The sequence below is a fragment of the Mercenaria mercenaria genome, chromosome 8, assembly GCF_021730395.1.
Source record: "Mercenaria mercenaria strain notata chromosome 8, MADL_Memer_1, whole genome shotgun sequence".
Lineage (NCBI taxonomy): Eukaryota > Metazoa > Mollusca > Bivalvia > Venerida > Veneridae > Mercenaria > Mercenaria mercenaria.
In genome coordinates, this window is record NC_069368.1 from 26,828,767 (window position 1) to 26,972,945 (window position 144,179).

Genomic DNA, 144,179 nt, shown 5'->3' on the forward strand with positions numbered 1-144,179 from the left:
AGCTATATAGGTATGATTTATTGTGATTACGAAACAGATAAGCAAATGTTGATGGAAGCTTACAAATACGTTACGTAAATCTTTACGTTGACATTCTTTTTATTAACTTTCACAAACACAAACAATTCTAAAACTCTGGAAACATTTAAATAAATTAGTAATTTGAAATTTTGACTCGTGTCACGAATGTTACCATTTGTCGTCATAGTCATTAAACTTGCATTATTATAATTTCGAAAATATATTTAAGGTTGACTAATACATCATTCAGAGACGGGAATTTGCACAAACACATGCTTACGACATACTGTAAATTTAAGCATTTCTATAAATAATGCATTTTCATATTCTTCATATCCATAACGGTAACAAAAAAGCAAGCAAGCAAGCAGACGGACGGCGTCAAACTCAGCTTTTCCCCTTATACGTTCAGTTTGGGTTGAGCTGTTGGCTTCATGTAGCTTATATACCAAGCCTAGTACTAGTGGAAGAATGCTCGCTTTTAGTGCGGAAGGTCGTGGGTTCGATCCCCGGTCGGGTCATACTAAAGACGTAAAATTGGTACCAGAAGCTTCAACGCTTGGCATTAAGAGGATAGTGCTATGACCGGTCAGTCCGGTGTCTGCTTACTGTGACTGGGTTGGGTATCATGTCACGTGTCTTCGTAATGACATTCCGGTGAGACAGCACTATGAAGTTTGGCATTGAGCTCACTGCTACAAGAAGACACCGTCATTTATATGACTGAAAAATTGTTGAAAAAGACGTTAAACCCAAACACTAACACTCTTAGCTTATAGCAAGGCATACATGGGGTCAATGTCACTGTTTCTGAAATTAGAAATAAACATGGTTTGGTCAAAAGCTGTACTTTGTGTTGATATATTGAAACTTGGCCTATTTGTAGCTTTTAGAAAAATCAAGGTTACTGTTAGGTCAAGGTTTACTCTAACTTGCTGAATACTTAAAATTACGCCCTATAGCAAGGCAGATATGGTCAATGCTCCTTTTGAATTTACGAATAATGGCACATAGCGATTACTGAAAGCAACAATTATGAGCTTTAAGAAAACAAGATAGTAGTCATGTAACATAATTAATATATGGCGAATTAACCTTGAAATAATTTATATCGTTTTACATCCTCAGAATTTTTCGAGTGATTTTAATCAAATTTTTGTTTAAGCATTTACTATTAGCCGTTGCTGCAAATTAAACACCCACCTCTGAGGACAGTTTGTTAATCTTTAGTTGTCAAAAATATTTTCATTTCAAACGTCTCCTACCGAATAACTTGATGGAAAGCAGTCAAATTTTGCTACAAATATACCCTAGATGTAGGGATTCCTATTTACACAGCTTCGCCAAGGGCATCCAACTTTTGCAGGAAAAAAAAGTACTGTCCTCAAACGTACTAAGCTTCAGAACTTTTCTAGAATTCAAACTAATTTGAATAGAAGCGCTCTCAATGGAGGTTCTTTGAAATAATCACATCTGTATGTTATAAATTATGTACTAATTTACAGATTTCAACAACAAATCAATCACTTAAGACAGATATTTATCATATTGATATCGAATCAGATATTTTATTTGTATGATAGTATTTTTTTAGACAATTACGAACATTCTATACAATCATACTAGCTATATGTCAATTGAGTGAAAATGTGTGAGACAGAACTACGCGTGATAATTATTTGCGACAATGATATCAAATCTTTTTGACTATTGTAGGATGATCTCAAAAATGGCTGGTTCAACATAACAGTGTACTTTTCTATTTATTTCATAACCAATTTAGAAGATAACGCGAACCATTTTAGAATAGTGTTCGGAGTAATTAAAGGAATATGTTCCTCGTAACTATGACATTTTTTGTTTTAATTAGTAAATTCTTGTTACTTTATGATATATATCTTACATTGTTAAGTGTTTCCCAATTTTTATAAAAACAAAGGGAGAGAAAAAAAAACGTTTTCATTGCACTCATTTTTCAAAAACATTTTCCTGAAACTTTAATATAATACAAGTCACTCAGTACCATTTAATTCAGTGTATGTATCTTTTAAAAGAGAATGATACATCTTTCGACAATTTTTGATATTGTTCTTCTTTTATATGAAATATTATACCTTTGTAAACATGAAATGCTAAATATCTATTTTAAGAATGTGAAAGTACATATAGATTCATCTTTATACAAAATACCAACGAAAAGCTTCGTGAATGTTCATTTTTTTAATGCATTTTTAATGTAATTAAGTTTGTATCGTTTAAAATTTGTGCATTATAGATTAGCCGATTTCAGAACAATTACATACTCACTCAGTACAGATCCCCAAAGAGACATCGAATAATTAAAGTAAATAAAATCTCTTTTAATCTTAATAAAATGCTTCAATGAGTCATGCCCTTGAAACCTATAGAAACGCATTATACAAACGCAAATATGAAAACAATAAATATGTAGTTAATGATGTCAACACCACAAAGTCAATTATTCCAATTCAAAAGACAAAGATAGATGCCCCCTCTTCCACTTGTTTTGCCTCACTATTTTTATTAACCATTCCCCTCCCCCTTTTAACTCGTACACATTGTAATATTATCATCTGGATATTGTTTGCTACACTGTTTCAGAGACCATGTTCCTATTACATACAATATACTAGTTCATAGACTGGAGAGTTAGTGTTCTATTTATGTATATAGTCATTATACCTGTCAGGATTATTAGCCTGACCTGATGGTGAAGGAAAAAATGCACGGAGCCCGGACAATCTCGGTGTCATTACAATATTCTTGATTGTGCCATCCTATGTAAATCATGGCATATACAAGCCATACAAAAGCTAGACTGGCCAGATGTAGGTTTCTGGCAGGTGATATTGTAGTAATGCCGTATATTATGGTTGGTGCTGAAAGCAAGGGCAGTGGTAATTGGAAATTGGTATGGAGAATTTGAACATCTCTAGCGGAAAAGTGTTTAATGTTCAATCTAAATACCACACAGGTTAGAATTTCTATCAAGCCAAGCTATGAAGACAACATTCCAAGCCCATGTGTGTACAATTCTCTATTCCGTCTCATTGCAAATGCACTGTTTCATTTGCATGTGAGAGAACCAAACGTACTCGTTTGTCTATCACTATGCCTATTTGTCCAGTTTCAGAAACAATTAGATGACGTGACATATTACTCACTGCAGTATATTATAAACGGTGAAGGAAACCATTATGATGATTATAGAGTGTGAGAGATTAATTTGGTACAAAATTTCTGCTGAAGTTGAATAGTTTATGCTTATATAAAAAGAATAAGTGATGCTGTTTAAGCACAATCGTGTCATTGATGCTACAGAGCTGCATGAGTCTGTAAAATGCATCTGTTTTGATTTGAAACTGTTATACAAACTTTGCTAAAGTACATTTCGAACTAGTAGTAACACTCCGATCAATCTTGGCCTTCGTTCTTAATCACCAGTACAATACAATACCATACCGACTCGGTAGCCTAGTGGTAGAGGGCCTGCTATGAGAGCGAGCGCCTGCTTTGAGTGCAGGAGTCGTGGGTTCGATCCTTGGCCGCGTCATACTAAAGATGTAAAAAATGGTACCAGTGTCTTCTTCGCTTGGCGCTCAGCATGAAGAGGATAGTACTAGGACTGTCAGCCCGGTGTCAGTATAATGTGACTGGGTAGGGTATCATGTTGCGTGTCTTATAAGGCGTGATATTTTAGTCAGGCAGCACTATAAAGTTGGACATTGTGCTCACTGCTCCAAGTAGACACCGTTGTTTATATGACTGAATTTCTTTTTTAAAAGACGTTAAACCCGAACACACATACAATACAATATAAGAATGAGCTCTCAGCTGTGGAAATAAGCATCGTTGTTTTACCGTATATGTTTATACAAATTTATTTAACCCTTACCCTGCTAAATTTCTATAATGAACATTTTCACTTTTGACAGTACCATTTACTGTAAAAAGGGGTGTTTACCAAAACGATACTGACAGAATGGCGAACAGTGCAGATCATGATCAGACTGAACGGATGTGCAGACTGATCATGATCTATACTGGTCGCAAAGGCTGAATCAATCGTATATAGCATGATAAGGGTTAGGGCCGATTGTGAAACAAGTTCTACATCTTATATTAATCACTCTCGACACCTCATTCCTGATGGAATCCATCGCCACGAGGGTTTGAGAGAAGAGAAGCCAGTTTCCCTTTCAATGCTGAGCGATAAGCAAGGGAGCTACTGGTACCATTTTTCACGTTTTTGGTATGACGCGGCCGGGGATCGAACCCACACGACCTCCCGCACTCCAAGCGGACACTTTACCACTAGGCTATCGAAGCGGTTAAATACTGAATTTCTTGTTCTTGCCATTACTGCAGCCTGCGAGCTCCAACAAAAAAAAAAACATTCTTTATAATATATGACAGTCATAATGAAGAAGTTACACGGAATGCCACAACATTCTGTATCAGATTTCTCCAAATTGAATGTGAAATTGGCATTATTTTAACTAACCTACAGTATGAAATATTCAGATTTACACAAAAAGACCTTGCGATCAGTAATCCAAATGATGAAAGAATGGGGTTTGCTGTGATCGGTTCTCTCTCTGTACTTCCTACAAAAACAAGTCCTAATGCTTTCCTTGAAGACGAGATGATAAGGCAAGAGGACTTACCAACCTCACAAGGACCATTGGCCAAGAACCAAACCTTGGAGACATAAGCAACCCCAAATCGTGCGGGATAGTGTATAGAACAACACACACACACACGCACGCACACACGCACGCACGCACGCACACACACACACACACACACACACACACATATATATATATATATATATATATATATATATATATATCATGATATATATATATATATATATATATATATGATCTACTATGGTAAATAGCGAGGCTTGGAATCAAGCACTCAAGTAAACTTTCTTTAGAATATGGCATGTGGTTGCGGAGATGGAGTTAGAACAAACATCTCAATGAAGAGTTTTAATATGAAAAATCAAAAGACCATAACTCAGTAAGAAATTTAAATATAAAGACGTGCTTAACTTCTTATTTTGGAATGGCTGTTGTCTTTAAGATCTGCTTTAAATTCAATACAATAAATTGGCTTTAATGTAAAAATTGTAAAAAAAACCCAAAGGGAAATGATTTTATAACATTCATGACTGAAGTTTAGTTCTTGTTCAATGTACTCACACCAGTTGTTATATATCATATTGACATTAAAGAATTGGTCGAAATATAACAAAGTGGGATTATTAAATACAAAAAGGTAAATTATATAGTCATGTCAAATTCTATTCAGTGGAGTAAAATCTTTTGCCTTAACGGATATTAAGTACAAAAATGGAATTTATTAAAAAATTGTTCACAATAGCTTTGAGACTTTTGGTGCAATACAGTTCGTCTCGTGGTCTTCTATTTATGTTTAAAGTAAAACTAAAATCCGTTCGCTGACAGTCATGTTTCTGCAGAAAGGCAAAATTTCAATTTTAAAGTTGAATTCTACGCTATAATTTAATACAGATCCACCTTGTTCATGTTATATACAGCTTTTATGTTCATTAAACATTTCAACATGCACAACTTTAATGAGTGGTCTTTGCAAAGATACAAGTAACTCAACCATCTTTTGTTAAAATCAAATTTTGCTAAAATTTTATTTTGTCAATTGTTTTTTTTTTCGATAGAGAACAGCAGACATAAAATTGCAGTGTTTAGGCCAAATACAAATGAAATTAATTAGAAATTAATTTGAGTGATTGGATTTAATCTCGTGGATTGACCTAACAATTAAATTAACAAATAAGTCCCCCTGGAATATTAATAATTTTACAGCATTTAAAAAAAGATTTTTGTTATCAAGCTGGATGTTCCGTAGTTTTTCATCAGACACAAACATGAACAATTAGCATGAACCGCTGTGAGTAAACAACATTCTTTATATTGTATAAACAAAATGTTACATTTAGTTATGGAGCCTTCCCAGCCATGAATCATAACAATTAATCAAAAATTAACATTCGACAATTAATCAACAAATTACTCAAATGCAATTCATGAAATATTGTTTAAGTGTTATTTCTGCATTTAAGCAATGTTTTACTTTATGATAATGCATTATGCAATTAATTCCCTGACTTAAAGTGGGAATCAAAGGTAATTTAAATTATGGCTTGCCAAAACATGTTAGTTTTTATCGCATTTTAAAAGTATAAATAGAGGAGAGAGGACAACTTCTTTCTTAAATTAGTTAGTACATAATGTAGCAATGACAGCCGCCGAACGAAAGTCAATGTGACCGCTAGGCGTCCAGTCTGGATTCAGATCAGACTGCACAGATGTTTGCTTATCAGTTGCAATTGACAAACGAACAGTATAGATGTGCACCCATATGGATCCTTCTGGTCGCAAAGCTCTTACGTTGATGTTCGCACGCCTTGTCATGCACTGCCGTAGCTTCAAAAACGCATTCTGTGAGCAGAACCTTGCTCTCTAAGAAACGACTAAAAAGAGAGAAGTTTGAAATGACACACTGTTTAATATAAAATAGGAAGTAAGCTAATGTTTTACAAATCGAAAAAAGTGCACAATTAAAATTCAGCTTAGACAATGGATCTGATTGTTGCCTTGGGAATACTGTGGCCGTGCAGGTCTCTTCCCTGGCTGTGCTCTCTAGACTAGACACGGTTTGCTCGTAAACAGAGTTTTATTGGACCTAATTTAATGAAATAAATCATTTTATTAGAACATTACATGTATTGAAGCAATCCCCTCTTATTTATATAAATTGTATATTTTCTTAGACTTATTATGGCCTAGATCTTTGACACGGCATATTTGAATCACTTTCAAGTTTGAACAAGAGGGTCATGGTGACCCTGGTGATATTGCCTACATGCCATCAATAACAAGAAAGTAGATATATGCATTCTGTGTGATGTTCCATTCTATAGAAAGCTATGTTGTCTTTGAATATGGAGATCACCAAATTAGCCAATGTAAATTGTTTCACCCTTTCAGGGGCAATTAACTTTGGAACCCATGGTGGAATATGGCTGGTTCAAGAAACCGAGATCTTATGGTGATACAAGTTGTGTGCAAGTTTGGTTAAAATCCAATCATAAATAAAACCGCTTTTGTGCAGACAAAACCAATTTCTGGCCCTTTCAGGGGCCCTTACTGTAGAACCCATTGTAGAATATTTATAGCTAAGCAGTGTAAGTGCACCCTTATTCTCTATCCGACTACGTTACGTGAACTGGAACAATTTTGTGACAATAACGTGTTCGGAGTATTCCGGATTAACGGCGTATCGACTTTGTTAGCTTACGGCAATTTTCGTGTACTAGTAATTATTCAGTGAACACAATATAGAACGCATAGATACCAGACCAATTAAAAACACAAACAGAACGTATCAGTACGCTGAGACAGGCTCTTTTATGTCGGTTGTAGGCAACGTGGCAGTGTTAGCGACGTTTATTCTTTCCTACTCGATCATACATTTTGTAATTGCATGTTATCTTGATTCTGGACAAGGGCGAGTAAAATATTAACTCCCTGTAGTTTTCGAACTAAAATCGTTCACATACATATACAAAATGTATAAATATTTTTACAAGTCTTAATAAAAAATCTCTACCTCTCGTTTTCTTGCGCAATCTTAGTTTTAGAGGTGAACTTTAAGATAGATTTAGAGGGAAGTAATTGTAAAACACTCACACACAAGCAATGAGGAAGTCAAGACATTGTTTTTATTTAAAATAAAGTCTTAACAGAAGGATATACAAATAACCCTAAAAAGAGGATACGGCATTTGTGAACATCCATTTGGGGGAAATGGTAAGACAACTGGCCTAAGTTTAACCAATTAAACTGATATTGTAACTATTAAAAAATGATTTGATGTTTATGTAGAAACATGGCCCTTACGTAACTCCATATTTTATACGCACAATTTGAACCGGTGATATTTGGAGTATTTGTGACAAAATCATAAGAAGTTCAAAATACATTTAAGCCGCACCATGAGAAAACCAACGTAGTGCATTTGCGACCAGCATGGATCCAGACAGGCCTGCGCATCCGCGCAGTCTGGTCAGGATCCATGCTGTTCGCTTTCAAAGCCTATTGCAATTAGAGAAACCGTTAGCGAACAGCATGGATCCTGACCAGACTGCGCGGATGCACTATGTTGGTTTTCTTATGGTGCGACTCATTTATGTAATTCAGAAATAAAGAAAAGTTCTGTTTTTACTTCAAATAACAAAAGGAGGAAGAGAAAACAAATTTTAAAAAACTACTACTGTATTTATATAAATGTGTCAGCTATAAAACATTGATATTGTTAAGGTACAGTTATTTCAGATTTTTCAAACATTCGGTTAAAAGTCATCAGTTATTAAACTACTTAGAAATTCTCGTTCATATTAATATTGCTACACAATGATAACAATTTCTAGTAATTAATCTTCATATATTTCAGCTACAAAGAATTTATAATGATATTGTATATAATAATGACTACATGTATATAACGGAATGCATGATTACTAAACCGGTAACCGCTCCAATACTAAATTAGAGTTATTAAAGGCAGATGCGTCAAGATATACCGTATATAACAATTATATAAATTTTTAAACATATCTTTGTTCACCAGTCAAAATGACCATCCTATATTTTGGCAATTTTGAGGCGTTTTTTTTAAAGACGGGCGTTCATACAGCTTATCTTTGGAAAATGACTAATCGCAAATACGGCCAGAAATGTTTTAACTATAAATGTCAAACCGCAATTTGAAAGAAAATGTAAAATGTTTATTTTTGCATCATGCATATACCAGTAAGCTAGAACAAAGCAAAATGGGGGACTGAATTGCATTTTTTTAAATTTTGTAACTTCTGCATTCTGCACTATTTCGACAAAAACCAACGACATTACATATAGCAATGTACATAAGATTTGAAAACTAGAAAATGAGTCATTTTTGATTTAAGGTAGTCGACCGTTATGGCATTTCTGTTTTCGATTTCGTATTCACGTTAGGCAATGCGGTGTTCTTCGGACGTAAATATATCTCAACCCCCGCATGACTTGCCACAATAACGGAAAAGAACGGAAAATGCCGAACTCGCAAAACGGAGAATACGAAATTTGCCAATTGTCATAATGGATCCACAGCCTTAATATAATGATAATGATTCAGTCCAGATTTCGAGAAAAAAAAATCTTGAGGCATACTGAGTCAAACTTATATACATGTAACTGTGTGAGGTCTTTCAAAATAAAACAGTAAGGACTGAGTTATGACAGGCGACATTTCCTTTTCCCAGGTTCAGATCTTAAATAAAAGAATGGTAACAATGCAGATCATTCTTGTTGCATTTTATTGTAAAATATTAATGCAAACTAGATGAGGTTTAAGTTATATGACAATCTTTCTGTCACTATATTTGCACGAAATACAATTTTTGTAGCCTAGAAAATGATAAGAAAAGCATTCTGTCAAGGTATGAACACACTAAATGCATTATTTTTTTCAGCTGAAAATTAATGACGGAAAATTTTCCGTCAATGTATAAGAATTTTGCATATACTAAATTCGATTTACATTGCTTGAAAATAAAATAAGATTTAAGTCACATGGTAAACTTTCTGTCAAGGCATTAACAGGCTTAAACATTTTTTTGCAACTGGAAAAAAACGTCCTAAATACATTTTACAGCTGGAAATTAATTGATATCATAATAATACGTTACACGCAAAAATTCCTAAATACATTTGTACAGCTGGAAAATAATATGATATAATTTACATGGAAACACTTTCTACCAAGACATCAACACACTAAATGGCTGGCCATCTTTATTTTGTATGAAATAAGCAAACAACAAACTTTCATACTGCAAACAGGTCCCCTTTTAAAATGACTTTAACCTTCCCTTTTGTAATAAAAGGTTATCAGTGCTTAATACAGTAATAATTCGTTTGAATTAAGAGACATATTTTCAGCCAAGTAATCATACGCACTATAACATCAGTGGTAATGTTCTGTAATGATGAATTCTCGAGTGCAAGTATATTTTATGATGAAAATGGTACCAAAATGTCGGTTATATACCTTATTTGTTGTGCGACTTCAGTAAGATTTAAGGTGCAGTGCTCTGAAGGTTATACAAGCGACACATAATATAGAGTCAAAGAGTCCTGAGTCGTATACTGACAGAACCTTACAAAATTGACAACGACAATATAGTGGTATCATAACTTTGAAAGTTCGACACTCGTTCTGGTTGGAATTTGTAACCACTTAAAGCTATTCTCTCACTTAAAAGCTACTCTCTCACTCAAAGCTATTCTCTCACTTAAAGCTACTGTCTCACTTAAAGCTGCTCTCTCATTTATAAAGCTACTCTCTCACTCAAAACTACTCTCTCACTTAAAGCTACTCTCCTCTCTCACTTAAAGCTATTCCCTCACTTATAAAGCTACTCTCTCACTCAAAGCTACTCTCTCACTTAATGCTACTCTCCTCTCTCACTTAAAGCTATTCCCTCACTTATAAAGCTACTCTCTGACTTAAAGCCACTCTCTGACTTAAGGATATTTGCTCACTTATAAAGCTACTCTCTGACTTAAAGATATTCGTTCACTTATAAAGCTACTCTCTCACTCAAAGCTACTTTTTCACTTAAAGCTACTCTCCTCTCTCACTTAAAGCTATTCCCTCACTTATAAAGCTACTCTCTGACTTAAAGCCACTCTCTGACTTAAGGATATTCGCTCACTTATAAAGCTACTCTCTCACTTAAAGCCACTCTCTGACTTAAGGATATTCGCTCACTTATAAAGCTATTCCCTCACTTATAAAGCTACTCTCTGACTTAAAGCCACTCTCAGACTTAAGGATATTCGCTCACTTATAAAACCACTCTCTGACTTAAAGATATTCGCTCACTTACAAAGCCACTCTCTGACTTAAAGATATTCGCTCACTTATAAAGCTACTCTCTGACTTAAAGCTACTCTCTCACTTATAAAGCTACTCTCTCATTAAAAGCTACTCTCTCACTTATAAAGCTACACTCTCATTAAAAGCTACTCTCTCATTAAAAGCTACTCTCCCACTTAAAGCTACTCTTTGTCTACAGCTACTCACTCACTTAAAGCTACTTTCTCACTTAAAGCTACTCTTTGTCTACAGCTACTCACTCACTTAAAGCTACTCTCTCACTCAAAGCTACTCTCTCACTTAAAGCTACTCTTTATTTACAACTATTCTCTCAATAAAATCTCTCTCTCACTTAAAGCGGCATGCCTCAAGATCGTTCGAAATAAAAAAAAAAAGTATTTTTTAGATATATTGAAATAAATGCTATAAAGTCTGGATTATAAATATCTATATTTGGAAGTCATTATTAACTACTTCAGCTATAGCTCTATTGGTTACGACGACGGGAAAATTGCCGCGGCGGTCCGGGGTTCGATTCCCGACGCGGTCATCTTTTTTTCATGATTTGGAATTTTAAAATATTTTAGAAACAAAAATTCATATTCTAATGTTCATAATATGACCAAACTTCAATTTGAAAGTAAGATTATCTAATACAGAAAAAAGACCAGGAGAAAACGTCAGAGTACAGTACGTTGAACCTAAATGATTCAATGAAAAATATATTATGCTTGACAGGTGGTATTAATTCGAAGATATATAACTGACATCCAAAAAAGGAAATTTACATGTACAAAATAACAAAGAAAAACCTCCGGCGGGATTCGAACCCGCAATCCCCGGCTTAGGAGGCCGATGCCTTATCCATTAGGCCACGGAGGCGACTTATAAAATGCGTTTGCCATTTGTCACGAATGTTTATTAATTAACTATGTTACGTCCATATGTTAAAAAATAATCTATAGATAGTATGAAGTTAAAAATACTTTTGAAATGCATGCAAATGCCTGTATATTTTTCGAAAATAGATATTCATGTATTTGTAATAGTTTAACCGAAACAAGCGTAGTTATGAGAGTTTAATATTTTCAAATAACAGAAAATTATGTTATCAAGGAAATGTAACTCTTCTGGAATATGTAGAGCAGGAACATCAAAGGGGCATAATATATTGGATACTTTCTTTTTGTGTGCATTTCAGTTTACATTTAACTGTCGCGCATCGCCATCGTACTGACGCGCTTCACCATCGTAGTGTCACCATCCTACTGTCGCGCTTCGCCAACGTACCTTCACGCATCACCATCGTACTTTCGCCTTCCTGTCAAGCATGCGCAAAACAATTCACATAGTTGGCATACGGAGGTTCGTGCTTCACCATCGTACTGTCGTGCTTCGCCATCGTACTGTCACGTTATCAACATCGTACTGTCGCGCTTCGCCTTCGTACCGTCGTACCTTCGCGCTTCGCGTTCCTAGCGCAGAACGATAGCGAAGCGTTACAGTACGATGGCAAAGCACGACATTGCGATGGATTGTCACCATTGTACCGTTGCGCTTCGCCATCTTACTGTCGTGTTATCGCCATCTTAGTGTCGCGCTTCGCCATCGCACCGTCTTACCTTCGCGTTTCGCGTTCCAACGTAGCAGGCGATAGCCCTAACGGAACACCGTAGTATTATGACTAAGATTATGACTAAGATCGATTGTTATTCATTCGTTTATTTTTAAACACATATTGTCAATATAAATCCCACTATATTTACAAAAATCAAAGTACACGAAGAACTCTTGTACGGTCCCTACATAATCGGTTACGTAGTGTGTTATTATCACATCCGGTTCGCTCGAATATTTACAATCGAACGCTTATTAAGTAGAATGGAGAAAGGTGGTCTCGTTAAATGTGCCACCATCCATGTTTTCATCGGCGTATTAGATTTTTCAAAATTTTTGCGTGCGTGCGGTTGGGTGGAGGAGGGGAGTAATGGTGGCCAGCAAAACATGTCAAAATTTTCCTGGAACATTTTTGGACGATCAAAGTAATAACGCACTTCCCATTGACTTGACAACAGAAAGTTACTCATTTAAAGTGCATCCTTCCAGATAGTTTTTTTTTTTACTTTCACTTTTATTTAGGCCCACCTTTTCATTGAAGTTTTTGGTGGCCAAGGTTGGAAGAGGCAAAGCCTTTCTCCTAAGTTTAGGTAGAGGCCCGGACCCTCCTGCCCTTTGTCCACAAATATATTTGGTCTTAGCTTAGTTTTTGAGATTTTAAGTTTAATAGCAACTGTTCTAAGAACTTCAAAATTAAGTTCCAGCTTAGACTGACCATAAGTATTGAATAGCCTCTTGAAAATAAATATTAAACGTAATATTGAATTTTAAATATGCCATTTGCAATAATTGACAAAAAAGGTCAGCTGAGACTCAAACTGTTTGTGAACATGAAGCCTGGTTTTATTATCTACACCGAAAACATATGAGCCGTGCCATGAGAAAACCAACATAGTGGCTTTGCGACAAGCATGGATCCTGACCAGCCTGCACCAGGGTCCATGCTGCTCGCTTGCAAAGCCTATTGCAATTAGAGAATGTGTTAGCGACCAGCATGGATCCTGACCAGACTGCGCGGATGCGCAGGCTGGTCTGGATCCATGCTGGTCGCAAACCCACTATGTTGGTTTTCCCATGGCGCGGCTCAATTATTATATTTAAACACGACACCTTGCATCAGTTCAACATAAAATTATGGTATCTGCACAGACGTCATAACTTGCAAAAGAGTTGACGGATCTTGCCAGAACTTATCTTTCTAAAGACAAAATTAACAAAATAAAATATGCAGGCGAAATAATTCTAAACAATGTTATATATTAATCTTACATGTTTATACAATGATAAACGCATATATCCCAAAAATAAGCACACGGTCCTATACCTCTTTTTACACCATATGACAGAAAATATGCAAAGAAGTTTCATTGCAAATTGTACGATGTTTCTATACGCGAAAATGTTATCAAAATTGTTTTCTTCTCACTGAATTTTTACTGAAAGCTTGCTTCGGGTCCATTGTTTTCAAATCAGTCCAACAAAAAATACCAGTCTCATGACTTCATCTTTTTATAGGCTGGATTTTCACAGTTCATTTTTGCACGACTGGTTTGAAAAACAATGGTCCTCAAGCAAGATTTCGCCAAGTTTCTGTGTGAAAATTACAATTTTGATGACATTATTTTAACCGCGTAAAAAAGAAAAACTTACAATTTGACAGTTACTGTAATGAAACTTCTTTGCATATTTTATCATATCTTCGAATAGGTTGTATAGACGTAATACATGTCCATTTAATAAAGATAGTTTTATTACATTGTTTAGAATTATTTTACGTGCATTTTTAAAAGATGATATCAGCCTAATGTCAAGTAAATACAGGCAAAATCGGAAACACCTCTTGCCAGTAGTAACTTCTTTGCAGGTAACATCATTTAACTACTGAACTGGTGCAAGAATCGCTACGATAATATCTTGTTTAAGTAAACTGTGGTAACCAGACCCGCGTAGGAGCCGGGTCCAACCTTAAGAATGTTGGAGGTATAGGGAGCAGCATAGGCTTTGTCCACTTCTTTACCCCACTCCCCCCCCCCCCCCCCCCCCTACTTCCCCTTCCCCAACCAAAGTGAAATAACTTTGAATAAAGAGAAAAGGCATATTTGTGATAGAATTTAGTTGCAGAAACATAGATTGTAGGAGTATTTTTCTGTTGCCAGTTGTGAAACACTTTTGGTGAAATATGCGTAGATTCTGTCGATCTCCCCTGACCCCTTGCCAACTCAAATGCCGCCCTTGTAATCGATCATACGTCAGCAGTGAAAACATGGATAATACATGGTAAGCGAGACTATATTTCAAATAACTTATCTAATGATATCATTAATCAATTTTAAGATATCAAAATGTAGTCTTTATTTCGGGATAGTATTAATTCATAAATCGATTAAATTATATCATAAAATCGATTTATTTTACAACATTCTTCATTCTATTTAATGGTATCTTAACTTAGTTTTGTGAAATCTAAAAATTATTTAAGGATATCATTATAAAGAAATAATTTAAGCAGTGATAATATTTTGAATGAAGAATATCTTTAAATAAAACTGATTTTGTTAAATATATTGCAGGACACTTTTCCATTTTCTTATTCTGACATTTCATTTGAAATAATTTAAAAAAGGAAAGATAAATCACTACCCAGTATCCCTTTACAAGCTTTCGTGTTACACAGTATAAACAGTATAGCGTTTTAGGTTAAAATGTATATTGAACACAATCTTAATTCGTGCTATGCGAAAACACTGTGCATATATTTAGCCAAGGATTTTCTACATTTTAAGCTAATATCAGGGAAGATGAGCAATGTATATCTTTAACAAAATGTTCAATTTTTAATTTTGATTCGAAGATGAAAGTAAAAAAAAAATGACATTAGCAGTTTCAGATAGATGATTTTAAACCTATCAAAGTTTTTTTTTAAAGGCCTATGGTTATTGACTGGTTTAAAGCTCAATATGTGATTCCAAAATAAATTTCACAATCTCACAAACATAAATGGATAATACAGCTCAAAATACTGAAATCGACAGAAAAATACTTTATTTTTGTAGTGTTAATCGGATAATGCATCATAATTAACATGTAAACAAGTGCATTTTATTTTCAATTATAGCATCGTAAGTCAATAAAAGGGCGAACATTTTTGTCACTTTAAGATTTGATGAAGACAAATCTTATACCATACTGTCAGTCATTAAACAGTAATTGTAAGTTTTATAATGAGCTTCTTTTACAATTATTCCAAAAATAATTTTTTGCAGTATACAATTGTAATTATACCGCTACGTTTTGTCAACAAAATACAGTTAAACTTGTCTAAAACGGCCACCTGTTTCAAGCAGGCACTTGCCTAAAACAGCCAGTCATCTGACATCCCAAATGAATATTTTATTCCTAATTTTAACTTGTCTTGAACAACTACCTGGCTTAAATAGCTAGATTATGTCACTCCCTTGGCCGGTTGTTTAACACGGTTTGACTGTACCCAAAAGGCTAGTTTCTATGAACGTCACGGAACCTGAGGTAAGACATTAAAAATAAGCTTTTGTACAATAGCATAACAGTAACTTATATTATTATAATTATACATTTAGTAAATTAAGGGTTTGAATCGCATATTTTTGAAGAAAAAAAAAAACAAAACAATAATTAAAAATGGTTGAAATTAACGTTTTATTACAGTTGACGCCCTTAGAGGGACGTAGACACACTGTAATACATAAAAAATATCCACTCATGTTGCACCACACCAGTGACCTAAACAATCTACAGAACACAAGTTTTCAATTTTATAGAAAATGTTTGTACTACAATGGTAAATCTTCAACCCGTTTCAACATAGAAACGTTCCTAACTGTACGAGTATATCATCACAAAAATAAAGATTTATCGCCATGTGAAGGGAAAACATTGTTCTCTGATTAGCATCCAGGTCTGCGTGAAGATATATCTAGTAGACATATTTTAGATAGCTCTTGTCCTCGATTTCCGTATTGGGAGAAGTTAAGTTTTTAAACACAAGTCAGCGGAATAGTGATTACTTTTAATATCTTAGCGAAAAATCTTATTTGATTAATACTAGGGCAGTGACACGTCTAACGCACAACGCCTTTTTTTTCTTATGACGCTGGTGTGAAAGTTTGGTACCAATATTTATAGGTTATTAGCTTTGCATCGGGAAATATGCACGAGTTCTGTTGCGTGCGCGACTTTAGGAGCGCAATATTCAACTGCATATTTCCTGAGGCAAAGATAATAACCTTTTTATTACATGCGTATCTGCACGTATAAATGTAATGTAAATATTATGAATTTCAAATACCTTTGCCATTTAAAAAAAAACAAAAAAAAAAAACACACACACAAATACATTACATAAATATCACCTTCATAAATGCAATCTCAGTGGACTACAAAATATAACAGCACTGCGTCAAAGTACTAGTCCCGTATATGACAGTTAAAGACTGCTGCCGTGAAAGTAATAAAATCAGCGAAAAGATCTTTATGAAGCATATAACGCACCCTAACAAAATTAAAGCAGTCAGGGTTTGACTGAGTCTGTTCAGGAAGAGATAATCTCGTAAACAACCCCCATAGTATCGTGTTCCGTGATCGAAGGAAACGTAACGATATATATAGTGAATTTCTAACACATGTTATAACAGCAAAAAGCACAATATGTAAACTTAACACACAACTTTAACCTTTAGCCGATGGCAGCAAGTGATTCTTCCTTTGCGACCAGCGCAGACCAAGTTCATCCTGCACATCCGTGCAGTCTGATCATGGTCTGCACTTCTTGCAATTCTGTCAATAAATTTTCAAGTAAACATCCCTTTTGAATAGTGAGTGGTACTGCCCAAACTGAATGATGTAGCGGCCCATTTTAGAAATTTATCAGGGTAAAGGTTAATGAAATCTAAAGACCCCTAATCAGCAGAACCATGAACATACATGAATTGCAAATTGTAGGTTTGATAAAATGGTGATGGTTAAAATATAACACTTATTCATACAAGTTAGGTGAAGTCTAAGGAGTTATTAAATTATTGAATTGATACATGAAGTGAATTTTATTTATTTAACAATAAGTCTTTTGACTTTACTGACGATGCTAACGTGACAGGGCTTTTAAATTCAATAAAAAAACTTATAAGAATAAAGTTTTATTTCTGAAAAAAAGTTTACATACATGTACATGTAAATGCAAATGTGTAACTCAAGAGATGGGAACAATTCACAATCATTAGTGGATACACAGTCTCCTTCGATATTTAGAAGTGTAGTCTGGACGATTTCATTGGATGGTTCAATGCGCCGTTGAAATTAATAAAAATACACATTCCAAAACATTTTAAACAACTGTAATGAAGTTCAAACATCGAAAACAAAAGAAACGAACAACTTGATTTTTTTAGTGTTATCACGTTATACATCACAATTAGTATGTGAACAAGTGCATTAATTTTCAATTAAAGCACTATAAATTCATAAAGGGAAAATGAAGACAAATCTTTAAGTGAGCTTTCGATCATATAACAGTGTACGATTGATTACTAACTGACGAACTCTTCAGTCATTCGGGTGTTTTAGTGTAATCTTTATAATTATGTTTTATTATATATACATGTACATACACATGTATATATATATATATATATATATATATATATATATATATATATATATATATATATATATATATATATATATATATATATATATAATATGTTTAAGGAACTTTGTATATTTTTTTTTGTTATATGTTTTTCAGTGAATTATTGAAATGTCAGAGTGAAATTTACCTAGTATTTTCACAATGAAAAATATCAAATATAGTCTTAACTGGTAAGAAACTATAAAAATGGGTAAATTTACTCAAAACATGAAATAAAAAGAATGTTTGTTTGTGAAAATATTGCATCTGGTGTTCACAAGTGAAAGATATTTCAATCTTACACTGAAACAAACAGATATCCTCTATATATTTTGCTAGGTATACATAGAAACATTTTGGAGTACGAATTTTAATTATAGGGATACGAAATAATTTTATTTGGAATTCACTGTGTAAACGTTTGGTCCTTAACAAGAAGTCGAAAATCAAAGCACAGCCATGAAAACATAAAAAAAGAGAAGTAGGCAATTAAGCGACAAAATACATATGAGCCGCACCATGAGAAAACCAACATAGTGCGTTTGCGACCAGCATGGATCCAGACCAGCCTGCGCATTCGCGTTCGGTTTCAAAGCCTATTGCAATCAGAGAAACCGTTAGCGATTTTAGTGTAATCTTGCTGGTCGCAAACGCACTATGTTGGTTTTCTCATGGTGCGGCTCATATAATAATGACGGTTTACTCAAGCTATATTCAGTAGGAGGAAATGCTTGTCCTCATCTAAATGTGCCGAGGCGAAAATAAACACTAATACACATAGTTAGTCAATAAAATTGTATGGAAAGAGTGAGCATGTGTACCCCACCCACATACGATAACTAGAGACGATGACATTGAAAAGAAAAATGCACACCATGAGTTAAATTTACAGGCACGATCAGCTATAGTACATACAAGAAAACAAACAAGTTTACCATAGTTTCAGACGCCGTATGAAATCAATACATATTTTATGAATAACTCAATCTTTGAGGGTTAGTGATTACACAAAGAGCAGGTTCTGCTAGAAGAGATTCTGTGACCATCAGTGTACAAATACCAACATGTTCTCCACAAGTGACTACCAAATTCTGCACAGGAATCAAAGGTACAGAAAGAAATTACTTCAGATACAATGTCTTCTATGAAATGTTTGATTAAGTTTAGTTTGAATGCATCCTAAAACTAGCAGTTACAGAAAGGCAGCTGTGGATCGATATAAATCAGCTGTTTGTAATTTATATGGGAATTTTATAAACTGAAAATTGATTGGCTTAAGCTAGTTCCATTAATTTCCTTTATTGTTTGTCATACTTTATAAATATTCTGCGGTTATAATGTTTTGAATAATGATTTAAATGATGTCACATATAAAACAACAACCAATCCGTCCAAGAAGTACGAGTGTGCAAAACTGAACGTAGAAAGCAAAGAGATTCAAAAACACGGATTGTGCATAAAGAACGTAAAATACCGTAAACTCTTGCAAGTCCAGAACGCCCAGGCTTATTCAGTATCGCCTACTATCATAGAATAAATATCAGACTCATATTTCATATAAAATGCATTTGTAAAAAGGTAAATGCAGGGGAAACAACGGTAAATTACAGTAAAGAAATGATAAATTTAAAGGTCATTAACTGCTTGCTTAATAGAAGGTAGTGTACACGTAATGGCGTTTTCTCCTTATGCTATTTTGGCATTGTCCCACTTTTACGGAACGCCTTTCGTCTGTGAGCTAAATATACATTAACGTCAGAAGAAATCCGAATTGCATAATCATATGGAAATCGCCGAGTGTCAGTTAAAAACGGACAAACTACGAAAACTTAAAAATGAAATTTTAAACAAGATTTTTTTCTATCTCCGAAGTTGTGCGTGACGTCATTGGTGATGTCAGTTTCATAATAATTTTGTATCGTCGCATTTAAAAGTTCTTTGACGACGATAATTTTAATTTTAGTCAACCTAAAGGACAAATTTATATCATTTTTATATAACTTCAAGTACAGATGCGTATGTATTATTATATTTTTGTTGGGAAATATGCACTACTTCTTTTGCGGACTTATACTGTCCTGCTGAAGTGGCGCAATACTTCCCCCAGCAAAACTCTTCACATATTTCGATAGATCACATACCTCCTATAGTGGCTGATGTCTGCCATTTAAGTCCGGCGTGTCGGTGCCTTTAAAGAGCGCCAACGAGCCGGAACGACAAATTAGCCCGCTAATATACGACAAATACATTGTCGTGTCGTATCGACGCACTTATTTGTCGTTCTTGCGTGTCTGAGCTCTTCAAAGGTGCCAACACACCAGAGCAATATGGCAGAAATCAGCCTCCATACCTTTTTGATACTATTTAATACGTTCATTCACTCATTACCATTAACTTACGCTAAACTTTGAATAAAATATATGTTAAAAAGCATTAAATAAGTATTTAAGCATTCATATTGATTAATATAAAAAAATTTGAAATATGTTTTTACCTTGATTTGAATATTTTATGATCAGTAAAAGGAACATTTATGTTTTATCCTATTTATCAAATACTAAATATAAATCGATTTGCATTTTTGACAATATGGTTATCTAATTAATTACCATGTCATTTGTTTGCGCTGTCATATCCGAAAGTTAGATCATATTTTCAATATCTGAACATTTATGGAGCCGTAATGGTTATCGGCTATTTCCGCTTGATGACGTAATTTTCATATTCGCAGAATGAGATTTCGGCATTTCCCGGCTCGTACAGAACGCCATGTGTTTGTTTGAGCTACTGTAACGACCAAAAATACCAATTCGGAGAATTCGGGGATTGCGTAATCGCGCGGAAATGTTGGATTATTATTTCGGGGTTTGCTACATAAACAGGACTACACTAAGGCAGATTGCAATGCTTTGAAATGAGGCCAAATAAATTTGAGAAAACATGAACGGCCTGTCTCGTAAGCATATTGAATACAGAGTCCATCCATATAAATATATGAGCTTAATTGACATGAGAGGCCGATCCCCGTTGACGATTAGCTAAGGTCGTTGCCCGTCACATCTGTTGGCTGTATCTTTTCGAGAATGTTACCCCGCCAGCTTGCGGGAGATCGGTGGCTCTACCCATGTTCCCGATCGTGCCTGAAGTAATGTACGGAGGACAACCTAGAGCCATCCTTAAAAGTTCATTACTTACATTCTTGGAACCATTCAATGCAATAAATGAAAATAACAGCTATTCCACAAAGAACTTGCACATGCTAAGCAAAAGCATGATTTTAGAAGGCTGTTTAGACTTTTTCGTTTTTTTATATAATCGATTTTCTTTGGCGTTTACAAATGAAATGCACGAGTCACTCCGCAATGCTTTTAAAACACATGAAGATTTATCTTTAAAGTTATTTCAAACATGAACGGGAAGTGTGCGATTCAGCAGTTTGGCTTTTATTACCCCACTCCCCCCACCCCACCCCCAAAAAATACAATATGTTTTGCGGGTTGTGGGGGCAGGGGACTTAATGTTGCCCTTGTCCGTTCGACTTTGTGTCGTGCACATCTCAAAAAGTACTTGACCAAGAGTCATCAAACCTTACAGGATTATTATTTAGCAGGCGAAGTTGGGCACCTGATGTTTTAACTGGGATCTCACAAGTCAGACCAGAGTTATGGCCCTTGACTTGGTAAAAAATATGCATAAATATAACCTTAACATTTGTGTAGCGTGTATCTCAAAAACTATTTGACCCTGGACTATAAAACATCACAGAAATATTATTCAGCAGTGAAGTTGTGCACCTAAGGTTTTGCGAGAGATTTCGTTTAGCCAGACTAGCGTTTTGGTACTTGACTTAGTCAAAGATTTGCACAAAGTAGCATTCGTGTTTCTGTCGCGCGTATCTTAAAACGTATTTAATCTAGGGTCGTGAAACATAAAAGGGATATTATTCAGCATGTGAAGTTGTGCACCTGGAATTTTGTTCGGGATTTCTAGTGGTTATACCAGGGTTATGACCCTTGATTAAGTCAAAGGTATGCATAGAGGGTATGAAAGTCTGTGTCGCATGTATCTGAAAAGTATTTGACTTTGAGTCATAAAACATTAGGGGATTGTTGTAAAGCATCAGTGGTGCACCTGATGTTATGCTTGGGATTCAACTAAGCCAGACCAGAGTTACGGTCCTTGTCTTAGTGACAAATACATAAAAGTGCTTAAAAGTTTGTGTTTTAGTGGGTTTTTTATTTCACTCTGCAAGAACAGAGTTATGGCCCTTGACTTAGTCAAAAATATGCATTATGGGCATTAAAATGTGTGCTATGTATCTCAAGATGCACTTGACCTAGAGTCATACATCATCACAGGATTGTTTTAGCATGTCAAACTGTGCACATTGTGTTCTAGATCTGTTTGGGATTTCGCTCATTTAGACCAGAGTTGTTGTCCTTGACTTTGTAAAAAAATACACATAAAGTGATTTTAAGTTTGTGTTGCATATAACTCGTATCTTACAAATATTTCACCTATAAAACCATGTTAAGTGGCAGGAAGTATGGGGGAAGGAGGGCACCAGTGTCCTATGGACACACATCTAGTTCAGATTATTATTTGTTTCAAGCAAATATATTAATATTGGCGTGTTTTGTGGTTTTCGGTCAAGATTGAAATAATAGGCAGTGCTGACAGACAAAGTCATTGACAAAAAGACGTGTTCCTGGGTTCAAATCAGTCGAGCACTATCAATAAGATCTAGTATTTTTTGTTATTTACGAAATCATTTTTTTTTCTACGGATTTTGAACAAACTGACAAAAATACTGTTTAGAAGCCGTAAAAACCCACAACGCGTTCATTAATCAAATAAAACTTTTGAATATGTTGGTCTCGAAAATCGTTTGTCTTTACGAAACATGGCTTTTGACAATGATGAATCGCGCCTTTTATAAAACAGGTATACTTTAATATATACAATCGTGCAAATTTCTTTCCCCGTCAGTTGGCCGTTCAGGTTTACTTAGCCGAGTGTGTACAGAGTTGTCCATATTCCGTGAGTGATAAGCGAACTTTGGATTATGTTTGGACTATCTGTAGTGTGTAAGTTTAATATTTCAACTTTTACTTGTTCATAATGATTACACTTAATCGATTTTTGGGCTATTTCATATGTTCTTTATCTAGAAAGCTGCACATGCAAATAATACACCACAATTAATTGTCAGTCGAGATTGTATTAGAGGCAAAGAACTATTTAATTTCTTTGTTTTACATTTTCATCGTATTTCTATCTGACTCTTAAAAATGATAGAAATCTTCCCTTACTTCGAATCGGCGTTATTACTATTTTGGTATATGTGCCATTTTATGTGACTGTATTCAGAACGTCGCTTAGGTGATACCACGTTTAAGATTTCTGGCGAATGACAAAAACAACAAAAAATTAGTTGTTTCCAAAAAACAATAATGTTATGATTCAAAATAATGTTTTTCTTAACCAATCAGAAAGTAGCCATTCTTATTCCTTAAAATTTAGTTTTGATGCCGTTATTATCAACGATGAACAATGGAAACTCTGACGCGAATTCAATGAGCTCAACAAATTTCAAGCACAATCATTCTTTTAGAATTTACTGTAATATTTCACACTACAATGTCCTACCAATGTACTTACAAAAACAATGGATATAAATAATCGAAAGATAAAAATAATTTTGACAGGTCGTGAAAACTAATGACAAAATTTTATAAGAAGGGGATGCCTCATGACCTAATTAAAAGTTATCTTTTATTTCTACCTTCTACTTTGATTTTCTTATAAAAAGCATCTTCCATTATTAACATACAACTCATAAAAACTGACAGTTGACTTACTGTCGTTTTCTCTATCCAGGCCTGTATAAATTCCTAGTGTTTTAATTAGGGCCATTCACAACTACAGTTTTTCCATTTATATATGAGGAGTTATCTAAGGGTATATACTTGTAATAAACAAGAGGATAGTTCTTTGTTTTTATGTAAGATATCAGGTTTTATTTCAACGAGTGAGCTTCCAAAACTTGTATTCTAACGAGTGGTCTTTTTCCACTCAGTAGTGTTGTCAACCAATGTGAAGTTTACAGAAAGAAACCACCTCCTCAATTTAAATATGATCAGCTATTCTACATGACGGCGATGACTTTTGGAAAATCAGGGATGGAGCTGCCAGAAAACTGAAAATACTATAATATATTATGTGTTCTGGTCCCAACAACAAATTTGATAATCACTAGTAGTCTGGTCTCAGTTAAAAGGATGAACTTAATTTTAGGGACGGTATCCTAGTATCTACAAACACCATTTTACTCGCTTCGCTCTCAAAAACTGTTCTCTCAATAACTGTTCCAGTGTCTAACTACTAAGTAAGGTCAGTTTCGATAGTAGTAAAATGTGGCCCGAGTGAAAGGATTTTACAGAATTTTCTACAGAACTGTGTTCAAATTGCTTGTAATAATTATTCCGTTCTTCAGTTCCAGTAAAACTAGCCTAGAGTCTTCTTAAGGTAATATGCGCCACCTCACAATTACAATACCAAATTAAAGTTGACGATATTTTCGATTGACTGGTATTTTTTCCAGTTTTTTGTTATTCTCCATTTTGCAGCTGTAAATCTTCAAACATGACCACTAACGTCATTTTTCAGCAGAGCGCAAAATGACGTACTTGACAGGTTTTTTAAGTAGCGTTTTTATATACAACAAAAATACGGCAAAAGTTCTTTATTTTCAAGTTTGTATTAAAATCATCTCTCCAATGATATATAATTTGTCAAGTTTATTTCGACGTCACATCGGAGGCAAACGATTTATGACACAAAACTGACGTCGAGCTTCACCCAAAATTTTGCGTAAAGACGCCATATTTAAAAACTGCCAGATAGTTTTTTGAATAAATTTGAACAAGCGTGCAAAATTTCAATCGCTATCGATTCCGTAAAAGAAAAATGGGGGTCACCGACTTAGATTTCGTTCTATTTACCGTTGCGCTTCCCCTACCCCCAGTTAAAATAACGACGTTTTATACTTATTTCGTAAACTTCCATTAATTTAAATTCAGTTTCTGTTTATATTTGTGGATATCTGATATCAAATTCCAGTAATGACAAATCAAAGATATTATTTCATGCAATTCTTGAAATAAATGAATGATTTCGAGAAAATGCTCTCCTATACGACATATAAATACAAACAATCCTTTTATTGAAACATGAAATGCGTATCGGTAAAGTGCGTTCTAGCCAAAAGTCGTATTCACCGGGCTTATGCTGATTTCTTATTTGTTGTTACAGCTTCAATTCTTAGACAAACTTTTTTTTAAATTTGAGAACATTAATAATATTTGTCGAAATGCTAAAACATTAGCAGAAAAGTGAATATAATCCTTTGATACACAAATCAAATGTTATAGTTCTAAACAAAATGTTTGTAGTCAATCTTTAAGAGATTCTATTACTTAATATTTTGGTGTACATCTAAGACTTCGTTTTAAATTTATGTTCACGGAACTGATAGTTACCAGGTATGATTCATGCCGGGTCCGGATATTCCCATGTCAGTGTATTTTTTATCTTCCTTTGGTATTCTGTCGGACGCATGATAGGGACAAAAGGAACCGTTATAGAAAATAATACTGCATGTGACATGTGTGCACATGCCGGTAGCTAGGAAACAGGCAAAAGTTAGAACTTCCTCGGCGGAAGTGCATTTTGCCCGTTCGTGTAGTCGAAAAGTTGATGGCAGAAACAGGATTCCGTACTATAACTGCATCTAAACTCTAACCTAATCCCAAATATACATGTGAACAAATCGCATATTCTAACCGTGTGAAAAGCTGTTATTATCATTATTTATTATTTAATATCCCCTACAATGTAAAGATTGCATACTTCTTAGGCAATGAATGGAACGTTAATGCACACATTAAGGATGTATTAGTTTTTTGGTTTTTTTTTGTTATCGTTTTTGAAATCTTTGTCAATGTTTAATTTAATGCATGACTTCTGCATCCGAATTTTGGCATGTATCTACCCACACATTGCAAATATTTTAAGTTTTCTAGTGCCAAACGTAACCTTTTTCTAGTTACTGTATTTGCAAACGCAAATTCAAACTGCGTAAATTGCTATATGGTATTTCCGTATCTAGACTTGGATATAGATTGATAGATTTAATTGCAAACATGACAAATCAATATAACCAGGGGGAAGGACGTATGATGGTATGCTGTAAGGATTAAGTGAGTAACAAAAATGGCGGACATTTAAACAGAAAATACACTTTGCAGACATATTTTTGACCAAAGGATGCCCAATATACACATATCCATTCGTTTTGTCCTCGCTGTCAGTTTGTGTACTGGTGTTTGCGTGTGTGCATGAGTGTTTCTATTTGGCGGTCTGTGTCTCTGACTGTGTTTGCTGTGCTATATGATTCCATGAAATTTAAACTTACCTTTTACGTTTTTTTTCTACTGTATTCATGATTATTAAAAAATACAAATCAATCTCAAACAGTAAATCCCGTATTATTCGCGATGTTTTAATTCCCGCTATTTTTCGCGAATCGGGTGCATCGCGAATTCATAAATCCGCATAAGTTTCCTTCCATAACATACAGACATATTCGAAAAAAATGTCCGAAATACGGTCAAGTTCAGCAATGAATACTAGCCGCCTGTACACGATGTTTATTAAATGTACTTCAATTTATTTCAATATATTATCAATAAGTATAATAAAAAACATCGAAACTACATTTCATGTAGAATATACTGCTTAAAGACAGAATTAACGCTAATGTGTAGAGGTTGGATTTACATGCAGCTGGCAGGATGATAACTTTGTTTTTTTAACAGGTTACGGAGAGCATCTCCTTGATGCACTTTGTCAAACAAGCAGAGCACGTGTTACCTGAGGGGATGATCCATATCATCCTTTATCTTCTCGACAAACCTGATTTTTTACACATTTTGTTTAGATAACAATAGGGATTAGTGGACAATTTATCACACCATTGTATTATATACTTGTACGTTACAATTATTTGTGAAAGGACTGTAACAAGAATAATCGCCCGTAAACTGAATAAAGGATTAAAAAGCTCTTTTCAATCAATTCAAGTCGAACAAAAGCAATTTGTGTGAACACAGTAACCGATTACTAATACGAAATAACCGTTACGGACCATGTATTTAACGAGTCTTTGGCGTGCATAAATCCGATACGATACGGAAGAATGGACATTAATGTAATCACGACTTCCAGAATTGGAATTTCGCTAATATAAGATAAGAAACTTCGCGAATTTAAATTTCTGACCCTCCCGTCGCGAATTCATAAAGCCGCGAAATAATTCAGGGTGCGGGAATTCGCGAAATAAAGATCATGCGGATATAACGTGATTTACAGTTTTTCAAAAATGAATTTGATAATCTCATTAACTTAAAGATGATATTGTTCAAATGAAGAACTTTAAATAGCCACCTTACCTCCTAAGGCTTTACATTTTATTGCATTTTTAGCATTTTGAGCCTTTTCATTTTCACGGTGCCGAATTTGAATTGTACGCACAGGCGTATGCCCAGGTACGCCGCTGGCGGTGAACTACGTTGGACTCCGCTTTAGTACGGGCAGCCTCGGATAACTACGTTCAGCTACGGATCAATACGGCAAGGTACGTTTCAGTACGGATGACTACGTTTTAGTACGTTTAACTACGGATGAATAAGTTTCAACCAAGTTGGACTAAAGTCACGCTCAAATGGCTACGGATCGCTCAAACTTTTATGCATGTTCAAAAGTTGGAGAAACTTGCAAGTTTGGGATAAGTCTTGAATACGTTTTGACCAAGTGTTGGTACGGATTGATACGGATTACTACTTTGAGGTACGACTCAGGTACAGATAGATACGGATTACTGCGTTTCTATCCGTGGCTAGACGTAGCTACCCGCGCCGCGCCGTATGTGTGACTGGGGTATTAGGCAAATTTGTTTGTTGTCTATAATAAAATCTGTCTCTTTATTTCATTATATCCACCAACAGAAACCGAAACTGAATTTAAATTGATGGCAATTTAAAAAATAAATATTAAAACGTTGTTATTTTAACTGGGGGGGGGGGGTAGGGGAAGCGCCGCGGTAAATAGAGCGAAATCTAAAACGGTGACCCCCATTTTCCTTTTACGGAATCGATGGCGATTGAAATTTTGCACACTTGTTCAAATTTATTCAAAAAACTATCTGGCAGTTTCTTAAATATGGCGTCTTTACGCAAAATTTTGGGTGAAGCTCGACGTCAGTTTTGCGTGTTTTGCGTTCATAAATCTTTTGCCTCCGATGTGACGTCGAAATAAACTTGACAAATTATATATCATTGGAGAGACGATTTTAATACAAACTTGAAAATAAAGAACTTTTGCCTATTTTTGTTGTATATAAAAACGCTACTTAGAAAACCTGTCAAGTACGTCATTTTGCGCTCTACTGAAAAAATGACGTTAGTGGTCATGTTTGAAGATATACAGCTGCAAAATGGAGAATAACAGAAAACTGGAAAAAATACCAGTCAATCGGAAATATCGTCAACTTTAAATTGGTAAAATTTCATAACAGTCCGTTTAAAATCGTTAGGTGGCGCATATTACCTTAACACATGTATTGATTCGCTCGCTGTAGTTTTTCGTGTACTTCTTAATGCACAAAATGTATATGTATTTCAGCTTAATGGGCCATTAAATTGAGTTGGTATTTTTTTCTTCAAAAAGTTTAACGTCAGACCTCTACGTTTGTACCTAGTCGTCTACACCGTAATACGTTCTTATTTTGCACGCTCACTTAGTTCAAAAGTGGCAGACTTATAGATCGTGGGATCATCAGTTCATGCTCTTCGTGATGATTTGATGAAAAAAAAACATTGTGCCTGAATTCTATTGTCCTCCTGCATTGGTTCATGTGAAGATACTTGCTGAGAACAGGGGGTAAGTATTGGTAAGGGTTTTAGAAACACTGATTAGGTTAAATGTTAATAACCGGCCGTTACTCAACTGAAATAATGCTGAATAAAACTTTGCTTAACCGAAGTAAAAGGAAGAATAATTGCATATACGAGGCAATTTATGTCATGTTTTCTGTTCTTTCGAAATATTATAAAACTTCGGTGTGAACAATTTATTAAAAAGTTTTAAAAAGCAGTGTCATTCTGCACGAAATTTTAAAACAACACATTTTTCACATTTCACATTTTGTTACTTTTCTGCGCACCATAATACATTTATTTCAAAATGTCAGTAAATATAACATGATTATGAAAATTTCCTCTATTACTTTTGTGATCTGGAAGCTTTAAAACACAAGGCAATGCATTATTAAACATAACCTTTATGCAAATTAGGTGTAACGTAGGGAATGGCAATGGAGGAAACTATGGATAAGTGCAACAAAAAGCATAGAATAAAGCTATTCTGGGCCCATATTCATCAGCATTTCAAGTCTGAAACTGTGACTTTGAAATGTTAAAATTAGTTTTTGCCATTTATTTGAAAACGTGTAAGTAATTTAATGAAACTTGGCATGAGTATGGCATACATTATGGAAAAAGCTAGGGCAAGTTCTCAGCAATATAAAATATTTACAAAGGCAGTAACGGCAATTCGATTTTTAGAGGTTTAAAGTCTAAGTCTTCATTTCCTGAAAACACATATATAACAGGCAGAAGCTCCGTAATTCGGCGGAAAATGTGCTTCCGCGGTATAGTCGAAAGAAGTCCAACGTATATAGATTACAATTTTCCCAATTTTTGTGCAAATTCGAACAGAACGGGTGTACTAATCACACTTTTCGCATGAAATGGTTTTCTTGCTTATACTCCAACGATGGCGATCTTTGCAGAGGGGCTTGTTGTGCAGGCAAGGGCAAAGCAAAAATGTGTCATTTGAGGGTAGCAGACCACCACTGACTGACATTTCACTAGGAGATATTCAACTCCCTATTTTTTTTTTTTTATTTTTTATTGAAAATAGGTTTTAAAAGGAGATATTCTACAAAGATATTCTACAAAGATACGTAAATACGACCTGAAGTAACTGTTGTAATATAAATAGTATATAAAACAAATAGGGTTAATTCGGGTAACTGAGCCACCCGGGTAACTGAGCCACTTACCGATTATACCCGAATTTTTCCGATAACGGTTGTTTCCCCTATGTAATAAGTTGCCATTTACTTTCTGAGAAGAAAACAAAGTTTTACAGGCGGGAATATTAAAATTTTGAATTATCATCTATGAAAGCGGGGTTAAAAAATAATCGTAGTCTGGTAAGTACCACGTAAATTTCTCATGTTAGAATTGTGGAATATACCTGCTGTACAAAAATGCGAGTTAGAGTGTTAAATTCAGACAAAATCAATTGTTTATGTTTCCCAAGAAATGTAAACAAACCGTTTCAAATGATGCGGGTAAATATTGCATATTGCAAATAAGCTTTAAGCGATCATTTTATGTATCCGAACTCTTATCCAATAGATAGAAAATGCGGATCTTTGCTCAAAAAAGAAACGTCGTGGAGATTCTTGCAAATGTTAATGGTGCACTGACAAATGTTTACAGACGCTTTTAAAACCAAACACCTGTGCACACACACAAAAATACATTGAATATATTAATGGAAATAATGGAGATGGCATATCAAAGTCAGAATTGTTAGTTTTTGTCTAATTTCTCCTATCCGCTATTATTACACTTTAAAACGTAGCGCACGTTTGTGTGAAGTACGAAAATTACGCCGGATTTGAATTTGTGACCTTTAACCTATAAAGCAATTTGAACCGTAATCATTCCTTGATATGGTTGGAAATGTAGTCGCAAAAAGTGAGAGTAGGACATCTACCTGCATTATGGACAGCTTCACTGCTCTTTGCAAAACTAGCTCTCCACGAAATCGAAATCGACAAGAGTTTTGTTATTACACAATCATTGTTATAAGACAAACTAAAGGATTGAGATGAGAAAAGGGTTAGAACCACTGACATTTATTTATTTATTTTGTTGGGATTAACGTCGCACTGACACAATTATAGATCATGTGGCGACTTTCCAGCTTTAATGGTGGAGGAAGACCCCAGGTGCCCCTCCATGCATTATTTCATCACGAGCGGGCACCTGGGTAGAACCACTGACCTTCCGTAAGCCAGCTGGATGGCTTCCTCACATGAAGAATTCAACGCCCCGGGTGAGGCTCGAACCCACATCGATGATGGGCAAGTGATTTGAAGTCAGCGAGCTTAACCACTCGGCCACGGAGGCCCCAGAACCACTGACATACAAGGCAACAAATACAAGGCAACTATAGAACATTAGATAAATTGGTACGGGTAAAACGCAAGTTAAAATGGGAACATTTGGGGACCTGCTTTTCCCTGGAACTGGAGATTTAATCGTGGTTTGGACATACCAAAACTATACGTTCCTAGAATTTGTTAAGACGGGCAAGGTAATAGAATAATTTCCCTATAAGCTAAGCTCTAACATTAACGACCAAAAAGCCAGTTGTATAAAATAAAACATGGAACGATCCGAGGTGCCAAAAAATGACTTATCTAAAGTGAGGCTGGGAGTTAAACAACTATTCTAATATGCTATTCTCTGTTAAAACACTCTTACGCTAGAATGACGTCACGTTAACGTGCAGTGATGTCAATGTTTTTGTTGCGACCAAGAAAGAGCGCTATTATATTTTATCTACAGTTTTAGATTAAGCTGCACCTCGTGAAATTATTACGCCCGACGTATAACCGCCCATCGTGCATAAATAGTGTTAAAACACGCTTTTGCCATAAATTATTTCTTAACTAACAATAGGACTAAGCAAGACTAAAGCAACATTATATTCAAGTAGCCTTAACCCAAATGTTGCAGATTTTTCTGTAGTTTTAAGAACCTATTTAACGTTCCGTAAAATAGTGGATATCTTAGCAATTATAACGAAAATGTGTACAGATGTACTAATAATAATACTGACTGAAACTGGTTAAGTCACCGCAGTGGGTTCGAATCTCGACCAAGATGAATGAAGATTTCTTTCATATAAAGAAGCTGTTCAGTATGATTGCTGATTATTATTGGTTCTGCCAATGTTTCCTGTGTCCGTATTCATGTACGTAATAAGTCTTTTACCCACACTTTTAAGAGCTTAAAGTTTCGTTTGTTTTTTTTCATCACTTTTTAATAAAACCATAGTGAAATAAAAAAACCGGCTTGAGAGTTGCAGCTTCAAAGGGCAAATTAATCAATAATATGCTACAAAAATGTAAATATATAATAATAATAATGTAGGGATAATACACGGTTTTTTGTGTATTAACGTCTGCAGAAGCCCGCGGGATTGTTTTAGACCGAGACTTAAGGTCGAGGTCACAAACATATCCCAAAGGCTTCTGCAGACGTTAATACACAAAACAAACGTGTATTGTCACTATTCTTGCATAAAAAAATAATTTATGACGATTTATGTATTGTTTTCATATGTGATGACTTGACGATTCCGGTACATTTTTTATTTACCATTCCTGTTGTTCTTGGAAACGGTAAACATGTTTTAAATATCCGTATCCAGGGCCCGGAAATAAACAACACTATCAAAAGCACATCCTGAAGGTTTTAAACCGATGTTTTATCTCTCATTATTACAAACATAAACTTACCAATAACTGTTCATATCATTTCACAATTTGGTGGACTCGATCACAATTTCAAGAATAATAACTTTACATTCGAGTTACATTGAGTACGGACACGTAGTTGGAGTACGGATGAGTACGAACGTAGTGTCAAGTTTCCAAGCTGTTTATATAAATTCTTCGAGAAATTAGATAAAAACATACCGAAAGATACTTACCAAAATCATAAATATGATACCTAAAAACAAAGAATCGCACAGGTAAACAGGCGACATTTTAACATTCACGGTTGTCTACAAGATCTGAATTGACGCAGAGTTCTAAAAGGGGAGTAAACAAGGGAAGAAACGAGTACGAACAATGTTGGGGGCAGCGCATTTGGCGTTAGTTACTGATACAGTAAAACATTCTATGGTTTAGATGGCATCTTTAATGCTTCAAGAAGAGGTTTTTATGAATGAAACAAGACGCAGATACCAGATACAGATTTACATATACGTCCCTGGGAAAGCATTTCAAAAATAAAAATCGGGTATTAACAGCACGTGAATTGCCTTGTTTGCACACGATTTTTCTCTCGTTAATACATGGGCGGATCCAGTGAAAAAAGTAGTTTTTATGCAAGAATATAATATTTGCAATTTAAAGTCAAAGAATTCGGGTCACGTTTTTTGTATGTCAATGTTTAAAAAGACATTTGTACAACATAAAAGCTTAAATAAATTTTGCACCCAATTCCTTCAGGAAAAACAAAACATTAAATCAACCCGTTTTTTCCTTATATATATGTAATATTTAAAAAGTTGAAGACGGTTTTCATAACTATGTTAATATTGCAAGTAGAGAAGAAGAAACAATAACACGACACTTTGGTGTCATTTTTTAACATTTTTACTGCAATGTTTTCGCATGCCAGGATGTTTTGATACGTGTAGTGCAGGTTTTATTTTTATCTAATGAATATTCAAGAGAAACATTTCTTTATTTCAATTATATTCTTGCTCCTGTTTCTCCTATATACGTACCGTTTAAATCATATTGAGTTTTGATTTGTAAGCCTTTAATGTTTCCACTCCCAATTCTTATATATTTTCATATTTTTATCTTTGTATTAATCATTATGTGAAATACTCGAATTGCTTTACAGCGGGAAGGTGTACACTGATTCAAAAATAAGATAGATTTTGCCTCTAGCTTTTATCAAAGAAGTGTAAATTTATTTTTTATAGCTCTTTGCTTTTATAAACTTAAATGATGCCAAACCTGAAATGTATCATCTTGATTTGAAGCCTTTCTGCTAACTGCAAATTTGTAGTATATTTTACAATATTTACATTCGGTCTAATATACATTTCCATTGAGAATCATGACGTTCATTTTGTATAAACAGCAAAAGAAAAGTGATAACAGGCCGCTTTTGACCACGTCGGCGTATAGTCAGGGAGAATTACAATTTATGATATAATCTTGTTTACAAATGGAAAGGAAATATATATAAGAAATGATTTTCTTTTCGGTGTTCATGCGAAATAAACGACTGAATAGGATCGGCAAATCCATAAATCGCGCTTCATTTCTTAAAAGAATTTCCGATTATTGATAATTCGTTTTCTTTCAGCAATTAACAGTTGTTCCGTATTTCTACCAGTGATAAATAATTAAACAGTGAAAATATCAACTTTATTTCACTGATATATTTCAGTATTTCACTGAAAAGCGTAAAATAAATACAAGCTCTTTCCTATATGAAAGACTACTGAATATAAAGATAATTTTACAATAGGAAGCAATATGTACATTAAACATTTGCAGTTTAAGTTTAAATTTAGCATGTCATTTAATAAGTGTAATGAATTGTGTAATTTGAAGAAGTAGAAATTTGTTTATTTATTGTAGAGGCCTAGATCAGTGCGACATTCAACCGGTAGACAATGTTCAGCATAGTAAAAACTATGTTTTATTTCGATTTTTAATTAAGAAATGACACCTGTTTCATATACTTATAAATTGTGAAGTAACTTCGAACATAATTTATTATGTATGCAAGTCGCTTTTCTAGGGTCTTCGTTTTAACACCGGATGGTATGGGTCAAGTTTTGCAAACTACTATACGAAACTATGCTAAAGCTAATCTGGATAAATAGCGTGCAAACTTTGAATTTGAAACTCTATACATTACATATTCATAAAAGTTCATGCAAGAATAAATAATGAACCATGTATAGCTTTAAATGAAGAAAATAGGTTAATTTGTAACAAGTTGCAATAAATTTGACATTTAATAATTAAATGAAAACACTATTGTGAAAAATATGGAAATGAGCTTCATTTCAGAGGTGATGTTATTTCTTGTGTTTTTGGTCTGTTTTGGGGCGAAGAGCCCCAGAGTGAACAATACGGTTCAGATTCTCTTAATACCATATGCCTACAAGCAACAGTAAACAATCGTCCCCGAAATAATCCTAACATTTCCGCATAACAGTAATAACATGTATGGCATATAAATTTGTATAGCTGTCTAAAAATGCATAGAATACTATAATTTATACGTGATTATGTAAATGATTATGTCATGCAGCTCTCTGTTATCCTCTCAGGTAACATTAGAAAATATTGCATAACGAAGGTAAATTAATTCGCACCCCCTCCCCTACCCCGCTATGAATAAAATATCCGTATGGATGGAAGTTTTTTCGTCTTTGAATGAAATATCCGTATGGATGGAAGTTTTTCATCTTTGGTAATGTAAAACTCAATGACATAATACACACACTGTATAAATCATGCGAAATGTAAGACGTACCTAACAAAAATATACAACGCATCAAATTAAAATTTTATCGAAACACTCAAGCTTATGACCTCGGTCTATAAATAGCTCATCAAACAAACACTGGTTCCGAGCATAGTTTCATTCATAACAAATGTCGATATGAATTATACTGCGCATTATTAATTATATATTTGATAAAAGTATAACTTTTACTTGGTATGATTTTGCATACAATACAATAAATAATGGACACAAAATATGAATAATGTAAAAAGGAAGCATAAGTTTTAAAAATAAATTCTTCCAGATCAGTTGCTATAGGTTCTAGGGGACGTAAGCGCTGCGTGGAATTGCCACAGTAACGCGAGAAGAAACAAATGACCGCATTCTACGATTTGTATACCGAAACAGCGTACATGTTATATTTTGCTACAGAAATAATGTCTACATTTACATTTACAATATAACCTATAATATTATCTGATTTAACGGCAGTATGTTTCTTGTTTTTTGTTGTTTTTTTTTTTGTTTTTTTTTGGCAATTTTTATACTAAACAACTTTGTTTTAGAAACATTCTGACATTCTGACTAATGTTGAAAGTAATATTGTAAAAAGTGCTTTGTCTCCATTTTGCTTAAGGGTGGGGGGGGGGGGGCATAAATGTGAGCGATTTTTGTTTAAACACACGTTTTTAACTGTATTTCAGGTTATATTAAGATAGTGGACCCGTAATGGTAATGTTTAATAATTGCATTAACTTGATACAGTCTTGAAGTAACACTTTCGCTGTGTGTTGTATTTTTTAAATAACTTTTACCGTGTCGGTTTTTTTTTGTTTTTTTTTTCTTCTTAATTTTGTATTATATATGTTATTTCCTCAAGCTTAAACAGAGACAAATTTCAAAGTGATAACCACTGCGCAAAACGATCGCAAAGAATTCATTATACCAAAAGTTTTGCTAAAAGAAACCTCAAAGTATTGCGAAACAACAAATAAAACTGTCGATAACAATTTTTCTGGGAAGCCTCAAGTGAAAGGATTTAATCGGACAAAAATTAAGCTCCAACACTGAAACATTATGGTCTTGCTCTCTGCAATAAAAGATAACCATATAGGGCAGAAGTAAAACCTACCTACATATCTTCCACAATATGTAAACTAAAGAATAAATGCAAAATAAAGAACTTTTACCACATGTAACTCAGTATTTTTAAAGAAGTCTAAATATTCACCCTTCTGTATCAGAGGTTAAATTCACTTTTAACAGCAAGAAATTGCTAATCAAATGAAAAATTTCCGCTTTTGTACAACAAATAAATAATAATAAGTCTTGAAAAAACAGTTTATCGGGCTAGTTAAAAGAAATATAATGAAAAAAGTAGTGGGGTTTGAACCTACGCCCTCCTGAAAAATTAGTTAAAGTAGGCTTATGGTAGGAATGAATACTCTTCAAAAAAGGAGGTACACTATTACGGGTCCGTCAATTTTCCTAACTATCGTATTAGGGAAGGAACAGGATTAGACCATAATCATTAACAGTCCGGTTTGTAGCGGGGTTCGAACCCAAAAATTCCCACAGACCGACAAGAAAATAGCCCCATCAGTACTTCAGTGCTTTGATTTTAATGACAGAGTTGCATATTTGATAAACTTTCATGAACAGATTCCATCAAACCGGGGCTGCCATTAAATTGTTTGGTTGCTTCCTGTCCTTTCAAAGCATGTCACCGCTTAACTGATAACCTGAGTTTTCACAACTGACGAAGGAATATTGAAGATTTTCATGAAAACTAAAAGAAAAACGTTTCCTTTTTATATCACAAATAAAAAATAATGTCTTATAACGAAAATAGTCAGGTAGTGCTTTAAACTGCCACACAATGCCACTGAATGTTTTCATTATACAAAGCTAACTTTTCATGATAAACTTTCATCTATTACATTTTATAATCCTATTATTTTCGAGTTTGATCATGTTGAGATATTTCATGGTATTCCATTGCAGTTTTTCACTTAAATATTCTATATTTAGATATTTTCTTTAAGTGTATAAAATCCCCATCAAATGTATTTGACCTTACTAAATATGTAGATTTAGTTTGCATAGAGAGCTATGTTCATACAGTAACAGCCGATTGTTAAAATGAGGGGTAGTACCCATTTAAACCGTGTTTTGTTCTAAAACTACATGCAATAACTTTTATTTTTCTAAAATATGAAATTGAGGTCAAATATACCTTTTATCTAGTCTCTATGAAGTTTTTTTTTCTGTTTTCATTAAGTCCTTCATAGTTTGTGTGAAAACTCCCTTCATTTTCGCGAAAGTTTTCATGAGAACAAAGTTTAAAGTAGCTCTAATGGTAGTTTAATACCATCATACAAAGGGTTTTAATTATTGATTTTTATTACAGCAGCAACTAAAACTGTCTTAAGACAAAGACATTTAGGCTATTTAAAGTAGGTCTATATCTGGAACAACTGATACGTAGACCTTCCTGGTCTATATACTTACACGTTCTGTATGATGCTAAATTTATTTCATACACATCTATTGAAGTGTACCAGTATGCAACCTTTTTCTTCGTTTCTCAGGAAACATTTATCACTTAGTAATTATTTAAAGTACAAAAGTGTAGGTTATCGCCCTTGATGAACGTGCTGGTCCGCTAGGTGTGGAATACATTTTCTTTCCAAATATGAAGCGATAAATCATACCTTGCAATAAATCGATAATATCCCACTGACCTCATTATTACACGGATAAATTATGTCGGTTACTTCCCTATAAATCGATAAAATACATATATAAATGTCTTAAACACAAATGAGATACTAGTTTAGAAGTGCGATATTTCTTAAGTGTCATGTAGGGTGATAAATAAGTGTAACCTATCGCATTTGTCAATACTGATCATTAATGTCACATATTTGTACAGAGATATTAGGAGTTGGTAATTTTTTGTGTTATTTCATAACAGATATGAAATATGGTCTCGTACACATTTTATGCCTCGGTATATGTAGCAACCTTACAGAACAATTTAAGCTCTACAGTACCTACCTAATTTACTCTGGGTTACCTGCCCCTTATTCACTTTCATTTAGCACAATAATTATACAGAACAGGGGAACCTGGGCCCAGTTGTCCGATACTTCAACAGGCGATTAAGCTAACGGTTGATTAAAATTAAGGGTTACTTTTCTACATTTTAGAAGACTTAGAAAAACAAATGTATGAGTTAAAATAATCATGAACTTTGAAAAATCTTTACAATAAAATCAAAACATCATACTAGTTTCTCCCATCAAGACCAGTGTTTTGAATCATAATTTAACCAGCGGTTAGTTTAACAGCCGGTTAAAGTCTCGAACAACTGGGCCCAGGTTGTTACCCTACTGATATATCACACATTGTGTTTAATTATGACGATACCTTAGTACTCTTAACTACTTCTGTTATCTACACTAAAATCTGTCTGTAAAGGCCACCCTTAAGAAAATAAAAAGAGTGATCACTCAACAGATATTTACACTATTTATTGTAAAACGGGACGAGCGGGGTTTAGCTCTGGCTTGACTGTAACTGGAAAATCTGAAAACGCCAGCTGCGTGAACGACCTTAACGCCTTCCCACGTTCAGTAATAAAAGGGCCATTAAACGTCGAAATTTCGTTCGTTTCCAATAATTTAAAAAAGAATGCTAAAAACTTGAAAGAGCAATTTCTAATAACAAAACAGAACACTAAAATTTGCCCAACTGCTGACTCAGTTCATGGGCCCCAGGGGGTTATCACATAATCAAAAGACAAAAACTATTTTTCTTACTATAAATTTAAACAATTCCGGTTCCGGTCAAATGTTCTTCCGCATTAAAAACGTCGCTGTTAGCCTTTTAAATAAAAAAAAAGGCTGAATTTCAAAACACTGTGAAAATATTCCTAGGACAGTTGCATTTTTAAAGCCATTTTTGCATCTTTTAAAAATTTCAGAAGCGCTGTTAGCATGGCATCCATTATCATTCAATTTGGTTATGTTTAGAAATTGTTTGCGGTCTACGTACGTATACGCAAATTTCCAGGAAAATCTATGAAAGGATTTCAACAAAAAAAAAAAAGAAAAGAAAAAAATGAAACTTTAAAACTCGTCTGTTACATCTCGAGAACAGTGCACTTTTCTTGTATAAACTATCATAAATTGCACCATTATATTTTAACACGTAACTTGCATTGAAAAAAAATGTATATCGCAATTATTTAGACATTAGAAATCCTCCAAAAGGTGTTTTGAATCATGAATACTTTTTCAAACTCATCTTTAATTGAAAGCCGTTACGTAAAAGTGCGGTTTGGTAGCTATTAATATACGTTAAAAGTAGGATTATTTCCTAAAAAATCAATATGTTGTCTAAAGTTGAATGAAATATCTTAACTTTACCGTCAATCAGTACACCTCCGGTGAACATTCACAACTTAACTATTTAACGTGACGTTGTTTTTACAAACTAACGTTTTAATACCGATCTCAATGTCCGGAATCAATGGTTTGTTTTGTTGAACCGGATCGCCAAGCGTGGCGAAAGGTGATAAACCGCCGTTTAAATTGTTGATAAAAATAAGGCGTAACGTTGTCAACGTTAATGACGTAAACGCGCATAACGTTAACTTACACTATGAAAAAATCTCCTTCTGATAAAAATGAATTACAACCGATCAGTAAGCTTGTCAAAACGTTTAATGAAATATTATCGCATGTCATATTTGATCAATTATGATACAAATATAGTTATAAGTTCCTACTTTAAACTCATTTTAAAATGAGTTCCAGCTGTGTGCATTGTAATAATATCAATAAAAAAAAATAACGCCCCCTACCACGCACATCTTAGTGTCTTCGTATAAAATATGTTTTAAAGTAAAACAGCCAAATCCCGTACTTAATTAATGTAATAGGTTATCCCATAGTTAATGAAATAAGCAATTGTCTTGATTCTATTCCGCACTTAATAAAAAAGGTTATCATTAATAATGAAACCAACAATAAGTCGAATGCATTCAGAAAAATTGGTCAATGATAGTGTACGGATTCCCGAAGCGCAGAATTCGTGCATATTTCTGTATACAAAGATTAATATCTTTATACTACATACGCACTGACTATTCTTATAAAAGTGCTGTGAATGATTTTTTTATTAGTCTAAGAAAACTTGAACATTTCGTCGTCAATATTTTTTTTTAACGCGGCGAAGCACATGAAAATGATATCACAAAATATCGTTACGCACTGAACATCAAACTTTAACGTCAGTATGCAAAAAAAAAAAAAAAATATCGGCGAATAAAGTTCCAGTATAGTCTGGTAACCATGTCAACTTTCAAAGCAATATTTTCCAAGCACATTTTCCCGGGTTTTACTTTGCCCCGTATTTTTCCTTCTAAAAACAGCGATTGTGAAATGGAAATCAAACACCGTATGTACGTTATACAAAATATGTGCACCTGTTTACATATGTTATAAGCAACTTAGCATGTTAAAGTCAGTTTGGATAAATTTCTTGCGCGAAGCAGCTTAAGGTGTGACCACAATCATTAGTACATCTTTCCGCGCTTTATGATTGTCGTAGATTTAACAACAAATCGAAGCATTTACTGACAGAGGTTAATTGTTAATGAAAAAGAAAGATGGTTGTAACTCACTGCTGGTATTATATGCATATATCGTGAACCGATCACGTGTCAAATATGGACCAATCAGGTAGGACGTAAGAAAATGTCAAATGGGCCTGGCGGATTGATGGATGAACCGTGTTGTTAATTATCAACCGAGACGACGCGTTTATTGCAGTATTTCTTAATTCGCATAATCATAATAGCTTAAGACAAAACAAGTAGTGAATAACTTTTGAACAACAGTTTTGGCACGTTTCATCAAAAATTAACTTATTTAGACAAAATTTAACAAAAGGAAAACGGAACTTAAAAGGCTTATAACTTCATCTAACGTATCTTAATAAATACAGTTGGATCATAAAAAGAACAAACAAGAGACAAAAATCGTTCGCACAAACATTTTCAGGGAATGATCAAGGATTGTTTTATACATGGAGTTGTTAAAATGGATTTATTTGGATGTTATAGATAATAAGTGATTTTTTATTTATTTTTTTATATTCAGCACGGCAGTGACATTAAAGCCTGAGAAAAGGGGCAATTGCAGCCAACGTCAGGGCTAGGCATCTAAGATATTGATGGCCGCCGGGACAACACAACCGGATGATTTGAGTACCCTAGAAGTTCTTGATGAAAACACAATTGTACACGCCCTTCGGGGCCGCTTCATGCAAGAAAAATTTTATGTAAGTTTTTCTTCTCTTTTAAACAGAATTGTTAAATATGAAACTCATAAAATATAACATGAAAAGGTCCAATTGTTTTTCTTTATTTCCGTTGACTTTAGTATATACCCAAAGTAAATTTAGTGACTGTCCTGGAATGGAAATGTAATGCTTCGAAAGGGTCTGCTTTGTTATTTCATTTACTTTAACTACAGTAATCTATAAATAGTGTGTGGCGGCCGTAGAAGTTGTCCCGTTCTAGTACTGTGTTTTAATTATCTAATATCCTTTAAGATCATGTAATCGCGATTCAGTTTTCTTTTATCATAGAGGTCTGTTCTCGGCGACTTAGGAGGTGTTTTTACGCCTGAGAACAGACTCTGCAAGCGTTGTACTTCCTGGCATTCTGTGCTTTCAGGGATCATATTTATTTAATTTATACTTTAATTTCAAATATTTTAGAATTATTGGTTAAAAGCAGTTCGGATTTTACTCTTTTTTTTTTTGGCAAGGTGAAGAATAAGGTTTTAAAGACCAAGGGCATAATAATTATTCTAAGAAACCTATAAATAGCGTTCAAGTACATTATTAAGTCTGAACAATATACACATATTTGTTGACTGCCCCACTGTATTTTCATCATGTGGAAAGTAACGATTTTAAAATTGTAATATAAGAAAAATAGACAAGTGAAATGTTTCTGTTAATATAATATTTTGTTGGCCAACAACACTACATGTTTACGTCAACTTGTTTATAATCGTATTACACATGCGGTATTTTTAAAACCATTCCCTTTTCTGTTGTCCTTTACTGTTTCAAAACGTTTCTTATACCGGCCGGTAACGTACTAGAGTTTCTGTTCACATTTTTTTCCGTCAGATCTTGGAGTCATTAAATGCTATTTTTAGAATATGTTTACTACACAATACAGCTGGAATTAATTTGTTTAAATACATGATTTGTTTGAAGTTGCTCTATCAATTTTGCTAATGTAATTTATCTTTATCACACATGAATTACAATGAAACACGATTACTCAGCGTTAGCACGTTCTTACGTTGACAAGCATCTAACTTTGTAATATAAATTTCTTGCATATGTTATGAAGATGTTCGTTAAAATGCGTATGACAGCAGTTAAGGCAGTCAAGGTTCCCTATGTTTAAAACTTTAAAATTACAAAGATTCTTGTACCAGAGTTTTGCAAACTATTTGCATTTTTTATTTTTCTCAAACCGTTTGAGATTCATTCTGTGCTTTCATCTTACTCTCATTACGTACATGTGTAAAACTCAGTCATGTTACAGAAAATACTTCAGTCCGAAATTGGTCAAAGTAATTTGAATGACCCGGATGTTTTATTTTCCTCTGTGAGACTGCTGCATTAATCATTAAATTAATGCACAGAATCAAGAAGAAGAGGTAAACAGTAAAAGTTTATAAATCTTCACTTTCTTTTAGAGTATTGCCTTGAAATCAATATTTAATTGCTTCTTTGACTCGGACGCGCCAAGTTTGAGCACAGTCGTTTTTGATTAACATTAATCATGGATTTCATTTTAATTACATGAATGATTATTTTGATCTGCCTATATTCATTGAGCTCTTAATATGAAAATTACTAAAGGCATTCAGTGAGCTCTTAATATGAAAATTACAAAAGGCGTTCATTGAGCTCTTAATATGAAAATTCCTAAAAGCATTCATTGAGCACTTAATATGAAAATTACTAAAAGCATTCATTGAGCTCTTAATATAGAGATTACTAAAAGTATTTTACAGGATGTAGAAAAGTTCATTATATTCTCTTTAAATGATTTATATATAGAAGCGTTAAATACTAGGATGTGAAAAAAATGTTTAAACTTCTATGTTTTGGGAAATATTCAAACTTTAGACAAAATACGTTTCTTTCGTTCAAAAATGTTAATCATATACACTCAGTTCCAAAAGAAAGTGTGCACTTACTTTTCTGTTATTTTTTCTCGGTTATTTTCATGAAAACTTATAATGTTTGGTACCAAAATTTAAATCAGTTCGTAAACAAATTGGTGTGCATTTTAGATTTTGAGTTATATCTGAGAGTTAGTGTATGAAAAAATTAAACAAAAACGTCGGGGAATTTTTGGAAATATTTAAACTTAAAAAGTGCACACTTTCTTTTGGAACTGAGTATAGTTTAATGGCACGCGAGTTCCTGTAAAGAAAGTGCTATATATACAGGGAAAATGCAAATAGATATTACCTTATTTGCATATAGCTTTCGTCCCATTTGTATTCCGTTGAGAGACAGACATGTCCACGATGTCCACTATTTATCAACAACATTCAACTGCTTAATTATGTCTCCCCCAGGAGACATATTGTTTTTGCCCTGTCCGTCCGTCCGTCCGTACGTCACACTTCATTTCCGAGCAATAACTGGAGAACCATTTGACCTAGAACCTTCAAACTTTATAGGGTTGTAGGGCTGCTGAAGTAGACGACCCCTATTGTTTTTGGGGTCACTCTGTCAAAGGTCAAGGTCACAGGGGCCTGAACATTGAAAACCATTTCCGATCAATAACTAGAGAACCACTTGACCCAGAATGTTGAAACTTCATAGGATGATTGGTCATGAAGAGTAGATGACCCCTATTGATTTTGGGGTTACTCCGTCAAAGGTCAAGGTCACAGGGGCCTGAACATTAAAAACCATTTCCGATCAATAACTAGAGAACCACTTCACCAGAATGTGAAACTTCATAGGAAAGATTGGTCATGAAGAGTAGATGACCCTATTGATTTTGGGGTTTACTCCGTCAAAGGTCAAGGTCACAGGGGCCTGAACATTGAAAACCATTTCCGATCAATAACTAGAGAACCACTTGACCCAGAATGTTGAAACTTCATAGAATGATTGGTCATGAAGAGTAGATGACCCTTATTGATTTTGGGGTCACTCCGTCAAAGGTCAAGGTCACAGGGGCCTGAACATGGAAAACCGTTTCCGATCAATAACTAGAGAACCACTTCACCCAGAATGTTGAAACTTCATAGGATGATTGTACATGCAAAGTAGATGACCCCTAACGCTTTTGGGGTCACTCCATTAAAGGTCAAGGTCACAGGGGCCTGAACATTGAAAACCATTTCCGGTCAGTAACTTGAGAACCACTTGACCCAGAATGTTGATACTTAATAGGATGATTGGTCATGCAGAGTAGATGACCCCTAACGATTTTGGGATCACTCTGTGAAAGGTCAAGGCCACAGGGGCCTGAACATTGAAAACCATTTCCGGTCAGTAACTTGAGAACCACTTGACCCAGAATGATGAAACTTCATAGGATGATTGGTCATGCAGAGTAGATGACCCCTGACGATTTTGGGGTCACTCTGTTAAAGGTCAAGGCCACAGGGGCCTGAACATGGAAAACCATTTCCAATCAATAACTTGAGAACCTCTCGACCCAGAATGTTGAAACTTCATAGGATGATTGTTCATACAGAGTATATTTTGGGGTAACTCCGTTAAAGGTCAAGGTCACAGGGGCCTGAACATTGATAACCAGTTCCGATCAATAACTTGAGAACCACTTGACCCAATGTTGAAACTTAATAGGATGATTGGACATGCAGAGTAGATGACCCCTATTATTTTGGGTCACTTAAAGGTCAAGGTACAGTGGCTCTGAATCAGATGACTTGAGAACCAACCTACAAGTTGAAACTTAAGGATGATGAATGCAAGTAGATGACCTATTTTAGTCACTTATCAAGTCAGGTCCGGCCTGACATGACTGAACCCTGCCCATGACTGGACATGCCAAGTAGATGATCCCTATTGCAGCCAACCATCAGTGTCTCTTTGACTTTCGTTCCTGACCCCTGTTGACTTCTTGCCTATAGGACTTTGCATTTGGGGAGACATGCGCTTTTTTACAAAAGCATTTTCTAGTTTTCCTTTTTCTCTCATTCATTGTAATGGATTTGTACATGCTAGCCTTCTAATAAACGAATTCCTGGCTTGTTAAATAACAGGTGTTACTTAGTCTAACAATACTAAATTCCAAAACATAAAGTCTAAAATCAGCTGTCTTTCTTTGAAAAAAAAGAAAGTTTTTTAATTCGCAAACCGAGTAAATATCTGTATACAATAGGGACAATCTAATTTGAAACGACATTTTGTTATGTCCAACGTAAAATTAACGTTAGTTACACATAATAAGCACCATGTCTGTTATGCGAACCTGTCATGACAAATTTGTATAGAGGATGTTCCATGAGTGCCTTTTCATATTGAATTTATCAAACTTGTTAAATAAAATAATAAAATGCGAGGTTCTGCCGAGCGTTTTACCAATCTTATTCAACGAATTATAATCGAAGTAATATATCTCATACAGTGATTTGCTCTTGAATAAAATGATTTTTTTTTTCGTTCAGATTCGCCCTCATGTGCTTTCGTAATGATGATTCCTTCGTATCTAAACTTTAAACGTTGGTCTCAGTAAAGTTGTTTACATAGTCAAACCTCGGATTAGAGACCACCCGACCCATAGAAGCCCGTGTTTAATTTACGATTATTACATTGTATTGTATTCATTCTTCCTTATAATGTTTCTGTTTTGATTTATATATGATAAATATTTGTTGATCATGTGTCACCTTTCAGTAATGTATCATCGTGACATTGTTGCTGCTGACAAACTTTTGTATTTAATGACAATGCATTGTGTACAAGTCGGAAATAAATATATGTTCTATTTAAACATTAACAAAAAGAACATCTGAAAATAAAGACATCGTTTTTGCTATTCCAAGTAATGCCTTTGTAAACATGACTTGCTTCAACCAAGTAAAAATTTGCTTGAACTATCTGAATCTATAAGTGTCTGAAAATATTCCCTGAACTTCTTTGTGCATGTGTGCAACTTAAATGCCCAATAAGCCAAATGATATGCATACTTTTGTACCTTTTCTGTGTCATCATCATTACATATACCAGTGCGAAAACACAGTTCCACCGTGTTATTTCCTGGTGAAATTTAAACTTAATATGCGACATCCATCACGCAATACATTTATAATACCTTAATGTCACTCGGACAGACTATGATCGCAAACCAAGGCAAAAAATATAAAGGTGCGGTTTTGTCGTTAAAATTCCATTCATCAAAGTTATGTCATGGATATTTCAAACCAAAATGATCCGGTTCTTTTCTCTTACAATATTGAATCGAGCATTTATTTGGAAACAGTTACAATTTTCTATTTATTCTCTTTAAGAACCTAGTTCTGTCAAAGAGAAAACGATAAGAAACGCCTCCGTTTTATCTTTGTTACTTTTGTTATTGAAAAACATATTATTTATTAGGACACTAAACATATGATAATTTATAAAATATATAAATCGTGGACATAATGGACATTTATATTATACAGTTATGTTTCTAAAGAAGTCGTAGACCACCTGGAAAGAATTATTAACTTTCTCTTTGATGGCCAAAATGTCCGTTCTAAAGGTGCCGCCATTGCCATTTATCCTAACGCCATTAGTACGGCTGTCCGACAACGATATGCCACAATCTATTCGTCACTCCATTAATTTACCTGTTGAAAAAAAATATGAAGGCATGGCGGAAAATATAGGTAAAACTTTCGCATTATTTTATGCATCGTAAAATGAAAAGTATTTTTAGTAACAAATACCTTATTATAAAGGTTAATTATCAGGAAATTGAGCTTCTAGGTCTTAAACGTTGAAACAATAGCAATGAGATGGACAAATATTTTAACGAAACTTGTCATATGGGTCTGTTTACCTACGTGGTTTGTTTGATAAATGGCGGTCATTATTCGTCCTTCAGTTTCCTTCAGCTTTGGTTGTATATCAAAATGACGAATTGCCTTTCCTAGGTATATAGACACAATGGGGATTAGGAAATGTTTTACTGTAAATTTGTAGGGACATGGAAAAAAAAACATAGCTGCGAATGAAACTGACAAGTTTGGGAGAATCTCATAAAGCAAATCTTTAGTTTGTTTTAAAGTATTTAGGTCAAGGCACGGTAAAACAATTCAACGTTAACATCTTAAATGTCAAAATTTTGTTTTTCTTTATAGCTATGCAATTCCGGCTACAATTTACTTGTCATTGTCAAAGCGGAGTGGAAACATTATTTATGATATTCAGAATAGACTTTCATGTAATTGTAATATTTTTTTATGTCACTTACCGGTATTATGTCGACATCAGACATATTTTATGCATTGTTTCGGTGTAATTCGGCATTGTTCGTGCTGTTCGTCAGTCAGATCCATTTCTAAGCCAAATGCAGTCTTTTAAGTATCTTCTATAATCGCGGTCCAAAATTCCATGGGAGCCTCATAAAAAGATGTAAAGTACTGTCCTGTTAACCTCACAGACGCTTTTGGCTATGATGTTCTTCTTTGGATCAATATAAACGCATTTTCGTTAATTATCATTTCCTTTAAGTTCATGTGCGTGCAAACTCAGAGATAGCATGCGGTGATTCCAGTTCTAACAGGCATATTTTGTCTGTTGTTTATGCTTATTAATATAGAAAGTGGTACGTTTCCGTAATTAAGAACCCCGAAATGCCATATCTTCTGTAAAATAGCATGTATGTGAGATGAAACAGTCACGTTATTTTTTGAGTAGGCTAAACACTGTCAAGCGTTTGACGAGTCCTTGCTATCGCCCGATTTCTCATTCTTAAATGGCCTCGCAACACAGCGAAGTGATGTAGTTCCATTAGATTGTCTCTAATTTCAAAGAGTTCATTGATCGAATGAAGTTCATTTATGTCAGTCCTACTTGCTATGATCTAATCTGTCATATTTATGACTTGTAATTGTGCAATACTTGAATAAAGCCACGTATTTTCTTCCGCGGTAACTCATTAAGCATAAACACGCATAACGATTCTGCGGGATTTGGTAATACATTTGCGCATATGATTATGGTGACGAATTTTATGCCCTTTTGTCACAAAATAGCAAATATGATGTTCACAAATTCAAATAAAAACTGCATATTAACTTATTAGCCAAATTATCCATTTGTTACCCTGTCCGTTTCAAAAAATAATCTTTAAAATCATTGCGCAAATAACAAATTTATTGCGCTGTGCATTTTATGAATTGCGCAGGCTTACCAAGCTTGCGTAACATCCAGCGAAAGACAAAATATAATTCCAGAACATACTGCTAGTATTTCATTGAGTGGGTACCTCTGAAAGCATTGGAATGTCTCTTATCAAAGAGTTTACCACATCGATGAAATTAAATTATGACAGCTTCATTTTAAATGACCCGAATAAGATATGTGCAGTACGTTAATTCTTCCGCGAGACTTCGCGGATGAATCCTAACTACATTCTGGACACTTGTCGGCGAACATGCGTGACCTGTTTATAACAACGCTTCTACGACTTTGCGTGGGTTGAATTTTGCAGTCAGTAAACGGATAAATTATCGGAAGAAGAAGCTCTTACTGGTTTGTTTAGTTACTACTGATATTAAAAATGATTTTATTTCTTATTTTTCGAGAAATAAACAAATCGGCGAAACATTAAATTTTATTTTCTTGTAGTTTTTGAAATCGAAAGTAGATCGTCTATGTTTGGCTGCTTTGACGAAACGAAAGAACATTTTTATGAAAATATTTAAATAAGAGGTAATTTAACCGTAAACTTCAATGTCAGATACTGCCAATTGCTGCTAAATGTCTTCGTTTCACCACAATTTGTAAAACATATTGTTGAAAGTGGAGAAAAGTGTAATCGTATCCGGATTTAATATTTTGGGTAAATATCGAGCTGTGTTATGAAATTTTAACATTCAAGTAACATACATGATAGATATTATTGTAACAGAAATGATTCTAGAATTTATTTTTATAACACCTACATATAATCTATATCAGACTCATATTCTAGTCCTGAGGCATGATCTGAAAGTAAAAATATGAAGTGACAATCATACTTCGGATATTGTAATACTAGAAAGAATCTAGGTAATATTTAAAAATTGAAACATAAGATTTTCAGTTAAAATCGCAACAAAGGCTGTATCAAGGGTCTACATATTCAAAAATTTCTTGTGGTAATACCCCAAACCCTACTTGCAGGAGGGGGTATCCTCCCACACCCTTCCCCCATATTGCCACTTTACAGTTTGATACATTTGCCCTTTTACCACCTGCCGCAATGCTCATTTCAAAATCTGACTGCAATTTAAAGCGGAAAGACACACCTCCCCACACCCACCCTGCTACCGACCACGTAAAAATGGCTCAAACATTTTTTCTGCCCAGTCTGGGCCTGTCTGTCTACATGAATCAAAATGGATAATTGAAAGTGCATGGACTTCGGGATTACAGACATGATTTTTAAGGGGTTAACAGGTCTGAAATAGAATAAATGATAGTTTTAACTAAAAAAGAACAGCATTTATTAATATCGGTTACACTATATATTGACACTCAGCAACATTTACATACATGTATCTCTAAACGCAAAAGTAAGTATACTTTAAATTGACATCACTTATAATATGATTGAACAATACCTAACATATGACAAGGCTATCGCCAGGCCCATTACAATATCTGTAAAATATCAGTTCTTTCGTCCATCCGTTACAAATTGTATGTGGCAATCCGCGCTGTAAAATTTTAATATATAAATTGTCATATTCAAATTCTATCATGTGCGAATATATACCAGCCGATAATTGCCTCTTTTGGCAATGATGGAGGCAAATGTTTACTGGAAAAATATATATAGTCATGGGCAGTATCTTAGTGTCAGCTGTCAAATTGTAGTTTGTACTTTCAACATTTTTATTTCTGCGAACCACTCTTCAATTTTAGAGAAATATATTAGGTTTAAATACTTGTATAATGTCAATCAAAGTTTTACTAGGCATCGACCGAATGTGCATTTCATTTATTGTAACAAAATCTCTTTTTAGTTGGGGAAAAAAAACTAAAAACAAACTGAAACTGGTAGACTATACTGTCAGTACATCAATCATTAGCCGACTCAGGCCCTTCAGGCCTTTGATCTTTTATACACATACGTACGCGCACGCACGCACGCACACATTTGCATACATATGAATAAAACCATAAACATATAACCACAATAAAAACATAAAACCGAATTTTGTTTACCCATATACTACTTTTAGGTGTAATTATATTGTGAAGAAGCACAAAAAACAAATTTACAGTTTTAACATACATTTTTGTTCAAGTTAACACTTAAAGCGACTTGCCTCCAGAACGTTCGACAACAAAAAAAAAAAAAATAAAAAAATAAAATAAGATATCTTGAAATAATTGCTATATTTCTTAAGAAGGCTTTAAAACTTAATTACTGACAAACTTTATGTTACGGAAACACATGAGAATTTGCTGTTTTTACTACTTTTTACGATGAAAATCGAAAAGCGTGTGCTTTTACTCCAGGGAAACTGTCTCGATTATAAATATCTATATTTTGAAGTCATTACTCACTACCTCAGGTTACGACGACGGGAAAATGTCTTTATTTTGGCGGCGGTTCGGGGTTCGATTCCCGACGCGGTCATCTTTTTTTTTCTTGATTTGGAATTTTTAAAATATTTTAGAAACAAAAATTCATATTCTAATGATCATAATATGACCAAACTTCAATTTGAAAGAAAAATTATTTTTTGGCCAAATCTGGAGGTCAGTGCCTTTAAAGATGAGTTTCATTACACGATAACGCAAAAAACAATGCCATCACTCATTGTTTCCTTCCCCCCCCCCCCCCCACCCCCTACGTTTCGCAAAACTGGTCGTACAAGGCTTAAAATAAATCTTGGTCATCATTGTAAAAATAAAAGGGATGTGTACTCTAACAAAAGTTTTTATTGATCTTTTAGTGCGAGACAGTGTAAAACCAAACGTATCTAATCACAACACTTGTGAATCATTTAACCGCATGGCTTTTAAAAATCATCCTTTTTGACAAAGTTTGTGTATAACATGCCACTTTCGTATTTAACAACAAGCCCACGCAAATATCATTTTTCATTTATCTGTTTTCTATTTGTTGATAAATGAGCATATTTTTATTATAAGGATTAACATTTGTATAAATATCATGGACATTAAATTGATGATATGACATGCGCAAAAGACATATTTGTCTTAAATAAACATCATTAAATAATCATAATCCCGTCAATTTTAGCTCGATTTTTTAAAATAAAAGAGTTATTGTTGTCAGCCCATTGTCAGCATCCACACAACACATAGTGTATCATGATGAAAGGTTTGTAAAACACTGCTTGACCAAATACTTTCAAACTCCACAAAAGTCTTTGGCAACGTGCGATGATCTCACAGGACAGGGACCGTAGCTCTAGCTTACCTTTTGTCATAATAATGCCCCTTTTATTAATTTTTGGTGAAAGATCTATATATTATATGCAGGCTTCCCAGAAGCTACCGGACATAATACTTTGAATTCTTTCGAATGATAAGCTGACCTCTTATGGAAGGGTATTAAATCTATAGTTCTAGCATAAATTTGATCAGAATATGGGATAAAATGTCACTTCCAAGCATTTTGGTTCTCTACTACCAAATTGCATTTAGGCTAACACAATTTGGTAGTGAATACCAAAACTCGGCCGAATTTTGGTAGTTTCTTCCAAAATGCGTTGCTACATGTACCATTTTGGGGCGCGGTAATGGAACGCATTTTGGTAGTTTCGTTTACATCAGGGGCTGGACTCATGCGTCCTCATTGTCAACATAATCATTGATTTTTATCACTATCAGTTTCGTAAAAAACATTATTTTCATCACTGTTTTACGATTTGTGTTTGGATGGTGATTTTGAGATGCAAAACAGCTTTTTCTATATTTGATATGGAGTTAAAATATTTTTTGGAAAGCTGAACATGACTGTGAATAAAATGTTAAATTTTATAAAAAAAATAACCAATTTCACAACACAAGCAAATTATACGTTATCTTGATTGCAAATCGGTTAAACAATTGTTGGGTATGCACTGTCATGTCTAAGATATAAAAATGTATGCAAAACACAATTGAGCCGCGCCATGAGAAAACCAACATAATGGCATTGCGACCAGCATGGCTCAAGACCAGCCTGCGTATCCGTGCTAATCGCTTTCATAGTCTATTGCAATTAGAGAAGCCGTTAGCGAACAGAATGGATCCTGACCAGACTGCGCGGATACGCAGGCTGGTCTGAATCCATGCTGGTCGCAAAGCCATTATGTTGGTTTTCTCAAGATGCGGCTCAATTAAGAATTGTAATGAATAAGAAAATGCTGAACATGTGGTATAAATTTTTAATTCTTTGAAAATAAATTATTTTCACGACGCGAGCAAAGTTGACCTTAGTTTGATTACAAAACGCTTTATCAATAATTATTGTAGGATATGTACTGTCAAGTCTAAGACATAAAATGAATTTAAACACAAGAATTTTAGCCACTACAGTGGTTGGTTGCATACTTACGAATCACACATATATACGTTATATACAATTATTTCCTTTTGGTAATTATAAGGTCGATATGTGGATTTATCGACCTGATAAAAGCGATATTGACCGAGGGCGCAGCCCGAGGTTGATATCGGTTTTATCAGATCGATAATTCCACATATAGACTGAACCTAAAACGCAACAATTGTTTTATTATTAAATCCAGCCTAATTAAATAAGTATCAAAATTGAATACAAATATCTGCAGCCTTTGGTATTTTTTCGCACTAAATTGTGTACGACGTCGCATTGTATTCACGTCAAACCGTGATGCTGTCACAGCTGGAGGTCAATATGTGTTTTTGACCCCGCCTTCGAGTCAATACGGCTTTTTATCATTGATCATGTGACTACATATAGACCAATGGAAAGGATTATATATATGGATTTAATAATAAATATCTATCAGTATCAACAAAGTCTGTTCTAGTAATTCAAAGCTGTTATCAAGGGCCAATAAATTCCTTCTATCGTAGCTGCCAAATGTCAACTATTTCATACCACCTGATCTGATACGATCTTTACATGCACTTAAAAATCATGCCAAGGTACCAAAATTTAGTCGAGTTATGCACACCCTTAGCAAATGTGCAGCTGAATCTCAACATTAAAACATATGTAACCATTCAGGACTGTGCATTTGTACATCCAATCCAAAGGCAATCCTACACCCCGGGGTGTGCGAAAAAAAATTCCAGGGCCAGATGAAAATACGAGAAAGTTATGTCCGGTAAACAAAAATACAAGTGCCTGATATTTACTCGGCCAACCTCGGTAACTCTCGGTGAATAAATTAATCAGTAACCCTCGGAATTAAATTCACTACGAGGTTGGATTGAATTTCAATATATAAAACAAAATTGAAAAATTCTAAAGATTTTTGGTGGATAAAGGTTGCATGTCTACCGTGTATATACTTTTAAAGGTATTATACACACCGTCTTATGTGACCTTTTTTCCTGAATCGCCTGACTTTTAACCTCATACAGTCTATACTTACTTATGGGCGTTTGTGAAACCTGTCCCAGGGCCAGATCATAACTCTTTAAAATGATATTGTCCATTCGTCACAAAATATTTTTTTTTTGTAAATCGTTAGATTTTTCTTAGTACCGTTTTGCGTTGGATGTGTACATATCCAACGCATTTTGGAACTCAACTACCAAAATTCTTTGAGTGTACCGCGTTTTGGTAGTGACTGAGTTTTGGTAGTGACTACCAAAACGCGTTGCTACCAATTTGAGATGCAACAAAGCTTAATTGTAGTACAGATTGCTACACGTAGTACTTTTTAGTTGAAGATGCCCAAACTTCAGAGGCTTCTCTGGCTCTTTAGTGTGCCAGGTATAAGACACCAATACACGGAACTCTATCCTGCTTCCTTTGTACTTCCTCTTCACTTAAGAATAAATTGTGTTACTCCGCAAGAAAAGAACGAACATGTGCATTTGAGCGATACTTGTATGTGGCACGAATATTCTATATTCTTATTAGAGAGTGACATATACCTTAATCAAAATGACGTCATACAAAAATAAATCAAACAAATTAAAAAAAGTATAGCTGTTTCTTCGATTTTCGAGTTATTCTGGTACAATCAGTGTGTCACTGCACAATTAAAATGTATCCGCGCGGATTGTTTTAGTGCATCAAGGTCCATATTTAATTGTATATATTTCGTAAGGAATGTATATTTTGTTTGAAATATGATTTGTCTTTGTATTTCAGACCTACATAGGGGATATACTTGTAGCTGTTAACCCATGTAAGCCATTACAGATCTACAACACCAAAGTAAGTACGCTTATCATTTACCCTGCTTAATTTCTGAAATGGACTGGTCTATCATTCAATTTCGTTAGTACCATTTATTATTTGGAGTGTTCTTTGAACACTTATCGACTGAATAGCGAAAAGTGCAGACCATGATTAGCCTGTGCGGATGTGCAGGCTGATCTTGGTCTGCAGTGGTCACAAAGGCAGAATCACTCGCCGGCATTTTATGCATTTTTTTTCTGCTGTAATAACGTAAGCAAGGACATTCTGAGATATCTGATTCCAGAATTTCCGCGTTAAGTCATTGATGAATATCTAGATTTGGAATGGTGATTATGATTTATCATATAAGGATTATGGTTATAGTAATATAGCTCCAACATAAAGCGGAACAATAGCTCAGCGGGTACGTGTCACAGTTTTGGAGTTCGAAACACCATCGTTTCAAACACTTAAAATTAACTTCAGATACGCTTATACCACATTTTTAAGCACGAATGCTTATAAGTGAATCAAATAAGAGTATGTTTCTGTTCCAAAGGGACACTGAAATATATTATGAACTAACTAGGTTAGTTTAAAATTGTGTTCATTATTTATACAACATTGGGGAGTTTGAAATGTTTTAGTGATGGAATAGTAACTATTTTCGCACAATGAGGCCACTAGTTTCTTCATTATTCGCTCTTCTTTTGATAAAAGCAATCTGTGATAATTTGGTGATAAATTATACTACAAAAAATAGTTCACACTTTAGGACTGATCCGTCTTTAGATATGCCGTAATTGCTTGAAGTGAATTGATGAAACAGTCGCTTCGAAACAGCTAGATTTCCATACACTATGCTGAATGAATCACTTGTCCATATAGCGTGATATTTACCACATACCTTTAACATAAGATAAAATATCACACATGAAAAAATATCCATTCTTTCTTACCTACGAAAGTTCTGTATCAAAGGAATGAGCTTTACTTTGTCCAGTCTTCGCGGCTAGTGTCATTTTTGTTCTGCGATAAAGAGAAATTTCTATTGAAGTAACATCGCCAGCAAAAGTAATCTCAATCAAAAGAAATTTGGTTTACCGTATTTGACCGTGCTCTCTCGTTTTAGAAAGAAAAGCAAGAATAAACAAGAATAAAGCGAAAATGAATAATGATACTTTTTATAGCTCCATCATTACTCCTTGATAGCCATCAAAGGCTGGAAGAAATGTTAATGAAAATACTTTCGAACATGTTTAGGACTTAAAGGGTTTTGAAATTATGTATTTCACTTCCTAAATTCTCATTAATGCAAACAAATAGTGTGTATTTGATAAAAGAATTCTACATATAGATTATGCGAGTTATTAATAAAACGTCTATTTTGTTACTATAAATACATTATCGTCAGCTTTTTGTGTTCCGCAGTCTGTGTGTCATACTGTCCTTGTAACTTTTGACTTTACACAGTCGCTACAACAAATCTGCCAGACGTGATCGAGGTTCCTACACGTTGTTTAACAACAAAACTAAATTGTTTGTTGTGTCATACAGCGTATATTTACCTCGGTTTTCTCACCTATGATCTGTTAGACAATACTATGGTGGTTGTTAGATCGTCTTTCATGTACTATCTCTGCTAAACTTTCATAAAAACGACTGTCTTTACCTTTATGGCTTTATGACAGAAACTGTCATATTTCGCCATGAAACACGTTCCTTTTCGACATGAAATCACTGTCTTAATTACAATACGAACAAATGACCCCGAGCGATGGATACATTTGTACAGTTTTTGTTCTCAATGTAATTTTATATTTAAGTAATAATCACGGCGTAAGGTGTAAAACAAGGGGCATCATTGTGTCATTGTTCGTTGTACTAATTTATTGATCGATCGATCAAGATCTATTATGATTTAAATTGTCAACTTTATAAATTGTACCTAATAAAAATAGTAAAGTACAGTCAATTTAGGGACGAAGAACATAACAAATAAGACTTTTTCTTTCGTCTACATGCACTGACAGCCATTATAGGAATTAGTTTTTTTCTTGAATTGCAGCTATTTTTGCAAAATTCGGATATACGTTATAATGCACTCTATATGTATCCAAGGCTAATTATTTTTTCAATTTTAAGACATCTTTCATAATGCCAGTTTTATGGACAAAAGGAAACTTTTCTATGTAAAGATCTGACAAATGAACAATTTTGAAAAAGAAACAAAAAGCACGATGTTTTTGTAATTGTTTTCACTCGAGAGTGTTTTTTTTTCTCCATTCATCAACAAAGAAATCTAAAATAGAGATTTTAAAACTATTTGGTGCCAAGTATAGCAAAAAATACCCAATCACTGATAAATTCACAACTAACTTAAGATATTCTGAAAATTAAAAACAAAGACATTGCAACCATAAGAGTTCTTTAGAGTGAATTATATACAATTTTAAGGGTTTGTCTTAAAGTTAAAGAGGAATCATGGAAACATTTGTTATTGAAAAACTGGATCAGACAGTGTGAAAATTACTTATCACGGTATGAAAATGAGTTTTATAAGTAAATGAGAAAAGAATGCACATATACAATTGTAAAGGTAACATAAGAAAATAATGTGTAATATGATATGTGTAATATGATATTTAATGACATATGGTTGTTTCAGACAATATGTTACATGGATTTGTTTTTGATAAAGCGTTTGAATTGCAAAAAGGCTGAGTTATCTATTTTATGACTTTTGTACAATATCTTACAATGATTGATTTTCAAAATTTGACAAAATGTTGCATTCTTTATATTGTCGAAATGTCAAATTAAAGATAATTTAAGAGTACAGATATCTATATAAAAGAAACTATGTTAACTATATCTGCATTTAACTGCACTTACATCAGTTTCGCATTCATCCTCTTTGAATATTGATATATGAATTATATTACCTGATTTCTACATGTTCCAATTGACTTGATTGATAGGTACATACACTTGTTTTAGATCAATTTTTTGGGAACTGTGTGAACGTAATCGTTCATGTTTGTTTGCAAATTGCTAGGGCCAGGTATCATAAATTACACAATGTTGTCATTTTGCGCGTGTAACAATTAAATGTAATATATACACATTAACATAACCTTACCTACTGACCCATTGTTTGTTTTCTATGTTTAACCAGTCTAATTCTTAACCTTGTCATATATATATCAGGTATATTAAACAACATATTTTGTAATTTTATATGAATGGTAAAATTCAAATGAGCCGTACCATGAGAAAACCATCATAGTGGGTTGGCGACCAGCATGGATCCAGACCAGCCTGCGCATCTGCGCAGTCTGGTCAGGATCCATGCTGTTCGCTAACAGTTTCTCTAATTGCTATAGGCTCTGAAAGCGAAAGCATGGATCCTGACCAGACTGCGCGGATGCGCAGGCTGGTCTGGATCCATGCTGGTCGCACACCCACTATGTTGGTTTTCTCATGGCACGGCTCAAATACTAAATCATCACATATCTTGCAGAGGCGAGTGATGTATTTTTCAAGCCGTTTCTTTTTGTCTGTGAATGAACATCATACACGTAATAAGAACTTTAATTTACTGTAAAAATGAAAATGCAAGGTGTAATATGCATATTGCGGGTGTCTTATTTACAATGTCGTCACGAACACATCACACCAATTTTTCGTAACCAATTTTGGCACGAGACAATTCAAAAACATTCGCAATATCTTGTTACCTTATTAAATGGATGCGATAATGAATATGGCAGAAGGATGCCGAAATAGTACACGATGCTACGGAAATGAACGGGAGTTGCCGATTGTCATTCGTTGGAATCAACGTAACGTTTTTATCCTTTTTCAAATTCAGTATCACAATGACTACAAACAGTTGTTGGTGCGGAACTCCAGACCGCCTCATCTCTTCTGGGCTGCTGACAATGCGTTCAGAGAACTCAGAGAGTCGGGGAAGAACCAGGTCATCATGGTGTCTGGAGAGTCGGGTGCTGGAAAAACAGAAAGCACCAAATATATGATAAGACATCTAATGCACATCAGTCCGAGCGATGACGCCAAGCTGCTTGATAAAATAGTGCAGGTAAGACGATACACTTACATGCATTGTAACGTATAACATTTAGTGTTATGCCTAAAATAAATATTTTGGAATTCACTGACACACCTGATATTTTGATTAATTCTGTATTCACACTTTAAAAATAAGCAGCATTTTTCTAATGTCTGGATAACTTGATCACATATACAGTTCAACGCTGTTGTCTAATTTGCTGGTCAAATATATAAATAAATTAAAACTATTTCAGCAAAATACTTGTTTAGATTTTTCAATTAGATCTTCCAAAGGTAGTGACGGAACAACTTATAAATGACCGAAAATTCAAAGTTTAACGCTTGTTTGAAATCACAGACGCTTGGATTCTGGAACACTTGCCTCTTTCCCTACCACCCCTCCAGCCTCAACTATGCACCTGTATAACCTTTCTTCTTCATAATTGTATATTCAGATCCAGACACTAATCACACAAACGAAGTAAAACTGATCTGAGCTAGTTTTAAAAAATACAGTCTCTCACTGGCTTAAATGCACTAAAGGCAAGAATGTTCGTACGCCCACCTTGAAAAGCACATGTGCGTAATAGTTGGGGTTGGGTGGGATGTTGTTTCAGAATCCAAGTGTCTGTGTTTGATATCACCACATAAGCATCACTATTTAAATAAATTTGTTTCACACTTCACAAATAATGAGTGCATTGCCTAAATATTACAAATAATATGATTTTGATTTTCATAATTATTAGGTGAACCCGCTTCTGGAAGCCTTCGGTAACGCAGCAACAGTCATGAACGGTAACTCTAGCAGATTCGGCAAATTCATAGAGTTGTCTTACACCGAGAACGATGTTCTTATTGGAGGTAACAGCTGTCTTACTTCTGTAACACCTGTTTTATATGTACAATAATTAACTTCATGTTTAGCTTTGTTTAATACATCATTTGATGCAATAAAACAACTTCTTAAATTCATAAAGCATGCATCATCTTCAGAGCGGCAAAGGTGTTGATTACAATAGTAAGTAACTCTACCATATAGGAAAAAAGGTAGAATAATCAAAGTAATCCGTGGAAATCAAGTAAAAATGGATGTGATTTCTGCCTTCCATTTCCTCCGATTTTTCTCATATTATTCTTTGTCCCCATAATTTTTCATGATAAAAACCTAAGTTGAAATAAAAATACGGTCATTGCAATCAAATCATGATAAATAATTTTGACATTTGTGTTTGTTGAATTGATTTTTATATGGTATGATTTTCCTCATCTGTGATCTAAACTGTGTAATTTTATCTTTGCAGCTAAAATAGACGACTACATTCTCGAAAAATCTCGCGTTGTCCACCGCAGTCCGGGAGAGAAGAACTTTCACGTGTTTTATGCTTTGTTTGCTGGAATGTCACGTGAAAGGCTACTTTATTACTTCTTGGAAGACCCCGAATGTCACAGGTATATTTCTAGATAAAATATAACAGCAACCACGTACAGTCAGTAGTGTTGATCTACTCTAAGTATAATTCTAAGGTGACAGGCCTTCATATCAACTTTTGATTGTAATATCTATGAATTAAAATTTCAATCATCAATATTATCATATTAATGTCTAAATATGGTGTAAAGTACGTCATGGGTTACTTGTTCAAATATTGATATTAAATAATATATATTTAGCTTTTAATGAATTTAACAAAGCTTTTTACCAAACCAGTTTCAGCTACGAACGTAATAGGTTTATGACGCTTATGTTAAATCTTGGTGAACTGTTGCTATATATATATAAACTAACTGTGTCTCATTAATGTGTTATGTCATCTAAAATGCATGAGCGTGTGATTATTACCAGAAATGAATAACTAAACGCTTGTATGAAACAAGGAAATATTCTCTTATTTAAAAATACATACATAAGAAATTAGTTGTCATTTGCCATATCCTATCTATAAACGAACGGGTCAAGAATGCTCTGACGTATACAAGGATTGACATGTACCATCCGGAAAATGGAAAAACTCTATAATGATATGACGCGTTTAATACAGTAGATTAACATAAAATGTATTACATAACATGTTGTAAATGGAAGGATGATGATTTCGTCTTTCCTTGTCTGACCTAAGCAGGAACTTTAAAAAAAGAGTATTAGGCAATTTGAAATAAGATGTTAAAGATATATTGGCCTTTTATGTTACAGGCATTTAACAATACATAGAAAGCAGTTAAAAGATGCAAATATAGCTACTAAAATGTTTCTTGTGGTTTTTTTTTCTGAAGGTAGTTCTGCACGGTTGATAAACCGGAATTGATGGTGTAACGTCATTTATCCGGAAAACGTAGAATAAACCTGGATTCGGCGTAGGGAAATGAAAATCAGTTTATGAATTAAAGGCAACCTGTGAATAAATTTAATAAATTGTAACAGTCATTATCTTTCTAAAGTTAAAATATGATATTAAAACATCTGACACCTTAAGTATTTCAAAATAGTATGTTAAAATTAGCTTCAAATAGGCGGTGCACTTTAATCATGGCCAAATATTTCAGAAATAGGCAAACGGACCTATACATTTTTTGCACTATATTATAGGCCATATGTGTTTTTACGACTGTGAGAAGTTTCATTGAAATCTACATCGTGGAAAATTTGCTGTTCGCGAAAATGTTATGAAAGTTGCTATTTTCCCATAGACTCCCATCATGAAAAATTGCGTGAGGTCCAAATTTTTCAGATCAGTCTAGCAAAAAAAAAAATCAAGCACACGACCCTATTCTTTTTATTTGCTGAGTTTTCTCGGTATATTCTGAAGTTTTGAAAAATCAGAGTTTAATCAAATTCTACATTTGTAGAAAAATTTTCGATCCAATCGTGCAGAACTACTTTCGAATAAGACACTTCATTGAATACAAAATACAGTGACGTAATAACTTTGCTCCGTGTGACGTCACTGTCAAGTTAACCTATAAATACATCTTTATAGTGTTTCCAATGATATTTGTTACCTTCTGAATTTGATTACATTTTGTGCTGAGCGCTGGAAAATATAGCTTAGTCTAAAACCCTTTGTAGTGATACTTTCGATCTTTACATATGCATGGCCTAAACTGATTTTTCGTAGAAAATATGTTATAAACGATAACGCATAGAATACATTATTTTTTTTTCTCTCAAAAATAGCATAAAAACAAAGAAAAATATCAAACAGGGAATGCCACGCACTAAAATCTTGCATTCGTAATTACATGAAAATTAATTTGCATCGTTACATATTGTGATATTAAAATTATAATTTGTGTTTATGACGGGAACTATAAATAACTTGTCCGTTTGTTTCATTATTCTGTCCATCGTAAAGTGATAAAACATCACTGATGTGGTTGTTGTAAGGAATTGACAGGCAAATATAGGTTGATACATCTTGAAGTCCCTTTGTTTGTCGTTCCACCGTTCATATTGATGAAAATTTGATGATAAGTTCGATACAGTTTTAATGTTTTAAAATATAATATTTAATGCTTTTTTCTCTACAGAATAATGCGGGACGCAGACCCTCGCCTTGGCGTATTCCGGGATCCGGAAGAATTTCAGTTTTACAAAAGCATGTTTTACAACCTGACAGAAATAATGACTGAAGTCGGGTTCTCAGATGAGGTAAATAAAATGATGTTTGCAGTCAGTTAGATATGACCGAATCACTGAAAACTGTCATCAGATGTTATGCTTTACTTTTTGGTGTGATTGTAAAATATATTGCAGTTTTGATGGTTACTGAAGAAATGTGTAATGTCTATTTCATCACAATGTATTCTTTTACGTTACGTTGTCAGATAAATGTATGCTGTAATTATTAAATTTCTTTACCAAAGTACATCAACATTGTATGTAAAATTACAGTTATATAATTGGATCATCTAAAAATGACAAAATTCAGCAATGGGTATTTCATATTTGAGTAATTTGTTAATTTTCAGCATATTACCCTAATATTTTTGATATTGGCGGCCATATTGCACCTTGCAAACATTGTGTTTGTGCCATGTGAGGACACTGATGGTGTAAGCGTAGTCGACGAGTATCCTTTGCACGCGGTTGCTAAGTTACTTGGTGTAGATGACGAGGTCCAGCTTACAGAGGCGCTCATTTCAACTGTCAATCATATAAAAGGTAATAATTTTGTGGCTTAAAAATTGGACTTTTAGATTTACCGTATTTAATTTAAAAAGGAGCAAAATTCTAACAGGAAAAGACACGTTAAAATCTTGCAAACTTTGACAATACCATTCTATTCAGACGACTGTCGTATATTTTACTTATTGTTGGTCTATGTATATTACACTTCCAAAATTAAGCTCTTGTCAATAGAGAAACAATGTACACTTTCATGAAATTGGTATCTAGACAGTATAGTACATTTGTGGTTTGATATTAGGTAAATGCCTCGCGCCGTATTGTCAACAGTATTGATTACGTGTAATACAACAATGAAACACAGCTCTTATCCTCGGACAGACGAACTGGAAATTTAGTAAATCCCTCCCCCACCCACGAACACAAAACTTTAGAAAAACTAGCGCAAACGTAACGTAGTGTACTAGTATCGTGCACAGAAAATAAACAAGCCCTGTATAATTATATTTCAGGAGAGAGAATACAATCGTGGAAGAACATGCGGGAAGCCAATGATTGCCGAGACGCCTTGGCCAAAGATTTATACTCGAGACTGTTTGGTTGGATCGTTGGACAAGTAAACAGAAATTTGTGGAGCTGTGAGAACCGCGGGTATGTGCACTATGATGTTTGAATACAATATCGAAACATTATGGGCTGCCTTCAGTTGTAAAAATTTCTGCACTTAAGATTGGCCGTGTGTTACAAATGAAAAATAAGGAACAGGTTGTAACATCACTTTATGAAGGAAAGTTTTTAATCTCGTGACTTTTAATTTCAATTTGACATACATTTTCTAACATTATAATAAGCCATAGCAGGACAAAAATGAAAATGGAAACAAACTACAACTAATATTTGAGGGAAGTCCAGTAAAATACAGATTGCATTTATTTTTTTTAAGTTCTTCACGTGGGCCGTCCATTGGTCTGTTGGATATGTCAGGCTTTGAGAACTTCCCTTGCAATGGGTTTGATCAATTCCTCATCAATGCAACCAACGAGAAATTGCAGATGTACTTCATGGACTATATATTTCCACGAGAACAACGGGATTATGAGCTTGAGGGGATTGCATGGACAGACATACATTACCATAGCAACGAAGATGTTCTGGACTTGCTTTTCCAGGTTAACAACCGCTTTGCTAAAAACATTTGTGATAATTGAAGTCTGAACTAGAATTGATTTGTAATTTATCCCTGAATCTGATACTAACGTCTTTGTTCAAATGTTGATGTCTGTTAATTTTTAATATGACTTTTTACATTATTTTTACCCACTTAAATTTACGTGAAATTTGAGTAATTAACACACGATTTCTATCAAAGAGTAAATAGCGGTAAAACGTACGAGTTTAACGTTTGTAAAGATTGTGATTTCCATTTTACATGTCTGTACGAAAATTACATGATTTATTTAAATACGCGCAACACTATTTAGTTGTCAAAATAACTCGCGATTTACATTCGGATAAAGATATTGCATTATGAATTTATGACATGATTTGTGATGCGTGTGGCTCACGGGAAAAAATGTTACTAATTATAGATTTCGTGGTCAAATGTCGCAGTATGATAAAGCTAACATTTTATGAGCAATTACAAAAACTCAGCATTTTATGAAATGACACAAAACATAATTGTTTTTATAGTACTGTAAAATGTCAAATTTCGTTTTTAGAAACCACATGGCATAATGCCCCTCCTTGATGAAGAGTCCCGTTTCCCGCAATCCAGTGATTATACTCTGGTACACAAACTCAAGAATTATTGCTCAACAAATAAACGCTTCATACCGCAGATGGGGGATAAAGTTTCTTTCGGAATCAAGCACTATGCAGAAGATGTAAGTATTGTTCAGTAGCCACAGTTGCACGGGCGGATCCAGGATTTCAGGGTGAAAGAGGGAGGGGCTGTCAGAGATGCTAATGTTGTTAGTAGCTGATTCTTAGGCTTCCCAGGTGACTCGGTCGTGGAGGTTTTGCTTTTAAAGGGGCGGTCCAGTCATTTAAACTAAACCTAAATTATTACTTTGTTGGTAAAATGCAGTTTGCGAGCAAAGGTAGTCAAAATGTTTATCCAAATGACCAAGAATTCGCATTGTTTATGCTAAATCAGTGCCCATCCCTTCAGTGCCTTTCTGTTGGTTACATAGTTGTACTACATAAATACCTATTATTTAATTCTATTACTTGTAATATGTAGAATATCATATTTAATATACTTTAAAGACAGAGTTATTGACAGTTACCTGTTTCTATGATGGAGCCCAATCCACATTATCTGTCATTACTTCTTAAATTCATTTGCAAACGTGTTTTTTTTTATAGAAAACTTGTGCAAGTTATTTATAGTAACAGGCTCATTTCTTCAATACAAATATCTGTTTAATATGGGTGTCGAAATATTAATGACACGGCAAACGACATAATTACATTATTTCTTATATTGCAGTTAAATAAAGCAAGATTCCATTAACCTGTTGCATTTTGACGGCTTTTATATGACAGTATATAAAAAATTATTTCAGTATCATTATAGTTCATAAAAGTTATTTTTGTTTGACTTGTTCATTCTTAGCATATCATCACGAAAGTAAATATATCCAAAGCTTATGTGACATTAGACATTGTTATATAAAAATGATGATATTTGTTCGTAAAAAGTCGTTTTTTTCTAGATATAGTCTTTAGTTCTAAAAATAGGACAGTTCAAATAAAAAAGCCTTGTGCACAGCGATACGAGTGGCTATTCAAGTCGTTTAATAATCTCCATTATTACGTACTCATACTTTACAGTGGATCCTGAAACGTCAATATTTTTTTCCATATTTACGTTCAAATTTCATATCGGGTGCGTGACGTCATTTGTGACGTCAGTTGCATCCATGTCGTCGCGCTTAAAAGTTATCGTAAAGTCGCGCAATATTTCCGCTGCAGACCCCATGCATATTTCTCGATATAAATCTAATGACCTATAATAATGCGGATTTTTTTTATAAGTAATTTGTTCATTCAGATCAAATGATTAACGTAATTATATACGTTTTCTCAACTAACACTTTTCCTTAAATGATTACTAATATACCTTTTTTCTGTTTTGTCAAATAAACACAACGTTAAGGCAGGTAACGTTCAGACAGTGTCACTAGGTCATATTTTGCAAGGGTTAAAATTATTTGGATAACAATAAATGATTAGTCTAACTATTTTTAATGGTTTGAAATTTCTGTTCACCTGGTCCTAAGTAAAAATACATGTTTATGATTATTTTACGATTTTTTTTATAAAAAAATGTATCTACCTTTTGCATAGGTTTATTGGTTTCTTTGATGAATAGACACGCGTAAACAAGTGATTTATAATAACTAGCCTATTTTACGTGCATCTTACGTACTAAAATTGTTATAGGGTTTTGTGCGATTAAGTCTAGACAGTTTGGGAAATAACTAAAGTTTTAACACCCTGATTTATCGCTGTGTAAGAGCTTTATGTATCACATTACATATCATAACTCATGACATATTTAATAGATCATAATAAACTTTAAACAAATCTATTTTATAGGTATTTATATGTTGTACTGATGACAGTTACCTCAGGCTTTGTTTATTTTTAAATTTATTTCTTTAATATCTTGACAGAATGTGTCTTTCAGATAATATTTTCACATAACATTTAATTTCACACTTTAGTAATTATAATTACAATGTACACAGTATAAAAAAATTAAATATCACCTGAATTAAAATTACTCCGGAACAAGTTTTTGACGTCATTTATGACGTAATGTTATACTATTATATACATGTATCAGGTCATTTCAGCTGTCATTGATGATGTCACAACACTTTCAAATAATATTAAATGACTAGATTCTACACGCTTTAAATAAATCAGTATATTACGGGTTATTATTGTCTGCGAATAAAAGCTACATTTTGTAGTGACGCTCAAAATTATACCAGTTTCTGACCTGTTCACGTGTTGATACTTAAGGTGTTACTTATCATATTGTAATGATAATCAGTTTTCGCAATAAACCACTTTACGTTGAGTTGCCTGGTCTAAGCTTAATTATGCGACTCATTTGAAGAAAGAACGAAAACTGAATTTGACCTTTGGATGACATTTACAGTATAAATAAACAGGCGCTTGTCCCCTCGGCCTTTCAGTTGAAAGTGAAACAACGCTTGTCGGAAGACTTGTTGTCGGTATTAAGGTATAAATGAAGAATAACTGTACTCTAAATGTTGAATTAGACGTAAATTATGCTTCGGTAATTCTCCTTTTAGAAGGATGTGTCATTACTTAAATGCATTTAAATGCTTGCACGACATGTTAATTCATAATAAAAAGGAGTTTATAGGAAGCCGCTGATTACTTTCGCATTAAATAGATGTTTTTTTGACTGTCCGATGACATTTTATAATGCGTTTCTTTGTTTTGCTCATTTTATTTGAATGAACTTTAGTTGTGTGGAGTCTCGGGTTTTTAAATTTCTTCCCAGATAACCTTTAAGCTAAGAAATAGGTGTGAGATGTTTCAAAACTCAAAATACTACACCTGTTTCAGTAAAAAATATTAGCGAAATCGTACTGTTTTGTACTTTGACAATTACGAGATACAAAGAAATTCAAAAAATCGCAATATTCATTATGATTAATTATAATCTCACTTCCTTAAAGTTGAAAATGTTTTGTAATTAATCATTTTAAAAATCAAAATTTAATTAATTAATTAATTAATTAATTGATTAATTAATTCTGTAGCTTTGTATATCCTGATAAAGATATGCATATTTGCATATCGTGGAGCCTAAGTGAATTAGAATAGAAGTGAATCAGTAGACTTGTACATGGAACATAAAAATCAAACATTGATTTAACATCTTATTAATTCTGTAACAATGTATAAACTAATGAATGAAGAGTTGCACCATGTGCTATTAAACTTTATTAGAGTTGTACTCATGGATCACTGTTATCCGATCTCGGATATACATGTGCACAATATGATGACGTTTTCAATCAGAAATGATATAAAATGAAAATTAAACTTTGATCGCTTTACAGAGCTTCATATGTACACCACAGTATGTATGTTACAATAAATAACTTTTAATATTGCCGAGTATTACGCCATGTTATAAAGGTATGGAAAACACGAGACAGTTGCAAAAAGCAAGTTCAAAGTTACTAACATAATAGTGTGATTAGTCAGTACTTTAGCAACTGGCTATAGCTCTAAATCAACTTCCAAGTTTCAACCTCGCGTCGTTTGAGTTTTCCTTCTATTTCTATGTGACCGTATCTGGACGTGTAAAATATAGTACCATATTTATCTTTTATAGTCCTGTTCAATAAGGTTGTTACTTCCCTTGCGTGAGTTGTCGTTATTGATAAAAACTACTTCCGGTGAGCAAATAAAATCAGAAAATGGCGACGAACGAAGGAATTGATGAATCGATTGTCTTTGACAAACATTCAGTGCGTGAATAGAGGGTTCATTGAAGAGATAGAGGTACACATGTGCCAGGAAATAGGCCATTATTGATAAAACGTGCTAAAGGACATGTTAAGTTAGGTACGAGGCCACTTTGTGAAATAAATATCGAGGACGATCAACGCTACAAACGACGACAGTTAGAACTTTTAAATTTGTACTCCTCTTGGAGAGAAAATACCTGAGCCCAAGACTTCTTTGTATAGACTTTGAAGGGACATTCTGTTGAAAGGATCTAATTTGCGTTTGGAATAAAATGTTGCCAAAATTAATTTCATTCTATAAAGTAGTATTCATTCAAGAGTTGTTTTCAGACCGTGTATAACGAGGAAAATCTTTGTATTAAAGTTGAAAAAGACTGAATGCTTGTCAACAACCACTAACATGTAAATGTTAAATTTCATTATGTCTTTCTGTAAACAATGTTTCAGTGGCTTGTTACTAAATACTTAACTGTCTAACTCTTGAACTATAGATTTCTATGTGAATAATTAAATGTCACAAAGTAGTGGGTATTTTTATATTATTTTAGCAGCTTCTTCGTCCGAAAATGGAACTTACCTACATACTAATCAAGAAGAGCTAATCCGTCCCTTAAATAGTTAAAATATTTCACCGAACACAATATGACATATTATTTTCCTTACATTTTTTCACAACTAGCTGACTTTTTTCGTGAATTTGAGAGAATCAAGTCTTGAAATAGTTTTTAACTTTTGAAAACAAAACCCAACAATCGTCAAATGGAGTAATTTCAATATCACCGAGATGGCATAATGACTGGAGGTTAGCTCATGATCAGTGTATTACTGTCAAAAAATGGCCTGAAAAGGACTATCTATAAAATCAGCGAATGTTTTGTCACTTTCTTTGGAAAAAGGTCCGGTACCGGCTGAATTGAGAAGATCTGCGGCATATATAAAGAAGGAAAACAATCGCTGAAATTAATATTTCACTATGAAATAAAACTGTGTTTCCCCTCCTGCTACCTACCACTTAAAATGCTACAGTCTAAAATGTTTTGGCGAGCAGGACTAAATCCTTATCTAAACTTACTAGATGTTCAAAGTTCAAAGGTAGTGACTGGTTTAAAATATATACCTACATTCGGATAAGTAACTTAAGGACAGTACGTCTTAAGTCAAAGTGATAAATGTGGCTGTTTAAATGAGGTTCAAACTATCATGAAATTGAACACTGGAAACTGACTGCTTTAACCAGGTTCACTTTAGGGAACAAAGGTCTTCCTGCATATAAGCAATTTTAATCCTGTGGAACAATTTCTTTAATGACATGAAACTGCAACCAGCAGGGTGTGCGAAGGGGCATATTTTTCATTGTTCAAAAAACTTTAATAACAAACATACTCTATTTCTTAAATTAAACATCTAAAGCATTTATTCAGTGAATCAACAAACTATTTACACATATTTATACACATGAAAACTTTCGTACATTTAATTATTTCTGATAACTTTACATTTTGTCAATGCGATTTATTTATACTTTTAGGTGAAATTTAATTCACATGTGGACACCAGAATTTACATGCTCTCTTGTGGCTGCTCACTCGTAGAAATATTACATATGATGTTCCAATCTGTGAAATGTATTTCAATTTTAAACTGAAACAATCAAGTATCCGCTCTGTAAGTCTGTAATACTTTTGAAATATTTAAGAGGAAATCCGCACTCGCTTCACTTTTTAACAATGTTTGGCATTTATTTCAACTTCTTTAAAAATGGTCTTTCTCAATATCAGATATACATGTATTTAATGAAATTTTGTTTCGAATAAAATCAGTAAGGCTTAGAATTTTGTTTCAGATCTTGCATAAAACTTGGATATCAGGACAATCATGATTTCAATTATTTCATATTACAGTCAAAGTAACAGAATTTCTCACATAATTGATAATTCAAGATTAGACCAGATGACATGCTGTTTACACTTTTATCAATTATTATATAAACATGATAAATATATTCAATTTCTGTCAACATGCAGATTGTTATCAGCAATTTGTTACATATGCAAATTCGGTTAATCATGTTTGCTCCCCAATATTTTGAATGTATGCTGATCTTATCTTTTAGCACTGAAGAGTTCACAAGGGGAGTAATAAATCAGGGGAGATAACAACCCTTATTGAACAGGACTATAATCTTGGTATTGTTTTAATGTGTGAGCAACTCGGGGCTACTGTTTTAAACAATAAAACAAGCAGCAACTGATTCTAAAATAATTATGAACATTATATTCGCATTCGAAATATTCAGAATGACCATCACTCCGCTCTAGGGTTAGGGTTAGGGTTAGGGTTTAGGGTTAGGGTTAGGGTTGAAATTGACCCCACCCTAGGGCAAACTTAGTTTTACACAAAATTGTATAGGGAAAACCTTTAAAAATCTTCTTAGAGCTTAGATATTTGGCATGTAGTATTGTCTAGTGGACCTCTACCAACATTGTACAAATCATAACCGGTCTATATACAATGAAATGTTGATTCTTCAGCCAGGTATCACTCAGTAAACACTGGCTATCAGTTCTTTCAGGGCTTTGATATTAGTGTTAGGAATTATTCGGAATACAAGTAGATTTGATAATTTCCATCATGTTTGAGAACATTTAGAACTTTGTTTCATCTATACATTTTACAGGTTTCATACGACGCTAACGGATTTCTGGAGCGCAATCGCGACAATCTGAACCAGGATCTGGTCTCCTGCTTGTTGAACAGCAACAACGAGTTTATACGGGATCTGTTCTCAGCTTCCATGTCGGCAACAGGATCTATAGCGGAGTACGTAACTTACAAGCCCAGTAGCATCAAGTTTATTTTAATCAGCTGTAATCTCTTATTGTGATTGAATGATATAATATTACTAGTATTTACAATCCGTGCATGGCGGACAAGTGGTTAAGGTCGCTACCCCTGACCAGAGAATGAGACAGTAAAAGAATTAGTTAGACAGCTCGTTATTATACGTTCACTTCTTGTGTTTTGCATAATTTTGTCAATGTGTCATATATATATATAAGGTGAAGGTCAGGTAAAACAAACACTTTTGGGGTAGTTACTGCCACAGTCCCAAATTGTTTAACAATTTACAGTAAATGGTATTTTTTTGCATTATTTGCAGTAGTAAAAAGGTTAGAGGACAGAATTTTGCTCATAGCATAGCTACTTCTGACCTTCTCCGGAACAGAATTTTAAACTCCAATTTAAAAATTTCGCAGAGTGTGATGTTCACCACTGTTTTGCTATATCTTGTATTATGTAAATTATATGTCATTCTTGGGTTTTGTAGCCTATATGAAAGTAATAAAGTTATCTATCTATAAATATTTAAAGATATGCAGGTGTTCTAATTTCACATTTGAAAGTACGAACACTTACTGGTCGTTATTAACATGCAAACATACAATAAACATATTTATATGTATTCACTGCATTTTATGTTAGATTTAAAGATCACAGACTGATACATGTATAAGTAAACACAGTATTAATATATAATGCCAAGAAATCCGTGGAAGTTGTTTTTTTAAACAAATGACCGTTTATATTACACTAGATAGAACACTAAGCCCAGTCAAATACATATTTTATAAGGATTTTCTTCATTTGAATCAAGATTTAAAGATAATAAAAGAACATAATTTTTTTTATTTAAATAAAATATGAGCACAGTACATCGTTAATGTTACTCCGGAAATGGAGTTCGACTTAAATAATTTGGAACAAGAATAAGAACGCGTTGAACCGTCAAACTGTATATAAATATACTTATGCCTCATGAATTCGAGTGTAAATTTGGACGTTAACGGAAATTGACAAAACATGCTTGTGCAGTTTTTGCTCTTTCCATATTTTGCGCTTGGATACAGTAATGAATTGTTACCTGATTAAAAAGTCTTTTTTCTTCAATTTAGGTTGACCTGATGCTTACAACATGTTTCACAAAAAAAATCTCAATTTTTCATTTCTAGTTTTTATAGGTAAGAAAGTTTAAAACGTGTTCTGTTAACATTCTTTGTGCTACATTGTAACAAAGAATAAATTGTTGAAAATTGAAAGAGCTGTATATGTAAAGAGGCTGCCTATTATTAACGTAACGGTACATTAACGGCTTGGTACGAAAACGTACGTGATGTATTAGACAGCTCGTGACTATAATAACGTGACCCTTGAACCTTACTTTAGTAAAGACGGCGGGGCGAAGTATAAAACTGGTTACTTTTTCTTGACATTTCCATATCGCTACAGAAAATGTGCTAATCTAATGAATTAAGATCTGTGATATAAACCTAAATGTAGTCTTTATTTAAATAGTTTTGTCGAGATTTGAATAACAAAGGCGACGTTCTGTGTATGTGCGTATAAATGTACATTGCAAAACAATTTAGTTTACATACGAACCTCCCATGAATGTTGCAAATATTCAAAAACTGGTGAATTTTCAGAACATAGGCAAAATCCTTCCTTTTTGTTATAAGACTGGCAACAGTGTTGTTATTTTTTCCGATCCTTTTTTTTTTGCTTGGGTGTGTTCTGTGCTTCCTAAAGGTTTTCTTCCATATTTTATTAACCCTTACCATGCAAAATTTCTATTATGGACTGGTCCAATTTGGGCAGTACCATTTATCATTTGAAAGGGTGTTTACTAAAAATTTACTGACTGAATAGCGAATAGTGCAGACCATGATCAGACTGCACGGATGTGCAGGCTGATCTTGGTCTGCACTGGTCGCAAAGGCAGAATCACTTGCCGCCAGCAGGCTAATGGTTAAATGCATAGTCTATGGAAGCAGGTGATTTTTTGGCATTTTGTTTTGGGAAAAAATATCACTCTTACTCGTGCATCTAAATAACTATGCATATTGTTAAGGTAGGTTCATAGGACCCAATCAAACCACTCTGTGCAGCTAAAATGTCAAAGGATCAACTCGATTTCTTGTTTCAAGAAAGCTGTACATTAACGTTCTTATATCTGTGACTTATAGGACAATGCCTTCTTAGGTTAAGCAATTCTGAGTTTTTCGACAGGTACGCCCATGGTTGACTTAAAACAACGAAACATTGTAAAATCATATTAAAATCTGACACTGTAACATATTTTCGTGACACGTTTATCTAAATTTACTAGTTGTTTGAATACATTATTTCGAATATTTCAATAACCGCTGTAAACATCTTAAAAACGCGACGTTAATTACCAAACTTTTTTTTTTCATAAAACTATTTTTGGCCAAGATAATCTATGTCACGCATTTAGTGCTAGACACATATTTCATACATACCGTTGTAAACCCGATCTTCTTAGGCATACAGTATGTACTTTCAGGTCTTAATTCATGTGCGTTGCGCTTTGTTCATTTGTGTAAATTACAATAAATTCAAATTTTTGTATTACATTGTCATATGTATTCTAACAAATAATAAGATCGGCAGCTGCATTTTTAAATATTTACTTTTGCTGCTGCACTGAGCGCTTATTGTGCATTCCATACAAGTTGCACCGTGTTTTACTTAATGTTACTTCGATATGATTTAAGTCAGATTATAAACAAATTAGAATATTTATCGCAGAGAAAAAGCATGTTAAAGATTAAGAGCGGATATCATTTAAAAAATATTTGATATATTTTTTTGCTTTCTTGAAAGAATGGTGATACACATACGCACGGAAACGTTGATTCAGCCCACACAGTTTCACATTATATTAACGCCAACTTTACGTTGAATTCAAGTTTGTTCGGTTTATATGTTCGTGAAACAAAAAAGGAAGCCAAGCATTGTATATTCTGTGGTAAATTACGGTTGACGCGCGGACCGGTGAGAGAAACTTCTGACGGCAATTGTGACGTAAATTAGTCACATGACGTATGATAAATTACTACATGCACTGATGAAATCCAGCATTTTTAATCGTATTTCTAAAATGAGCATATCATAGTCTGATTACCTCGGTTCGCCGTTCAGATGCCTACATATTTAACAACTTGGTCTAACGCCATGAACTGTTGTAAATTAGACGGTAAACAATGCAAAAGTCTTGATTATTTCATAAATGAACAATATTTGATAAAATTCTCGCCTAGCCCTAAAAGATTTCGAACTTATCAAATCACATTTTTATACTAATATCCCATTATACCTTGTTGATCTTTAATATAGTAAGAAAACTTGATCTTGTTACAGTTTTGCCCGGCAATGCACCAGCAGACCAAAACTTCCGACAGAATGGCCATCATCTTTAGACCTAAAGAAACAACTGAAAGAATCTGTATCGAGAAAGGCGTCTTTGCGCATAAAGACGAATAGGTTAGCAATGTAATGTATCACCAGTGGAAGGGTTTCTTTGTTTGTTGTTGTCTTTTGTATGAACTTGGTGCAAAACTATTATATCTTGTTTCCTATTATTATGGATTATTACGACTGGGCAGATATATTGTTTTTACTGTCCGTACGTCTGTCGTTATTGCGTCTTTTATTAATTTTTTAGGAAAGTTGTCACTGACTTTATCATGCTTCAGATAAGTTAGTTTTTACTGAGTTATTGCCCTTTTATCAAACTGAGGCGTCAGTTATTGGAGGCTAAAGACGTTTTGAGACGTCTAGCTTGCTAAACTATGTCAATAATTAGTTACAATAGTTTTGCACTGAGCTCACGAAATTTAATAAAAAATGTATAATTATGCTATACCTGTTACCATAAATAGGCATAATGGAACTAATTGTTTGTAAATATTTGAATGTTGACATGCATTCTTTATTAATTCAATATGTCAGTCGCATGTTTTGTTCTGATCTGTTTTATGATATATAAATATGGATGTGGAATGTATTTAAACAATATTTAATGTATATCAACGATGTACCTTAATTTATATTTTTAGTGAAGTTTTAATATCAGGTTTTGAAATATGGAATGGAAAACAGGTTTGAAACATACCTGGCAATAACATACCTGATCATAAGTATTGTTAAGGAAATATTGATACAATTTAATTATATTGCGTACTTCTAAATCTTGTTTAGGAAAATTTCTAAATTCAATTTGTTGTTTTTTGTGTTGTTACTTTTTTGCTTTACGTTTGACGCCGTTTTTCAACAGTATTTCAGTTATGTAACGGGAGGCTGTTAACCTACCCAGTGTTCCTGGATACTGTACCAGTACAAACCTGTTCACCGCAAGTAACTGCCAACTTCCCCACATTAATCAGAGGTGGAGGACGAATGTTTTAAACACAATGTCTTTTATCAAATCGTCACGAAGTATATATACGCCCCGCCCGGTGATCGAACTCACGACCCCGCGATCCGTAGATCGGCGCTCTCCCTACTAAGCTAAGCGGGCGGTTCAAAGTGCGCATGAACTTTACTATGTATGTTGTACTTAACTTTACACATGTTTTAATTTCCAGGCCCAGGAACCTATCCGGTGACACATTAGATAGCATATCAAGCGCAAGGTCATCCCCGACAGTAACTGCCCATTTCAAGGTCAGTGTAAATGAAGTATACACCGGTACACAAGTATGTTCTTATGTTTAAGTTTCCTTTGCAGGCATATTACCTTTGATATGAGTGTGGAATATATAGATACTATACAACCAATGTATCTCTGTATTTACAAACAAATTTTTCTACACTTAGGATAGGTATATACATTCTATTTGTCGCAGCTTTTAACAAACCAAAACTGTTATCTGACATTGCGGAAGAATCCAACCTGACAAATTCAGCAAATATGGCCGGCCTAAATAGCAAATGAGCCGCGCCATGAGAAAACCAACATGGTGGCTTTGCGACCAGCATGGATCCAGACCAGCCTGCGCATCCGCGCAGTCTGGTCAGGGTCCATGCTGTTCGCTAACGGTTTCTCTAAATGCAATAGGCTTTGAAAGCGAACAGCATGGATCCTGACCAGACTGCGCGGATGCGCAGGCTGGTCTGGATCCATGCTGGTCGCAAAGCCACTATGTTGGTTTTCTCATGGCGCGGCTCAAATACGAATAATTGTAAGCGCAAAACAGAGTGGCATGTGACACCGCGCTTGCAATTCTATTATCTTAAGACATTATCAAAACTAAAATAAATGATTTGGCCCTTCTTTTCAAAATCAAAGTAATGATTTTTAATTCTAAAATATAGATATCAGTTTTGAAAAAAGAAATACTAATATGCCTACTGAAAACGTAAATATAATACGGAGATATTTCTCTATTTCTCCTGCTCAGCTTATGATTCAGACACAAGAAGAGAAATTCCGCTTGTCAAAATAAAAACGAACTTCATTAGTTCACAAACGTTATGTTCTACACATTGGATAGGTATTTACATTTGAAACCATGTTTTCCTGTTTTCTTCACTAGCAATTTGTTGTCTAATAAATTAACTGTTCAAGTTCCTTGCAAAATAATGCGTAACATTTGTAATGTGACTTGCGAGTTTCACTGTGTGCGAATGTTAAGAAATTACCATTCCCTTGTATATAAGAAATGTATATTAAAACCATGCCGATAAATCAAAACATGTTGTTTACAAAATATTTTTAAGGATTAAAGCCAAATAATTAGTCAAACTTGAAACATCATCGACAACATCACCTTGTAGACTTTGCAAGTTAAGAAAAGTCAAAACTTACTAGCAATCCCATATTCTTTTATTTTGACCCACGAAAATATGCGAGTAAAGTAAGTGCTTTTTTTTAATATAAATTTAGCTTTTTTATACAATTAAATTCCTGCTTATTGTTACAACAAGCAGAGTTCGATTACCTGTTTTCTGTATGCGATTTGGGCACTCCCCGAAATGAAAGAAAAACCATGTACTTGTATATAAGCTGTGTGTTCGAAGAACGCTGAAACGTCTTAAAATTAAGAATAACGCAATCGCGCGGAAATAACCTTATTATATTGCCACTTACACTTACTGTGATACATCACCTGTAAGCAACAGTTTAGTAATATCTAAATATATTATTAATATAACTATTGTGAAGGATAATCAACAACGCCTACTCTTAAATGGCCTGGCTTTCGAGTGGTTTCCAGACTTGAGTTATAAATTACAATAGTACTAAAGCAACAGATTGTTGTCACAACACGAACCTTTAAGAAAGGCTGATTTTCTCTAACGCTTATCATGCTGGACACGATTGATTCTGCCTTTGCGACCAGTGTAGATTATGATCAGCCTGCACATCCGTGCAGTCTGATCAAGATCTGCACAGTTCGCTATTCAATCAGTGTCTTTTTGGTAAGCACCCCTTTTAACAGCTGATGGTACTGTCCAAATTGAAAGATGGACAAGTTCATTATAGAAATTTAGCAGGGTTAAGGTTAAGTAAACGTGATAGTGAATCTTAAGACAAGTTAGAATCACTTTTGATCTTTTCATTTTCAGCGGTCACTGACTGACCTCGTGGAAAAGCTGAATTTGGCTCAGCCCTTGTTTGTGAGGTAAGTGTTTCTTATTCTAGATAACATATGTCCAACAGTCTATTTTCTTCCAAATTATTTGTTCATTAAACCCTGCTCGTAAATAGTTTTATATAATTAAGAAAATATGTTGAAAAGACTGTTTAAAATTCTACTAACATCAGGTACATGTATATTTACCATATTCTTTTCATAATTTGCGGTTAATCAATCAAGTTGCTATTTTTGGCCTTATGACTTACAATTGTTTAAAAATGCATTTCAAATTGACAAACTGTCAAACTTTTAAGACATTAATTGCAATACTTCAAGGTACTGTTTTATGCATTCTTTTGGTTACATTTTTACCGGCTTTTACAAAATCACTCTGCACAGAATCACTATTAAAATAACGACTGTAATTTTATTTTAGCTGTCGTAAATCACCCTATTGACATAACTTTTTTATAACTCAGGAATTAATACCAAAAACTAAATAAAATGGTCACATTTCTTTTGTATTAAGTGATAGATATGTAACTATTTAAATGAATTCTACGAAACTGACGACGAAAATTAAATTTGGATGCGATTTTCACTTGTCAGTGTGTTTTAAAGTTATGGATTGGATACCATATTTTTTGTTAATTGCATGATTCATCAAAAATCCGCGCTGACTTCATCGCAGCGGAACATATTGGTTAGATTAGAGATTTTTCTTTAATTCAAATGTTTTCCACTGTCATTTATGACGTGAATCTTGTCTTTAATCGCGCTAATAGTCTTTGTATCTAATATTGTTTGGTGTTAATAAGGTATAATTATGCTTTTATTGATCAAGTAGACGAATATGATTTAAATATATTTTGGAATTTTAATTTTCGTTTTTTTTTTAAGATGTGTGAAACCAAATCATCATCTGTCGGCGAGTAAGTTTGATTCGGAACTTATTCGTCGGCAGTTGTCGTGTAATGGATTAATGGAATTAGCCCAACTCCGACGAGATGGGTACCCAGTGAGGATATTATTCGAAGATTTCGTAAACAGGTAAATGTCTATTCAGTTATTTTGTTATTTATATATATTATATAGGAACATAGCAGTTTGGATGAATATTAGAAAATTCATTAGTATCCTTAGGTTAGAATTACAATATCTTCTTAGGATATAGTTTATACTTAGCACAGTTGTGTTTTGTGAACTCCATTTTAATGTTTTCCTTCAAAGTTCAGTTAAATAAGGAACGTATAATAACATAATAGTTCGTCCTTAAGTTTTTTTTCCAGTAAAACATTTAAAAAATAAGTGCTGATAAATCTGTTTTAAATCTACGAAATTTTGTTAAACATGCACTGGCCGAAGAAATTTAATTTTTACACACACCTGGTGGATACGTACATATAGAAATGAAAGATACAGTCAGACAAATTCTTTATGCATTGTTTTGTCTGGATGTAAGGACATTTTCTTAAATTCCGATTTAGGTATATCAGGACTAAAACATATTTTCCTTTATCAGGAATTTAGAATATTAGCATGTTTTATTTCCTTGTATCCCGAAATACCCCAAAGTAATATGATGAAATGTCATTTTTACGACTTTTCTGGATCATCTGTTTTCATGATTTATCAAAAATGTATGTTAACCAATCAAACGCAGTGTTTATGTTATAAAATGACACTCGGGTTTATTTTCAGAACAATACTTTTACGCCACCTTTCTAAAATTAAGAAAGAAGCATTTATTTTAGTGGGCATGAAATTATGCGGTTTTGACCAGAGCAACGTAAATTCGAGGAATTTCGCCTTTGAATATAAAATGAATAGGAATTTTACTCTTTCCTTTGGGATGATTAACTGTCAGGAAATGCAAGAAAATTTGTGACGTCAGAATATTGTATTGTTTTTAGTACATACATGCATACACACATTAGTTAAAATGGTCAGCAAAAAATCTCTTCCGTATTTACATCAGTACCAAAGAGAGATATACCTTTGTAAACAACAGTTAATTATTACTGTGGTGAAATATGTTTGATATGAAAAGTGAGTTTAGCTTTCTGAACGCACATATACGGTGGTAGGATTGTTCAAAGTCATCATTTTCTACACACAACAATGTGCTATATTCACTGACATCAGAAGCCTAAATTATTCAATCGTTAACACTTTACTTGTGGTTTATTGTCGGCTGTGTCATATGGGTCTTCAAGGCGGAGGCGGAAAAATAACTTTGGCTACATCAGATGTATATTTCTTACTGCCGTGTGAAATTTACATATGTCAGTTTGGAAGTTATTTTTAGCATGCTTGCATATATTTATAGACAGCAATCAAATTATGGAGCTATTTTAAACGAAATGTACTTGGTGAGTTTTGGTACTGATTTTAATAATATGCATTGTAATTATTATTAAATATATGTTAGCTTAGTTATGACGATACATATGGATATCCTAGTTTATGTTAAATCAGGCTGTTACCTAATTTATGACCTTGTACTGACCAAGATTTAAATTTATGTTAATATCCGCTTAATCGATCCTTTTGACAGTGTGTATACCAACAAACAACCATTAAAACGTGACAATGATAAGACATTACTTTTGGACATCAACATTAATGAATGATTGTGATATTATAAAGAATAAACAAAGAAAAGAAACAAAAAATCAATATAGAACTTTTATACACAAAGAAAATAACCAATGCATATTGATTGATGAAGGTATTTGAAAAATTACCAATGACTGATATATAACCGCATATCAGATATTTTAAAGGGCAAGACAGAAGACAAATTGTTTTACACCAAACAGAACTTTAAAATCAATAAGTTAAAATAGGGATATAAGACAGTTATTATACATTGCATTAGTTTTGTATTGCACCCGTGTGTTAATATCATTTTTAGTATCCAGTGTGTCAGGTGTACAGTCATCTGCGGGTTTTTGTAATAAGCGATGTCATCTTACGTCACATATAATTGATAGGTAGGCATAAGGAGAAATGATTGTTCATAATATTGTCATATATAACACGTTTCTGGTTCTCCTGCCCTGGTTTTTTATTGACACATTGGCCAGTCAGAGTCATAAAACAATTATAGGTTATGATACTATTCACTAAGTATCCATTACAGTGATTTTCGAAATGTGGAAATAAACGGAGTGAAAACTAAGACGGATAGAAAAAAAAACGCTTTTTTACGTGAGTAAATGTGAAGTAGTGAACAAAAAGTTTTAAAGATTATTAAACACGTACCTTAAAAATATCATAATTCATAAAAATGACGGAAAATGTAATTTACATGTAAATGAACAGGGTTATGATTAATGAAAATACTTACGAATGACTTGGCTTTTAGAACAAGAAACATGTAGGCACAACTTGGAGGGATAATTACACCATAATATTTAAATTGAGAGCTTGTATTATAATTTCATTTGCGTTTTTAAAGTCCGTTTAATAGTATAGACGTATTTCAAACAGCAGAGGTTATAAATAGTGAACAAACGTAAGTACAGTTACCGTTGTCTAGGCTGTTACATGTAATATCCGAAAAAAAAACGACAAACAACAACAACATTAAAACAAAAAATCATTAACACTTTAGGTGTACTCTAGGTACTCTATAGAATCAGACATTTCTTTAATAGTTTGATATGTATATAATCACATTACACATGTTATTAAATCTTTAAGAACTATCAAAAGCACGAACTCCTTTTTTATGATGACAAAACATTTTTTTTACATGAAAATTGTTTTTTTTTCTACTTGGAATGACCCATAATTGCTTCCTCTATGAACTTTAATAAGTGAAATATTTTTGTGTAAAAACCCTAATTTTTGAGGTATTTTTAATACAGACCTTTGTAAACTTTATTGTGGATGATACATTTGTAAAAAAGAGACAGGTGGATGAAAAAATTCAACAATCATTGAATCAGTGAGGAACATTAGCTTGTTACTTCCCTTGAAAAGTTGCAGGATACAGTGCAAGAATAACCAAATACTACATTGGTCCCTTTCAGCTGGATTCCTCTGACCTTTTAGTTATAAACTTTGTCCAAGATGTTGTGGTTCGTCAACATAAATATGCTTTTTATGCGTAGGTTTCTAAATAAAAATGATAAACCAAACCTAAATATAGCAGAGGGCCACTAAAAGAAAACCTGTCCTTTATCATTTTCCGACCTAATGAAATTTAGTATAGATATTGCTTTTGCAAATTACAAAGAAGTCAACGATAAAAACAGAGGTAGGACCAATCTACTTCTTGGACATAATCAGGGGAAGTAACTGACTAATGTTTCCCATTATAACCAAAACGGTAAATCAGTTAATACATATATAAGTTCTGTTTTCACAAAAAATGTCCATCTGCTCAGCCAAATCAAGATAAAACCAACATACGGTTGACTGTCAATTATTCGAAAACAGTCTTTTTTTTAAGCGTTATTTAATTTTTGCAAACATCTTGCTCAGACCAACACCAGATTTCAAAATTTGTTTGAAGAAGAGTACAACATCGTTAAATAACTCAGACAAGCCTTTGCCTAATTTCTGGGTTGTGACTTTCAAATCGCTTGAGCGTATATTATGTTTGTGACGTTGAAAAGGTGGCAAACACTTTTCAACAGATAAGGACATAAAATATAATAACACACATGTAATAATATAATGTAATATAATAATGTGTAACTTCAGATACGGCCTGCTTCTTGAAGACTCGTTTTACGCTGGAGATTATGAGAAAACCATCCATATACTAGAAAATACAGGAATTCAAGGATATCAGATTGGCAGAACTAAGGTAAACATCGAAAAAAACACAGTTAAGCGTATCAAAACATGTAATGACAAAAAAACACAATCACATATAGTAAAAAAAGGTCTGCAGAAAAGCAGTTAATGTTTAAAAATATAGAAAAAAAATATGCCATCTGCGATCACCAATTTGACATGAAATGCATATTATACTGAAGGACACTACACCCATTTATAGTTTTGTACTGCTGAAAATTATTGTAAAAACGTTATGTTAGCATGTTGCTAAAAGTATACTAATCACTTGATGAGAATCATATAATGATTCAAATTTATTTACATAGCAATCTAAGAATAAAGTAAGTAAATACTACGAGAATCTTTCATTGGTTGTAGGGGCAGATGGAAATTTCTGGCTGGAGGGTAACTGTTTAGGCGGTAACGAGGCTCTGTCGAGTTACCACAAGACAGTTATCTGACAGCCAGGCATTTCTATCTTCACCTTCAGCTAGTGATAGATTCTTTTTCCTTGCATTCAGTATTCTTCAGTTAATAGAAGATATCAAGTAAATCAATGCTTATCTTTTCAGCACTATTTCATTATAGTAGGGTATGAATTTACGCATTCATTAATAAATAACCTCACGTGAGTCATCTTGCACCCCGGGGTGTAAGACGAGTTTTTCCAGCACGCACCGGCAAAACACGGGGAAATCGCGGTGTCTGGTATGCAAGAATATATACAGTAAAGACAACATCTTTCAGTGATCATGTTTATGGCACGGTTCATTTTCATGGCCTGTGTGTATTAAATGCAACCTATGTTTCATTCGTGTCAATGGGATAATATGTGCATTATTTCAGATCTTTCTGCATATTTTTTATAATACAGGCTCTGTTTTATACAATAAAACATGATATTTTTTAAGTTTATTACACAGATGATGTCAGTATTAAAAAGCCACTGTTTTGTGTCAGTTTACTGTTCTCCGCAAGCAGCGGAAAACTTTCCCGCATGAATCAAAGGCAGTGGACGAGTGAAATCAGACACAATGGGTTTTATAAAACTGTCACGGAGAACATACGCCTCCCTCCCCAGGGGTTCGAACCCAAGACGCAATTATCCGTAGGTTTGCGCCCTACCTGTTGAGCTAAGCGGGAGGGTTACTCTGTAAGAAATGTAAAAACCAGGTGACAATATGACATGTTCATCAAAAAAAGGGAATGTAGTACAATGCACCAATAAAACAAGTACACATCAAGTGTTCACGGAGCAGAACTGATCGATAGTGATAGATTTTATGGGAATTGATCAATATGTTAATGATCAAAGACATTCCTTAATTATTCGCCGTTGACATAAACGCTTGCAACATAGTTTTCGAACAACGTTTAATGAATGCTGCCTGTTAACAGTCGTTGTATTTATCACAATGTATATGTTGAAATAAAACGCTAAAGTAGCAGATTTGTACAATATGCTTCTGTGTAATTTATCCCCAGCAAGCATGCCATATTAGGCCGATATCGATATCTTCGTGGTTTTCAATGTAGGCCCAATATCGGTTTTTCAGAGTTGACGTGGTCATTCGACCCACAATCTTTTCCGATATAGCGGTTATTTTTCGATCTTGATATCGACTGAATGTCGGGCTAATATTATAAATAGATATATTGATTTACCTATATTGGCCCAATATACTGATTACTGCTTATTGGATCAGCAAGAACAATGGGTACTTTGTTGTCAGCATTCTGCTACATGTACATGCAGTAGTATGCATAATTATGTTTAACATAGCCATGTAGATATAACATGTTCCTTAGAATATATAACTTATATTTTTTCTAGTCAGTTCTTTACTACACACATTAATGTTTCAAAAAAAGGTGTGGCATATGTTTATCATTTAGTCATAAGCTAAATTACAAATCAACACGATACTACACACAGTATTGTTTAAAAAAGTATGGCATATATTTATCGTGTAATTATAAGCTGTGTAAGGGGTCAACAAAATGCTTCACACATTAATGTTTCAAAAAGTAATATGGCAATCACTAATGTTTCAAAAAGTATGGCGTATACTTTTCATTTAATTATAAGTTGCATAACTGGTCAACAAAATGCTACACGCATTAATGTTTTGAAAAGTATGGCATATATTTTCCATTTTAATTATGAGATATACAATTTTTAAACACAATACTGCAAGCATTAATGTTTCAAATAGTATGACATATGTTTCATTTAAAATATGACAGTTTCTTTTAAAATGTATAAATAAAGTATTATCTTTTTGCTTTTTTGCTTTTTATCTTTGATCTACACTTACCGCATGCATTATTGTGTCAATTGTTTGATTCAGAACTGTTAATTAAATATGACATTTCCCTCAAAAGATGTATAGCTAAAGCTTTTCCCCTTTCATTTTTTATTTATTTATTATTTTAGGTGTTTATGAAATCATGGCAGAAGGAAGACCTTGAACAGTGTCTACGAACTAAGGTAAAATAAGTCAGTGAACCGTTGTCGCTGATTTAAATCTTTCAGATGAATTAGAAAATTGATCACTTTGTGTAACATTTAAAAACAATTTGTTTTCATGTAAAACTTGACAAACAGAAGTGCTTATGATAAGAATACAAATTATTATCAAAGCATTTCTGCATTTCAAACATACAAAATGTTAAGTAATCTATTCAGCCTTAAATATATAAAATTTATTCAGGCATGCGCATTGGGTCCAAGGTTTTAAAACTACGATCGAAGACCAGTCTCAAATGTCAAGCATAAGATTGATTGGTTCTGAGTCCAGTCTTGAAATTGACCAATAATTAGACTAGAACTATTTTCTTTTTTGTTAGTAGATCTAGAGCTAGATCAATAATATCAATAACATATAACATTGATCCAATGTCACAAAATTAAATTTGGAGGCCATTCCCAACAGGCTGCATTATCATTGGTCAGTTTCAAAAATATGCTCAACACAGTCTGTTAGATGCTAGAGTTTTTAGACTGGTTCAAGGGCAGACTTTATATCTAGATCTAGAATCCATATGTCTTTGTTTTGTATAGGTGGAAGAAATCGAAAGGATAAAACGTGAAAGAGAGCTTGAACGTCAACGTCAGCTGGAACTTGAGCTGGAACGTAAACGTATTGAAGACGAGCATAGACTTGCGTTACAGCGACAGCAGGAAGAATTGGAAGAGTTAGAACGCCGGAGAGCTTCACGAGATTCACTGTCGATGACGTCAGAAGATACGTCATATATAAGTGATGATCATATCACAAGTACTCCAAGAAAGTCTGAAGAAAGTGATATCAGTACGTATAATTGCGCAACGACTTAATATATAAATGTACGGTCAATAGACCGGGCTATGCAACACATGTTTGCTGGGCTATACATAGATCTATAGTCAAAACCTGAAAAGAGTCTGGAAAAACTTATTTATGATGTCATGTAGGCTAATAACACACTTATTGAACATTATATACGCCAAAACTGTTTGCCCGTTGTTTATTTATCAACATGAATATCCGAAACTCCGAGGGAAGAGAGTTTTGACTGATGGCAGGCATACCACTGAATAAGTGTTCTTTGCACTAAAATAGGAAGTTCTCGGGATTAATTGCTTCTCGAACTATTTCAGCAAACTGCTATTATAAGATACTTGCTTGAATGTCAGACTATTTATACACTACTTTATTAACGTCATTCACAATTTGTTAATTCAATTATGCTAATACATACAGAACGAGTTGTTCCAAAGGGAGGATAACAGTATTTATTTTGATGATACAATAATGGGTGTTGTCTTAAATTCCAACTCTGCATATATTAACATCAGGTTAATTTTTCGTTGCTAAAATGCAGTTTGTTTGTAAGTTCAGTGCTTAAGAATCAATAACTGTTTGTTTCAGACGGATACATCGGAACAGATGTATTGTTGAAAGAAAAACTTTCACAACTTCGAACAAATGAAGATGGAATCCTTGAGGGCATTGGAAGCCCCGTCAAACACGATTCAGACAGTAAACTTCCTCGGTATACGCCGATGGGTCAGGACGGGTTGCCTACAAAGCGTCAACTCTCCAACACGTCGGAGGAGAGCAAAAGCACGACCACAGGCTCCTATGAATCAGACGTTACCAACGAGCAATGGTACGGTATAGGTTTTTAATACGAGATCATTTACAGAGAGTAAAGTCAGTAGTTTTCAAGTAGCGGAGCCGTCATGACAATCGGCAATTTCCGTGCAATTACGTTTTCTGGTATGGTATTTTCAAGTTCTTCGTCAGTGATATAAAAGAATGCTTTCTCAAAAAAACCGGAAAATGCCGGAATCGCACTCGGGAGAATACGTAATCGAACGGAAAATAACGATTGTCATGACGAGTCCACTACTTCCAGGTTATTTCTTATGGAATATATAGACAACAATGGGGTGCAGCGTTCTTTATATATGACTATTTATAAATTGAGTTTTTGACCTTGTTTTAAAAAATAGATATTTACAGTACGATAGAGGAATATGTTGAGGAAGTTAATGATATTTATTTTTACTTTTTTAGCATTTAACTTGAATACATTTATGTTTCCGCTTTTGAAACAATTTTGAAAAATAACCAGCGTTTATAATTATTGCTATTTCGAGAACATTTTATAAATTGTACCAGAATTATATACTAGTAGTGTCTCTGAAAATACTTTCATCATTATTTGAGGCTATTTGTATTTCCACACTCCGGTAGAATTTTCTAAATCTTCACACTAACCCTAGGTGTCAAAAAATCAAGCTAGTAACGATATGTTATACATATTTCAAAAATGTATAATATGTATGATACCAAGCGTCAGGCTTTACGAAGCCTTCTTTTAGGTAAATTCATTTTAATAAATCTGCTTATCTAAAGATCAGAATCAAACAAAATACAATAGCTATGATCAAACATTGCAACAATTTTAGATTTACAGCCTATTTAAAGAATGCTTCATACATTCAAACTTAGTAGACCAGCTTTCTATGAAACTTACATGAAGTTGGACCAAGACTTGTAGTTTTATTAATATAACATACAAAAAGCACGAAATGGTCGCACATTTAATCTTTATTTTTCCTTTCAGGCGCCCGTACGATATTTTTCAAGTTTCGGAACGAGAATTTGAAGAAAATGATGCAATTTTCAAAGAAATACTTAAGCTTGTGCGACTGGTCATGTACTTTATCATGTTTGTTGCCATCCTAGGGGGCGCTGTTGTTAACAAACTCTCCCTCATGCTGCTTATTTCCGGTGTAAACAAGGTCAGTGTTTATGGAATATTTTACATTCATTTTAATGCGTTTAACGAAATAGTTGTCGTTTTTGTTCAAGAAAATAGTGTTAAGTGTTCTAGATCTGCGATGACAGTGACAAACAAAACTCATATTTTGCTGGTTTTACAGCTTGTTGTAAATGCATAAGGCTGCTGACTTGTAATTAAACATGTAAAATTTTTCTATTTCCGTTAAAAAGAAAAACATATTATAAAACACCCAAGAAAACGTTTAATTTAGGCTTGTTAATATCACGAGAAATGTCTCTGAAAATTTAACCATTACTAGAAAAAAAACAAGTACCTATAAAATTGGGTTTAATAAAGCAAACGATAACCGTTTTGGTCTTGCTAAATCAAGTTTATAAAAAAGTTTCCTTTCTACCCCGGTTATAGGATGAAGAAAGTCGAGGAGAACATGTCACTACACTTCTTTTCTGTATTTGCGGACCGATGGCGTTTAACTGGTTTATGTCGCTAATGAAGACCTTGTTCGGAGGGAAAGAATGGCCATCAGTAAAAACCTTCCTAATGGTAGGGTCAATGCCACCTTGTCATTCTTTGTTTGTATGTTTTTTATATGAGCAAGTTCAGAACACTGGCTAGGGCCCACTCTAGTAACTACTAATCGCACCTTTTTCACAGAAGAGCAGAACACTGCTAACCATGAGACAGGGTTGATTGGTTCCCGGCCTAAAGTAGACATTCAGAATGATCAGGACAAAAGCAGCTTAATCAATTCCCGGTGTCAAGTCTGTTGACTAGTCAATTTCTTTTTACGTGGGAGTAATTTTGTAAGCCTACCATATGCTAGAGTGTTCATATTAACTTGTGGCTCATTTGTTTTTTTTGTTTTTTACATATTAATTCTTTTCACATCCACAGGGGCCAGTATCAAACTGTATTTGTTTTGTTTGTATGTAGGGGTGGGGGCGGGTGTTATAATTGCTAATATATATTTTGTTGTAATATATTATATATAGACTATTTTTACACCTGCCCCCTTTGAAAGAGTTTGATTATGGCCCCTGTGTACACATCCATATATGTACACGCAATGTAGTAGTAAGGCTTTCGTTTTCTCATAATTTGGCTATCTTTAATGAATCTATGTGTTCAATAAAGTTCAAACAAAAGTGTAACAATGTGTTTGAGCAATCACGCACTGTATTTAGATACGTTGTTTAGGTATGTCCTTTTTACTTTCAGTTACTGGTTCTCGAATGTCTTCAAGCACTTGGGGCGTGTCTAATCATATATCGAGTTCTGCCATCGACTGACATGTTTCGTGGCCTTATAGTCAGCTTTGCAGTTTGTCAGATTCCGAGCTTACTGAAGGTCATTGTCAGAGAACGGCGCCCAAACCCCAGTCTGAGCGAAATTGTTGCTTTAGTATTGAATATAGTGGCTTTTATTGTACAAATTGGCATACTTCCTTTCTTGACTACCGGTCTGATGATGGAAGGCAACCATACAATATTAGAGGGAGTTAACTCCACAACGTATGAACACACGCCTGTAACTATTGGTGGTCATATCGAGTGGGAACTGATCGTCGGATTGTTATTATTCTCCCTTGGTTATTGGGAAAACTACGTTTCAGGCGACTGGACAATCTGTGGAAAGTTTCGAATACCATTTAAACACTGGAGGAAGATTTTACAAGATTCACGAGACACTGTCAACATTCTTGTCCTTCCGTGGAAAATTGGCTTTATGATTCTCCTTTCACGTCTGCTGACAAAGAACACGGACTTCCGGTTAGCTTCGAGCGTAAATGAGTACGACAATACCACAGAAACAAGCCCAATGAACAGCGTCGAGGACCATTTCCATTCATATAGCTTGATGTATTTGCAAATCGGATCTGGAATTGTTATAACCTACTTGTCTGGGCTTGCCTGTAAATTGCACATGCAACGAGTGGCATTTTCTCTCTCCGTCACGCTTGCACCGCCGGTTACATTAGCGTTGATATACCTGCAATGTTATTTTGAGTTTATCCCAGCCCATTGGCACATGGGAGGATGGTTCTGCCCTGGACACGATATAAATGACCTGCTTATACCATTGGCATGTGCTTTGGCTCTATGGATTTCGTACTGCATAACTGTGTCGCACATTTGGTTCCCACAAAGCGAAAGAATGGCAAAACTAGAAAAGTAAGTCATATATAATGTTTTGATATATATTAATTGTTTTAGTTTAAATTTAAAACTGTAAAATCATTCAGTTTCGCGGATATTAAATTTCGATGTTTTGAAAAAAATGGTATTTCATGGGACATGAATTCGCGGATTTCAAATTTAATTCTTAGAAAATACAACCGAAATATTGAGAATAAAATTATTACTTTTTTCACCGTCAGATATTTTCTGTTTTGACAGTCAGTATTATAAATTGTTTCATTATTATAGGCTGTTTGTTACTCCACATTTCGATGGCATTTTCCCGGATTTCACCCTGACACTTCGACGTAGACGAAATGACAAAGAAATCAAACTTACTGGATTCGATACGTTCCGTTATGTTGGGGAAGAAAGCTACGAGGAAGGTATTTACAACACTAAGCCGAACGTAGTTCCGCAGATCTACGCATGCGCGACAATGTGGCACGAAACTAGACAGGAAATGACGCAACTGTTGAAGTCAATGTTCAGGTAAAATTCTTGAATTTTCAAATAAATAAAGTTATTTGTAAATAGGAAAATCAACTGAAGATACACCTTATGTATAGAAAATTAAACATTAAATCATACAGATTGCATTCAGATGTTTATATAACGTAGTTCCAGCGTAGACATTTTTCTACACGTAATTTTGATATATTGCAGACTGGACTACAATCATTGTGCAAGCCGTCTGGCTCAAGAAAAGTTCAAAATCAAAGACCCCGACTACTATGACTTTGAAAGTAAGTGCCATGATATCTTTGACTGATGTTTTTTATTGACAAGACTTTAGCTTGTAGTGCAAGGAAGCCCCTACTTTTGACATATAATACACAAATGGGTTTTAAAAGGATTTAAGAAAAGTTAATTCCAGTTAGAAAATTAAACCAACATAGTAAATAAATAGGAAAAGAATAAGACATATGCAGTTCAAATTCAGCTACGAAACAAGTGACTTCTAATTGTACTGCAACATATTTGAATTGTTAAGTCTACAACTGACTTGCCTGCCCCTCATTCCTCTCCTGTGAAATATATGAAAACAGCTTTGTATGAAAAAGGCAATCTTTCAATGAGTATCATATATTCAGTTATAAAAGGACAAACATGATTATAGGTAGTCTTTCAGTGAATAGAATGGACATTTCTTCTTGTCATTTACATCTCGGTAAAAATTATACAACTGTTTCCTTAACCGGAAGCGGACATTCTTTACACCCTTTATATTACTTAAAATTGTAGCAATACATTCGAATATTTATTCATTTATTGTGCTATTCTTGCGTTTTTGTATTCCGTTTTGAATATTGGCACTTTCTCGAATTTCCTGGTATTGATCATCTGTTTTCATTTTGATAGTTGTTTGACATAATCTGTCAAGAAAAAACATCATATTTTGAACATATTTTACAGTTCATATCATATTTGACGATGCGTTTGAACTAAATGACGATGTTGACAAGTTTGTACCGAACAGTTTTGTCAAGCAACTGATGGAATGCATGGAAGATGCTGCAAGGTATGCCAGAGCCTTAAATTTTGAAATATTTTTTTTTGTGCCATACAAGTATGCTGACACCTTAAATGTTTTTAGTTAGAGAAACAAATAAAACTTTTTATGACTTTCAGGTGTACTATTAACTTAAATCGTGCATATAATTTTTGGTGGCTTAAAGGTATTCCGATACCTTAAGGCAGACGCATTTAAGGCAAATTACAATTAGCTTAATGGAAAGTAACTTGGTTTCAAAGAAAAAGCTTTTTGCAATCATTTACAAAAACAATATATTAATTGTGTTTAATTTTACTGTGTCTTTAAGGTATGCTAGGTGCTAAGAAACAGTAATCGATGAAGATCATCAATTAATTACTTTTTTCTTCAGAGATTTACAAATTGTAATCTCGATTTGATTACATTTCCATTAAAATATTTAGAAATAAGATAGATTCCTTTCGTATCGTCAGTAAACATCAACAAACATAAGATTTGATCATTCAGTTTTTTTGCACCATGTCTCGTTTGTTGTTGTATTAATCTAATGTTTTCGCAGTGCACTTGATAGAGTGTTAATTATTGAATATCTATGTTTTTTTTTTTAAATTATTTAAGCAAACTTCATCAGTTTACTTACAAACATGTTATATAATAAGAAGTTTTGATTCGCACTTTGCTGAAGTCAGATTGAAACGATTTTGAAGAATCATTGTAAAAGCAACGACATTGTTTTTAAATTTTACTTTTCTGAATTCATATATAGATCGGTAGTTAAAGGCCCGATTCTTATATCCCCGCCTACAAAGTATGTTACCCCATATGGAGGTCGACTGGTTTGGACCATGCCGGGGCATACCAAGATGGTTGTCCATGTGAAAGACAAGAACAAGATTAGGCACAGGAAACGATGGTCACAGGTAATTAGTAAATGAAGTATTCTGACCCCACAAGGCATAAAGCATTTTCTTTGCAAAATGCGTTCTTCTCCCCTTGTCTCACATTACATATATTGGAAAAAAATCTATTTATAATAAAACGTCGTGTGTTGGTCAGAAGGTTCATGTTAAACGTTTGACAGATTTAATCCAAATGCATTACTAGCAACATGTACGAACGATATATGTGTGACCCGTCTGTATAAGAACCAGTATTGTTCTTAGAAAATTTCTTTCTTCTTAAGAATTACTTTTGTTATTCCCTCATTGTATGCAAAAATTTCTTTTACAAAGGTCCGTATTTTCATGCATGAAACATACCGAAAAACTTGATCCGTCCTTTTACCGCATTCTTTAACTTACCAAATAACATGTTGATTAACATTTAACATGGTGACATATTAAACTAATTTGCATAAGCCCACTGCATTGCCTTTGAAATTTTGTCTTCATTAAAAAATAACAGCAAAAAGCACCCATTAGCATGAAGTCTGCTTTAATTGATCACATAATTTCAAAAATGTGTAAATGTTACTTAAAACTTAAAAGCTTAAATGTCGTATATTTCATTTATTCAAGTAATTTACATCATACATCATACGTTTCACCAGAAATTGACATTTTTTAAGCATTCGTTGCTTATGTAGCTTAAGCAATATTCGCGAGATATTTTCTGCTAAATTTGTCGCGTTAGTGATAAACGCATTTTTTATAGCGTAAAATTAAAATAAAGCGCGAATTCATTATAACGCTGAAATAACCAAATCTAAATTATATGCTTATGCCCAATTCCACAGGTATTAATAAAGTCGCAGATATTTACTAAATTAATGTGGCACAGTTTCTACCAAACATTTTTATTGAACTATACCAGTGTCCCCGAAATATCCTATACCTGATAAATATCTTGAGAGACTTAAACCAAATTTTGCACGATCATTTAGCAGTATTAGAATAATATATTTTCCAGAAATAACTTAATGTTAATTTATATATGTAATTATTCAGTATCATGAAAACTATCTTGTCATAATAGTTAAGCAAATAATCGACGAATGGGACACGAATTCACCGACATCCCACTAAATGCACGAAATATATCGCCCCCGGATAGCGCAAATGCATTTGGAATAATTTATTTTCATTTAAAAGTCGTTAAAATCAAACCTTTTATAGACCGGTTGTTTTACAAGACAGTTGCGTCATAAATCATCGGTTTATAGAGAAAACGCCTTTCAATTCACTTAGTAATTCATTAACCACTGTGTTAAGTTACCGCTCCTTCCACAATAAAAATTATGACAAACTGTCATTATGTTACTTCGATCAGATTGATGCATGACTTGCACTCGGTTTCGGAGTGCGAACATGTATTACGCAAAGTGCTCTTCTTTTGAAGTTTATGTACATGCAGTACCTATAATTATTTCTTGCAGTGTATGTATATGTACTACCTTTTGGGGTACCGGCTCTTCGGATCACGTGACAATGACAAGGCATTTACGGAGGAAACAGAGAGTCGAATATCAAAGGCCCGCAATCGTAAGAAGGGCAAATCCAAGAAAGACAACTTATCCCGGCCGGTGAAATCACTCTTCAACAAAATGGACAGCGAAAAGTACGAAAAGGTATGTATTTTCTTACGACACTCGTTTATTAAAAAGATGAATTCTGTTATCCCAAATTTCACTTAATATAATACATTAAATTTTAAGGTAAACACATCGATTTAAAATAGGATTATTATGCGTATTTTCCAGGAACGTACTTTATACTTAATGATTTATAAGCTTTATTGTTTCATATACGAAGATATTTGTTAAATTTCCATGGATGAAGTTCGAAGAATGTAGCCTCCCTTAAACTGAAATTCTACAGTTGTTAGTGAATGACATTCACATAAAAATACATAGGAAAATTATACCATTAAAACAACAAGGTCAAACAAACAAATAAAAGGACCAATTTGAGAACCATCTGGGAATTGCCGGTGACAAAATTGGATTAATATGCCTAAAATCTATATATTTAATATAATCGGCTTAGTTTCTCCTTTTTTCATAATTTTATTTATCGTTTCCAGGCTGAAAATACATTTATTCTGACACTAGACGGCGATGTTGATTTCAAACCAGAGTCTGTGAAGCTGCTTGTAGATCGAATGAAGAAAAACCGGAAAGTTGGCGCTGTATGCGGACGTATCCATCCAATCGGATCTGGTATGTGATAATTAGAGGTTATTATACAGGGTTAGTGTGCCTTAAGGCGATATTGGCATACTAGGAGAGGTATTGGCCCGAGAGCTAATACCGATCTAGTATGCCAATATCGCCTTAAGGCACACTAGCCCTGTTTTATAACATTTATATTGCATAGGTTACACTATACTGTTAATTGAAAAAGAGATCAAAATATTTCAATGTTCGTGTAATGCGCGGTAAAGTCAACGCTGACGTCATTTCCTTTCAAATATTTGTTTTAAATTCATGCATTCTAGGGCTGTAGTTTCTTGTGTCAACCTCATTCAACCACACTAGAAGAGGAAGCTAAGGAAATTATGTTAATTTACCATGCATTCTTTTGTAAAATAAATATTAGCTTGTATATACTTGACATTGTGTCATTGGAAGAATAAAATCTGGATGTTTTGCGTAGCCGGAAGTGTGCCTAATATGACCGGAAGTGTGCCTCATATCGATATCAGGCACACCAGCTCACACGAAAGCAAATATCGGCCTCACGCTGCTCATATACGTTTAAATTCAATGCAAATTTGTTATTATATTTAGTAACATATGCAATAATTTATTGTTTCAAATATTAACAGTGATCAAAAAGAGTATGGGAATCCATAAATCCCAAATAAATTAGAGTTTAAAAGTTAGAATGCGTAGTCTTTGATGTATTAGCTAAGATGAATCGGCGCAACATGATGATTTATCAATAATTTCGAAAACTGGTTAACCATCATAAAGTATCTTTTGATATATAGCATATTGAATTGTAGTGAAATAACTTGTATTTATTGCAATGTTTGGCCTTTAATGTTTCCAATATAACATTTTCTGAACTAGTTGCACGTTTATCAAACGTATGTTTGGATAGTCATCTGACGAAAAACACATGGCGGCTGTCCTTTTATTACACAGGAATAAAAACTTTGAAAAATGACAATTCTTTTGAAGTATCAAATAAAGTAGATTGATTTGCAGATTTCTAAAATTACAGTTTTCAGAAGATAGATGCGCGGTAGAATATTAAAGGCCATGTGGTTCTTGCAATGTATGTCTTTTAGAAAATGATGGAGATCAAATTATTACGGCATTTTGAATTTGTGATGTCTAAAACGCTCTACAATTACAACAAACCGAGGGCGGAGAGCGAAACTGTTGTAACTGTATATAAATAAAGAACCAGATATTATACTTTCGCTTAGCCCTCGAAATATGTTTGGGACAAAAAGTATTATAAAATGTATTAAAATGTATAAATGTTTTCATTACCCAATATGACCGTATTACCACGACATTTATATTCGTTTCACCCAACACTTACTTAATCGATTTGAATATATAACAAAGACAAATATAAAAGGTATCCGCGTGAACCTTAAAATGTGAAGAGAATCGAAAATTGATTTTTCAAAGGAATATTAGGTTTTGATATCATATGATTGCAGAAAAAGGAAGAATCTGTGTCTAGGTATAATCTGAAATGCTTGACGTTATTGAACGAAACTTGGTACACTAGTACTTATTGTCTTTTTTATAATCCTGTGTCTAGTTATTTTATTTGTTCAGGATGTAATACCTATACATGACTAGTTATTGAGTTTTTTTTTTAAAGCAAAGGGGGGTCCCATTCTTTGTAACTGGCTATTCATGTTTGATCATTCTCCTTGCGTTATACATTTTTACAAAATATGTGACATTTCAGGTCCAATGGTATGGTATCAACAGTTTGAGTACGCCGTTGGTCATTGGCTACAAAAGGCAGCTGAACACGTGTTTGGATGTGTCCTCTGTTGTCCCGGATGTTTCTCGCTGTTCCGTGGCTCCGCCCTCATGGACGACAACGTCATGAAAATGTATACAACCAAACCCACAGAGGCTAGGCATTATATACAGTTCGAACAAGGTGCGTTTTAAGCGCTTTTTCAAAATTAAGAACTTGTACATTCATTTAATCACGTACTAAATATTTGCTGTAAAATTAAAACGCGTCATCAAACTTTCTCTTTCAAAATGTAATTTTAATGAAAAATGTTAAAACACACACAAAACCAGTATCATTAATCTAAAACATGTTGTAGTTAAACATGGCGTTTTCACTTTGATGTTTAAATGATTGTTACAAAAGCTAAATTATAAATTACATTTACACATGTACAAAAAACGAAACTCCAAAAATAAGAGAGTTTGATAAATTGAAATTGAACTGGAAGCATGAACAAAACACGTTAAATTGAAGAGTTTCATTAGCTAAAAATATTTAATCATTTCTTGATAATCGCAAAAATTTGTTCGTCAAATAAAATCAATGCAGTATCTATGTTTTGTTGTAATTAGATTTCTCGTCACCTTGCCCATCAATTGAATTTTTTTTCTTCAATTTTTGATTGTCATGTTTATGATTTTATATACATTTATTTTCAAGTCATCCCGTAAGAAGTAATTAAGGCATTTTAATTGTTATTCAAAAAAGTTTAATGATATATATTTACGCCTTACTTTTTACACCATTGCGAAAATTGAAATTCATGGTAGTTACTGTTTCCACTAAAAACAGATATTTAATATTCAAAACAGCTTTAATGAGTTTATTTTTTCAATTTTCAATTTTGATAGGTGAAGATCGATGGCTTTGTACACTGCTTTTACAACAAGGACATCGAATTGATTATTGCGCTGGTGCTGATGCCTTGACCTTTGCCCCTGAGACATTCAACGAGTTCTTCAATCAGCGTCGTAGATGGGCTCCTTCAACTCTGGCAAATATGATGGACCTTTTATCGTCTTGGTATGATACGGTCCGGATCAACGACAACATTAGCCGACCTTACGTCCTCTACCAGTTCATTTTGATGGCATCAACAATCTTAGCTCCGTCGACAATAATTCTGATGATAACAGGCTCGTACCACTCTGTTCTTGGTCTTGGCATATGGGAATCTTATCTCCTTTCCATTTTACCTGTTGGAGTGTACATCACAATATGCATGACGATGAAAAGCGACCACCAAATCACTGCCGCTGCTGTTCTTAGCGCAATATTTACTGTAGTGATGATGATAGCAACAGTAGGCACAATTATCAGCATTGTAACTGAAAATTTCGGAAGTCCTAACGTTGTTTTCCTGACTGGTCTCGTAGGAATATTTACAATAGCAGGTATACTTCACCCTCAGGAGTTCTTCTGTCTGGTGTATGGCCTTCTCTATTTTCTAACGGTACCCTCCACGTTCATTCTTCTAACCGTCTACTATCTTTGTAACCTGAACAACGTATCTTGGGGTACTCGGGAAACTCCGAAGAAACTCAGCAAGGAGGAAGAAGAAGAAAAAAGAAAACTAGAGGAAGAAAAGAAGAAAAAGAAAGAAAGTAGATCTCTTCTTAACAGAATCGGATTGACTAAACTTATAAATGATTTCAGAGAGCTAATTCAAACAATGGTTGGGATAAAGGTTGAAAAGAAAGAACAGAAGACCACTGGAGTGCAGACTGAAGAATGCAAACCTCCGACGCCAATTCTGAAAGATAAACCTTCACGTTTTGAAAGACAGATTAGCAAACCAGTGACAATCTTTGAAGACTTAACTCCAGCAGGATGGGAACCGAACCCAGAGAGACCGTACTGGGTACACCTAGAGTATATGGGGAATGGTAGCGTGGAAAAACTTGACGAAGACGAAATTGACTTTTGGCGTTTTATTATCAAGAAATATCTACATCCTTTAGATGAAGACAAAAGCCATAAGGAGAAAATTGCCAATGACCTGATTCAGCTGAAAAACAATGTTGTATTTATCTATTTCATGATAAATTTCCTCTGGACCATAATTACCCTTCAACTGCAGACAATGGAAGACAAACTGAAGGACTTTTACATAATTCAGAAATACGAACCTTTGTCGTTGATGTTTTTATCAGTCTTTGCGTTCTGTATTACACTTCAATTCGTCAGTATGTTTATACACCGCTGGGGAACATTCTTGCATCTGATGTCGAGTACGAGAATCGATTGGTTCAAAAATGTTTCCACTGAAGAGGATTTCGTTCGCTTTGTTGTAGCTGAGGCGCAACGTTTACAACGAATGGAACCAGCACCCGACTATGATGAACTTCCGCCTGACTATGACGATGATGATGAAGAAGACGAAACGGCAACCATGACAACCATGAGGGAATCGGAAGCTCACTACAATCAACTTCGTGAACCGGAACGTTTTACCGAGGAAAACCCCGATTTGCACATACCAGCTAGACACAGATCTAGTAGAAAGAGCCGACATGTATCAAGCAATTCAAGGCAAAATGATATTCCAATATTACAGCAAATTTTTGAAGACAGACTAGATAATATTCATAGAAAATGGAAGCAAGGTTCTCTTGCCTTCCGAAATAACCGGCCTAGTGGCCGTTTTGAAAGAAGTGACAGTCACCGCTTTTCAAGCAAATTTAATGACATGAGGCAAAGAATGTTAAAACGAAGTTTTAAGAAGAATAGCAACGGCAGTGATCAAGGACAATTCAGAGGTGTTGTCGTAGAAACATTATGAGATTCGTATATGTTTTAAACTGTACAGGTTTTATTTTAAGATAACATGCCTTTTAATTATAAACCGTTTACTTAGTGAACCGTAATGCCTGATTGGTTCGAGATATTTAACAGACCAGAGGCAAAACAATATATCGTCTTTTTTTCATAATATGTGCTTTGTAAGGCAAATTGATCTAATTGCTCAATGTGATAATTATTACAACTGTGTTTAATATTTTAGCGAGCAAGAAATATGGAGTATTTAAGGAGAGCTGTAATATACACAATGTGTTATAGAACTGTTCTGTTCTATAAATAGATCAATATGTTCTGTCTCCGTCCAGTCAATGGAAAACTAATTTCAAATTATTGACAAAATAAAAAAATAGTATCATTTTTAGATAAATGTCCGACATATCAACGCAGTAGATAGAATATAGGACTCTTGTCGGGATGTATTAAGTTCGAAACCTCGGCGATGCGTTTATTTTTTCGAAGACGATGTGACTAAGGTCATTTTTTCTCCGTCTCTTGATTCGTATGGGGGGAGTTGTCAGTTACTTGCCTTGCGATGGGAAGCTGTTAATCATTTTCAGGCTAAAACTGGTAAGGATTCTTAGAACACTGGTTAAATTAACTGATGTAGTTATAGTTGCGAAACACTTTTTCCTTTTTGTCGAATTGAAAGTCACACTGAGTTTCATGCATGGGCAGGTACCTGGTCAGAACCACCGACCTTTTGTAAGCCAGCTAGATGCCTGCCCCACACTTCTAAATCCTTACCTAGGTATCGAGCTCAATCGGTAAAAAGCAAACGTTTTTAATCTTTGAATCGTTTAAAACACATTAATGTGCATGTGGATGAAAGTCGCATTTTATTTAACTATGCTATGCAAATCTTATTTGTTTATATTGTGCGATAAGTTACAACATGACGCTGGGAAGTCACCGCACAGCATAAACCTTTGTGCTGTTTTGCACGTGTTAAAACAATACATTTTGATTACATATATACTAATAAACAAGATGTGAAATCTTTATTGTTTTCTGTCAGTTCAATCATTTATGTGAAGACACATGTAAATGTTGAATCATTGTGTTAAATAATAAAGTGCTATACATCAAGAAATAATTCCTTAATTTATTTCACCACGAAGAAACCAAGTGTTGTATACGTTTCCACTATAGAAATTAGTATGTGAAGAGAAATACCTCTGCCTTAAATACATTACTTGTCATTTGGAACATTACAAAGAAACTGTGTTTTATTTCAATACTTTGAACTACTTTCATTAATGTTTTGATAGCTTTACCTCATCTATATATCAAGCTTGTGGCTAATTTCAGGCTGACTTTGAAACTAGCGGCCTCTTGAATGAACAGATATATGTTTAGGCCCAGTTCCCATGGTCTGCAGAAGAAAATCCTTAAAGTTTATGCTTACATCACTATTTGCACTATTTTCCTAATTTCCTGCCCACTGAAATAAATTGTTTATACTAATTTCTAGCAACTTAGCCGTTGCAAAATCAGTTTTATCTATGGGACGAAATCGGACGTTAAACAAGCAAGTCTTTAGGGAAAAAAATATACATAAACTCATTACATGCATTCTATTTTGTCACGTTTTTAAAATTGTTTTAATTCACATATCTGATATAAACAAAGTAAACGAATAAGAGCTGCACCATTTTCAACACGGACACTCTCAATCGAAAGCAAAAGCATGGTTTAATTTTAACCCTTACCCTCTAAATTTCTATAATGAGAATGCCCATCTTTCAATTTGGACAATACTATTAACTGTTAAAAGGGATGCTTACCAAAAAGATACCGACTGAATGTGGAACAGTGCAAATCATGATCAGATCTACATTGATCGCAAAGCCATAATCAGTCGTATCGAGCATGATAAGGGATAAGTGTTATATACATGTTCTTATTATTTCTGCAGGATCCTGTCCAATAAGAATTTTTTTTCGAACTTGTTGCTTGACATAATTATAATGTCCAAACTTTGGTATTTGGTACAAATCCAAAATATAGTAATTCCATAGCACTATAAGCAAGTCGTATTCGTGCAATGTTTGTAAAACATGGCAATCGTCTAGCTATTTTTGGTTTAAGAAGAGCGCAGGCCCCCTCCAAACATTGATTCGGGCATGGGCGGGAGTCTTAGCAAAACCACCGACCTTCCGTAAGCCAGCTGGATGGATTCTTTGCATGAAGAATTCTACACCCAAAGCGAGGTTTCTAACCCACATCGTTGAGGGGCAAGTCAGCTACGGTACCTTAACTTCATGGCTACTAAGAACCTCAAATTTCCATTCAATGTACTAACGTGTACGTCTACAGATCCAGTATACAGTGTAATTGTAAATGAATACTAGCTATTGCGAGACTTAATGTACGCACATAATGTAGAACAAACCTTTAAACAAATATATATACCCATACAGCATCGCGAGAAGTATTTTTGTCAATAGAAATCATACCGGCGACGTCTAAATTTATCTACATTTCAAACGATCACTATATATGTAGATATAGGGATTCTTTTAAAAGCAATATATATATATAGAGAGAGAGAGATAGAGAGAGAGAGGAGGAAAACAAAAACTTTATACATAAAAATGTGCAATTTGGACACATATGCTGGAAAGAAATAGCTATCATCTCATATTCATTACCACGCAACATTGATCATTATTATATCTTTTTTTCAATTTTTAAACTCATTCAGTTACGTACAGCACGAAAAAAAGTAAAATCAGTATCGATATAATCTTGAAGCCAGCCCTTCTGGTTTGCTGTTAAAAATGAACTCCTTTTCAGAATTACATTTTTTTAGTTTTAAAAGAAACTACTCTTCGGCGTATCATTATTGCAAATTTTATCAGCTACATGTAGTAATTGTATCTTTTACAGATTTATTTTTTCTTCTTAAACGCCCACATAATATTCGACTCTTTCAACGAATAGTCTCTTGCCAGACATATCAGTAAATCTAATAAGTTATGTACGACAGCAAAAGACTCGATTACGGATATATGAACGCATAATCGGAATTCGTTCATACGTATTTAAGGAGAAATTTCTATTAATGACCAAGATTTTCCGGAAGCGCTAACATTTAACGATGCAATATTTAAGATAACCTGAATTCTTCTGCTCTACTGCTCGTCTGTCTAATCATTTTATAATTAGATGTCTTTTATGTGTGTTTCGATTTTCTAACAAAAGAGATAGCCGCACAACAGGAAAACCACATACAAAGAACCTAGCCACCATTACCAAACAACAAATAGCTCATATGGCAAGGGTGGTACGTGTTTATAAGCATGCGCTCGATTAGACTTAGCATAACATTCAAATAATACAAGTAATCACAGATGAATGCAATGATTCGCAACAGTAGTAAAGCAAATGAGGAACAAACGGACACAAACTTACAACAACAAGGAACACAAAAGGCACCGTCATGGAATTGTCAATGACTAAACCAGATAGGCGGAAAACCTCACACCTTACTCTCACATAGTCCCACCTCGGACGTTAACGTTCGTTACGTCACCTATACACCGATGCAAACGTCTGACGAAAAACTATTCCAAAAATGTCATATTTCCTTAAATGTGTATTCATTAAAAATTCGCAGTTCTATTACCTCAAACCTCATGCTACGCACAAGACTTAATATTAATATATGATTCCGTATATCAGACCGTCTTGCTTACCGGAAGCGGGTCTCCTGACCATTGTTATAGAGATACAGTTATATCGTGAAGTAAAATGCAAAATTACTTTGACACGTGATTTTACTGCTATCGGTTTCTTGATATTACAGTGGAACCTCCCTAATTCAAACTTCTCTATTCCAAAATTTTCTCTGTACCGAACGAATTATTTGGTCCCAATACTTTTTATTCATTCTCTATTGAGCTTGTAATTCGGTACCTGTGACTCCAAAAACCGAACAAACTTTTGAGATTCTTCTATCAAATTACTTTAAAATTTACCCCTCTAATTCGAATGATCTTAGTTATAATTATCAATGATTCCGATGCTAATCTTGCTCATATTTGACTCTTAAGAGTCTGTTACAATTTGATTGTTGTAATTGTTTGCATGTATTAGTGTGAGGGAATTCAAACCCGTAGATGGCAAGATCAAACCATTGAATTGTTTTCAATAGTTGCAGAGAAGAAGATATAATATTGCAATCTTAACGGGTCTTTTCTTCGAAGAATTGTTCGATTTTGGAAATATTTTTGTAATTATTTGAAGGGCCTCCGTGGCCGAGTGGTTAAGTTCGCTGATTTCAAATTACTTGCCCCTTACCGATATCGGTTTGAGCCTAAGTTATGGTGTAGAATTCTTCGTGTGAGGTAGACATCCAGCTGGCTTATAGAAGGTCGGTGGTTCTACCCAGGTGACCACCCGTGATGATATAATATAGGAAGGGACACCTGGGATCCTCCTACGAAAAGCTGAAAAGTCGCCAAATGACCTGTCATTGTGTTCTGAGGATTCAATATCCTGATACCGGGAGGACTGGCAATAAATAGCTTTATTTTTAAAGTTTCAATTTGTTTTTTATATTGATTGAGACCTTGTTATTGTAATGTTTAAAGAAGAATATAACGAAAACAGGAAGATGGTATACTCACCAGTCGGAATCTAATACTCGAAATAAGGAAGACCTACGGTACGGCTGCTGGAAGTGCATTACGAAAAACGCTTATTTTATCAGTTATAACTAATTAAATAACGGCAAATGATTTTGTCTTCTAATTTCAATGCAGCAGCCACAAATGCCGTAATTCATTTACTTTTTATATATACTCTGTTAAGATTCTTTTTTCTCTAAGATGAAACAACTATACAACGCATACGATATCATTCTGTCTGTATTCAACACAGTGACTATTAATGTTAATTGTTTTAAAGATCTTTTTTTATGCGGAAGTAACGGAATATAACTGTTTATTAATAACGATCTGATACCGGATCCGCGAACACACTGTTATAATATTATCATTACTGTATAGACTGTACAGAACCCTCGAATGTCGGGTCGCATAATGGAATTTCCTCCGACCATGTTCTTGTATTATAAAACAGTGTAGAAAATCTCTCTCACCCACAATCGCACTCCCCAAATTTATTCAATGACTTCGCAAATGGCAGATTGACATCTTGCAAAAACACGTATATTAGATATATTTCGAAACATAGAACGTAACCCAGAATAATTATATCTGACGTAATGAAAAGTACAGTGCGGAAATCTATTATAATTAAATATTATTAAATGGGCTGAACAGAAATGATAAACATTGAACACTACGAACACACATGCTTTTAATCGCCGCCACCCAACATTCAAATGTATGAACGATGGTTATAATTGGTTGGCATAAAATTCAACATTGTATCGGAGTACGTTCCCGACTGAAATGTTTTCAACATCTGTCAGTGAGTAAGATAATAGTTCCACAGATAAGTTTACCTTTCTATAGCAAAGAAATGCGTGTAATAAGTACTCCTCTTTAATAGATGATAAAGATGTATAAGCTGACTCTAGTATTGAAATAATAGAGGTTTACCTCACAGTAAAACCATGGTGCTCTTGGGTATGCATGAGAATATAGGATGCACTAGTATTGAAATAATAGAGGTTTACCTCACAGTAAAACCATGGTGCTCTTGGGTATGCATGAGAATATAGGATGCACTAGTATTGAAATAATAGAGGTTTACATCAAAATAAAACCATGGTGCTCTTAAGTATGCATGAGAATAGATCACTAGTATGAATAATAAGGTTTACCTCACAGTAAAACATGGTGCTCTTGGTATCATGAGAATAGATGCACTAGTATTGAAATAATAGAGGTTTACATCAAAATAAAACCATGGTGCTCTTAAGTATGCATGAGAATATAGGATGCACTAGTATTGAAATAATAGAGGTTTACCTCACAGTAAAACCATGGTGCTCTTGGGTATGCATGAGAATATAGGATGCACTAGTATTGAAATAATAGAGGTTTACCTCACAGTAAAACCATGGTGCTCTTAAGTATGCATGAGAATATAGGATGCACTAGTATTGAAATAATAGAGGTTTACCTCACAGTAAAACCATGGTGCGCTTGTATGCATGAGAATATAGGATGCACTAGTATTTGAAATAATAGAGGTTTACCTCACGTAAACCCGGTCCTGTAGCATAGAAGACACAGATAATATGAGTTTACTACAGTAACTATGGGCTTGGTATGCATGAGAATATAGGATGCACTAGTATTGAAATAATAGAGGTTTACCTCACAGTAAAACCATGGTGCTCTTGGGTATGCATGAGAATATAAGATGCACTAGTATTGAAATAATAGAGGTTTACCTCAAAATAAAAGGTTTACCTCACAGTAAAACCATGGTGCGCTTGGGTATGAATGAGAATATAGGATGCACTAGTACTGAAATAATAGAGGTTTACCTCACAGTAAAACCACGGTGCGCTTGGGTATGAATGAGAATATAGGATGCACTAGTATTGAAATAATAGAGGTTTACCTCACAGTAAAACCACGGTGCGCTTGGGTATGAATGAGAATATAGGATGCACTAGTATTGAAATAATAGAGGTTTACCTCACAGTAAAACCACGGTGCGCTTGGGTATGAATGAGAATATAGGATGCACTAGTATTGAAATAATAGAGGTTTACCTCACAGTGAAACCACGGTGCGCTTGGGTATGAATGAGAATATAGGATGCACTAGTATTGAAATAATAGAGGTTTACCTCACAGTGAAACCACGGTGCGCTTGGGTATGAATGAGAATATAGGATGCACTAGTATTGAAATAATAGAGGTTTACCTCACAGTGAAACCACGGTGCACTTGGGTATGAATGAGAATATAGGATGCACTAGTATTGAAATAATAGAGGTTTACCTCACAGTGAAACCAGGGTGCGCTTGGGTATGAATGAGAATATAGGATGCACTAGTATTGAAATAATAGAGGTTTACCTCACAGTGAAACCATGGTGCGCTTGGGTATGAATGAGAATATAGGATGCACTAGTATTGAAATAATAGAGGCTTACCTAACAGTAAAGCCATGGTGCTCTTGGGTATGCATGAGAATATAGGATGCACTAGTATTGAAATAATAGAGGCTTACCTCACAGTAAAACCATGGTGCTCTTAAGTATGCACGAGAATATAGGATGCACTAGTATTGAAATAATAGAGGCTTACCTCACAGTAAAACCATGGTGCGCTTGGGTATGAATGAGAATATAGGATGCACTAGTATTGAAATAATAGAGGTTTACCTCACAGTAAAACTATGGTGCGCTTGGGTATGAATGAGAATATAGGATGCACTAGTATTGAAATAATAGATGTTAACTTCACAGTAAATAATGGTGCGCTTAAGTATGCATGAGGGTACAGAACATACTAGCATTGAAATAAAAGAGGTTGACTTGTCTGTTAAACCACCTTTAAGCACGGTGCGCCTGAGTATGCCGCATGAGAATATAGGATGTACTAGTATAGAAACAAAAATACAATAAAACTATGGTGAGCTTGAGTATGCATGAGAACATAGAATAAACTGAAACAACAGAGGATGACTTCACAGTAAAACCATAGTTATTATAGAAATTTGTTTTTTAATGATCATTTGATTTTGTTTATACATTTTGATGATATATGACAATGTGTATACTAATGCCAACAAAACAGCAACAATGACGATTTGCAAATATGGCAACTCTTGTTAAAGAGAGCATGAATGTGCTCAAATTGGTAATGCAGAACAGGAAGAATTTCAATCGAGTGTGATAGAACACTGTTACAGTAACAGTTCCGAAAGACCATTATATCGCAATTACAGACCAGTGTAAATCGAATCATTGGCTAAAGCAAAACATTGAAATTCAATTAAAGATGTTGTTTGTAAGTAACTGCCAACTTCCCCACATGAATCAGAGGTGGAGGACTAATGATTTCTGACACAATGTCGTTTATCAAATAGTCACGGAGAATACGCCTCGCTCGAGGATCGAACTCACAACCCCGCGATCCGTAGACCAACGGTCTTACCTACTGAGGTAAACGGGCGGGATCTCAAAGATGTTGCGATGACCTTTGAATATAAGATGCTTCCCTAAAAGAAATGCTAGACAGATGTTTATGAACTTGTAATGAGTACGTACTCTAACAAAGACAAACATCGGAAGCATTTATTCAGTTCTGCTTGGCAATTTAATCATCATAAAATCACATGATAAACTAAGCTTCAAGATAAATTATCCCGCAACTTGCACTTATCTTTATATGTCATGCGATAATATGATAAAGCAAGACGATGTAACTTTCCATGGATCAATGGAAACATAATGCAAAAAAGTCGCTGGTTTTATTGTACAATTTCATTCCTTGTCATGGTGGTAAAATGGCAAAAACTATTAAGGATATCCAATGCTAATCTTTCGCGAACATATCTTATCTTTAGACATTAACTTCAAATGTAGCAAATCCTCATAAAATATATTTATCTTTTACTACATTACCATATCATTGGTTATACATGTATATAACATAATAACTGGTGGACATGCAATGACAGTCGATAGTTAAAACAAAAATTCAAGTTCACATTACATCGACGTGGTAAATACAGATTAGAGCGACAAGAATTCTAGGAACCACAACAAAAACAAAAACAAAAATAAAAGACAAACAATTATATAAATATATCAGCATGTGTTATTATTACATGAGATATATTTACTTGCGATTTTCAAATTAATGACGACAGATGCAGTGCTTATAGATAAGAACGCCTTACTTTACCGACTGCACTATCTGCAAAGCAGTTATCAAAATGACACTTGTCCACCGTCATCAGAAATAACAGTAATTTAACTAATCACAGACACCCACTGACTTTCATGACATTGCTTAGTCATAACATTTGTCGTCTTCAGGAACGGAAATAGAACTACTAACTTGAAGATGGATCTACCAATGTTACTCTACCGTCAAAAGTTTGAAAAGTCGCATACATGCCTGACCTAAATTGTGTCGCTGTGAGTCTTAACTCAGCGAAAAGCAAAAACAAAGCCAGAACAATTAGCAGGCAGAACTAATTACTTATATACGACATCAACGGACTCAAGATAAAACTGAAAACCGTTTAGGAATACATTTTTTTTAAACCATACCTATACAATTATAATTATGATAGTTCATATAGCGACTTTCAGTACTTAAGGAAAAAATATCTATCATTGTTCCTAATGAGCACACGATTTTCCGAAGGCGCTACATAGTTGATGCTCCGTATATAAAGATAACCTAAACTCTTCTGTTCAATTGCCTGTCTGTCAAATAATCTTATTACTCGATGTTTAACGTGTGTTTTGGATTTGTAAAATAACAAGGATAAATGTCTAAAACCACATCGGATCAAAGCACTCAAAAACACACACTACACTCCACAAGGAAACAGGGTATGCATTGTGCAATTTTCATGACCGATAGCCAAGACATTTTTTATATTATATAAAAAGTAATTTGAAACAATTTTACCGTTGTTTTGTTTAATGTCTAGCAAACTTTTCACTCAATTTAAAGATCACCGGATAACAACAGTTTGAGCAATACCGACCATTTAAGCCAAAGTTACATGAGCATGACATCCCATGAATATAATTATGTTCACTGATTACCGCTAGACATCGTGTTTTGTTTAGGATAACCGCATGAGACTGAAGAGATTGAAGAGAAAAAGCAGTTGAGCTCTATCATATTCATAACATACGATCAGTTCTGCCCAGTGAACTCATAGAAACAGGGAAAATAGTTTACTTTTAGACTTATAAATTCAAATTTCTTAGACTAGTTGGACCAGTATAAACAGTGTAGCACCACTTCTTTTTGCATTCTTTTCATAGATGAGTCAAATAAATCATTACATGAACAGAACAGAACAGAAATTTTATTTCACATATTAGGAATTGAACTGTTACAGTTCCTCTTCCAGACATTACATACAATGTAAAAAGGTCAAATATGTACAATAGTATATAATATAACGTACTACTTTTGTCATAACAAATCCGTTAAATGAGGATGAGATATTTATAAAAGAATCAGCTATAATATCGCATTATTAATGGTACTATTTCTTAGTTTAAAAGCCTCAATCAAGTAATCAGTTAGATTAACCAATGTCTTCTTCTTAGACGAGTTTAACAGTTCTATTAATTTCATAACACTAGGTCTATGCCAGTAGTATTTTTGTATAAGTCTTCTCCGCAGATCACTGTACTTTTGACAAATAATCATAAAATGATATTCATCTTCAATTTCACCTGATCTACAAATTTCACATAGTCTTTCGTTTCTTTGTACTCTATTTCTACTATAACACCCTGTTTCAATTCTGAGACAATGCGCTGATATTCGCAGTCTGGTCAATGCATGTCGCTTACTCTTTGGTAATATGTCCATATACTCTTCATAACCAAAGTCTGTTTTTATAAACTTGTACAGTGTGGACAAAACTTTATTATTACTAAGGCTTCCAAGCCATTCTTGGAGAAAATTATCAATAAGTCTTTGTTTGAAAGTTACAACAAATTGTTTTTCATTGACACTATATGGATTTTCCCACACATAACTAAAACCATTATTACACAATAATCTCTTCACATGACGACACCAGTTATTCTTGTTTAAAACGTTACAGTCGTTTAATGATGCAGAATATAAAGTATTTAGGACACAGTTATCAGTATTAATAAGTTTGAGCCAATACTTAATGACACGCACAAAGCGATTAATGTACAAAGGGTACCTCCCTAACTCTCCATAAATACTTGCGTTGCTGGAGCTTAACTTAACGTTCAAGACCCTTTTGCAGAACTTCATGTGAATCTGTTCTATTTCTTTAGATTTTACCATGCCCCATATCTCACACCCGTAACATAAGGTAGAGGATACGAATGCATCAAAAAGTTGGCAATACACTTAAGGTTTTAAATCAAACTGCTTAATGTTATTAAGGAGAAAGTTCATTGCTTTCAGCCCTTTAGATGATAACACATTCTGATTAATATTAAATGTTCCAGATGAGCTGAACACCACTCCTAGATAATTAAAATTGGTTACGTTTTCTAAGTCAACTCCATTATACACCCAGTGTTCATTCATATGTGAGCGACCACCCTTTTTAAAAACAATTATTTTAGTTTTATCGGTATTCACTTCAATGCCCCAGTTACAACAGTATTCATACAATAGGTCCAAGTTTTTCTGTAAGTCTTCAGGGCTTTCTGCAACTATAGCCATGTCATCAGCGTACATTAGTAGTATTAAAGTAATTTCATTAAGAGTAATGTTATTCAAATTCCCTTGTAAAAACAGTTCAATATCCTCAATAAATAAAGCATACAGCAACGGCGAAGACACGTCCCCTTGTTTTAGACCAATTGCAATATTCAGAAAGTCTGAATACGTGTTACAATGTTTTATCTTGCTTCTCACATTTGCGTACATGGCTCTTAGCATTCTTAACATTTTCCCAGAAACTCCCTTCTTGTATAGTTTAAACCACAGGGCATTCCTGTTAATAGAATCAAATATTTTCTTCATGTCCACCATCGCAACATACAGCCTTTTTCCGTGATTTAAAAAATGTTCAACTAGACTGTGTAAGCTGAATATAGCATCAACAGTTGATAGACCCGCTCGAAAACCAAACTGAGCGTCAGTATTCACGCAATATCTTTCTGACCAGTCATTTAAGCGTTTATTTATAATCGATGTGAACAATTTCGCTAAACAGCTTATTAGCGTTATACCCCTATAGTTGTTAGCTTGACTTTCATTTCCTTTCTTGTAGATGGGAACAATAAGTCCTTCCATCCATTGCTCAGGAAAAACTCCACTACTGAAAATCATGTTAAATAAATCTTCTAAATGACCTAATAAGATATCACCAGCTTCTATAAAATACTCGTTCATGATATTATCCAACGAGACTGCTTTACCTCGTTTTAAACCCCTTATTGCTTTCCTTACTTCCTCTGCACATATAGGAGAATCCAACTCATCGTAAACAACGTCATCGGCATCTAATTCCTGACGGCAAAACTCTTCTGCATCATCGTTACTTGTGCCGCTTATATCCTCTAAGAGGTCTTTAAAGTGTTTGTAAAACTCACCAATGTCTATCTGTTCTCCTTTTAACTGCTTTTTCTTAGAAAAATACTTCCAAAATTCCTTTGGACGAGCTTTCTTAAGATTTTCTATTTCGGTCATTCTTAGTTTCGAGAATTTGTTTTTCTTCTTCTTTATTAAAGACTTGTATTCCCTTTTCTTAATAGCGAGAACTTCTCTGTTGTTCGCACATTTTCTGTCATTGAAATTTCGTAAAGCCTCTTTATAGTCTACCTTTTTAATATAACAGTCATTATCAAACCACTCCGATCTATTTATAGGTTTTAAGGTCTGTTTGAAACCAATCCTTTCTGTACTTGATACTTTCGTAAAAAGTGGCAAAGCAGTATCATTTATTAGCTTCACAAAACTAGTTACACAATTATTCACTTCACAGTTTTCATTAGCATCAGCTGTCGATATAATAGTGTTGAATTCCGGTAGTCTAGCAATTAAAGCACTTCTAAAACTGTCGCGCTTTTGGTCATCCCAGCGAATGTATGATTTCTCGGATTCTGACATTGGAATAGTCTTTTCTGCTAATCTTTCTGAGAAGATTGTAAAAAATAATGGTGCATGGTCAGAAAACTCATTAAATTCCAAGATTTCAAATGTTTTAATTATATTGAAATCTTCTTGCCTACATAGTAGATAGTCAATTAAACTACAACCTTGATCACTGTTAAATGTGTAATCACCTTTAGATTCCAACCTTCCGTTACATATCCTAATACCTGTACTTTTACACAGATCAATCAGATGAGACCCATGTGTGTTGCTTACTGAATCTACAGAATTTCTCACTAAAGGAATATCCGGGGCATAGTTATCTTCATCAATAGATGAAATATTAACATTGAATTCAATATACATGTAGTCATGCTTTTGGCCAACTCGCGCATTAAAGTCTCCAGCAACCACAACGTTACCTAGCTTTTGAAATATGTATACTGTTTATCTAAGGTCGGCGCGCCATGCTAATTGCAAAATGCTAAATGACAAATATTTAAGGCTGAATGTCCATACCTTAATACTGAATGCTTCATACCAAATGCTATATGCCATGTACTTAATTCTAAATGTCTTAAGTAAATGTAAAATGCTAAATGTAATGCATATTGTGAAATTCTTTACATTTTGAGTTTATGTTCTGTATTTCATAAACTAATGAAATTCAATGTAAATTTTTCTTCTTTGAAAACACATACTGTTCTTACAGTCTGATTTGAAGCAATAACATGTTCCAATTTAATAGAGGCAAAATTATATAACAAAGGCCAGTGACTATATAAAGGATTTATTCATAAATAATATATTCAGCTCTTTATTAAAAAGAAAGCATGAGCAATAAGCATGTTGCAATTATTGTTTCACATTTCGGTATCAACAATTACCATCTATTGTTTGCCAAATACAATTTTAACAATCAACTGTTACTGCATGACATTCAATTATGAATGTAGCTCTATATGCAAACACAATTTTATATAAATATATATATATACAAATTTAAAAGCTAAATACAATTGATGAAGATTTTATACGCTTGAAGATAATGCCTAAAGATAAAATGTTCCAGTGAAAGATGTCCATTGGATATCTTTCACATTACAGTTAACCTCCGGCTGCGTAAATTTAAGACCTGCTTTATGTTTTAACTTAAATACAATTGTGTATGTTAGCGTTGTTGTGTTCTATAGGTTAACAGTTACATCTAGGATCAATACTTTAAGAAAGCATGTAACAAAATCCATTATTTTCATCAGTACAAAGCAAGTGCAATACTGTTCACGGTTAATATTACAAAAACGTAAACGCGCGAAACTGTTCAGTGTTTGTCATTCAGTTGCGTAGGCTACTGCTTGATTGATAAGGCTGTTGACACCAGCCCTTGCATGACCAGGGCACATTTAAATACTTAATCAAAGTAATCGGATTTGTAAATCGTAAACTGGTAAGTTTAATACTCCAGGGTAATATCAGAATCAGCGAACGCGCTAATGTATCTTTTTTTTTTGCAAGCATGTCTGTTTTGTAGACATTTTGTTAAAGTAAGAAACAGAAATGCTCATTACGGTCAAATGCATGACGGGTAGGCACCGTGTAACGTAAGAGCAATTATACACTGTACAAATACTAAAGGACTTGGTTCCTATCTTTAGTCGTTGCCGTCGTTTGTATATACGAGTCTTAAATCCGGACGAACATTACAGCCGCCACATTACACTCAGATAATTATCAGAATGTCAGTAATAATAGATTGATACATGTATAACGTTAGTCAATGTATCAAATATTTTCCTAGCTAAGCTGAACTATTTTAAAGAAGGATCTTTTAAATATAATGATAATTAAGATATTAAACTCTTTAGAGATACTTATGTGCACTTGATTAGCCTTGCGAATTAAATTGAATCAATGGCAGCTTAATCATGCATGAAAACTGGTGAAACCATTGTTGAAAATGAAAAATAAATAAAAAAGTAACCAGAAGCGCTGAGGACATTACGCGCAACCAAAGACACACACCACAAATAAGGACATCTTTAAACTGAACTTATGTGGAACAAGAAGAATCTTTAAAAACAATACACGGCCGTATTAGTCAATGCACACTTTCAGCTACGAAACGTGCTTGCTCTCTGCACTTTTATGTACGATCGGGTATTTATTTAGCAAAACAAAATTTTTATGTAGAACATATTTTACCGAACACTGGTTTAACATCATGATTATATTAATCATAATGTAGGAAACTTAACAAAAAATAAGACTAGTAAATAAGACTAAAAAGGAGGGGCCGAAAAGCGGGATGGGGGAGGGGGGAGAAATGACCATATGCTTAGGGGTCGAGTTGACTGTATATCGTTTACGGGAGATCACTCCGTATCAGAGTGGCGACTCTGTCGCAGGGGATTCAGGTTTATGACGTTTTAAAAGCTATTTCCACAGGAGCCTTGCAACGGATTATACTGTCTAACAATAGCGCATAGAGCACCTGCACACCCCGTAAGGAAATATTATCTTTTAAATTCGAAAACCTGTGAAATTTTTCATCCACCAATCAAAATGTACGGCTTTTTAAATCAGCTGTTAAAGGACCTTCATCCCAGATATAAACAGGAAGTTAAAATAAAATCATTACCGGAAAAATGTAGCAGACGGGACAGTGTGATACACATAAGAAGGTACTTCTTATTTCAATTAAGCGAATATATAAGTGTTTGTACGTGCGACTATGAGTGTGTATAATGGGGATTAGCACTACCAACAGGCAATGTACTAACAATGAAACGGTACGGATAAACCGGTAGTTGAAAACTAGGGAGAACTCTCTGGAATGGGTCAATATCCTTTATAAATCGAAGTGGTGTGTCTAACGTATGTTTTCTTGTACGTTTAATAATAGTCATAGCCACAAGTTGTTTGCAGAAGTGATACAATTATTCATGACAGAGGACTTTGTTTACTTGAATTAATAATTTATTATATATATTATTATATATTCTGATATATAACAATGTGTAAATTTATGTAAGTCACAAAGTGCCTGTAAACAAATAAGTTGTAAATCATGGAAAAAACAAATAATACCTTTTAATTTGATTAAAAATTGTATATCACGTATTAAAAAAAAAGTTCTAAAGAAGTTGAAATAACTGGCATCGTGTCACGTTTTTTTCTATATGTTTTCCATTCTTCTCTACAAAACAGAATAAACAAGGCCAGCATTATTCAGTTTTAAAACTCATTGCATAATAAGCTTCAATTACAGTAACAACCTTTAGCTGAACATAGTAAGGTTGTGCTCGCGTGAAAGTTCGTAAGCAAAGGACAGCTTTTTTTAGCGAGAATGCTGAAATCAACATTTGTAACAGTTCTGAACAACCGTTCCATCAAAATAATTAGTGTAAATGGAACCAATCTTATTCGTAAGCAATGTTTCCCTGTACCAATCAATATTTACTGTTTTAAAGTCACTGATAAATCAAAATTATTTAACAGTCTTCACTTTATCAACGGCGTTAAGATCACATCTGAATAGTATAACATCACAAAAAGAAACACAATGCAGGTGTCTGAGAATTCGAATATGCATTGTGTGTACGTAGGCAGCATTGCAATAATTAATCCAGCTTGGCAATTTAATCATTATAAAATCACATGATAAGCTAAGCTTAAAAATGAATTATTCTGTGACATGCACAATATGACAATTAGGCAAAACATTCGGTCGATGTAACCGTTTAGGAAATCATGGATACATGATACGGAATGATAGTCACACGATTTGCACAGTTACCGCAGTGACAAAACATCAAGATCGAATTAAGTATATAAAACGAATTATAACCAGACCGACGTAACAGACACTGATTAGAGCAAAAGCATTAGAAAAATCAAAGCTGTAGAAACGACTAGAATCTTGAAGCACAAAAGGCAATAATATCGAGCCCATTATTTGCTGACACACCGACTAAATGACTCAGACATTTCAGCCAATTGAAAAAAGTGAATATAAATGCGAGGTGGTGACCCTGAAGTACGTAGATTTTTTTTATCTTTATGCGAAATCAAGTAAAGCTAGATTTATTTCGATACAACTTCATATCTTAAATGGGCAGTGTTATATAATTCATAAATAGGTAAGGGTAATATACGAGACAATACTGTAATGAAATTGCCATTTCTATTCTTGAAATCGGTATATGAATAACCAAATATATTGCACTAAATCAATACCAGACACTACAGATGAATTTTTATGTCCATAACGCACAAAAAAGAAAATACGATGATACAGATTTTTTTGACAAAACAGGTGTTTAGCTGGACTAGAAGTAATGCGCAATTTTTGGCCTGCTTGTCTGTAAAAACCTTGTCACTTTAAAAAAACGGAAAGTTAAATCACAACATCCGACAATCAAGCATAGTTTCAAAAGCTCACATAAGAAACGTTAGAATTATTCCTCTTTCTGGGCATCAGATAGAAATAGATACATTGTATGCCCAAAAGACCTCTAAAGTAAGAATGCAAAGTTGTAAAAGTGTAGCAATGATTATCCAACACCAGGTTGTTCGATATTGAAATAAAAACTCTCCCACTATCTAGGAAAAAAGGCATTGATCAGAAATGTCAGATATCTCTGTTGTAAACACAAACTGTAGAATAGAATTGCAATTATCTACAGATGATAAATTGTTTTTATTTTACCGGGGGGGGGGGGGGGGGGAAGAAAAGGCATCACCGATCTGCAACAATGCATTGCTATACAAGGATTGGAAAACATAAGGCATTAGCGATCTGAGCTAATTCATTGCTATACCGGGACTGGAAAGACAAGGCATCAACACTCTGAACCAATGCAGTGTTGTACCGGGATCGAAAAAGATAAGACTTCAGCTTACTAAACCAATGCATGGCTATTCCGGGACTGGAAAATAAGGTATCAACAATCTGAACTAATGCATTGCTAAACCGGAGTTGGAAAAATAAGGACCAAAGTATTGTTGTGCCGGGATTGAAAGTAAAAGCATTAACGCTGTGAACCAATGTATTTCTATACGGAAATAAGGCATCAACGAATTGAATGGTTTTGCTGTACAGAGATTGGAAAAGAGAAGGGATTATTGTTCTGAATTATTGCAGATCTATACCGAGACTGGAAAAGATAAGGCTTTAACGTTCTAAACAAATGCATTGCTATGCTGGGATTGGAAAAGATGAGGCATAAATCAACTGAACCCATACTTTGCTTTACCGTGATTGGAAAAGATGAGGAATCACTAATATGAACCTATGTATTGCCTCAGAAATATATCAGACAAATTTGATAAAAAATTTGATACAAACAAGGATGAATATCCAACAGGGAAAGCCACGTTCTAAAAACGCATTTATATTACGTGCATAGGATATGCTTTTGTTATTCATTACAAGTAATAGTAGAAACTCCGATCAGAGAATTATTCCACTGAAGTACTAGTACTATAATTATCTAGGTGTAACAACGAGACCTTTGGCTGTTAGAATATGACATTGAATCAGTTTCAGTTTTATTTATTTCATGTCGTACTACATGACAAAATGAGTTATATCATTTATTATTACATTAAATGAGGCAAAAAAAAGGCATAGTCATGCACGTATGCAATTAGAATAGATGAGAAAAACATAGTGACAAATGATATATTTGAATAACTTAAATCTATCATATAAAATAAATTATAGAATACTTAACTTTGGCAAAAATATACGTTCTTTAACCTATGTAGGTACTTTAAATTTTATCATTAAACGTCAATGTAAATATATTAAAACCTCACCAAAAAAATTAACTTGATTTAAAGAACTGTTTATGTAAAGCTGAATGCATAATCAAATGACATGAAGTCATTTGTTAACAAACCAGAACTTCAGTGGAACTGAAGTTCATAACAACTGGCTATTTATGCATTTATATTGTATTTCTTTTTTGCCTAATACACAATTTTGCCTATATATAAGCAAATGTTTAATTCGTTTTGCAAATCTAATGTTTATTTATGTTTGTCAATAACATAGGAAAAGTGCAAACATGACAATATTTGATTTCCTGATGCCAGTGTAAGCAGACACATTTTATCATTTCATGTTCAAGCAATATGACATTTGTTTTTCATTCCATACCAAACTGAAATACGATTCTGATATGAAGACTATAACTGATGTATCTGATATAAAATACAATCGTCTGTTGTGAAATAAATCAAATTCAAGAAGATACAGTTTCCAGAAAATAAATACAAATGGCCGTACACGACCTGATATATCACAATTTAAGAGACGTTACTCGCAATTGTAGACTTCCCATAAACTATAAACATGCGTGATTTCGGTGCAAACACATTTTGACTGAACCATTCATGTCCGTTATCATTTTATCATGACGCGTGTCTGGTTTAGGTTTGGATCATTGTCTTGACTGGATTTATTTCTTATTAGAGAAATCATATAGAGCCACCGTCCTTCCGTAATCCAGCTGGATGGGTTACGGCATTGCTTCCGTATATGAAATGCGTAAGGTTCAAATCTTACTTTCAGCCCTTTCGAACCTACCAAAGGTGTTCAGATGCTGAATCACAGAATAGCTTAAAACTGGTGGTCGATTGTCATCCTGTCTGAGGTCTTGCATTAAGGTATTAGATCACTAATAGTAATGTTTACAAAACGGCCTTTGCTTGGTATATTCTGAAATGTAGCCGTGTTTAGCACTATTTTGCATTTTTTAAACAATTTTTACCGTGCCGTTTTTTATCAATTTTGTATAACTTATGGTATCTCCTCAAGCTCAATTAGAGACAAATTTCAAAGTGATAGCCACTATCCAAAACATTTGCAGAGAACTCATTTTACCATTAATTTTAATAAAAGAAACATCAAACTATTGGTAAACAATTATAAAACACAAAATAAAAATATCAATATCATTTTTTCTACTGTGCCTCAAGTAAACGGATTTAATGAGACAGAATTCATATTTCAACATTGAAAAAATAAGGTCGAATGCTGTGTTTCTGTTTTGAATTTTGCTTCCTCTATTTAAAAATAACCTTAGGGCAGACGTAAAACCTACCTAAATTTCTTCCACAATATATAATCTAAGAGTGAAAGCAAAACAGAGAACTTTCACCGCGTGTAACTCAATATTTTTAAAGATGTGTAACCCTACCCCTTCTGTTTAAGTAGTAAATTCACTTTGAACACCACAAAATCGCTTATAAGATTAATCTTTTGCCATTTTTGTACAAGAAATCAATAATAAGTCTTGAAAGAAGTAAAAACTTATTAGAAAAAAAGGAAAATAAGGGGAAAAAAATTTGGTCCCTGTAGGGCTTGAACCTACGCCCCCTAAGAATTGCAGTAAAAGTAGGTTTATGGGAGGAATTGAATACTCTTCAAAAAGGAGGTTCTTTATTAGTGATCTAATACCTTAAAGAGTAGGATTCGGAGATAAATGTGTACACGGCACATTTATCTCACTAGTCATATCGACTAGCGCTTTCTAAAGGTATGCCACTTCTGTAAACAAACATATTGTTATTTACTTGTTTACCTTTTTTAACATTCAACAATACTTTCAGCATTTGCAACTCAGGGAAACGCGATATCAGTTTTGCAGGCTATATAGAATTTACTCTACGTAGTTTGTACAAAGGTTAGTGCATTCGCAACTACCGTTGCTGCAGAGCCAAACCCTCATTATACGGTTATGTATGTATAAGAGTCTTTCACTGAATAAAGGTCTCGAGAGCCAGGTATTTCCATCCACACCTTCAACTAGCGATAGATGTTTTTTCTTGCATGGCGTATTCTTAAGTTAAAAGAAGAAATAAAATAAAACGAACACCTTTCCTTTACGCATCACGTTAACTGACTTAAATGCATTTATGTATAGATTACAGAACGAGAGTCGTCTTACAATCCGGGGTGTAACACGCGTTTTTTTCCAGCAACAACAAAAACACGGGAAAATCCTGTGTGACATGCAAGAAACACATACATTGGAATGAGACAGATAATTTCAAAAATTTAATAAGATATGTGAGATGGCGGATGAATAATTTTTGCCACAAATACATTAAAATAAAGATAAAAAATAGTTCTAATTTGCGGAAACGAAAATTTCAACCTCGTTTAAAACAAAATGTAGACTTAGTCTTTGGTGGGATTTCCTTAGCAGTAGATTCACTTTATCTCTAATGATCGTATGTGTACACAAATTAATCACGTCTCCGAGGGTCATATCAAAACATGAATGTTTTCAACGGTAACATCTAAACATTGTATCTTGCTGCTTTAATTCTGATAATTGAGTATAATTTCCGCAGGTTTCTGGAAGTATTTAATTTGTTTGAACAAAATATTAATGTTTGTTTATTTGCTTGCCGTTAATTGTATGAATTTTTCAAATTCGAGTCGACCAACGAAATACGCCATGTTGATTTGACCTTTCCTTTAAATGCTGGTATCATTTATAACCAAGATAGATGTATTGACATAACAGAAAAAACTCTCTCCTGAAAAACACTCAAGAGTGCATGGCTTATTTGGGAAAACGGTAGATGTTCGTCGTCCTCGTTTTGTTACAGTTGATTGAATAGAAAATATTATATACTTGTAAAATGGTACTTGCACTCCTTCGACACGAGTGGAAAACTGAGCACCTTTACGTACTCGAAAAACAATTATTTGCATGAAATTGGTAGTAATATTTTGAATTTCAGTTGCTTTATTCCGACTATGTGGGACTTCATTTGACTGTAGTGAATATGACTTTTACTGCTTAGCTGATAAACGCTGCTGTCAGTCATACCGTTTGATAATTTTATAAGGAAAAAAGCCAAAAATAGCCATAAGTATTTTAGTGAAAACAAACACTTTTAACAAAAACAACTATATCGTTAGTTTGCATATATTTTTAAAAAAAGTGCCGTGCTTCGGGTTGATTAAAAAGTAAATATTGAGTGTGATAAAGATGACGTTTAATTCGAATGTTCAATATTTCACGTTTTTGCACACATGATTGGTTTGTATATGAATTTAGGGACCTGTCATATAGAAACCGCGGTTTCATAGGATTCGATGGTGCACGTTTGTTTTGTTGCGAGCTTTTACCACTGTAAAACAAAGATTTTTTAGTGGTTAGGTTTCGAATCACACTGCAATCTAGGTCAAAGTTATGGCGACTGTTCCAGGTTTTTAACATATTGAAAGTTTAACCTAAATTTCTAAAATGGACTGGTTCATCATTCAGTTTGGGCAATACCATTTATTATTCGAAGGGGTGTTCACTGAAAATTTACTGACTGAATAGCAAAGGGTGCAGACCGTGATCAGCCTGATCTTGCACCGGTCGCAAAGTCAAAATCACTTGCCACCAGCAGGCTAAAAGTTAAAACTTTTCAATTATTTCTAAGAGGAGAAATCAGAAAATTTTAGACTAACGCTCTTCCATAAAAAACTATTACAGGTACACGCGCTATTTTCCATGGCCTTCTAGGGGGTTTCAATAGCCACGTACGTAGAAAATTTTAACGCAATTATTTTTGTTATAGCTGAGTTACAACTGTTTCACACACTATGCTCGACGACGTATGAATTTATATCACTTTATCGTGAGCGTGGAGGCTCCAGGTAGGAAGAAAATTTGTTCCTACGTAAAGATGTAATGCTGAATAAAACTGCTAAGCAGATTCTACAATGATTCTAAACTGTTTACGATGTTTGTAGGTTGGTAAGGGTATTTAATAAGAGCGGATCTGGAGTCCAAGATTTACCTCGTGTAGGGCGCCCTGAAACGTCAACATCCTCTCAAAGACATTGTTGCTGTAGCAGACATTGTAGCTGAAGACTTGGAATATGCAGTTTTCCAAGTAGCTACGTCAATGGGCATTTCATTGGGAAGTGTTCGTTGAAATCTGACTAAACACTAGAAATGTGTATGTGAGGTGGATACCCCTTCTTTGACCAATGAGCAAAAGGCCCATAGGTTGCAAAATTGCAAAATACTTCAAAAAGTTATAAAAATTCGGGTGAAATGAGGTTTAATGAAATTTTCACGGGGATGAGAGAAGGGTTTATTATTTCGAACCAGCAGGAACAACCAGTTTTCGCAAAAAAACCCTCTGAAGTTGTAAACGGGTTCTTTATACAATTTTCTTCATTTTGAAAGACCCTGTTATGCAATTTCCAAGTGTACCCAGGAGACCTATTACTGGAAATTTTTACAGGAACGTGGTTCTAAAATAAATTAGAATACATTACCTTACACGTGACCAACAAACTGTTTCACTGGACATTTGCCTTATTCATGACAATGTATCTAAACATAAGAGCAATATTGGAAAGCAGTGTTTACAGGACTAGCAAGTCAAGCAATTGCAGTATCCCCCATTTTCGCCTTAACTAAGTCCGTGCGATTATTTCTTTCCTTTACTGAAAAGAATGCTGACTGGGCGTCGTTACAATTCAAGTAACGCCCTTGGTAGTGCAGTGTTTCAGTTTTTGCATAGAATATCAAGAGCAGACTAATCTGTGGCTTTCAGGTCATGGAGAGACTGCATGGAAAAGAGTATTTCCGTTAAGGATAAATAATTTGAGGGACTGGTGTAAGCAATATGCTTAGTACAGGATTTTTCTATATTTCATATATTAGAAGTCTTAAACTTTTCTGAATTCAACTCGTGTTATATATAGATCCATGCACCATTCCGTTAAAACACGGAAATTGATATCGAGCCGACATATTATTTGGCAGAGTGCTACCGCATTTGATCACCTACTAAAATAAATGATGTCCTAGAACGGAATTAATATAACAGCCCTGAGTTACACTTCATTGACACATACTGTATCTATTTAGGTCCGTAGAATAACACATCTGACGTCTATGCATTCCTAAAGTATTCTGCGGGACGTGTTAGTTGCCGTATTTTAACACTGTTTAAGCACTAAAACCCGTTAATGTACATTTCGCCATGCTCCATGAAATACTGCTTCCCCATTTAATCTATTTGTTTACATAAACGACATATTAGAATATCAGAACCATGCTTTTACATATCTCAACAATGCAAATCAGTTATATGCCGCGTGTATAATCCACTTTGGCTGCGTCCACGTGAACTTATTCCGCAAGCGTATAACCTAATCGTATTGTTCCGATGTTACACATGGTTTTGCTATACATTATTTTGTTAAACAAATTCTACTTGTTAGAAATAATACAATTCGTTATGAGAAAATGTTTTCACAGATAATACAAAATAAATATTCTACCATTTTCTTTTATCAAATGCAGAAAACAATATGACCACTGGCACTTTTGTTGAACATGATCCATCAAACAAGTGCTGCCTCACATTATCAAAATATTTACACTTAGTATGATAAGTGCCGACAATGTACTCAAATAATGGGTGAAAGTAAGTTGATATATTGTAAAAAAAATCAGATATACGAGTTATGTAACACATATATGTCAGAGAAATAAAATACTAATCTGCTCTCTGGTTGTTTATGTATGCGTGGTTGTTATCTAATCTTTTAAATATTACCTTTAAAGTGACATTCTAGATGCTTTTGATTAGATGCGAATATACAATACATAAGCACTCTGTACACTGTCAATCACACAACTTCTCAACTTAAGGATAACCGCTTTGAATTACTTAGATTAAAATGTAGTGCAACGAGATATGCCTCATACCAGATATGAAATACAATTGATATTTTCTGATTGAGAATGTATGTGTGAACATGCGTGGTAGTTATATAAACTTTTGATATGACCTTTCGAGTGATAGTCTATGTCTTTGATAACATGCGAAGATGCAACACATTGAGACTTACACTGTCAAGAACGCGCCTACTGACACACCTTCTCAATCAACAGCAAGCAGTATTGAATTTTGAGAATGTATGTGTGAACTTGCGTGGTAATTATATAAACTTTTGATATGACCTTTGAGTGATAGTCTATGTCTTTGATAACATGCGAAGATGCAACACATTGAGACTTACACTGTCAAGAACGCGCCTACTGACACACATTCTCAACCAACATCAAGCAGTATTGAATTTTGAGAATGTATGTGTGAACTTGCGTGGTAATTATATAAACTTTTGATATGACCTTTGAGTGATAGTCTATGTCTTTGATAACATGCGAAGATGCAACACATTGAGACTTGTAAACTGTCAAGACCGCGCCTACTGACACACATTCTCAACCAACATCAAGCAGTATTGAATTTTGAGAATGTATGTGTGAACTTGCGTGGTAATTATATAAACTTTTGATATGACCTTTGAGTGATAGTCTATGTCTTTGATAACATGCGAAGATGCAACACATTGAGACTTGTAAACTGTCAAGACCGCGCCTACTGACACACCTTCTCAACCAACAGCAAGCAGTATTGAATTTTGAGAATGTATGTGTGAACTTGCGTGGTAATTATATAAACTTTTGATATGACCTTTGAGTGATAGTCTATGTCTTTGATAACATGCGAAGATGCAACACATTGAGACTTGTAAACTGTCAAGACCGCGCCTACTGACACACCTTCTCAACCAACATCAAGCAGTATTGAATTTTGAGAATGTATGTGTGAGATTGCGTGGTAATTATATAAACTTTTGATATGACCTTTGAGTGATAGTCTATGTCTTTGATAACATGCGAAGATGCAACACATTGAGACTTACACTGTCAAGACCGCGCCTACTGACACACCTTCTCAACCAACAGCAAGCAGTATTGAATTTTGAGAATCTATGTGTGAACTTGCGTGGTAATTATATAAACTTTTGATATGACCTTTGAGTGATAGTCTATGTCTTTGATAACATGCGAAGATGCAACACATTGAGACTTGTAAACTGTCAAGACCGCACCTACTGACACACCTTCTCAACCAATATCAAGCAGTATTGAATTTTGAGAATGTATGTGTGAACTTGCGTGGTAATTATATAAACTTTTGATATGACCTTTGAGTGATAGTCTATGTCTTTGATAACATGCGAAGATGCAACACATTGAGACTTACACTGTCAAGAACGCGCCTACTGACACACATTCTCAACCAACATCAAGCAGTATTGAATTTCAAAAAATTAAAAAGTACTTACGAATGTGTAGGAATTTATTCTTTTTGTTTAATGTACTTTAACCAAGTTTGTCTAACTAAATAAATTGAGATATGCCTCACATCATTATTATAATGATTACAGTCGGCTGTAACTATGATTTGTGAAAGATTTGCCAATATACGTATAGTATTCACATCAGTTTTAATAAAAATATATTACTTTTTTTATTCATAGTGCTTTTTTTGTAACAAATGAATCTAATACTAGTTTCATAAAATTTCAAATACTGGTAATGTAATAAATCTATGAAATACCGTAATGTTTTTTTATAACGCATGCCAGCCTGCAAATAACAGATATACAGAATAGCATTTAAAAGGCAAAAGAAGAATACAACTTGAAGACAAAATTATGCAAATAATATCATGCCCACAAATCAACAGGATTTAGAAAGGAACAAATAACATTAAATACAGGTACTCAGGTAGGAATAACAACGCAAGGGGAATCTGTAGTAGCCTTTGTGGTCAGAATAGATCACACATGAAGGTACAATATTGTCATTAATGTTGAGAATTTCTCTTATCAACATATAAAAACTATCTCTGATTTTGATCTGTTCTGGTTTCTACCTGCAGATTTCCTACACATACAGCAATGTATGTTTAGGTACATATCTCTGCGCTACCTATATTGGAGACAATATGTGCCGTAATAACTAATGAGAGATCTCAAAAAGTGGCCAACCCTATAAGCGATAGAGTGTTGGTCCCTGCTAAGTTGGTTCGAACCAATGATAAACGCGGCTTGCTTCAATGGAGCCATTGGCCATAACTTTTTAGCACAGATACCTATTGTACTGCCGAGAAAAAGTGACATTTTTGGAAGATGCTGACATCGTTATCAAAATATTTACTCATAGTATGCTAAGCACTTCCAGTGTATAGAAATAGTAGACGAAAGTAAAGAAGAGATGAATTACTGAATAACGCTTATTCAAATATCGGATATACAAATCGTATAACACATATCTGTAAGACAAATATATACTATTATGCTCTCTGATTGAGAATTGAGACAGAGACCTATTGTACTGCCGAGAAAAAGTAATATTTTGGGGATATATGCTGACACACGTTATCAAAACATTAACACATTATGCTATAGAATTGCCAATTTATAGAAATACTCTGTGAAAGTAAAGACGAGATACATTACGGAAATACGTTTGTCCAAATAATCAAATACATTTGTATACCAGTCACATAGCAAGTATCTGCCAGAGAAATGAAAGAACAATCTGTTTTCTGATTAAGAAAGTATTGTTATATAAACTTTACATATGACCTTTCGAGTGATATTCTATATATCTGTGATAACATGTGAAGATACAATACATTGACACTTTATACACTGTCCATAACACACCTAATGACACACCTTCTCAACCTAAAGATAGCAGCATATTTAAAGGCACAGGTCAAAGTAAAGTGCATTTGTCATTTTTGTTTTAATAAACATAATGTACCTTAACCAAATTGGTTTAACTAAACAAATAAGATATGCCTCATATCATCTTTATAATGATTACCATATGCTGTAAATTTGCATTTTTACGTATATTTGCATTGTTAACGTTATTACTCAAATATTGTTTTCATTGTAAAGTGTAGGAAATAAACTGTCTTCCTTTCCACATTTTAATGCATTTAAAACTAGAAACAGTTTTTGTATTTTTTGAGCTCGCCTTTATGAATCTATAACACTATGATCTATAGGAATATTGCATAAATGACAGGAAAGGAGGTTTGATGAATAAAATACCGTTTATTTACTCGGAACATTTAGATAGTTCGTCATCTTTAAGTATATCTTTAACCTTATTAAGATTTTCAGCTCTGTCACTTAGACTAAATTAACCATTAATTGTTCTCTTTTACTTCTTAGCTTACTAGTTTGTCAAAAATAAAAGCGTAAATTACTATTATTATACTGTATCATTATCATTACGTACCTAAAGACAAAACACAGATGTCTGGTCTAGCGTCGGAAATCCAATTAGGCAGTTCTTAGAATACATTAAATATCATATTTGGTCCGATGTATCAAAATAAAGGAAGTGTCTTTAAGCAAACGACCTCTATAATCAGACAAATATTTATGATGTTCTATACCGAAATTTTCACTTTAGACGAAATACTTCTCTGAGGGCATTATCGAGAAATGTGACTAAACTTGTAAAATCTGATGCTCATAAGTGATTTTTTTGTCTTAAATGTTAAGGTAATACAAAGGGTTATTATAATAGTAACTTGCTCTGGGATGCTGTATTTGGCTCGAGCGAATTTTGCCATCACACGAGGCGCCGAGTCATATAGGACTGACAGTTATAGCATTTTATTGTATCTTCAATATAATATGTATTTCCAAGCGTTCTAAAATAGAAAATGTGGAAACTCCACAGGTTGCTCAACACGACAAAAACGAAAATGTTGCAGGCTCGGTTTGATTGAGCCTGTTCATGGACGGTAGTGGAAATAGATGCTACCGTCCACGCCCTCTACCCCCGGGTTGAGCAGAACTAAACATTAACAAATGCTACAAGTACAAAAAACAATTTAGAGACATCCCAGAAGTGTTCATACGGCGGTGCATGTGGAACCTTCAATGATACACTCGCGTGTAATTCCATGAAAAGCGACGTATGGTCCCAGTTAAAATAATGGGGTTGCCCTAATGCTGCGTTTACACTTAGCCACGATATCCACGATGTCCAAGATTTAAAGAAAAGCTCGGAGCTTCACGATTTATTGCACGAATTTTGTATTACTACGCTTTCCTACGCTTTCTTACGCTCTCAGTACGTTTTGTTACTACCTGCAGCGTTTTATTACGAAACCAACACGATTCTGGTCGAGATCTGCCACGATTTTCATCACGTTCTCTCAAGTTCTCTTACGATTACCACGATATGCTATCACGCTTTGTCACGTTCTGTTTAGATCCCTCACGTTATCAAGTTTTGTTAAGCTCTCCTACGATTAATGGTCACGATTTGATCAAGAATGTCACGTTTTTAGCACGATTGGAGTATAAATAGGAGTCATGGGTCATCCTCTCATTCTCTCCAGAGATTTCAAAGAGGAACGAGCTATGCATCAAAGAGCTGAACAAAATGCTGAATTTGCATTTTTCGTGTATGCCTATAATCGTTACTCGTCGGCAGCAGCAACAAGGGACGGAATAGGGCAGGATATAAAAGAGAGAAATGAGAAGAAGAAATAGAAAGCCTAAGACCTGGTGGGTGAGACCATGGTTAAGTGGAAACCGAAGGCACCAACTGGGACAATACTCTCAACTTTTCACAGAACTCAGGCGTGAAGATGTCGGCTCCAACGTCAACTATGTAAGGATGCCTGCAGATCTAGTGGAACTTAGAATCGTGTTTCCAAGTTCACCAAGATCCCCATACGATGGAGCATCAAGGTCTGGTGCGCTACGTTAAGGTCTGTTAAGCTGCATTACGCTCTACAACGATTTCCTTGTTCTATCACGCTCTCTCAAGATTTAAGATAAATCGGGATAATCGTGGCAAAATTTTTGACTGCCAACAATTTTGTCACGATCCTTACGATCATCACGATTCCATCAAGTTCCCTCAAGATCACCACGATTCGATCCCACGAGCCCCCACGCTCACCACGCTTCTCTCAAATCGTGGACATCGTGGCTAAGTGTAAACGCAACATAAACGAGAAAACAATGGGCAGAACTATATGTCTTATATATCTTCTGGTATGTGTTTGTATTGACTTCGTGGCTATAACATTGTTTTTCAATATGGCATGTCGTGTAATATTGCTAACAGCTTGCTTTAACATAATTCGGATAGTTTTGCATAACATTTTAGAATTATTGAGGATTGTTTACACTAAACATTACATTGTTCTTGCTCACTAAAAGTCAGCGTTGTTTAAATGATGATAATTTCCACTTAAATGGCTACCTCCACGGTCAGACATTTTTTTCAATTTTAAATTGCAAAATCGTTTAAATAGCGGTCCGATTTTCATATTTTTTTTCAGATTTTGTAAAAAACTATGGCTGTCATACAAAATAAAATTATGATTTTACATTCCTTACCCTTTATAAGAATAACAGCAATGTACCAATAACACATTGCTTTTGATGACAGTCGAAAACGAAAGTCCAACAGGAAAAGTCACATTCAAAGAACGCAGTCGCCAATATAGAACTCAGCAAGGAGATATGGGCTTGTGTAAAATTTATATATTGACGTACAAGTTTGAACACAAGTACACATTAACACAACAGAATGCGATAGTACTAAGACAGACGTAAAAACAGACTCAAACATACCTGAAGAAGAAATACAGCGAGGCACTCCCTTTGAACGGGCAAAACCACTAGTGTAGGGTTTAAAATAGTTAACTTTTGTGTGTGTACTTTTCTTTATCCTCGCCGACGGCTAATAACATATGGACGAGCAAAATAGCTAACTGGTGCCATACCTAACTTTTAAACTCCTCACAAGACAGTGTAATAAAAATTACTCCCCGCCAGGTAAATCCCATGTATATTGCTTTGAAACCTTGTAGGATGGTTCAAAAACTCATTGTAAACCACCATGGTGAGTCTTGGGCCCGTGGTGACATTGACCGTGAAAAAATTAGCATTTTCTATTTTTTGGACGCCTTTGAAAATTCACAAAAATGGCAATTTCTCAAAAAATATTACATATTTTGCTTTGAAACCTTGTAGGATGGTTCAATTTTGTCCATCATTCTGTGAATCGTTCTGTTTTGTATCTGTGTTGTACTAATCCCTAAAAGTTGTGCACCACCGCTTATCAGAATTTAATTTTTGCAAAATACAATGCGAGTATCAAACCCCCTTGCCCTTGTGCGAGTCGCTTTCTGGCGGTGACCTCGTTTGTGTAAGCAAATATATTCTTTCACTGGAAATGTAACAACGGTTGATTACTCTGTTTACTCTGTTAAGGATAAACCAGTTCTTAAAAATGACAGTTGACAAAAACAAATTGATGTTAGGATGAACCATACACGTAGAATTCATGCGTTAGGGAAATAGAAATCTTGTTCAATGCAAACTGAAGTAAATCGTGTCACATTTGATTAAAATCAATATCTAGAAAGTTTTATTATATAAACATGTGTTTTAGGAGTAGCTCATGTGCTCGCCGCACAATCCCTAGCAACCCCCTTTAAACACTCATTATTTTCTTCCAAACTGATACAAACGAAACATAAACAAATTGCAGTACCATCAAAAAGAGTGGCAATTAAACTTTAAAAGTTTCCAATACAAAGATCGTGACAATCATATGTTGAAAAGGCTATTTCATCATTTTTTGGAAATGTTTGTTGACAATTTAGCAGACTTGTACACAGAGTAGACGTAACAAACAACAAAATAATGTTGTCGGTCAAATTGTTGCCGTATAACCAGAAGAAAACGCTTTTAACATGAATTATCACTTATGAAAATTAATCAGAGGATAGCATTTTATAGATCTAGCCGTAGAGTTTTGAAAATAACTAGTCCAGTACATTTTACTGCAGATACAAACGCCAATTATAAGAAAAATTAGAAATTATCAGGAACTGGATTATTTCAGAGTTAAAAGTATAATTAAATTGATCTAATTTAAAATCTTAGAATGATCTACTTTTGTGCTGATCAATCATTTGAGAAACCTTCTTCTAAGAGTGTCTAAAACTATTGAAAACAACGGTTAAGTTAAATTATGTTTATTCCATGTACAAATTCTTTTAAGCTGTAAAGGATAACAATGAACTAATTAGATGGAACGAAAAGATACTGGACGTTCGTTGAATGAAAATAAGTTAAAATCACAGCCATTAATAATATTCATCATAAAGTGTTTTTGTTTTTAAATAAGGACATTACATGTATATTTCCATTGATTTATAACAGTCAACTTTCAAATAATTTTTGAAAAAAAAGAAATTAATTCAGTAGGTGTGAAACTTTTAAAAAATGAATATTACTAATATACGGTAGCCACACACAAAAAGCCATAAAGTATATAGCAGAACACATTAAGCAAATTATAACGCCATTTTCCTAGCATCATAAAAGACTAAACCTATTATTTAGACTATTATTTTTAATGATGTCTGCGTTTTGTTACAAAACGATTTCTTTTCTTCATAAGAACGAGTTTTGGAAACCATAAGAGACAAATTACCGAAAAATCTCTCAGTTGAATACTTTGACATAATGCATTTCAGTAGAAAAGCATGTAGTTTCTGTAGTCAGCGTCTCTATTGTTTCAAAGAACCTAGATGCATTTTAGATTATACCAATTGTTACTTACATATGAACTCAGTAACGTAACACTGCTTGAAGTCATTGTTGAACTATTTCTGGTCATTTGGAATCACGGAATTAATTCGGTATCTGTGTATTAATATAATTCTGTTTAAGCCCATGCTAGCGGACGTGAGGGTTTTTCGCTTTTCATTACATCTCATGAACAGAATAAAGTAGGCTTAGTATGCTAATAATTCGCTTGGTTGCATTTGTTTCTTTCCAAGGGTTCCTATAGTTATGAATAAAAATACTTCATGTATGCGGTTAGGTGTGTACCGGAATTATAATGATTTTTTTCCGCAACTAAAAAGGTGACACTTTCATCATCATTCTCTATACTACCATCTAGTGTAAAAGAGACCTATAATTGCAAGTTGTTCACGATGTTTTGTTAGTTGTCGAGTCACGACGATACAATTTACGACTTTTCCAGCTTTTGGGCGTTATGAAACACCTTAGCTGCCCAATCAGGGTACTATTTCATCACGGACGGACACCTAGGTAGAACCGACTTTCCTGAAGACAGTTGAATGTCTTATTCACATGAACAATTCTAAAAACCAAGCGGGGTTTCGGACAAATATCGGTGAGGCGAAAATTGTTAACGAAACCCTATGTAAATGTTTTGTAAATTGCAGTTATCAGAAAAAAATATAGTATTGCTTACTTTGTTACATGTTTCCACAATAAATTGTTAATTAGTGATATCAATCCGTTTTTTTTTTGTGCAACGGATTAAAATAAAGGACATCAAAGAATACATAATGACGAAATACCTATTTGTATACATGCAAAGACATTGTAGAATGAGAACGTGGGACATTTAGTTGACCTCCGTGTTTAATTGATCAATCATTGGCAAGATACAAAATGACTTTAATTTGTGCTTTACTAATTGAATCCTAAATGAAAAGCATCATGTCGTTTTTACTTTGATGTATTATTCTCAAATACTGTTGAACTTGTCAACCTAAATTCCATTTCTGTCCAGAATTAAGATGAAATGGATAGAAATATATCCGTAATTAAACCTTCTACTTGACATATAGCACTAATGTGTCACTTCCGGTGCGCAAATTATAGTATGTGGAAATTTAGCTATAGATACGGATATTGCCTGTTAAAGTTTAGAATTTCGAAAATATTCATTTATACAGATATCGATACAAAGAGATGGATGAGAGCAACAAATACTTATTTCTTAGACCTCTTTGAACCGTCTAAATATAGAGAAAATTTGTATCGTTCTAGATCCATACAACTAACTTAAAGGTCAAGTTCACATAGAGATGAAAGATATTATTTCATTTCATTTGAGCGGTCTGTATTTAAACCCAGAAACACCATGACACAAACATTGATCATAATTAGACGCAGATCTCTATCTGAATGGTCAATGAGGCATTTAGAGGTTAGATATTTTACATCATTTTTATCCAACATGTAACTTTTGTAAACTTTGGATGATAAAAATACCAATGTGTAAGATCTACCTGACTCTTCAAATGTCAAAGAACCATTTAGATGTCAAATCTTAATGCCAATGTTCTTCTTGAGTCTCGCGGGTTGTGATAACAGTTGTTACTCACAGTCAAGCAGATAGGCACAATTGGTTTTTCTTGACAATTATCACGATTACGATACATCTAGATTTTGTTACTTAAATAGGTAATCACGTCTCTATATGGCTAGTAATATAGTGACCCCTTTTAAGTGCACGCTATTTTAGACAAGGGACATTCCTGGCAATTGTATACTTTCTCCGCCCGAAAGGCAAGAAAATAACCCTTTGCAAAACATAGTTCCTGGGGCAGCTCTGATTCATGTACATTTATAAATGCTTGACGCATGTGCTTGCTCTAGAAAGTCAGACTCTGTAAATACAAATAAAACAAATAAAGTAACTGAGGCAATGTTTTCCCGGGATATTTCCATGATTGTTAAAATCGAACACTTCTGCTAATTTGTTATTAACTTTTCCTATACAATTTAAAGCTTCACAAAAACAACTTCTACAATATCTACTAATTCATGCCATTTGATTGGTTTTATAAAGAAGTACACAAATCAATGAACCCACTGTTTATCTTTCTTGTATTTATGCACCTATTGTAGCAGTAATCATATTCTATATTCCATACCACTTTGTTAACAATGCTACAATACAAAACTTTTATGATTTAATGTCAACAGAAAGTGATGAAATTATTAGAAACCTAGCAATGTATATATATTATGCTTTTAAAGAAAGAAAGAAGTAGGCTAGTTTCAGACTTTACTTGAACATGTATTTGGTACAAAACTATACTGACATGTGTTTACTGTATTATACATAATTAACAAGTACCTTATAATATTATTATCAAAATGTAAATGACCTTTGCTTCACACATGTAATTAGATGTTATATGTTCTGTATTTCTCCTGTGTATGGACCGGAGGCCTTATTATGCAATAAAGAATTAATTGAATTGAATTGAATATTCCATAATATACATGATCCCTTTGCGACATTGTCGTGCAACTTGCAATAGGTAATGTGCGAAGCGAAAAAGCAGTAAAAGATATTTACATGTGCCTGTCCAACAAATGATATTCTAATCCTCCTCTGAAGTCTTCTATAGAGGTAAAATAGGTAAATATCCTTTCTCAAAAAATAACAGATACATGTAACGACAGTTATATGGCGTGTCGTAAGTGGAGGTGACTGGAATAGGCTGGATTCGATATATCAAAATTCTACCAACGGACATGACTTTCATCGCTTTAAACGAAACATATAAATCAAGCAAACATTTTGTCAGTTATATAATTTCCTATCCTTTGATCATGATCTCATTTCAAAATTTGTTACAAAGTTGTAATGTTCTTATGGGCTCTTATATGATATTATTTAATATTGTCATTTAAAGACACAAGACAACTTGATAGTTACTAAATCTATTCTAATTCTAAAATGAAACAACGTACAATTATATTGGTATCAGAAAGGCAGTTACAGTAGGCGGAGCTTATCATGGTAGTCGGCAGCTTGCTGACTAATAGTTGCAATATACTACAAAAGTTCTTTTCGAAATTTTTGATACGGGGAACTAAATCACGAAAAGATATCAAAATACAATGCGTTAACGTGTTTACGTACATGTTTACTTAGAGTTTTAAGGATTACATTTTTTTCTTGTATCCACAAATGTGTACCCTGTCAAAAAACGTACACATTGAAAGCCTTTTGGCACATGCATGGACATCTGAAATAATAAAGATATTGCCTATGTAAATTTCATAATTAATAAGAAATTCGATACTTGTTGACTGTATAGAACGGCTTTCGAAAACAAGCTGACAGACTTGAAATCACAGCTGCTCATTGAAAAAAAGACGTCAATGAGCGTGTTAAAAATTTGCAAAGGAAGTTAAAGGAATTTCGAAAAATGCAAAACGTGCATTAAATCGGGAATGTATTGAATTGTATATTAAACAAAATGTTGACATGTAAGTTCAACTAAAGCGCATTCTACCTTAAAATGTAACATACCTATGTCAATGAGCAACGGGCGCAGTCAGTCGAGCTTAGCGGCTTAGAAATGACTTAAACATCCACCATAACCTTGTGACCTACACCCCCCCCCACACAAACATAAATGAAATTTGACCTAGTATATGACACTGTTGATTAGTAACTGCATAATTCTATTTGTCAATTTGTTGATGCCGGCCATGTATCATTACTGACATTGAAATACAATACAAAGGAAACTGGACTGTAAATAAATTATAGGAGTTGAAAATTTTACCATAAGTTTTAGTAAAGACACATTTTCATCACTGTCGAAGCTTTAAACAGCTTGGAAAAGCATAGCAAAGTAATATCTTGCAGTTGTAAATAGGTTCACGAATGCCTTGACATTTTGCAGTTGTAATATATAATGTTTAAAAATTATCATACGTTTTCCTTGAGTTGACATGATATAAAACCTAATGCATTTTCTGTAAGTGTTTTCCATACTCTCAAATTGAAATTTAATATACAGTTTCATCATTCAGACTGGGAAACCTTCCTACGCACATTACACAAGAGTAAATATAATGTTATAAATGTCGCATGCACTTTGTTACAAAATATTTTTCCTGTTATCCTAAACGAAATCTGAAAACCATAAACGACATATTATTTGAACATGATATTTTAGTAAGATGTATCGCCAAATTGGAGAAGATAACAGATAGAACATCTGGCGTAACGCTTTCCGCGTGGGCCTTCTCTTGTTCATTGATGTCATACCGCCAAGTGTCATGTATTGTAGGAATTAACATTACTAAGTTATATAATATCTAAAGTACAAAAAGTTTATCCAGTTCTTCATGTATGTATAACTATTATACCAATGCGAAAAAAATATTTCGAAACGTCTGGAGATTTAACTACAATTATCAAAAGAAAGGATATAACCATTTCCTGTAAAAAAAGTTCTTTTTGTCAGTCAAAAGCACTATTGTCTAGTTAACAAATGAATCGATGTGAAAGATTAGAGATTACACCGCAATATGTAAAAATGGTAAGAAAAATCATAATAATCACCAGTGTACTTGCATACTGTCTTACAAGTCAAGAAGGCGATAAGTTACTGTCACTTTGTATTTGAATGAAACCGATAGAAGCTAACGGAAAACACGAGAATGGAAGTTGATGGTTGGTGTTCTTGATATAACCGATCCTATTTGTTATTAACCCACCTTCAATATCAGGTTGTTTATGTTAATACCCAGACACATATCCATCTTTAACTGTACTATATGGGATTTCCAATGTATTTATACTCATTACATTGTTTTTAGAGTCAGTATAGTGTTGATTTATCTTAACTGATTTATTATATTCGTGATAGTTTCGTGGCGGTACTTTCATTCATGTTTCTTAATAAAATTTATCTCTAAGAAAATATATTCAAGGTAGAGCAAACTGATGTCTTAATATTTCGAGAAATGAAGGTGGATTAGGGACTATAAATTATTTTTGAAAAATATACATACGTTCCTAATACCTTTGTTTAGTATTTACCCGTTAATTATACTTGTACTGTTAGTAACACTAAAGATTTCGGAAATATTACCTATTTAGAATCCTTTAATATCAATAAAATCTTTCAAAAGAGCCTTTCGAAGCATAAAATGCAACCAAGCATCATAATAGCAGACTCAGTTTGACAGAGTCTGTTCATGAGAGGAAATGAAATGTGTAAACACCGCACATGCCCCGTAGCAACGACATAAATGGACTTCTATTACATAAAACGTGAATGTCCTTGATGATCCCAAAGTATACTATTGAAGACACGTAATGATTGGTTGTTTTCACAGTCTTCATTTAGAATAGTTATAGTTAACGCAACACTTTAGACATATATGCTACCAAATACGCCTCAAGATAGCATTGTAACTAACTTGTAGGCATTGCCTTTTGTCACTGTTTCAATCGTTTATGTTCAGCACTATTATCAAAATATTTCCTCCTGACTGGATTAGATACGTGCGTGTGACGACGTTTTTCAGACGGTAACTCGTTTTTTTTCACAGATGAAATACATTTTACTTTTTGTAGTATAATTCTTTGGATTTTTCCAAAACATTTTTGTCAAAGGAAATTAAAGTTTTACTTCCGATACTACTTTGTCTCAAAACTAGAAATTTTGTTAAATTTTGCAATTTTTTTTTTGTCTTATTTTTGCTGACGTATTCTCATTACATTTTAGGGACTTACATTTAAAAATTTAATTGACTACTAACCATCTGCCAATCACGCTAGTGGAGGTCCAGTTAGATATCGATTTCCACAGTGTGGTAAAATCACTTATGTTTGCAGCATTTTGCAACTGAGCGGGTAAACTTGTCTTTCCGTGATTTATGTATAAATGCATTCACCTTTCTTCTTTTTTTGTATCTTATAGCAGTTTCAAGATCCGTAATGTATGTATTTTGTTAGGAAAGCCTTTTTCAAACATCTTTAAACGTTAAAAACTTTATACATGTACATAACGAGTGTACTATATTAATGTGGTTTAATAATTATGATAACAAGAAGTTGATTTTCACGAAAAACGTATGTCTCTAACCACTTCACACGCAGAAATTGTACAATGCAACACATTGCCACAAAATGCCACGGTAACTCCTCAGAAGTTTGGTGGAATCTAACCAGTAGTATGAAAAATAGCACAAGTGAAAGAATTTGACAACTAAAGGGTCATAACTCCGCTAGAAATCATTTAATCAGAACATGACGATAATATGCACAACTACGCTTCAAAGTAATCACTTGTGAGGTTTGGTGAAACTCAGCCTGTGTACAGTAAGTAGCGTAAACACTGTAGAATTCGCCAAATTAAGGGCCATAACTCTGTTGAAAAATCATTGAACCGGAACATGCAGATGATATTTATAACTAAGCTTGGCACTGATAATCCTTGTAAGATTAATTAGAAATCTGCACAATGGTGTAAGAGAAGATGCGAAATATCATAACATTTGACAAATAAGGGCCATAACTGTCATGAAAATCACCGAACCGAAACATGCAAATAATATGCATAATTAGACTTGGCACCGATCACTCATTTAAGGTGTATGGAAATCTATCCCGATCTATTAAATGATTTGCCATTTTAGAATTTTACGAATCAAGGGCTAAACACCAAACCGGAATATGACCATGAATTAAACAACCAGGCATGGTAGATATCCTTTTTGTGAAGTTTGATATAATTTCTCTTGGTGGTGTTCGAGCAGTTGCCTGCACAAGATAAAATACAACAAATCAAGGGCCAAAACCATGCTGAAAGTAATGGACTGGAAAATGTCAAAAATATGCATAATGAGGCTTGACACTGACCACTCCTGTAAGGTACGTTTGGTTGAAATCTGCCCAAAATCGACCATCGTTACAGATAGACGGACAGACAGACAATCGAAACTAATTGCAATAGTCTGTGAAAGCGAACAGCATGTATCCTGACCAGACTGCGTGGATGCAAAGCTACTATGTTGGTTTTCTCAATGTGCGGCTCATATGTCTAACAATTATTTAAGCATTTTTTACAACATCGTATGTAATTAAAGTCCGTTGTTTATAATACTGTTAGGATTGCCTCTCAAAATACAAGATTTTTTAAAATCTAACTAATATTTTTATTTTTCTATTTTAATAAATATTATAATGTAATACAAAATGTATTACTAGACTATTTCAATATATTTATATACCTGAGCCATTCTTGATTTCTCTCTGCTTGCTGATCAATTTCTCTGATGCTACTGCTTTCTATCAATGTCCAGATTTAATCTACAACGGTCATCAAAATAGCCCTATTATATCTAAATATAGATGATGTTTATAAACAACTCTGGTTTTCCCGTAATTTTTATATATCCACCAATCAATGTCACTTCCTGTCCTACTTTGGCGTTCATGTGTATTTGGGAATAATAATGTTAAATCTAACATTACCAAGTAATTACAAAGTGTTTAAAAAGAAAATACATGGAATAATATGAACAAGGTAACATAACATTAAATACATAAATATTTACATGGATCCGTAATATGCAAGTACTGGCAATTGGTACAAAAGCATATTTTCTTTTGTCTTTATTTCAGTGAATGCGATGATGAAAATAAATAATACATAGATACGTTGGACATTTCACTTTTTCATGAAATTCAATAGAGTTTCGATTAAGATGGTACTTCGAGGCGCGAGGGATGTTGCCTATTTCATAACCTCTCATGAAGAGACTTAGTCACTGAGTCTGCTATTATTTGCTTTGTCGCAGCCTTTGCTTGCAAGGGATAGTCTTGTTGTTTTTACGAACTGACACAACAAGAGTCTTTATAGGCCGTGGCATTCGTCAAATGTTTCCTCATATTAGAACACAGCGTTATACTATGTTCTGCTCCTTTGGAAATCTCGGTATATTCAACTAATCTGGTTAAAAGAGTTACCTAGTCATTTTGGCCTTGAATAGAATACTTTTTTCGAGTTCAGATAGGAAGGAATTATATCACGAGGGCGCAGCCCGATGAATATGATGATTCGACAAATCATTTTTTGGGATATACCATTTTTTTTAAACAGAGATATTCTATAACCTTCCAAAATGCACTTTAAGCTCATGCCACTCTGTCCTCAGTTCTAAATTATCAAAACTCGAAATGCAAGAAGTATAAAATAAATTGCAGTCATTGTTCATAATAAGGTAATTTTGATTATCGATGTTCTAGAAGTTAAACTGTCACGACATAGAGCAAAATCGTTCTTAGAAGCTCATTAAAACACAATGACAAATGATTTGTTAACCTGTTTTCATCCGTATAGTAAACGGAAACCATGCGGCTTTTTTTAATCAGCATTGACGTTTTAATGATCTCGCACCGGTCCGCGCGTGTCAACCACTGTTTATCGCTTGACTACCTTCATCTTGTTAAGCTGACAAAAGATCTACTAGCCAAGCAAAAATGAATTTTTATTATATTCCAGGTTTATTTAAATTCTATAAAACTCTAATTTAACGAAATGGGTATCATAGATAAAGTTTATGAACATTTAGATAGGTTCAGCTTATGTTACTTATGTTAACAGCGTCTAGCATGTCTTGCTTTTGCTACACGATTTGGAAAAAGAAAGTCGTGATACTTTTAGTTGCAATAACACCTGCTTTATTCCCTGAAATATATATGTTGATGGCTAGATGCCATATAGCTGGTGTAGTAGTCTAAACATTTGTTAGATTTAAACCTTTGACTGAGTGACGTGCACTGTGCACTAGGTAACCTAACACAGAAACAATGCTATTGTCTAATAAACGCAAGTTAATCACAAAATCAAAGAACAAATACAATTAAGAGAGCTTTGTTAGGCATTTAACCGTCCAACTAAATTGATTTCAGTGGCGAATTGGTACATTAGCGAGATCAAACACGATTCTATCACAGAGTCTCATTATTTTACATTGAAACATTAGTCTGAAGTTCCGAGAACTTTCTAAACTCGTCTTTGTTCAATCAACCGTTTAGCCGTTTATTTCAGTCTTGTACGAACAAAAGTATATTTAGAAAGACCAACTGTCTTGCATTTTATGATTAATCTTTTGATTTTCCTGTGGAAAATAGTATTTGATGAGATATTGTAAAAAGTCTTTCTAGCGAAGCGCATCGGCCCACACATAACTCAAGTCTGAGAGCATTTTGTAGTTAACAGATACTGCATGTGAAAGTCAACAGAAACTGATCGACTGGTAGATTTAAAACGCTTGTACATGAAGTAAAATATATGTAAGAATTATGTTCTGATTGCTGTTCAGAATAAGCAGTTAGACCCATGATAGAAAACAGTCAGCAGAGAAAACGAGAGCAGTATATATGTATTGCTTTAAAAAAATAAAGAAGTAGAAAGACGGCAACTTAATAACATGTTTTGTTGAAATTGGCTCATAGAATAATCCTAAAAGCACCTGTTTCAGATTTTCATTTGCACTTGATAGATAACTGAAATCTTACTCCTTTATTGTACCTTTACGTTGGAGAATTTCTGAATAGCAAAGGTTTGTAAAGGACAAGATATATAAACATAGTCTTGTATAGACTTGTACGTATATACAATGTACACCGTCATAATTATAGGTCATATGGCGACTTTCCAGCTTTGAATGTGGGGAAGACCCCATGTGCCTCTCCGTACGCCAGCTTGATGGCTTCCTCACATGAAGAATTCAACACCTCGAGTGCGGCTCGAACTCACATCGTTTAAGGGCAAATGATTCGAAGTCGGCAATCTCAACCACTAGGCCGCAAAGGCCTTGTGGATCTGATGAGGTAAATGAAATAAGGAAAACAAACATTTATTTTAATCAAAGCTATTTGTAAACACCTGAAGTACGTGAGGCAATTGCCTTTTTTGAAGATAGCTTAATATCATAGGTTGGCATGCTCATAACGCGTTTAACCCCTCCTACTCGCCCCTTTTCACAGTGATTACTAATCGTTTCAAGTTAGGATTGCTTCTTTTCCATATTGTTATATATGCTTTTATCGCATAAGTTATGTAGTTTTATCATTATTTTTCGGTTTTTATTTATTCGTTTTGGCACAATATAGTAATTTCCTTAACTCATTCTTCATACTGCTTAAATGGCACAAATAATTTATAGTCTCTCCCTTATGTTTTCGCATGCAGTTGATATTTAATTATGTTGCTATTCAGTACATTTACAGTAATTGACAATCGTCTCAATTATGATATATCTAATATTAATTGCGATCTGTGCATCCATTAAGGCATATTGCTGTCTTTGACGAGAACAAGTGCACATCCAACTTCGAAATTGATATGGTAGGCTTTATGATATATTGCGGACAATCCTGCGAAATATTTTCCTTATTGTCTAATTAGCAATTAGTTTAATTGCTATCACGAGATTCGCGCACTTATGAGTCATTTACGGAGCGTTGCCTTTTGTACGTTCATACAGTCATGTAGATGCCCAGATACTCTTCCTGATTGCTATTTCACGATGTTTATCTTAGTCTGAACTGTTCTTAGTATACGTTTTAGCTCTGTCTACATGAATTACGCAAGTATAAGAATGCCTTTAATGCACATTTCCACATACTTTCATCCTGTAATCACTAGCCATATTTAGAAAGGATACACTGTCAGGATGTCAAACGCATGGTTTCGAACGCATGTAAAACTATGTACTTAATATGCCAGTCATATTGTTCCCTACTCTTATTTGTTTACATTAAGAATTGTTTACTAAATCAAAATATTATTATAAGCAATACTAATAAAAGGATATACATTATCTTTACACTCATTATTTTATACGTAGCGGATACCATTGAAGACATCATCTCAATTTTCGTTCATAGTTTCTTCATAGATATATGGAAAAATTTATAAAGGTTATTTGAAGTATCTGCCTGATATAACTTAATACAAATAATTACTTTGATCCAGATTTGGATGATTTGCTGTTACAATCATTGTTTGAACAGACAAATATCACAGATTTATGTTATCATGTCAATCCTATCAAATCTAGATAGTTATAGAAAACAATAAAGTGGATCATTCGGTTCTGATATATCTTTATTAAAAGGAATTTATGAGTAACACCAGGATATAACAATAATTAGAAGTGACATGGTAGTATCATTAAGAATATTTCTTCTTGAATCTTTCTTTAACAAAGTATAAAATTGCCTTTATGTATCTTCTACACAACACTATTACATAGTGTTTCGACAGTGCTGACGAACATATCCAAAGATAACTAGCATTGTATCTTTAATGTAAAAACACATAACTGGTAGTTAATAAAAAAAAACAATCAAACAAGCAAAAAAATACATTCTAAAATTCAAGTCACCTAAGGTGTTAAAACTATCACAGTAGTATTGTTCATGTTTTTCTTGTTGATAGTTTGGTCTATTAGCAGATTATTTTACATTGGTTTCTTAAAAATAAAGAATTAGTATATTCATTATTCACAGTCAATTTAATACAGGTACTTAAATCTCTGTGGCCCAGTGGTGATAGTCACTGGCTTTAAATCGTTTGTACCTTACAGATCTGGGTTCAAAACGGTCTTTGAGTGCAGAAATCCTCCATGTGAGGAAACCTTTAAGCTGGCATATGAAAGTTCTTCAATCTACACATGTATCCCTCCTCACCACATGACCTTTTAATTGTATTGGTGTAACTTTAACACGAAAGCTAAAAGAAACCTTATCGTATCGTTGTGACAAAAACAAAACGAAACTTCGTGTTATATTCTACATATAATTATACAAACAAGCG

General features: G+C 34.1%; 1 protein-coding gene and 1 non-coding gene across 3 annotated transcripts; one reads left to right on the forward strand and one right to left on the reverse strand.

Moving 5' to 3' along the window:
- Nucleotides 1-11,825: 11,825 nt before the first annotated feature.
- Nucleotides 11,826-11,898, reverse strand: Trnar-ccu (transfer RNA arginine (anticodon CCU)). Its single transcript has one exon. It is a non-coding gene; the product is annotated as a tRNA-Arg (tRNA).
- Nucleotides 11,899-23,268: 11,370 nt separating this feature from the next.
- On the forward strand, nucleotides 23,269-101,090 carry LOC123566717 (uncharacterized). 2 transcript variants are annotated; one of them, XM_053549618.1, is made up of 31 exons: nucleotides 23,269-23,382; nucleotides 41,940-42,120; nucleotides 55,391-55,456; nucleotides 59,295-59,522; nucleotides 60,244-60,358; nucleotides 60,799-60,946; nucleotides 63,023-63,143; nucleotides 63,464-63,656; nucleotides 64,133-64,271; nucleotides 64,564-64,789; nucleotides 65,342-65,506; nucleotides 71,826-71,968; nucleotides 75,371-75,502; nucleotides 76,597-76,675; nucleotides 78,581-78,636; nucleotides 79,492-79,641; nucleotides 83,308-83,413; nucleotides 85,823-85,876; nucleotides 86,450-86,699; nucleotides 87,300-87,540; nucleotides 88,504-88,681; nucleotides 89,089-89,226; nucleotides 89,902-90,854; nucleotides 91,110-91,352; nucleotides 91,527-91,606; nucleotides 92,277-92,382; nucleotides 93,122-93,275; nucleotides 94,730-94,921; nucleotides 95,377-95,512; nucleotides 97,230-97,430; nucleotides 98,141-101,090. In XM_053549618.1, exons 2-31 carry the CDS (start codon nucleotides 42,013-42,015, stop codon nucleotides 100,069-100,071), a joined length of 7,032 nt encoding a protein of 2,343 aa, XP_053405593.1. In that variant the 5' UTR covers nucleotides 23,269-23,382; nucleotides 41,940-42,012; the 3' UTR covers nucleotides 100,072-101,090. The 2 variants fall into 2 exon arrangements, with proteins under 2 accessions (XP_053405593.1, XP_045216970.2); XM_045361035.2 differs by lacking the exon at nucleotides 23,269-23,382 and having other exon boundaries at nucleotides 41,607-42,120; nucleotides 75,371-75,493.
- The last annotated feature ends 43,089 nt before the right edge of the window (nucleotides 101,091-144,179 follow it).

Excerpts from the sequence above, each read along its gene's own strand:
- LOC123566717 (XM_053549618.1), top strand. The coding sequence starts at position 42,013 with ATGGCCGCCGGGACAACACAACCGGATGATTTGAGTACCCTAGAAGTT. Across the intron at positions 65,507-71,825 it reads TCAAGCACTATGCAGAAGAT|GTTTCATACGACGCTAACGG; the intron begins GTAAGTATTGTT and ends TACATTTTACAG. Across the intron at positions 92,383-93,121 it reads TGCATGGAAGATGCTGCAAG|ATCGGTAGTTAAAGGCCCGA; the intron begins GTATGCCAGAGC and ends ATTCATATATAG.